At 40.5% G+C, this 129729-nt stretch overlaps 1 protein-coding gene across 1 annotated transcript; it reads left to right on the plus strand.

Annotated features, from left to right (window-relative positions):
- The first annotated feature begins 44286 nt into the window (after window positions 1–44286).
- cfap46 (cilia and flagella associated protein 46) lies at window positions 44287–105864 on the plus strand. The gene is given in 61 exon segments (XM_030071137.1): window positions 44287–44335; window positions 44419–44531; window positions 47621–47752; window positions 48097–48161; window positions 49387–49551; window positions 50079–50202; window positions 50353–50444; window positions 51398–51553; window positions 51755–51854; window positions 52256–52354; window positions 53438–53628; window positions 54238–54463; window positions 54800–54917; window positions 56593–56722; window positions 57328–57452; window positions 59278–59396; window positions 60445–60557; window positions 64620–64832; window positions 66143–66344; window positions 69483–69623; window positions 71107–71217; window positions 71893–72074; window positions 72447–72578; window positions 72741–72906; window positions 73087–73150; window positions 73532–73667; window positions 74671–74854; window positions 75115–75268; window positions 75375–75428; window positions 76514–76737; window positions 76927–77064; window positions 77594–77755; window positions 78303–78451; window positions 78861–78959; window positions 79044–79095; window positions 79862–80014; window positions 80382–80582; window positions 80668–80774; window positions 81018–81200; window positions 81538–81676; window positions 83370–83567; window positions 86759–86950; window positions 87393–87512; window positions 87833–88015; window positions 88165–88226; window positions 88228–88336; window positions 89141–89238; window positions 89483–89559; window positions 90447–90625; window positions 90900–91003; window positions 91984–92069; window positions 92556–92723; window positions 96635–96714; window positions 97594–97654; window positions 97842–97874; window positions 100242–100344; window positions 100680–100792; window positions 104233–104314; window positions 104544–104680; window positions 104863–104964; window positions 105483–105864. Coding segments are annotated over 61 exon segments (7863 nt in total). The 3' UTR covers window positions 105596–105864.
- The last annotated feature ends 23865 nt before the right edge of the window (window positions 105865–129729 follow it).

Genomic DNA, 129729 nt, shown 5'->3' on the forward strand with positions numbered 1-129729 from the left:
CCTCTGTCACTGACATTACCATGTAGGACAGTTTTGGCTGGGAAGTCTTTTTCTCAATCACCAAACAGCAAGCCACTGACATGCCTTGAGGGTATTCTCTCAACAGCATAATGTCCTCCTCATAATGACTTCTCTCCAACTCCGAGTCGAGCACCAACCTCCAGACTTAGGTGAAAAGCAATAAAAGATATTGCAGTTTCAGCCTCCTTCAGACAGAGTCCTCTCGACTCCTCTATTTCCCTGCACTCTCTGTCTCTCGCTCTTGCTCCCTCTCCGCCTCTTTTAAGATGAAAGCCGACAGAAAACCTTCAGAGACCCGAATGTCTTAACCACTGAGGCCCAACTGCTGTGGACGGCAAGCTGGGGCAAAGGAAATATTTAATGTAATGTTGAAATTTAACTACTGTTGTTGCGGCTTTAACTAGAGTGGAGCGGGCTGGAGAGAAGACCTGTGGATGAAAATCATAACTCTGTGGCTCTATCTGTGGTTCCATAATAAACATTACGGTCAATGTGTGGTTCTGTAGCTCAGCAGGCAACACATGGCACTGCCGCTGCCAGGATTAACGGTTCATTTCCCATTGGAATTAGATTTTCACCCATGCTTAAAATGTATGCACTCATGGTAGTCTGAGCCACTTTGGGCATTTATATTACTGAAGCGGTAACAGAGTACAATACTGTGTAAACAGCTTAATGTGTGTCTATGAGCTCAGTTTCACAGATATTAACGCTGCGTTTGTGTAGAGCAGCAGGTATCAGTATGATGCCGATGTATTTGCAGCTCATTCTCTCACCTCTTCAGGCGAATTTTCAACAAAGAATCCTCAAACTAGAAGAAGACATGCTGTAGTCTTGCAGCCAGGTATCCAAATTAACTTTTGAGTGTCAATTTAACAGGGAAACACACTGACAACACATTGTAGATGGTCCAATATACATCCCGTGCATGCCAACTCGTCTGATTTTCCTGTCGCTCTCCCGCTTTTCTCCTGGGGGCTCATTTTCCCCCGATTTTCTCCCACATTTTGATTGCAGAATTTCAGACTCTGCCCATCCGCTGCATACACATTTGTTAGAGATAGTTTCACTGCTGTTTCTGAACAGTCAACAGAATAGGCTACAGTAGAAACAGGTACATGGTTTCCCTATTGGCAGATCTCTCTTCCAATTACTTCAGTCCCCACTGAAAACACACCATGTCTAGAGCTAGAATAACTGAAATCGTACTTATACCAACTAATAACCTCCATACTTATTCCACAGGGTTGACAGTTGTCTCTAACCTGAGAGAGAGAGAGAGAGAGAGAGAGAGAGAGAGAGAGAGAGACGTCCAGGGCTGAATTTCTCTCCCAGCAAACCCCTGGTTATGCATGCACATCAAATATTCTCTCACTCTTCACTCTTTTCATTTGGATTCCAATGTGTTTAAAATAAAATGCTGCATTCAAAGTTTTAAACGCAACAATATATTTCAGAAAGGTTTGAGAGATCACAGTAGGGGTGTCGCGATACACCGGTGCAGACGATATTCAAAAAACTGTGATGTTCAAAAAATTAAATCTTGATATCATGTTAATAATACACATACAGAAATACAATGAAAATGATCCAGTACATATTTAATCATTTGTTTCTTCCCGTTCTCACTTTATCTCCCTCGCCCAACACCACACACACACACACACACACACACGCATGCACACACACAGAGCATACACACCTGACATGGTCACACACTCCCTCTCCACCTCCCTACACTCGTATTTTGAGTGTGATTCATTTAGCAAAATGGAGACAAAACACACAATAAACAAAGTTAAAGATGAAGTTTTCTATAGATATCATTATAATAATAATATCGTTATTGTGAATTCTTTCGGCCATACTAATCTTGTAGTGAAACTGTGATATCATGACAGCCAGATCAGAGGTTAATGTACCAGACAGACCGAGGGCTGTGGCTCCCCAGCAAAAGTGGATAACACATTTGCAATCTCAATTTAACTGTATTCACTGAAATGAATGCCTTCTGAAAGCCCCGAAACAGGTATTTCCATAATAATAAGTTGTGCTTGCACTTTTGATTGCGAGATGATATTTCTAGGATGGGTCTCCATTCAGAAAACAGGGCTTCAAGTGTAAATTTCAGGGCAAATAAACAGTTTTATTGGGTGTGAATTGCTGACTTGACACCCTGGCAGTCGTCCCGGAGTCCGTGACAGAAACGGGGACGCAGGTCGATGAGTCAAGTCAAATCTAATTTTAAATTTGTGTTTGTCAAGGGTTAGGGTTTGTGGCAAGTGTTTTACAGAGCAATAACTGCCATTACAAACAAGAACTACGAGGTCAGAGATGGTGATTGAGTGAGAGAGAGAGCGTGTGTGTGTGTGTGTTGTGTGTGTACATAAGAAAGAGGAAGAGCACAAAGACACCTGTCTGGTTTCCAGGGTGACAAAATAAAGTAATAATTCAATCACTCACTTCTCCGCAAATTTAATTGAATTGATTTCTCATTGTCTTCACTCCCAAAAGAGACCTTGTTTTTGGCTGAATATTATAATAAATTTCATTAACCCGTCATACTGATACAAATCTCTGTGGCTGTATTTCAAATTAATTTCTGCCCAAAGGTGAATCTGAGTCCAATTGCACACACACACACACGATAAAACCACGGTATTACGCAACACCTTCTCTCACATAGTACCAGATTTGTGTACCCTGTTTGAGAGGTGCTGGCGTACCTGAGAACTGTGCACAGCCTCCGACACACACACATACGCACTTGGAAAGGCACGCACAAACACACCCACGTGCACAGAGAGCTCGCTGCTGAACGCCAACAGGACCAGTTTAACCTCAATCTGCAAGGCACTCAATATTTGCCTTCTTGTTATTTCGGGAGATGAAGCTTTTTTATTTTTTTCATTTATTATTGTTATTATTTTTTGCCTCTGTTATCAGTGCCCCGAGTTGGGCGGGAGCACATCTAATGGACGGTTATCTCATTTCTCCAGTTGCGCTTGTGTTTGTGTGTCATTTGACTCTCTGTCCTGGTACCCAGCCGTGAGCTCAGTGACCATCCTCATGAAGGACAGCCATGTGGGAGGATGGGTGACATTCTTCAACAGTGATGCCTGTCTTTCAGCAGTGACTCTTCCGCTGGCAATTTGATTTTAAGCTGACTTGAAAAGGGCAGCAGTAAATATAAAAAGACAGATCGGGAGCTACTGAGTCACTTCATCTAATTCTCTGGCTCTCCTTTCTTGCTCTTCAAGGTACTTATTCCAGGCATACTGGATGAGTCACATTTATAGTATGTCAACCCCCCATGGCCTCCAAGCTGTCTGTCCATACCGGAGTCTAAATTCCCTCTCCAGTTACCATATTCTAATTCCTTTCCATCATTTAAAGGGCTTTCAGGAGGGATTACACACCCTTTGTGGTGGCCATAATGGAGGTCCTCAGCCCTCTGGAAATGGTGACTGTGAACAGATGGCGACGTATCTAAACACTTTTCTTCCTCATTTTGCCGTCGATACGTCTGACTGATTGTGCGTTTTGATGTTGGCTTGCCATCGCAGTATCTGGTCAGCTAAGGGTCACTGTCCTGCTGTTAGCCACAGCAATGTTAAAGGGGCATGACACCCAGATGGGAAATCTAGATTTTGCTGGCATCTAGTGGTCGAACGTTTTTATCTCGCTAAAGTGATTGTAATTGTGCGTGTCCAACAGTGCTACATCACTGCTGGGTTTGGTCAGAAATGCAACAGAGTTTAAGCTTTAAACCCCATAAAAGATTCAGGGTTTCATCACCTTTTAAGATTTGCATTCGCTAACTTATCTAGTAGAAGATAAAGTGGGTGTCTTGTATGCAGGTCAGCATTAATGGCACTCCTTGCAAAACAACTTGCTGTCCATTTAGCTAGGTAACCAAGACAAATTAGATCATTTTCAAGCAACCCACGGTGCTTTGGATTAGATACTAGGACCAAGACAGCTCCTTGTGCCAAAGTGACCTAAACTGGGGGGAAAAAATCTCCCTCATCAGATTAATCCATTTTATTTTAAATTTACTGAACTGGCCTACACCCACACCATAATGTTTTTTTTTGGTTTGTTTTTTACATATCTTTGTTATTCCCAGCTGTTGATATGCCATTATAGAAATAAAATCCATTTTCAGCTGGACCTATATGGAGGTGGCAGTTGTTGCTAGATGGTTGGTGATGGAATTGCAAAAAACCTATAGGTCTGCTTATCGTTTGAAATATTTTCGTACTGGTGCGTAGTTTCAGCATCTGTACAAATCAATATTTTTTTCTCTATTTTTTATGAGGCAAATCATTTTATTGCAGGAACCAGTTTTCAAAGAGCGAGAAAGCAAACAGAAGAAGCTTTTATTTTGTACTTCAGCCGATATGCCTGAGATATGGGGTAAACCCAAATGTAAAGATCTTAGTGGGCTACAGAGAGAGATGCAGAAAATTGGCTTCTTCCATAATTGACAGCATTATGAACATATTATGGGGACAGAGACGTGGCCCACACCTTCCTCGTGAGTAAGCCTTTGTGTAGTTAAGCAGTCTTTATGGCCAGGAGGACAATTTTGCAATTAAACGTTGCATAGATGCAGACCAATCAGAGTTTGTGAGATGTGGATTTTCTGGGTTTAACTCATTGCAAGATTAGTTTTAGCTAGTATCAGATAGATTGCTAAAAACAGAAACGGAAGTGGTGTGAATGAAGATGCACATGTGTAAAGGCTTACCATTCTTATAGGGAGGTTGCATCAGAGCAACATTAGCACCATTTTACTTCAGCGCGTTTTGGTACTCTGTGGTTCTGACTTGATTTTGCCTTTGCCAAAAAAGTATCTACCTCTTATATTTTGCAGGTAAAGCACTGACTTCTAGGAACAGCCAGACATCATTTCCATGAATCCCCTCAACCTGCTATTAACAGGAAAATCATACACCACTTTTTGAGATGTCTGCAGTGGATGCCAAAGGTTGCACATCTGTGCATAGCAGGAGTAATTAGCTGACCCCATTAAAGTGTTCTTCCATACTCCGAGAGAATTTGGACCAATTATATTTCATATCTTATTACCTAAGAGGATCAACAAGTATATTAAAGAGAGAAAAGAGCTCTGAAGAACTACTGCTGCTGCTGTAATAGTGTGAAAGAGATGGAATGGACTAATGGGGCCTTTCAGCATGCAGTAGAAGACATTCATCTTTATTATCAGAGGATCATACTTCTGTAGCCAATGGAGAGGTCTTTAAGACTCTGGCTACTGACTAACCAGCTGGTCTCATCTGAAAGTAAAAAGGCTCAGTGTGCTGCCTGGCCCACCTCCCTCACAGAGGCGCTCTCAGTCCCATTATCGCTTCCCTGCTACCTCTCAGTCTCACTTTCAAACACAAGACAAAATCTCACACAAACACAGGGGACCCAGAGGACTTCATCTAGGCGGAGGCCTCTCTTCCCTGTTTCATCTGCTGGTTCAGAGGCTTCGACTCAGGCTCTGAGTGACTTATCTTTCTCATCATCCATCTCCCTGTAGTCCATCACTCTGCATTAGCATTGGGATGAGCTAGAATTCTTGGTCCTGTCTCTCTAAAACATACAGCATGGACAGGAAATATGCTGGCTCACAATGACAGTGGTGATGAAGATGATGACAGTGAGGAGGAGGAAGAGATGCAAATGAGGATGAAGAGGAGGAGGAGGATTTCAGTGAGGAGTAGGAGAGAAACGAGGAGGGAGATTAGAAAACACTTATGAGGGTGGCACTTATGAGGATGATGACGGTAATGAGGAGAGTGGTGATTACAATGATGGAGAGACCGAAGAAAAGCGGCAAAGCACTGTTTGGATGAAACAATGACAAATGTAGGTGGTGCTGCACTGGACTCCTTCAGCACACGCAGTTTTAAATACCATATGACTGTCACGCTGCTCTAGTGCATCTAGGGCACCAACAGCACCATCCTTGGCTTTGGTCACATATCTTTCACATGTAATCCTTGAGATGTAAAGCCTGAGGGAAACCAGTGGATCTGAGGAAGGATCTGGACTCTGTGACAGCTTGAGAATGGACAATGCCAAGGGGACTTATAGCATCAGATTATATTACCGATGACAGATGACACTGCACCACTGAGTCAAGGCTGCATCCCAAAAGACAAGAACCAGAAAGCAATAGGACTTGCCAAATGGCCCTTGCCCTCAATGCCCTGGTGCACCTGGGCTGGGAACAAACAGCAGGGAGATATCACTGCTGTTGGGTAAAAACCCAGCATCCCTGAAATGTCACCCCTCTAAAATGAAGGGAAAAAAACGTTTGTATATTGATAGCTGCATATTTTGGAAATCATAATGGATTTTGAAACGATTTCATACGCCCAACGGGCTCTCGATTCTCCCAGCCCAGAGAGAATCCTTTCATTTCAGTGCCAGGATGAAAATAATCAAAAAAAGGAGTTACAAGGTCTGCAGCTGACAACAGTGACATGCCCCATCAGTCTGAATCAGACAAGAGAAATGAATCACCTGATGCCCATGCCACCTTCCAGGTCCCAGTTCTGGAAACGCTCTCCCCACAACACAGTGCAATTTTCCCATTTAGCAAGCTAGATCATAGAAAGCAGGCAATGGCCACAGCACACAGGTAAATGGAGCAAACAGAGCAAAAAATAGAGAGAAAGAAAATGAATGACAACAACAATACTAAATAATAATAATAATAATAATAATAATAATAATAATAATAATAAAAGCTAGATAAACAGTGCATTCACATATCCAAAATATAGGGATTGTCATTTAACATTGTTTAGGACAGAGCTTTTGTTTGTTTGTCTTTATTTTTTGTTTGTCTTTCCTTTTTTAACTTCTTTTTGAACTTTTTTTTGCATTCTCTTTAATCTACCATGTTGTCCTGCTGAGAGGCAACGGAGAAAAGTCTTGCAGCTCTGGAGTTTTGATGATAACAGAGAGCCTTTACAATATCTCTACACAATTCTATTTATGTTAATCTCATTCCTCTCCCTTCCAGCGCCTTCTTGTGATGGCTGGCCTGCAATGTGAGAGCTAAATCTGAACGGCAGCTGGTAGTTCATACCATATGAGTGAAGACTCCCATTAATGCAAAATCTATGCCAGTTAAGTCCGTCTATGAGTTTGCTGTCCTTATTCAAGAAGTTACAGCCATTATCTTTATGGCATATTGTTTCAGCAACTACAAAGGGGAAAAACTGGCTGATGCAAAATCACCAAAAGCCTGCATGGGGCTAAAACTGGGGATTAACATTTCTGTAAACAGTGAGGTTTTAATTACACTTTTATCACAGTGGAATCAAAGCATTGCTGAAAGCATTTGTCTCTAAGCCTGACAGCTTAACTGTTTTATCTGATGCAGAGCAGTCTGGTGAGGACTGGTTGAAGTGGCAACCACAGTGGATAAGAACTGTTTAATGCAAAGTGCTAAGACAGAATAGCTTGCAAGATGTCTACAGACAACAGCGGTTAACCCTATAAATCCTACATTTATGATCCAATAAGGTTCACTTCCTGCAAGGCACAGTTGGATGCGCATGTTCAGGCACCATAGGGGTCTGTATTGAATTTATTTCTGACCTTCACCATTCACTTTGATAACTACAGTCTTTAAAATCACGTTTGTGCATAAAGGTTTACAGCGTCAGTTTGTTATATGAGCTTGACCCCAGCTGGAATAATGCATGTCCCTCTTATCAAATTGAGCGCAGTGTCCAAAATGGCCCGAGGGAAAGATCAATCAGCGGTTAAGAGGCTGAGGCATGGTTAAGCAAAACTAGTTAACCTCCTAACCCTCATTCACAACAAAGCAGAGCATCATTTACACACTGGTGCACTGGCAGCGCACACACGCAGAATTAATTGAAAGCAGCCGAATTCAGAGGAGATAAACAAGCGCGCGCGGGCACCCACGCACGCACGCACGCATACATACACACACGCACACACACACACACACACACACACACACACACACACACACACACACACGCACAAAGAGAAGACAATTTGCCTGTTCTGTGTTTTCTGATAACAGATAAGACATTTCAGGATATGATCCTTATGACTGTAGACTACACGACAAAATAATTTCAGGTGTCTCTCCAAAAAAAAAGAGAGCTGTTCTAAATGAAAGTTTAAGCCACCAGCGGACCTGTAAACCATGGGCATCCAGGCTGTATTGCTCGGCACACTCATCAAAGGCACGCTGGTGGAAGAAATGCGCACAAAGGGACAAAAAAACGTCTCCAAAATTGAGGAGCAGTATGAGCTGCTGGTGCGGACAACAACAAATCAATGAAAATACTAATTACTATGACAAATTTACACAAATACCATCAGGTGTAATGAAGTTAAAAATAGAGCCCAATTTACCTGCAACAGCTGATGGCCGAGAGCATGTCATATATTTCAGCGTATCCTGGAAATGAGTCCCAAACATAGAGTTTTCCCTCAAACCAGTGGAGCTGCACGTGAGACTTCAATCCAGTTTTAATAAAAACAGCACTTGCTTATCCGCGTTTTCATTTGCCCGCACAAACAACTGGTTGTGCTCTGTCAGCGGATTCCCATTAACAACTATGGGCTGGACGCGCCGCTGCGCAATGACGCACGCCATGGACTCGCAGCTGATTTGGATTCTCCAAAGCAGCGCAAGATGAGCGCTCCGAACAACTCCTCTGATGCTGCCTGATGTGCCCATCCAAAACAGTCGCTTTACTGTATGGGGGGAAAAATCTTTGATGCCACCACGAGCTTGAGGCTGAGGGAGGGAAAAATGGCTTACATCATCTCTTCAGTTTTACACCGAATAGAGAAAACATTTTCTTCAAAAGAGAGACAGCAGAGAGGGGAACTTGTTGCCCCAATAATGAATTTCATTAATATTTTCTCTCTAACGTTGCACTGGACATCCGCCCATTGGATCCAGTTCGTTCAAATCAATAACCAGAAGCGTCAAAAAGTAATCCTAAATTTTAATAGGGCCATTGATATGCAACATATTATTATGATTCCATCTCTGTTTTGACACTCTGGAGAAATGAAGTGACAATAATTCTGTCAGTGCAATTTTAACGCTTCACGTCACCACTTAAAGCTGTTATGCTTTTTAATCAGCCTCACAGAAAAGAAAATAGGCGAAGACACATGTAAACCTGCAGGAGTGGCGCTGAGGTGGCCCAAGGGCTACATGTCAGGATGGGGGGACCCTCTGCCAAGGTGTTAGCATCTGATGGATGGAGCATGACAACCCCCCCTTCCGGCCTCAAGTCGTCGCCTGTGCGCTCTGAGACCAGCCCCCACTCCAGTCCAAATCGCCCCGCTCTGCGCCCCGAGGAGAGCGAGGGGGGTCAGTCAGCCGGGCGCTGATCTGATGTGATCGCAGTTCACAAGTCAACCACAACTGTTTGAGCTCACTCTGCTTATCTTAGGGCGGCCAGGTAGCCGGGTGGTTCAGCCGGAAGAGCTGGGTAAAGCCCCCCTTGTTGGCAGGCATTGAGCAAGACACTGAATTCCTCCCAGCTGCAGAGGAGATCTACAGGGTTGCAATGACTTTTGCGCATGAAATGAGTTCCAGTTTTGTGCCTTATACACGGAAAACGAAAGCACCAAGCGCAAAAATCTTTAAAACTGCAAAAACATAGTGCAAAAATGTGCAAACATTACAGAAAACCAGTTGAATATTTTCCCGCGAGTCTGTATTTGTCTGCTGTCTAATTATCTGAAAGGCTTCTTTCCTGTTTTCCACTTTAGACTCAGAGAGGATGCAACCTGTTGACCTGATCTTGGTTAAAAAGAGAGATATGACGGCTGTGTTTTGGTTTTTGAATTAACAAATAAACATTATTTGCCCAAAGCTACTTCTGTAATGAAGAGATTACCCCTTTCAAATAGGAAAGAAACAGGCAGCAACACCAAGCACATAAAGTTTGAAACCCACTGAAAGGAGAGCTCAGTTACCAGGACATCTCTGTGCAACACACACACACACACACACACACACACACACACACACACACACACACACACACACACACACACACACACACACACACACACTCACTCCCCCCAGGTGAGTGATCACAATTTGATGTATACGTTGTTATGTGTGTCTTTTTTAAGTCAGCTTTCCTTTGCCAGTGTTCAAGGCTGGACTTGGGAAGAAACACCAGGCGGAAGTTAAAACTCAGTGAGGACATACAGCAAAAAGGCATTATGGCTCACTTGAGATGAACACTGAAAAAATGAATTCATTCCTAGTACATGGAGGTCTGTGGCTGAACCTGACCTCTGACCTCTTTGTGGAGGGGAGGAGAAGTGTGTATTTTTTCCAGTAGTTGTATCCGCAGGCTGCAGATTAGTACCAAAAACACCCCCTCAGACTATGTGAGTAAAAAAAAAAAAAGAAGAAGAAAAAAAAGATGTGCCCACATTGGCATTTTGACTGAGCTCATCGTGGAGCTGGTTGAAGAGAGATGCTCATTTCTCTTCCATCGGTTTGAAATGAGGAGGTTTACAAATGTGTTCTGATGTTGCCAACTCATCCCCAGATTCTACAGACTGCAAGATGCCACTAAATTCATGGTGAGAAATATCTGAAAACATCACTTTGGACACCACCAATGTGTGTGAGAGTGGACTTTCAGTTTCAGATCATGCAAGCATAATAACTCTGGTTTTTAGCACAGAATTAATAAAATCTTGCCACAGGTGTCCAGAGTTTCAGCAATCTGCACACAGACTCTCCAGTGCAGAACTATAGCGGCTCACACCAGCGTATAGGCCAATACAGCCTGGTTCCAGCAACACTCCAGTGCAGAGGTATAATTTGACCCTAAGGTTATAGGGAGAGCAAAGGGAGGTGGGGTGCACAAGTCTGCAAGCGGCAGATATACCCTTCTCCATTGTTTAGGCTGTAAATTTGCATTCATGCTATTTGGTGTGCAGTCTGAAATCCCTATGGAAAATAGGGATGGGATTTGCAAGAAACACCAAAATTAAAGTCTGCATATGCTACACGGAGCTCTCCTGGCTACACTATTTTTGTTTTGTTCCATGAAATAGGTCACATCAATAAACAGCCCCTTGGGGAGTTTCCATCCTTCGGTTACTTTTTATATCATCTGTTGCATGTGAAACGCCACTTGATTGGGAAAGATAACAACAACAGTCAGCCATAGTTATCTATAATAACAGCTCCATGCAACACTCTGAAAATCATCAAAATCATCAACCGAGCTCTGGCAACATTGTGTATTAAAGATGATACTGGTGGATGTATTTTACGTCCTGCTATTTTTTTAAACAAGTGACACCGTGATGAGGGCACAAAGGCCAAAACATGTTGATGGGTGATCCAAATAAATGATATACTGTATATGCAGGTAAGTGCAGCCCTCTTATATTGGAAGATGTGGTTTTTGGGTGTGCACAATGATTGAACTTTTTTTCATAAAGCCCATTCAAGCATTTTGGACTACACACCATCACCACATCTAACGTCACCAAGGGAAACCTGGTGCCGGTTATTTTGCTCTACTGTGCAGACGTTAATGCCAGGATTTGTCGCTTATCAAGTGCTGCTGTCCTTGTGCTGTGCCATACATCCAACGGCTTCCTAATGTCCTTGCAAGGCCGATAGGTTCCCTTCCCTTGTCATTCTTTATGCATATACAGTAAGGGCAGAGGACAGGTGACCAGAGAAGGCTGGTACCTTGAAGGCCGTTTAGCCTTCAACCCTATCTACCCAATGACAGGCCCACTTGTGATGAATCTCCCCGTTGTATTCCTCTCTGTCTCATCTGAATCCCGTTGTGGCATTTCCACCTCATCCACCTGAGCCCTCATTCATCTGCTCTTCTGCTCTTCTGCTGCTTTTACCAAACCACTTTGCCAAAGGTTATGTGAAAGCGTACATGTTTTATGCATGATTTATGTGTGTTCTCTGACTTCTATCACTTAGGCCTGGGCCATGGGGGAGCCTAGATTAAAGATACACCCTGAAACAAAATCTTTTTCTTATTTGACCAGTGATCACGGCTCTGTTGAGCTCTCAAGTGTTCAGCTGTATTATGTATTATTCATATGTAAAGAGTAAAAGACAGCCTATATGTGGATCTTTTGAAGTGATGAATTTTTTTTTCAATTGTGGCAGTGAAGTGAGTCTTCAGAAAGTTATTGAGCTGCCACTCAAGCACTTTAGAGTGTCTCTCTTATCCCAATCTCAAACATTTAAGTGCAACAGCAATAAAAAGCAGAACGAGCTTGTTGGAGTACTAGCATGGCCATGCATTATGCAGCGTTTGACTACCATAATCTATTTTAAAGAATTCATCTGTTTTGAAAAGGAGTTCCACACAGTTTCAAGGTGACCTTGCCTCCCCCATCTGGCTGATGGATTTCTCTGCAAAGCCTCAGAAATCACTTTTCCACAATTTATTGTACGTATGACTGTGGGCTTTGCCGAGCAAGTCCTATGTCATCAACCAGTGCAAGTCACATAAATCTAATGCCCTTGAGTTGAAAAGGTGAGGACCTATGTCTATTTGACAACAATTTCCACAGCATCAAAGCTGCATTTTTCTAAAATGATGCTGAAATTCGCTGGCCAAACGTTCCACAGAGACAGAAGCTTTTAGTTAGACTAATTCAGCTCAATGGACAGCGCAGATTTCCCAGATCCATTATACGTACGGTGCAGCACAATAGCAGCCCGACATATATAATAGCTACAACAACAGAAAGCACAACAATTCAATAGATAGCCCATCTTGAGGCAAGAGCAGTACAATATTGATTCCTGTTCTTAATGGACCAAGACCACATTTCCCCTCAATTAACTGTCAGTCACACCTGCCAGATTTATTTTCAGCACCTAGCCGGCAGTTAGTAAAAACCACTACATTAAACTTAAACTCCTCTGAATGCATTACATATCTGCTGCTCGCTTTGTACCCTAAAGCTTGAAAAAAAAATACTGACTACAAGCACACAGTCAAAATTTTCTACCAGTGCTTGGTACCAGTTAGTCGTATGATACCTTTGGCTGGTGACCCCTGAACATCTAAACTGAAATGTCTCATACATTTCAGAATTTGAGATATTTCATCCTCATTAGTCATTTCTTGAGGACTTGGCAACCTCGTGATATCAAAGCCTTGTCATGTCTGGCTTCACAGGAGCTACTGTGCACTCTCATTAGACAGATGCTGTTGCCAGAGGGGGCTGTGGTATCTGGGGTAAACTGTTTGTGGCTTCCTTGCTTTTCTTTCACAGGAACAGATGTCAGCGCCGGCGTCAACTGCCTTGTCATTCCACCTGAGGTTCATACCTTGTAGTATCGCAGTTTTCTGCTGTGTTCATATTCAAATGTTTTGTTGTGTTGTGTGTTTCCTGGCGGTGGGGCAGCATTGACCAAATTAACTTCATGCACCCGGCAGAATGACAGAGTGTGCGCCATGCCAGCGTCTTGCTACTTTAATGAATAATTCACATGTGTGTTGCAACTGTGCGTCAGCTGCAAAGTCATTATGGAGCTCGAAACTGACATTATTTAGTCAGTTTCTGACTAAATAATGTTATCCTTTACATCAATTTATAATTTATTTTTCAGAGCTGGAGGCGACCTTGGGTCACTGAAAACAAGTGAACCGAATGCATTACGAACTCATTTTTTAAAAGGAAGGAATTTTAGAGAAGGAGTTCATTTTCTTAAAGTAGCTCACAGCCAGTCTGAACACTGGTGGAGCAGGTAGAAGCACACCTAGTATAATTGGTTCCACAACACAATTTTCCCTGCTTCCTTATCCTTTTCCCCCACGCTGACACGCTCGATACTTTCTTCGAATATTTGGTCTATTTGATCGTGCCATTGTTCAACTGCCTTCTCTCTCCTTGTCTTTTTCACTGTCTTTCTCTTCCTTTGTTTTACTCACATATGCCCACACAAACCCAGAAAAAGCTTGGCATTGCATAGCGGGCAAAGATTCTCAGCATGTTCAAACTGGCAAACCTAAAATATCAGGATTTGCTGCTGAAATACTTTTAGGTCTCCTCTCTTCTTTCAAAGGTAACATCCTTTTATCCAATATCCTGTCAAAATAGCATTGAGGCGGCAATGACATCACCTGTCACTCTGTCTGTACGTTTCTTTGTTGTGTTGGATTACATCTTCACATATAACAAAAAAAACTGTCAAAAGTATAAAATCCATCAACACATAACAAGACAGTGCTGCAGATTCAAAAAAAGAAAACAATGTTTAACCTTTCAGATGGCTGCGCTAAACAAAAAGCTATATAAAGAGGGAAAACAAATCCAACATTTATGGTTCACTGGGATGCTGCTGACATTTATTAAAGCATTAAACAAGTGCTGAAGCTGCAACACATACAGGGCTTTGTAAAAATAAATAAATCCTCAACATAAATTCCTGTTTTAGTGAAGGATTCTGGTGACTCTGTGAGAGTCACATTCATGTACCCTCAGCCAAATGCTTCCTCTGCTCAGTGTAGCTTAAGCATGACTATTGGCTCTGTGTTCCCTCAATCCTGAAGTCAGCAGAGCCCACCGGGGTCCAGTCTGCCCTCAGTAATTTATTAGGGTGTGATCACACATTCTGTTTGTTTTCTTTGGTCCAAACCACAGAGGAAAGGTGTACTTTGTTGCGTTTTTGTGTTTGGCTTTTTTTTTTTTTTTTTTCTCGCTCTCATTGAATTACAAGTGAGTCAGGGCTTGGATAGGAAAATCAAACTGTAGCTTCTTCACTGGACAGTTTTGGTAACCTGACATCTTGCAAGATTAGAGATTTTGGCAGCAGGGGCTGGAGGAGGTTTGGGAGGGGGTCAAAGCAAATCCGATTCCAGTCCCTGTAGCTTTGGTTAAGCCTGATGGACTTATCTCCAACCTTTGCTGCAATTTTCCCTCTCTGCTGTTACAAACCAGCCAAGAAGATAGAAACAGCTAAATATGAACCTGCATCAACACTGCAGTTTGCTGTGCGCTCATTGTTGTCATGCTAGTATGTGTGAAAGTATACATGTGTGACTGCCAGCTATTACATTTCAGCATCCATTTCCTCACAACCATAAACCCTGGAGTTAACTTGGATTATGTTCCCCCACCAGACAAACCACACTGCAGTGCAAGCCTCCAGTGCGTTTTTCCAGTGTGCAGTGTGGTCATTTAGTGTCACCGGAGTTTGCACAGCATTGCTCTCGCCTGTCCAAGACCAGCTAAAATGAATGCTCCAGAATTTTAATAAAGTGCTCCAAGCATGCTTGGTTTCAACGTGCCCTTAGTTTTTCACACTGTAAAATGAAGACAGCCGGGAAAGTGAGCAGAGAAAATATCAGCGCCTAGCTTGAGCCAGATTTAGAACATGACTGTTGTACACCTCCCACACTGCGAACCTGTTGTGTTTGAACAGTCAGGTGATGCCTAATTTGGATTGCAGCGCTTCAGAATCAAATGCCATGCCTGCCTCTGGGGGATACGCACTGGTGTCACATTTAAAGACTCAAATTAGGTGTCACAGTGGCCTTGTGGCTAAAGACACCAGAGTTATCTGCCCTGCGACAGTCAACATGCCCCTTCCTGTTGATGAGTCACTCAGAAAGAAACTGATCCCCTACAAACTTTTGGCAGTGCATGCATGTATAAAATCAAGTAATAATTGCTGTATAGAGAGGTATTATAGTGTATAGCATGTGGCATACATTGCATTATGTTACACATCTAACAACCTGATGACAAATTGCTGCAGCAGTGAGTTATGATTAGTGATTAATCATTAATCACCAATCATAACAAAATGAATGCCATTAATCATTAATGGCATTCATTTTGTTCACACCCACAATATCGCTGCATTGCAACTAGTAACACATGTAAACACCATATAACATTTACATAAGCTAAATCAACTCATAATACACTCGTTCACTTACTTTATGATTGCTAGGATAAACCATTAGCCAGGAAACCGGCGATTGAAATTAGCATAAGAGAGAATATTGGTGATAAACCACAGTCGATATTTTTGTCCACATTTTTCTATATTCCCCAGTAACACATAAACTAAATACAATACCATATTATACTGAGGCAAATAAACAGCTTAGAGTTGGTCTCTTTCGTTTCCATGGTAACATTCAGAATTTTCTGTATGCTGATGTCTGCAGGGATATCGGTGAACAGGATAAGAAGATGCATAAACATCTTATCCCAAATGTGACGTTAAACAGGATGGGCGCTTGTATGTCAGCCCTCCAAACGTTGTAGACACTTCTCGCCGGAGGAGGAAGAAGAAGAGGTGGAATGCATCATGGGAGCCCCTAACCCTGTTCCTCTGCATGTGGACCGCTGTTAGAGTGAAACTGGCACTTGTACAAATATGGCATTTTAGTGCAATTTGTGTGACAGCATGTTGAACTGTCAGACTCTGTCTCTCTTCTGCATTTTCCTTCTCCCTGTTTGTCTCTTTCTCACACATGGTAACGTTAGTCAAACACAAACAGTAAAGGCTCCCAGGCCGTGCGCAGTTGTGTGGGCAGTGGACTCCAGGCCTTGAGACTGCTTTTAAAAAATTACTTTAAAAAACCACAAGCCGATCCCCACATGCTGTAGCTTATTTAGAAAGGCTGCAAATCAACAATACACTTCAGGTGGCTCTACTGGGGTGAAAAGCCTCTAAGATAAATATTTCAAAATCCAGAAAATAAATATTTCAACTTCCAGAAAAAAAAAAAAAAAAGAATTAGCCTCAGTCTATTTACAGTCTGAGTGTAAATAATTCTATATTTTTAATTCCATGTGTCTGTGAGAGATATCTGAAATGCAGTCCACAAGTTCAAGGACCTTCTGTGTATGAGTTTCTTTGCCGGTTTCTCCCGCTGATATATCTCTGCAGGAGTTTGGTGTATCTCGCTGTACAGAGATATTTTCTGACGGGTATCAGGGGTAATCCTGCTTGTGGTTAGTGCTGCTGCCGTTTTTTGTGTGGTGCTGAGGTCAACACTGAGTGGACCAACACCGAGAGAAAATGTTCAGCCACTAATTAAGTGAAGGATCAGCCATACGCTCACAGGCTAGACAGTGGTACATTGTTTTGTTTTTTTTTTCTTTTCGTTTTTTTTTTTTTTTACATCCCACCACTGAAAGGTCAGGCCGGCTGTCAGATAACAAGGAGTTGTTGCACAATATAACACGGCACTGGTATGAGAAGGAGTGCATGTAGTGTTTGTGTGCTTTCATGTGTGTCTGTGCATTATTCGCCCAAGGTCAGCCGGAGGCCGGCCTGCAGGTGACAGACCTGTGCAGGAACTTCTGGCTTCTACCTTGGGATAGGAATATAGATTGTTGTAATGAATGTGAAACTGGCCGTGTCTTGCGCTGTCCCCTTGCACAGTATTTGAGGTCCTGCATGGTGTGTGTTAATATGGGCATTGGGCTCAAGTGAATGTCTTATGGTTGTTGAGTTGTTTCTGCACCAATGCCACGAAAACAATGTCCTGTACAGTTATATAGCACCTTGCAGTTCTAATTTATTCCCAGGTATATAAGAATTAAAACTGAAATCCAACATGTTTTTTTCAATTAATATATTATTCCTATTCCTATTTCTATTCCTAGTCTTATTCTTATTCCTAGTCTTATTCTATCCAAGTGTATGGTGGAGTTGAGTAAAACTCTAAAACGGGCACATTTGCTGTTCCTGGAGACTTTCTCTAAACTCGGTGACGTCAACAGTCTCGATTTGCTTGTCAGGTTGCGCTTGTCTTGATTGACAGTGCCAATAAAGTCAGTTCAAAACAGAGCCATTAAGCTATAAACCAGATGACTCAGCCACAGACAAATACACACAGACACAGATAGACCAGCCAGCACGGCATAGAAAATAATGTCCAGACAACGTGAAGTGTGAACCAGTAACTCACATCAACCCGTGCTATGAAACCTTCAAATTTAGTCACATTAGCAACACTTGGTTGGTTTATGACATTTTCTTTACTGTAGTTCACCACCATGGATCAACAACTTGCCAAAAATATTGGAGTTTTAATGGAGACGCATTATTTCATACTTGCAGTATTTCATACTTGCATCATTCTTGCATAATGCATGTTTTGTTTTGTATTCTCAGTAATTTGTGACCTGGTAACTCTGGTTCAACCTTGACTCCAGATCCCACACTTTCCTTTGTCCAACCTAACACATGCCAGTGATACACATGCCAAAACAGTGAAATATTTCTCTGCAGGAGTAAGCATGGTTGCTCGGTGGTTGGCACCGACACCTCACTGCACCAACATCCGGAGTTCAACTCTTGGCCATGTCTGCATCGAGTTTTCATTTTCACCCTTCCTGTTCCTGTGGCTTTCCTCCCACACTCCAAAGACATGCAAGAAACCGGAGACTAAATTGTCCATAGGTTTGAATATAATTATGGTAATAAACCTCATTTTTATAGGACCCGTCATACAAAGCATGCTCAAAGTGCTCTACAAGAAATAAAAATGAAAAAGAAGGCAAAACAATATATGTGTGGATGTGAGTGTGAGTTGCTTTGTTGGCCCTGTGTGACTGGTGACCGAGGGTGTTTCCCTGCTTTCTGCCCAGTGCATGCTGGGATTGGCTTCAACACTGCGGGTAGAGAAAATGAATGGGTTCAGTGTTATGTAATCTGAATAATATAGAGGAGACAATATCAGTTATGCACAGGAGATCAAAGAATCTGGGTACGGTGGAAGACTGGGTTCACACTGAATGATGGATGGGTGAGAGATTGGTGGTTGTGGCTAAACTAAAAATATTCATGTGTCTCCTTTCTACAATCTGCTTTGCCTGTGCAGTGGGACATTATGCTCCACATTCTTAAGGGTTGTAATTAGGACACGGTTTCGCTTTGAGTATCACCATGAGGAAGAATCCATCACACCGGCTCTGTCAGCGCGCTGTCAAAACACACGTGTCTTGAGACAAAGAGAGAGCCAGGGAATAAACACACACACACACACACACACACACACATATACACACATATACACACACACCACAGAGAAACACAAACCAAATTTAGTACACGCAGTACAGCCGTACACTTCAAACACATACGTGCATTTGCATCCACTATGAATAATGTCTCAAATGAGCTTTGACTTTCGCGCTACAAATAAATGTCTGATCACCTGAGGACGCTCGGTATCGGCTTCTTTTCCAGAGCACACCCACAAGTCTGAGTACATTGTGTTTATTCGCCACGTATTTGAACTTACTTTTCAAAGTGACTAAAAATGTTCAAAGTTACCTAAAATATGCAAATAGTTATAAATATGTTCAAAGCAAATGTTGCTGGGGTTCCTGAAGTTAACAATTAAAGTCTCATCATAGCGTCTCGTGGGTCTAATAAGGTATGGCATGCTGTGTGTGTGTGTCTGTGTGTGTGTTAAGGGTGTGCATGAACATCTCCACATGTACAGTTAATGTGGGGATGGGATGGGCGACTTGCAGGGACACATTTCCTGAAAAGCAATTGCCTATATGTCAGTAAAGTATGATTAATAACCCACATATTTATGGAATGAGGGGATGAGAGTCTTTGTTGAGGGTCTCTTTGTGCCTGTGGTGGTAATTACAGAACATGTAGAAACAGCATTCAATACACTATTCACCACCTCTCCACGCAGCGGTAAAGATTGTAGAATCTCTTATCAGTAAATGAGAATACGACACAACACTCTAACCCAATTATAAAGAAATTATATTGATTTGCGACGGCAATTCAACAAAGTGAATAGACTTCTGCGCTTCCTTGCTTATGGTATAATATGGGTTTATAAATAGAGGCTGAAATTGGCGTCGCTGTGTATTCTGATGCATTTTGAAAGCCTAAACTGATGACGATGATACCCAAGATTTATTTATTTGTTGATTTATTTTATCTTATTTTTCATTATATTGTGTTTTATTGCATTGAGCTTTATGATCTATGGTTTACAGAGGTGCTACATAAATAAACCCTGACTTATTTAGTCACTAGAAATTGTTTCATGGTGTAATGCATAGATAAATGACTGACACTTTTATGTTGTGGCTGATGAATGCTCTACCATTCCTATCCTTTTTTATAGTGTGTCCAATTAAAATGGTGGTGAATTCAACTCAGTGGCAAAGTTGCATTGTTAAATGATTACAGTTAAAAAACTCTAGGGTATATAGACAGGAAAGAACTAACTGAAAGAACACTGTTACTGTGTTAATAAAATTATTCAGTTAAGAAGAAATTACTCCATATATCAGTTTTGTTTCAAGATCAGAAAATTAGACCTTTTAACAACTGCTGAGTTGGACAAAAGGTCAAGAGAATGCAGATTTAAAGGAACAGTTCAACCAAAATACAAATGTTATGACATCCCATTCTAAATCCATAGGCATTAATAAGGAGTTGGTCCCCCTTTGCAGCTAGAACAGCTTCCACTCTTCTGTATCTGTGGGAATTTTTGCCCGTTCATCCAGGAGAGCATTTGTGAGGTCAGACACTGATGTTGAATGAGACAGCATGGATCACAATTGATCCCAAAGGTGTTGGATGGGGTTGAGGTCGGGGCTCTGTGTGGGCCACTCAAGTTCTTCCACACCAAACTCAGCCAGCCACGCCTTTATGGAGCTGCTTTGTGCGCTGGGGCTCAGTCATGCTGGAACAGAAAAGGGCCTTCCCCAAACTGGTCCCACAAAGCTGGAAGCAGAGAATTGTCCAAAATGTCTCGGTGAGCTTAAGCATTAAGATTTCCCTTCACTGGAACTGAGGGGCCGAGGCCAAACAAGCCCATAGAATTAACCCTCCTCCACCAAACTTTACAGTCGGCACAATGCAGTCAGGCAGGGGACGTTATCCTGGTGTTCACCAAACCCAGACTCGTCCGTCAGACCGCCAGATAGAGAGGCGTGATTGGTCGCTGCACAGAACACGTTTCCACCACTCCAGAGTCCGGCGGCGGCGTGCTTCACACCGCTCCATCTGACGCTTGGCGTTGTGCTTGGTGATGTAAGGCTTGCATGCGCCTGCTCAGCCATGGAAACCATGCCATGAAGCTCCCGGCTGAATGGGTATTCAAGCCATGAATGCTTTACTCTTGAAAAAATCAACCACAACAGCTCTTTCCAAAAACAATGACACAGATACCCATCCACAGCTCTCGGAGAAAAAAAATTTGGTTGAGAACTATTTCCTGCAGGAGAAACACCGGCAAATTAGTTGCATATAGATAGAGCAAACATTGCCAAATTAACAGAAACTATTTGGATAGGCATATTGCACTACGGGTTAGTGCAAAAATTAGTAGCAGTAGTAGTAGTAGTAGAGATAGTAATAGTGGTAGTAATAGTTGTAGTAGTAATGTATTTTGGTGAATTCTCCCTTTAAATTCATCACTAATGCATAGTGAGAATCTCTTCATTATTGTCAAGTGTCAAGAATGAAGAGATTCATTCTCTCCTTTGGAAACATACAGGGTTCATGGTTGTGGTACACTAAAAAGCATGAAAAAAAACCCCTCTAAGCATATGAACTCGGGACAAAAATATCCGTATGCATTGATGTGACCTATGGCATATTATACACTTATTATACTTATTATACTATACACCAAACACACTGAAATAACGCCTTTGCCTCCACATACACTACTGTGAAAATAAGATTATTATTCATGAGCAAACTCCCACTGCTTATTGTAAACAGGATAGTGGAAATGTGAACAATCATTACCAGCGGAAAACGGCAATAATATTTCCATTTAAATATCATGAAAAAAGAAGTCGGCCTCCTCAAGCAGAAGATTTCTGTGCAGTTAGAGGTATAAGCACAATTTAAAGACAGACATACAGTACATTAGATGTCTTCTACTGTATGCTGGATGATTGCTAAATGGGGTATATAGGAAAAAAAGAAAACAAGTTGAATTAACCCCAAGCATGTTCTGTACCTATCCATAATTTTCATATTCAATCATCTCCTCAGGCCTAGAACTTGAAAGCTTAAATTCTTCTGTGTAAGTTTTAGCATTTACCATCCACACACATGGCATATTGCTTCAGCCCAGCAGACTTGCAAAAGTCTGTCCAAGTCTGCGCTTATTGTAAAATTTATTGCCTTGCAATTCTCATCTATCATGCACCATCTGTCTGAGACTTCATTCCACTTACGTCTCTTATCATATGTGTTGCCTCGCTCCGTCTACGTCTGTCTCGCTCCCGTCGGGATGCTGTCTTTTGGATATCAGTATTCTGCCAGTGATTAGGTGACAGGGTTGTACATGATGTCAGATTAGCAGGTCTGCCATATTATCCAGAAATGTGTGGGAAACTACAAAGGCCTGTCAAGTGCGAGAGAGGAGCACTGTATAATCTCTCAGTACAAACTCTGCCGCAGGACACAGCAGCTGTTTTGCTGCTGTGCCACAAAAAAATAGGATAAGAGGGAGAGAGGAGAGGACCTTTCAATATCCTCCTACCCCACCCTCCACACACACACACACACACACACACACACACACACACACACACACACACGCCAACCTACCCCACATCAGTTAATTTGGTTGCCCTGCCTTTATTGAAGTAATGAACAGTATCTGCAGACGATAACTAGACAGAGTGATTAAAGGTACAAAGAAATGGTGATTAACAGGAGAAAGGAACGCCATCAGGATGTGATGAATGGTGGGCAGTCAAATGTCTCCCTGCCTCCTTTATCTGGTGTAGCTGTTATCAGACAAATCCTTCCTGTGGGAGGGGAGATCTAGTTTAGACTTCGGCAACACTGCATAATTGTTTTCCCAGCCAAGCGAGACTCCAAGTCACTGGCGTTAATGGGTTATCCCACATAGAGAACAGCATGCTGTTTTCTCATAACATTTCCGCAAGAAGCATACATCCCGCCTTACTGGGAGTCCGTTTACAGCAAGGTTCCTGCATTTGATGTTTCTTCAACACCATTAACACCACTGAACAGATTCTCCATTTCAAAACATGGCTTAATCAAAGCCACAGAGGGAGCGGAAGAACATAGCCGTGCAACATCTGGAAAGTTCGCGATGAAGAGAAGCTGGTTTTCACGGCTCCAAAACACCATAAATTGACTCTTCAAAGCTCAACGGGTGACCTACTTCTGTGCAGCCAATTATATTAGGTCTCTCACTTGCATCTTCATAAGTGGGTCAAGAAATGCTAGAAATCTGAAAATATCCAAACAATGTGTGGGCGTGTGCATGCAAAAGGTGTGGCATTTGTTCCTCTCCGACAGATCATTACTGGATGTCTTGAGTTGTCAGGGGAAATTAGACATGAATCACTTCGACAGACATATTGCTGTCAGCATAAATGGAAAGATGTGTAGGAGCTAGACAGGTTGAGGAATAAGATAAAAGAAGAGTTTCAGTTAAAGTGCTGTGTGTAAAAGCTGAATATTGACTTCAGCAATGCTATGGCTCCAGGCAAAGTTATCGTCAGCTGTAGCTCCTTACTATGTCGAATATATAACCGAGGCACCAAAGGAATGAAGCTAGTTGGCCTTAACGTTGGGCACCGCTACCTGAAGTTACACTACCCAGGAAAACTAAATAAAGGTTAAAATGTGTTCCCCACAGAAATGATAGAATAAAATCAGAGAAACATGCATCTTGACTCTGGATAGGCAATTTTATTAAACACAATTTGTAAAATTAGGTTGAGGCAATTTATTTATTACAGCATAATAAAGAGCACAAACAGTCCTTAAAGAGAACATGATGTTAGTGACTGGAAAAAAAGAGAAATACAAGAAAAAATAAACTAATGAATAAATATATACAGTACAGGCCAAAAGTTTGGACACACCTTCTCACTCAATGCATTTTCTTTATTTTCATGACTATTTACATTGTAGATTCTCACTGAAGGAATCAAAACTATGAATGAACACATGTGGAGTTATGTACTTAACAAAAAAAGGTGAAATAACTGAAAACATGCTTTATATTCTAGTTTCTTCAAAATAGCCACCCTTTGCTCTGATTACTGTTTTGCACACTCTTGGCATTCTCTCGATGAGCTTCAAGAGGTAGTCACCTGAAATGGTTTTCACCTCACAGGTGTGCCTTATCAGGGTTAATTAGTGGAATTTCTTGCTTTATCAATGGGGTTGGGACCCCATTGATATAAGCATATATATATATATATATATAGAGAGAGAGAGAGAGAGAGAGAGAGAGAGAGAGAGAGAGAGAGACACCTTGTAGTTTATTCATTTATTTTTAGATAGATAGATAGATAGATAGATAGATATACTTTATTGATCCCAACCAGGGAAATTCTGGTGTTCCAGCAGCAACAGTAGAAACATAATAATGCCTGCAAAGTGTAGCATTGGTGTTTGCTTTAAGTAGCATTGACTGTGGAGCCAGATCTGTGTTGCGGGAGACTGCATTGTTTACGGTCAGCTTTCGACACTATAACTTAGTGCCCTCTGTGCTATACGTACCAACTGGCACATCAACTGCACCCGTCTGATCTGCAAGGCGCTGGGGAAGGTGGTGCACAAGGCCCAGCACATCACAGGGTGAGAGCTGTCGGGCCTGTGGGAGCTGTACACCCAGCGGTGCCTCGGGAAGTCCCTGAGGGTCAATAAGGACCACACACACCCACACAGCAGCCTGTTCTCCCTGCTGCCCTCAGGTAGAAGGTGCAGGACTCTGAAAACACGCACACCAGCAGACTGAGGAAGACTTTTTTTCCCCCAGGCTATAAGACTGCTAAATAAATAGCAAACACAGACTCACAAAGGCATTGCCCCCCCACCCCACCAGCACACGACCACACAGACTCAAACACACACACAAGTGCAATTTAACTCCCTGGGCAGTACCCTGACAGTCTGTCAGAATACATATATTGACTGTATATATATGAAATGTATATATTTGGCTATGTTTGACTTGACTGTAAATATTCTCTTGCCGTGATTATATGCTACCTGTGATTATATGCTATTCTATTGCCTTGAGTGTATATATATATTTTTTTTTATATATTTTCATACTTGTCTTTTTATTTCCCTTTTTTTATATTCTTAATATTCTGACAGTTAAACATCTTAAATCCTCCTCAAAGATGGCTGCCAGTAGATTCACTGCCAACATCAGAACTCCCTATACAAAACCAGTTCTACTCATTCAATGTCTATCGTCTAGACACACAAATCCAACCTGATTACCTGATCATTACTGTAAAGCCAAAGCCTTTACAGTAATGAATGTGACTCACTTTGGTGTTGACATTCCTGTTTTTTGAACTGCTGAATACTTGAAGATTTATATAAATATGCGCATGCAGGTGTCCACCTACCTGATTCCATTCTGTTGGCCCTAGGTTAAATCAAATTTGATGAATCTATGCTCCAGCAGAATAACAGCGCCTATGGCTAGGTGAGCACATCAGACAGAACAGAAGATGACTGATTACCCCTCAGAGCTGGTCAGGGATGTCTACAACTGCAGGCGACCCCCCGGAACAACCTGCCGCTTTCTTACCTGGACATGAATAATGGAGACAGAACATGTCACAACAGCCAGCCTTGCCTTGGCAGGTTTCCCGTATACCTCCACTGGTCACAATGCCGGACAAAAAGCATCTTTTCCTTCAGCTTTCCATCCATGCAATGCTGCTCGTGCAGGTGCCACATGCATTACTATAACATCAATAAATCATTGCTACCTTGATTTCAAGACACCAGTGTAATTACCTCATACAAACATGCAAGATTTTGAGGGATGCTTAACTGCTTTACGATGGAAAACAGGAAGAGCTTTCAGAGTTTTCACAATAACAGATGTTGGAATGACTGAAAGATTGTTGGAAAAAACACTTCCAACTTGTTTGACAAGGCCCCTCGCTCTCAGGCTGCAGGAGCCACGCCGCACCACAGGGTTCAGCACCCGCAGCAGTTCAGCACCTCGGCCAGCGACAGCCACAACAAGGCTCTCGAGGAGAAGCGGGCAAAGCTCTACAGTGACATGCACCTTTGGGCCCTGAGACACAGCTGCAGCCCATCAGCTATGATTCTATTGGCCTACAAACTCAGCATGCAAGGTGGCCCAAGGTGAACTACCGCACATCAGCGCGGCTCTTCTCTCACACATGAGAGAGATGAGAGCAGCTCTGATGACGCGTGAAGGCATGATCGCACTCCATGGCAAAGTGCTTGGCAAAGACGTTTTCTTCACCTCTCATTTACTTAAATAGAAAGCCACAGGAAGGGCGGTGAATAAAAGGCATGATTTCGGGTTACCAAACAATTTTGCCCGTTCACACATTCACACAGAGTTCACATTTGCTGAACATGACCTGTAAATTTGTAGCGCTTGCCAATAGAAATACAGCCATGGGCATGTTTACTTCAAAAGAAAATCCCACAGAGGAGCCCTCTTTCATGGTAGTGTCGCATCATCCAATTTTATAGAGCAGCGCTCCAGCAAACAAGAGATGCTGTGTGGCTTGCAGTCAGCTTTGTTTTCGCATCACTGGGTGATTCATTTATGTACACAATGATGTGATAGATGTTTAGGTTAACCTGGCATAGAAACTGGAATGCTGAATAGCAGCTAGCATCACAGCCTCAAATAGGTTACAGTAAGCTGTCCTACCACCCATGGCGCCACATTCATTTTGTTCACAAAGAGCGGGAAGAGTGGGAAATAATTTGTTTGGTAAAATCAGAGGTGATTCAGCCATTAAGCCGCAGGACGACTGAACCCCCTGCCTCCAAACCTTCCATTAACTCTCACCGTGGCATGGCCTGCTTATCTGCCCACACACACTGATGCACTGGACCACTCCAGCTCCCAAATCACTGCCTCATGCTCCACCAGCCCGTTTAAAGACACAGTTCACCCAAAACACTTATAGTTACCCCAAGTGCAATCTTTTAACCAAAGAGTTTCTGTGTCATTTAGAGAGGTTTCCAGTTTTCTGTAATCACCTCTGTTTCCCTTGACCCTGATACAGTGGGTTTGTGTGGGTACTTTTAAAATAATAATAATAATAAAATAAATTTAAAAAAAAAACAACCTTTATTTAACCAGGCAAGTCATTAAGAAGAAATTCTTGTTTACAGTAGCAGTCTGGCAAAAGACAAAGCCCCTTAAAATGAGGGGGTAGAGGCTAAAAAAGAAAAATCTAAAGTTAAGAAGATAGCAGTACACATCCAAATGTTTGGAACACACCCATCCCTTACATACAAACACAATGAACACATTTGACAACAGGTATTATATAAAAGGCACATGTTTGTGGAACCCAAAAAAACAACCCACAACAGTTCTGTCTAAAAACCTTGACACCTACAACCACCACAGTCCATTGGGAACTATTTCCTGCCAAAAAAAAAAACAAAAAAACAAAAAGCAAATAATATCTGCAATATCTGCCGCAAAGGAGAACAAAATCACTCTGATAGATACAGTTTGCTGGTGTCCTTCAGTTTTCACATGTAAATGTTTGACCCATGCGTCGGCCCATTGTACTGGGGTGACAGGAAACAGGAAAGATATCGACTGACTGGAAACCTCACCAAATTACAGAAGCTGTGAGAGGACAGGGGGCAAATTTTTATTTTGTATTTTGTGCGAAATGTCCCTTAAAGCTCTTTTGGGCTCTTTATTCACTAATGAGGGTTTTGCTGTTTCCCCACGCCCAAACACCCAACTATCCCCACGCCTCAATCCTGCTCAGTAAAGCCACAGAGAAAACAGATGCAGCCGGAGCAGACGAGGGAGGAGGAGCAAAAATAAAGAGCAACAATTCTCCTTGCAACAAGGAGCAACAGGGCTTATGGGAAATACCATTTTAAACCTGATGTTGTAGAAACTCCACTGTTCGCTTATTCTTTGCAGTAATTATGCTAAGGTATTATAATTTGACAACAAGATATTGTTGTTTAAAAATGGCACACATGCCCAATTTAATATACAGTGTGGGTGTTTGTAACATGTGCAAGTGTCTTTTCAGCACATGAATTTCCATAATTTATCTTTTTCTCTCTCACACACACACACCGTTTCTCTCACTGTGAGTAAACATTTGTGCTCACATTAGAGTTTTCAACACTAAAAGATTGCTGGGGAAAAAAAGCTAAAGGCTGGCAAGTTCTTAACACCATCCAGCGCCCCCGGAGTCAGTGTAAAAAGAGGACTGAGTGGAATTCAAATTCTCAGATGAGTCTCGAAGCAGGGGATAAAGCTGCTTAGCGACTTTTTATGAGTTCCTGTTTCTCAAACACAAACAGCTTACACCTCCACCTCAGCAGAGCCTCTCCATGGCGTTAAACTCTCCATGTCAGTGGCCAACATCCCGCGCTGTTTTCCTCCTCCCTGATTTGGAAAGAGACTTTCATTACTGTCTAAAATCTTTTTTTCCCTCTTTTTTTTTTACATTTTGAAGCCTGATAACACATAACATGCACTGGAGTTGCTTATTTGGTGCCAAATAATTCCTAAAAATCCAAATATTATGTGTTTTTCACTGATTTTTTTTTTCTTGTTAGGGTGGAAAACCTGTGAAATATCATACCTATACCTCAACTAAAACTAAAACTAAAACTAAAGTAATGGAGTCTGATCAAAAACTTGCATGGACCAGAGTCTTGATTGATTATATAATAAATACATAATCAAACAAACATCATCATACACTGACAGATACATGATTTTATTAAAAAGCAAACTAATGTATCTGCCTAACCCTAGTCGTAATGATCCTCTATCATTAGAGTATAAACATGAGTGGGGAAATCATGAGTGAGTGAGTGTGTGTGTGTGTGTGTGTGTGTGTGTGTGTGTGACTCTGACAGAAGACAATGCTCATGAGTACAGATTGCCGCCAGCATAACCCAGGCGGTCTGGGCCATTTGGCAAGCAGGACTGTTGTTGCTGTCACCAGAAGGGATATACTGTAGAGCCTGAGGAGGAGAAAGAGGAGGAGGAAGGCAAAATGCCAGCGGACACTCAGAAATAATCACCCTGTCCCCCGTCACCCACGCACAGAGGTCTGCCAGTGCAAATAAAGCCACCCACTCTCTCTGCTGAAGGTCCCACTAACACTGCACAGCCAAACCGGTGTGTGCCTCAGGAGGTTCTTGGAGGAAGCATATGCCTGTTAATCAGAGTAAGACCAAGACTGTGGCCTGATGCTCGGAGCACTCTAAAGTGGTGGTAGAGTCTGTGGCTGCACATTGGTAAAGCAAGAGGTACAGTAACTGTTTGAAAACTCTTCTTACTACCATACACTATGTAATGTGGCATCAGAAAACTGTAAACTGTGCACTCATGTTAACCAAGCATTACTACCAAAAGGATACAAAAGGGATGAAACTGACAGAAGACTAGTGGTGGTGAGTCGAGGTTTCTCTGGAGGAATGCTCACTCACTGCTGATTAGGAAACAGCATGTATTTCTCTCCTAAAAGCTCATTCACTATTGTTTATGTCTGCCTGACATTTTGTAATGCATGCCAAATGTAAGTGGCTTTATTGCGCATTTACTCCTTTTATGTCATTTATAAGATAAGTTACAGTGTCAGACCTATCTTGAAATTAACAGCTTCGCCTGCTAACAAAGACGCCACAAATAAGGAGACACGGATGTGACAATAAATATTGTAAGGTGACATGTGTTTGAGGGGGGATTATTTCCTGGCAGAGACTTCCTTTATTTCCTGTGGGTGTCAGGTTATTGACAGTAAGCAAAGCATGATGTGATGCGTGCACCGACTTTGACAAAGCCAAATTAAGGCTTCTTGTTTCCCGTGATAGTAGCTTGGGCTATTTTCAATTTTGGAGAAGTTGTTTTTCATACTGTACAAGAATGAATGGCAGCAAAGTGCTTGCTCTGGAGGTAGAAAAAAATGGAAAAACATGGCCTGATACCCCAAACTATGCTGACTGTCTACACTAGTGATATGTGGGTCAATACCGTGGATTTATCCGCAGGTGGATTTGGATAGTGAGAAAAATATTATTTGGTCTGGTGCTGTGGGTCAGCACTCAACATAGCTCTATTATCTTTTCTCCAAAATGGGATCTGCACAACAACATCAACGGGGATGTTTGGAAAATTATCTGGCCACCAGTTTTGTTTTGTTTTTTCCGCTTTTGGACAGTGAGTGTGTAGAGGGCATGTCTAGGATATTATGAACATGAGTTGGGCGAATTGGAAAGGCTCTCCTTGTGGGGCGGGGGAAAACTGACCCCCATAACACTGATGTGCAAACATCACTGGGAATGATGGAAAAGAAAGGGGAATTCTAGAAACTTTGCCAAAAAAGGGAATAACAGAAAGGAGGGGGAAATCAAAATAGAAGTGTGCATTCCCAATGCAAGAATACCATTTGGGTAAATGGATTTGAATCATCATGAAGGTGTCCTGCAGAGTGGGGTGGAGTTACACATGTTGCACCCCACAGGTGCAACAGCAGTGAGTTATCGGCCAGGGGAGATGATTTTGGGTTTACATGTATTACTCCCTCCATATGTGTAACTCTGCCCCAAGCTGCAGAGCACTGCAAAGCATCATAATTAATGTGTTTTTTATGAGAAAAAAATTCAGGGCACACCTTTCATGGCAGAGCTTCCTATGTAGGAAAAAAAATACATTGCAATTTTGACAAGCATCTTTCTTAGCAACCGTCCGATACCAGCATTATGCAACAATATCTTCTAGCCTAAAGCTTTGTGACTCATAAAAGAGGACACAGCCCCTCTGTCACTGAATGATGCTGTGTGTGCTTGTGTGTGTGAGAGGGTCTGAGGGTAGGGGGGGAAGTGAGGAGGGAAGATGGGAAAGATAGCGGAGGAAAAGAGGAAGAGAGAGAGAGAGAGAGAAATGGAACAAAGAGATTGAGAGAAATTGAGAGCGGCTCGGAAAAACGACAGAGGAAACAGCAAGAGAAATTGGGTTACAGTAAAGAGAGAGATGGAACAAAGAGATGGAAAGAAACTGAGACAAATTAACAGAGAGGAAGAGAAAAAGAGAAAGAGAAAGAGGAGTGTAACGGGGCAGCAGCAGGGACCGAGATTCAATAATCATTTTGGGCTGCACATCGTAGGAGGACAGAGAGGGTGGGTGGAAAGAGAAGAGAGGATGAGGGCGAAAAATTCTAATTTGCTTATGGTTGCAATGTGAATATTTTCCACTGAAATATTTACCGAAATATAAGCCGGTGGAATACTTGCTGCTGTTTTTGAGGCATTCGCCAGTGTGCTCCAAATTTAGAAGAATGAGAAGAATTTTTCTCTTATGGTTTTTCGTCACAAACACACACATGTGCACATGAACACACGCAAACTTTAACACACACACACAAACTGTAGAGGTGTGACCTGGTGTAATTTGAAGAGATTACCTCCCGCTGAGTGTTGATAATGAGGAGGGACGTGCAGTGCTTGCTCTTTGATCTTTGTTCTCTCACTCTCTCATGAAGAATAACTTTAGCATGCAAGCTAGTGGCACGATATTTGTGTCCCACATCAAGTCCTACTGCTCTGCATCGAATGACTCAAACTGCAGCACAACACCGCTGTGGGTTTTCTGGTGCACGATGGAAGCAGAGAGGGAATGTGAGGTATGGGCATGTTGGAAAACACTGGTTCAGGGGCGGAAACTCCCACATCTGTGACATTATCCTGTACAGAAAGTACACAATAGCATCAAAACTGAGCACTGAACCACTGAAGGGAAAAAACAAACTGTGAACCTGTGCAAAAAAAATACAAAATTAGTCATATATATTCATGTCAGGTTTTTAAATGTGCTTCATGTCTTTCACTGGGTGCATTTGTATTCTGAGAGGAGTTGTTGTGCCATTGCAGTGCCACTCTAAAGACTAATGTGCTCCGCTGAATTATTATTGCTTTCCCATGGGGACCCAGCAGGTATTTAAATCTGACTCCATGCAGCCCATTCCAATTTAATGATGACATCAACCCTCTTGGTAAGCAGGCAGTAGATTAAAGTAATAATCGGTGACATTTCTTTTTAAATAAAATGCCAGTTCTGCCCCTTTTTGTCACCCGATGTGACACGGAAGTGATTAACCCAGTTCACGAAAGATTTTACATTTTTCCTGTTCCTAAATTCCTATAATCATGGATATCTCAGCATTTGTGAGCAAAAATATCTCTTTCCCAGTAGCTTAAATCAAGAAAATCGATCTGTTATGTTACATAGAACTGAGATAATATGGACGTATTGATGTAATTTTAATAGGCTATAGCCAGCAGAGTATCTGGTTTGTTTTTTTGGGGTTTTTTTTCTGCAGCTAGGCAGAGGAGAGGCTGTCTGTTCACAGGAGGTGTCTGTAACATCTTTCCACATCATAATACACATCAAGCTAGGATCTGAGCCTCCGGAGTGTCTGGGAATCGGGCCCAAGTTTCACTTTTTGAAAAGGATCCAAACTAATTTTTAAAGAGCTGAATCAGTCTGAATCAGGCTCATTGATCTGCATGATTTTGATGTTTATTTTTGCAGCATTCAGCATCAATATCACTTTCATCACACATTGTGCAATGCAGGAATTTGTGTCGGTTACACTGGAGTAAACTCGCACTGACGAATTACAGAATTTCACACACAATATCAGGGCAAGGAGACCTGACACTCAGTGCATGGTGGCAGTGTCACAGACTCTACACTGGCACACAATACAGTTTCAGCTGTCAAGGGACGTGTAATATTGCTCTAGTGTCCCGGCAGACTGATTATGTAGACTGCACGAAATGCGAGAGATGAAATGAGGAGTATTGATGAATCTATTTCAGAGCAGCTGAAGTTTGAAGGTCTAAAGTAGCAGAGATTGCCCCCCAGCTATTGACAACAAAACTTTCAGAGATGCCATGGGAAACTTGTAATGAATAAGAAAAGATCAGCCAACAGAAGAAAGAAAGAAAAAGAAGAAAAAGAAAAAGTTTTGCTGTGTTCTTCTGTGTCTCTTTAATATCATATGCAACTGTGATAGGCCTACATCGCAGACAAGCCTGTGTATGTTTTGACTAAAGCCCATGACGAAGCTGGTGAAATGCCCAGGCCTTGACTTGAGTTGTCTGGCACTGTGACAGGACCATGACAGCCTGGTCAGAGTAAGCCTGATGGGAACAGACAGCGAACCGAATCCTAATGGAGTGTCGGGATGACTTTCAGCCTCCAAACGGGTGAGGGTCATGGGATGAAGCTGGCGGACAGCGCTGGGCTACTGCGGCCAGTGTGTTGGAGGAGGATGATGGGGATGAGGATGCGGAGATGAGAGGAGGGGGTGGTCTTTTTATAGGGCCACGCATGGCTCAGAACACTCACACCCTGCAGGCAAACTAGAGCAGGCTCCACAAGGAGTTAATCAAGCTACAGAATTATGGAAGATGAGGGAGAGAGAGAGAGAGAAAGCGAGAGCAAAAGAGAGGGAATGGTGGGGGGCTGAGTAAGGTTGAGCTCGACGTCTTGGCTCACAGGGGATAGATTTTCAGGAGCATAACAGCCCATCTGTGCCCTTACATAAAGTGTTTCCCTCAAGTGGGATTGCGAACAGAGAGGGAAATGCCCTAATCTGCGCCATTCAGTCTGGTGAAAAGAAAGCCATGTGAACCGTAAAAAAGCTGGGACCATCCTGAAGGGCATGTGATGACAGAGAGGTATCACATCTCCCTCGCTCGCTTAACCTCCCCCTCTCCTGTTCTCCTTTTGATTCATTTCTCTCTTTCCCTCGCAAACCCTCGGTAGTGGCTCTATTGTAAACACAAAGTACGATCAATGCACAGCCATTTCCCATGGACACACTGGCACAGCTTACAGAGTTTCACCGCACATGCTGACACACACGCTACAGGGACAGGGCCACATATTTGATGTAGCCCACAGTTCAATGTATAAACACGTCACTCTACATATAAACCTCCTTTTCCACTATCTTATGCATGGTGTTACTTTAAGTCTTACTGCATGTCAGTCCTTATTTGGTGAAGTATGTCGTTGACAGCCTGATTGATAGCTGTATGTTAGTCCTTGGCTTTGGTGATAAATTGCACACCTGGGGAGGACAAGTTTATTTGGACTTGCATCTACTTTTCTGTGTATCATTATATAAATTTTGAATTGCTCTGTTTTGAATAATCCATGTTTTGAGGACCTTATTTTGGTGTGTGTCCCAAGGCTGCCGCCAATCTGTTGGGCAGACAGCCAAGGAGTGATAGAATAAACAGTACCAGGCAGTATTATAAAACAAAATGCATCCATAAAAAAAAAAAAAAAATTACTCTCAATACTTCCTGCAAGTATACGTACAATTCGTTTCTGACCCAAGTGTGTTTTCCTCAGACTTAATCTTCTACACATTCAAAATGTGATTTTCTTCCAAGCATTATAATGTGTCAACATAGCATTACTATTTTTTTCCTCAAAGAGCATCATCAAAGGAGAAGAAAAAAAAAACCCAGAGAGAGAGAAAGAGAGAGAGAAACCAAGAGAGAGGCAGCTGCCCTCTTGGAAATTACTTTGATAATGTGACCGCAGTGTGAACTTTGTCACCAGTACAGAGTGATAACATTTTACACTGACAGTGTAAATTGTTCAGAATGAAACAGTTTGATGGCCACTTGATGAATCTCAGTTGTTTGCTTCTTCCAGTGGAGCACAGAAGGACACAAGATGTGACTAGTTAGAGCAACCGGAGACGGAGGGAGAAAGGTAAAGGACAGAGGAAGGAAGGGAGGGAGGTTCTGTCTGGTTACCATGGCACCTGAGATCGGTGATGTTGCACAAGTATTAAATATCACTGTGGGTCCTTATGCTTTTGATCCAACTCTTCCAGACGTAGCCTGCTCCTCCTCCACATCCTGGGAGGATCAGCACCTGGCTGGAGAAACACATCAGCCGCCAGAGAGGGGAGATGCATCTAGAGTCCAACACACACACACACACATACATACTCACTCATAAACATACACAGTGTACATCCTACAGCTTGCAGGTTGCATGTGTTCATTAGCCAGGATGAGCTTTCAATGATGTGGCACGGTCAATTGGCTTTAGTGCAAAATAAAATGGAAACTGTGGTTAGCTGCTGTGGTGACAATGCATGTCAGTCAGTCCGTAAAGTGTAGTCACACTAAAGCCGAGAAGATACATTGCGCTGTGGCTGCTTGCTGACAGTAGTAATCAATGCTAATAGTTAACGATTGGTCCAACAGTCCTCAATTCCCCTTTAGCAGCAAGGCAACAGAAAGGGCACACAAGATACTCATACTTGTCCTCAAGACTAGACTGCTCTGTTTATCTGACTGATTGATTCATTCATTCATTGGGGACATCTTGGTTTTGTTTTATTATTAGTAGTATTAGTCTTAGTGCAGTTATTGTGGTTAGTTAGTGTAGTTAGACAGCCATGTCAGAATATCCTTTTTAAATGAATTCATTTCTGTATTAGAGCGATGCATGTGCTGCTGCTCTTCCCAGTTATTTTGCTTTCTCCCTTTTGTCAGTCAGCACCTCTCCTGTATTTTTTATTTTTTTTTAACTTGCATATATCCAGGAAATGTAGCACATGTGACACTGTAGCATAGCCCAGTGGGTGGCACCAATAAATTATACTGAGAGCTGAGAAGAGTGTCTCACTACTCACTCTAGCTACTAGCTACTATACACATACCATCTGACTCCCATGTTAGTCATGAATTAAATATTCATGTTTTTTTTCCACATTTCATAAGAACCCAAGCAGATACCTATTCTTTTCAGCGAGAAACTCGAGTCAGATATCTCTACCAGATGGAAATGCACTTAACAGGACATAATACGCATTTGACTGTTTTTTTCCCTCTCATTTTGTTTTTCCAATTTTCCGCTTCCTTCTTCTTCTTAAATCTTATGTAAAGCACTTTGAATTGACTTGTGTTTCAAAGGTGATATACAGGCTAAAAACAAGAGCAAACAAGCCACTATATCAACGTGCATAAAAGTCAATATACTTGTGAGCAATCTGACAAACAAGGTGTGTTGCAGTCAAACAAAAAGCAGTCAAATGAACTATTTAACATTCAATCTAGATAGTATATTTTCATCTTTGTAATATTGTGCCTCTTCTTTAACCAAAGCCAACCAGGGTCCAATTTGTTGCTTTCACTGCTTGAGTGCGTGTCTACTTGTGTTTGCCCTGTAGGACTGACTGTGCAGGAAGTTTGCCAAACTTCTGCCCAATGTATACTGGGATGCAATTTATACATTACCCATGACCTTAAAAAGCAGAAACTGAATAAAGGTATAACACATACACACCTTGAGTCCCTCATCAACATCCTGTTTTTTTAATTTGTACTTTTTAAGCTGGGAGCTACCCAGCGTAACAACAATGTTCTACTTTAGGCCAGTGACAAGCTGCAATGGATCAGTCTGGGGTTAAAGCCCTTGCTCAAGTGTTCAGCACCCCGAGGATACCTCATTACAGAACCAAGACAGAGAGGACCGGGGAGCAGAAAGCAGCAGGAGCTGTGAGAAATGAGAAAGTGTTATTTGTGGATGCTATTTGCTGTGCTATGGTTACAGTAAATGCATGAGCAACAGTGTCATTGTGTATGTATGATGGCCCCCCGGGTGAAGCGACTGAGAGCGCAGTTGAGGCTTTGAATGTAGGATATGGTTTATGTACAGGTCACGCTGTGCTAAGAAACTGTCAGGTTCAAGAGGAGGTAAAGTGGGAGGTAAAAGTGCAACCAGCGGATACCCATCTCTGTGTCTAAGTCGTTTTTTGATGCCTGTCAACGGGGGACCGAAGTGTGGCTAATCACAACCGACAGTGTGCGTACACGCTGGGTCTGAGCTGGAGTGGCTCAAACCTCTTAACGAGAAGATCAATCAACCCGGCTTATCCCCCCAGCAATCTAAACAGAATAAAACACATCCTGCAAGCGAACAGACTCATTTATCTTTCATGCACTTGACCACACAATTGATTAATAAGCTCTCTATGGATCCTTAACTTCTGTCAGATACATTAGGGCTTCTTAATCACAGGCTGTTGAGCAATTACAGTGGAATTAAACAGATTCGGAAACATTATGTTGATTTAAGTGTGTCAGGGAGAAGACCTTGTGCAGCATGTTTTTTCTGTTCACAGGGGTGATCGTTAGCCCATTGGATGCCATGAATGACGAGCTAATCTGTATATAGGCTATAAACCCAGTAAAGTATTTTGATGAGCTGTACATTGCCAATATAGTGTTTATGATATCCAAATCACAGTAATATCATAAAAACTGTTAAACATTTCATTTATCATTTTGCCCTGGCTATAGCCTTGATATACAGTAAATACAGTAAATGCACTCAGTTTAGATACACTAAAGCTACCTTAAAATGAGACTTGCAGCATATGTAAGACATATGGAGCAATAAGAAACAGACAGCTTTAGTGTAATTCTCTGCTTTCGTTCAGCTTTGTCAAAATGACTAATCTCTATGGAGTGCAACCAAAATCAGCAAATACATGCTGTGAGGGATTGGGCATCATTTCAGTTATTGCTGAGCATGCGGCCAGTGTGCCATCAAATCCAATCCCGACTCTGAATGATGTTTAAACAAATCAGTGACATCTGTCATCTCCAATAAGACCATGAGCAGTGAGTCAATACTCTCATCAGCCATTTGAACACATGCTTGTGTAGATAAGAGACTGTGGCTGTGACAGTCCAGCTTTGACAGACCAGATCATTTTCACAAACTGAACTCTTTAAGCTATCAGACTGGTAAACCAAGCCATCCTTAAAGTGTGGACTGTGGCCCCAAAATAGGACACTCGAAGTGTACAGTACTGATAAACTGCTGGGTGCGAACTTTAAAGAAATACCACAGTAACTAAGTCAGCGGGATAGGATTACAAAAATCTCTAGGGAAGTAAAAGTCCAGGCAAAGAACCTGAAAATAGTATACTGCTCATAATGAGTCAGCATTTAAACTGATGGGAAGGGCGGGGGTGCTCACTGAGGCTGCTAGATGAAGCGAAGCAAATGCACGCAAATGCGCCAACACGATGATTCACACTACTAATTGCCCCTACCTTCATAGAATAGCTCATTTTTACGGGGAATTGAATTTGAATACATGGTGATATATGAACAAAATAGGGCATCATAGAAACATTACAGTTTGCCATGATCTTGTTTGGACAGCCTTTAATGATTTCACAGAAATAAGCTCGCAAAAATGATTAATTGTCTGAAAGGGTTTGAAAAGGGAGCTTATAAAAGTGCCTAGAAATAAACCAAAGCTCATTGGTCAGTCAATGGCTGTGGAGTTGTTCCCGTATATGCTTTATGAGGTGGGGGGTGGTTGAGGAGGAACTAATTATAACCAGCTCAATTGCAGTCCTCAGAGACATGATCCTCTCGGGCTTTTCACAGGCAAATCCACAGTGAATATACGAAACGCATTCATTCAAAGCACTCACACCTAAATCTGTTTGAAATTCCATGCTGATTAAGTTAGATCTTGAGTGTGGGCGATCATGCTGATTATCTGCTGACAACTCGTTTGTGTGCATGTGTCTACTGTGTAAACATTTTAATTTCCTCAAGGAATTCATGCATGCTTCTTACTGCGATGCAGGCTTATAGATACTGATAGAGAGAATATGTTCTGTCTAACTCAATTCAGGCCAGTATAAGTCTTTTACACTGGCTGAAGATCATTTTAAGTCAGTCAAAACACCTCTGATCTTGATGCCATGAGTTAAAATATGTCCTAAACATGCATGGATAAAGAAACCCATGGATGTCCTTTTTGAAAAGTCACACAGTGTGTCAGTCTAAAAGCATGGGATTTTGTCTGTGTATTAAACTGTAATGGGGCTTGTGTGTGAGCATGAGCATAGCTAGTTTTCATTGTGCAGAGCCAATATGATCGCTGTTTGGCTGCTATCTTCCGTGTGCATGTGGGTTCCATGTGCAACCAAAAGTTATACTGCAAAATGTTCAATTATTAATCATAATTTATGACTTGATCAATAATTGATGTGATCCTGCTGATTTAACATCTCGAGGATGTGCCAACATTGTGGGAGTTTTCAGAGATGCTCAAAGTTATTCCATCAGGGGAATAGATAATGTTATAGAATTTGCCCCAGTCAGTGGCTTTGATGCATTATGAATACAAAGTGAACTGTGCATGTGAGCGAGGGCTCAGAGTGCCTCAAAATCCCCAGTCCTCGGTGGGTACACCATACCTGGGATGAAGATTTTTGGTTTATTTTTTCTCACAAATATAGTTTTGTTGTTGTTGTTTAATAGTAGTTTGAGTAACAGTAGTACAAGATAGTAAACTGTAATACTGACAAAATGATAATGTTAACACAAGATAAATAAAATAACACAAAATTAAATAAGTAACTAAACAAATAAATAAAATGGGTATAACAAATTACAGGTACTCACAGCGACAGTTTACAGAGAGGTAATGTCAATAGAGCATACAAACGTACAAGATACAGGTACAGCTGATGGAGTTAGTTCAGTAATACCTCTCCTTCTGTCCTGCAAGTTCCTGAAAAGACTCCTGGGAAGACTTCCCTTTGATTGCAAATGTCTGTTTTTCCGTAGACAGGCAGGTTTTTTGTTTGTTTGTTTGTTTGTTTTGTTTTGTTTTTTATCTTTGTCTGGAGAAAGCAAAAATGAAGCATTTTCTGTGACACATTTTTATTTATTTATTTATTCATTCATTCCTTTATTTATTTATTTATGCTTTGCTAGTGCTATACACAATCCAAAAAAAAATCTTTAAAAATTCTTTTGAAGGATAAAAAAAAGCTAAATTGATTAATGACTGATTCACAATTGACAACACAGACCTATTATAAGTTCATTTGTTTGCAAAGATAAATGGCCACTGAATAATGTTTTAATTTCATGTGAGACATCCAAAAAAAAAAAAAAAAATCTAATAAATCCATGCAATACTACAATAGTCGTGCTTTTGTGAATCCAAATACTGCATCAACTCCCTGCTCTGCTCGTTGATTAAAGGTAGAAATTTGCCGAACACTCATTATCGCAACTTTATAGCTTTCAAGTTTGTGAGAGCTTGCCGTGCCCAGCTTTTATTTTTTTTAGTCGCTGTGTAAGTTTGGCCTGTGGAATGGGATCTGTCCACTCAGCACACCACCAGCCACTGTAAACCAGGCTGCTGAAAGGATTAGCCTCACCAGCAGGCTCCTCTTAATTATCAGATTTTCTTTTTTTCCCTTTTCAGCAGATTTTAAAACCATATATGTAGGATAAATAAACAAATCTTTTAAAGTCATTCTTCTCTCATTTTTTGGCACTACAATAATCCTGCTGGCGTGAGGCACAGCAAACAGCCTTTTGGCCTATCCTTCTATTGATCTCTGGAAAACACCAGGGTGATTAATGTGATTTTGCTACTGGTGGTACATTGTTTATCTTTGTTTTCCACCTTGGAGTGCATCAGTGCCGTTGAAAAGATTGCGTCATGTGGATTATTTCCTCATCAGATGTGGCTAGGATCTGTCCATTGGTAGAAAGATAACTCACAGACACAGAACATGGATCATCGCTTCATGCAGATTCAATTTTCTCGTTCATTTTGAATGAGACCAAACACGCCGCTTCCCAGCAGAATAGTGTTTTTGAAGGAGTGTGAACACAAACTGAATGAAAGTAAAAGCTGGCACTGAGCCTTAGTTAGAGTCTAACATTTATTCATTGGTTTGAACTTCAATTTACTCTTTAATCCCTTCAATTAAATCCCAGAAACAGAATTCAAATGAGTTATTCATATTATCTTGGACAGTTAAGTCTTTCTTTGTGAATATTTGTCACTGCTGGAGCTGATCCAGTGACAGTGAATAGACATCAGACATTTTGGACACAGGACACTGAACATATGATATGGATTTTACTGGGATATGGGCAGATTTTCCAGTTAATAGCAATTAGAGCAACTATGCATTAAAGCTCATTTGGGTGTATAAGCTCCAACACTGTCAGTGTAACAGCTCTATGTAGCTTTGTCACATGCTGCCTCTTTTTGTAGATTTGGTGCAAATGTTGACACATACCGATGCATTACAAAATGATTGTAATATTACATTAAAATTATATTAAGAAAGGATTTTGCCTGTGGGGGTAATGTAAGGATTTATGTAGGCACATTCTGTCATGTAATACATGACAGAATTCACAAAAACAAGAACCGAATTCTGTATTTTAAAGGTCTATTGTTCACACTGCAGAGCCATTTGTCTTGCCAAGTCGATGCCACATTCCACCTGCTTTAGACTGATACCATCAGTGATATAATAATCCCAAAATCAAAGCCAAAGCCATTACTGTGTTTTAACATTTCAACAGTGAGAAACACACATCATTCACTTCAGCTCTTAGCTCTTAAAAAAAAAAAAAAAAAAAAAAATAGTTGACATTAGCTGCTGACCTTAACCATAGCAATTGATTTGAATACAGACACATTTGCACATCTTCAGGCTTCAGTTGCATTTCAGTCAAAGTATGTCCTTTGGGTGACAACTTGCTGGTGCAATCCAGTTGTAACATTGCCATTGTACAATCTTTGATATAGCTGCTATTACCAAAGTAGCAGCTCAGTTCAGGCCCTTACACAGCCAATGCCCTTAACCATGTCTGACTGTTCCTTCAGAAAAGTTAAGGGCAATCCCAAATCCTTGTTTTTTTCTTTGTTGGCCAGTGAGCTCAGATCTGCACAGGGCCACTGTTTTGGTATCATTACTATGAACAGAAGCTACATGAAACTACACATTGCAGCTCTTTGGTGCAATAGGCTCTGATTAGCTGTAAGAGTTATAAACAACATGTTGAGCTGAGATCATAAAACAAACCATCAAAATTTTTGAGATGACATAGGAAAAAAAATGTATGTTTGTCATTGATTATTTCTGATTAATCCCAGTTACTATGTATTTATGACAATTGCTTGTTTCATAGCCATAAGAAATTCTTCGAAATCCTACAGGTGCCTATATGTGAATGCCTGACATTTCCATGAGCAAACAATGTCTGGGTTTTTGCCATAACAACTGAGGCAAATGTGTCAAACACAAGGCACCCTGGCCCAAGTCCTCCGTTATAGAGTGCAGGGATTTTGCTCTACCAATTATCTCTCTGCAGCTCAAATGTGAAAAATTACAATTCAAAAGTACTTCTCAGTCTGTTACCCACAAGAAGCTCCCAGTGCACTCACATCTGTGGGTAAACACACATGGCATTCGTCTCCTCAGTATACACAAACAATAAAGGCATAGTTAGAGGCCCATTGGTGGTGAATGCATTTCAGAAACATCTAAATGCAATTGGATTTGATGTGTCTAATAGAGGAGAACATCATTTAAATACATATTAGACAATGTGAAAAAGTATTAAATTATTATTATTACTATGATAAAATTATTTTTTTAGACATTGCAAGAAACTTATTATAAATCCACTATAGACAACCTTTCAAAATGTGAGTATTTCTAATGGTGCACATCTTAGATACAAGGAGTTGATGGTGGACAACAAACTGAGCGCTAAAGACTTGATTAGGGAATTGCCCGAGGGCAGCTGATGAACTAATAACTCTGTGCTACTTTGAAATATACTGGCAGAAACACAACTCTGTGAATAAAAAAGCAAATTGGCTACTCAGAGTCCATTAAAGGGTCAGCCACAGTAGTTTGCCTGCCTGTCAACTTTGTTCCATGTCACATCGGCATGGTATTTGGTCGGGCCAAGGAAATTATAACTGCACACTGACTGGCTTTGTTTCTAAGGATGCACTCTGAAGAAAGTGCTTTGGAGCACTTTGGGAAATGCAAATGCAAAGAAATTATCTGTCTTTCTTTCTTTTATTCATATATTTGATTGTTTTTTGCATGTGTCTGTATGTGTACATGTGTAGGGCAGGGGTATAGTGTGTGTGTAAGTGTGTATTGGTGTGTGTGTGTGTGTGTGTGTGTGTGTGTGTGTGTGTGTGTGTGTGAGAGAGAGAGAGAGAGAGAGAGAGAGAGAGAGACAGAGAGAGACTGAGCCCAGAGTTTATGCCTAGTGTAGAATACAGTTTAGGATTAAATATAACTACAAAGAAATTGCAGATAAATTAATTTCCAAATTTACCCATATATCAGATTTCTATAACCTCCGTGAGATAAAGTTTTTGTTGACATAACAGTATTAGTGCAGAGTTGGCAGGGAAAACATAGAAGTTATACAAACCAACACATTTCACTTATTTGATGTTTGCCCTTATTGAGCCTTATGTAGGCCTATACAATGACAGTTTCCTTACCCTAGTACCCTGGTATTTCCTTTCCCCATACTCCTCACCAGTGATTTACTTAATTTTTTTTAAAGACCATAGAAATGGATATCTGCCATGGTTTAGACTTGACTGCACTACTCAGTATAGGCATTATTATTCTCTATTCTCTATATTATTCTCTATAGTTAGTCTGTATGGTCTTTTACAAGTCTTTCACAATGTATTTTTCTTACTGTATGTCTATTTCTTGGAGTTTTAAAATACATTAATGACTTAAAGGAAACCGTATACAGTGAGTGTCTTATTAACAAGCATTCAGTTTTTTTCAGAATGGTTATAATATGTGGTACAGTAGCTAGTAGGTATGTCACGTGTCACAAAAATGTAAAGGTGAGAAGATGTGCCCAATGAAGCTGACAAGGTAAACCATTTAAAATGAATGAATACCCTACTGAGCCCATTCACTTTCAACTGGGGTAATGACTCCATCCAGGCTATGATTATATGCGACAGACAAAAGGAGGAACCTAGACACTTTTGTACCTCTGCGCTTACCGTAGTCCCCTGCTCTTGCCCCGTTGCTTAGTTACGCTCCCCAAACTCTACACAGGTACACACGCGCGCTAATTGGTGCTAATTGAGCGTTAAAACATTTTGTTTTGCCGTTTGTGACTTGGGAACTTACTTTTAATTTTGACTTAACGGTTTTTCAGGAACAGTTTCACAGTTTCACAAAACTACCGAGTGCTCACATACACTTAAATGCATTTCGCTGACGGTTGAGTTAACTAGCTAAGTGTCAGTAACTGTCACCGGCTGAGCGGGTTAACGTTAGCCAAGCGTCGACCTCTGAGCCACCATGGATCTGGATATCCGCCGGTATCTGACCGAGGCGAAGGAACAGAAAGGTTTGTCGAAAATCAAAGAAAATGCGAAACTGTCCCTTCGTCGTGATACTCGTCGCTCCGTAACATGACTGTGTTTTCTGTAGATACTGCAGCTGTGCGGGCAGCCTACCAGCTGATCAGAGAGGCTGGGACAGGCCGGCGGTCCCGGTGCTTTGCCCCTGAATTGTACGTCCTGTGTGCGGAGGAGGCTCTACAGGTGAGGGGGACCCGGGGCCTCCACGGCTCAGGGTAACACTGTGACTGTGTGTCAGTGGCGGAGCTAGAAATTATGACATCAGGTGGCAGGGGGTGGCATGGAGTTTGTGTGGAGGATGTGTTTCTCCATCATTCTTGAATGAAAGAAGGAGAAACTGCTTTTAGTATTACTGCGTTATTGTTTGAGTACTCCACTATAAACCACACAGATTAGTGCTATGGTCTGGGTGAATACTCTTTCCTAATTGGCCAGCAGGTGCAGGTATAACCACAGCTGTCAGCGCTGAGGTTATCAAATGCAGCAAGCACTGCTGAGTTATCAGCTTCATCAACTGTAACGACCAGGAAGGAGAACACACCATTTGCATTTTTTCCCTCCTCTTTCCTTCATATTGTGGGCAAATGACCAGAATAAGTGGGATAATCAACCCGTAGGTGTGCGTTAAACTGTCATAAGGCACAGCATGGAGGCAAAGAGCCACCCAACCAGAAGCAGAGGATGGTTCACCTCCACAAACCACTTACCTGTTCTACTCCAACCCAACATCCTAATCATTGTCCTGGTAGGCTCCTGTAGCAGCTCTTGCATTCAGTTCACCACTAGTATGAGTCTATTTCACTATTTGAGTCTTATTTCATAACACTATGTTACACATAATCCAACTAAAGCAGATATCTATATCAGACTATTTGATAGTGGACAAACAAAACAAAACATAAAAACTGGACATGTGGCAGAGATCTCTTTAATCTCTGTCTCTCTTTACTTGCCTTGGTTCCTGTCTTTCTGTCCATCTGTCTGTCTTGATCCCTCTCTCTGTCATAGTCTTACACTCTCCCTCTATCTGAATCACTTTCATCTCTCCCGCTGCCTGTCTCCCTCATTTTCATTTCCTTTGGCTTGTCTCCTTATCTTTTTTTTTTTTTTTTTTTCAGAAAAAGCTCAAGATGTCCCCTGTTTTGCCATTTCTTAATATTCTCTCAGGCTCAGATTTAAGGTATAAAAGGATTTGTAGGATCAAGTCAACGCATTTGACTAGACTGCAGGGTTGCTTGACTAATGAGGTAATAAACTAGTGCTGTCTTAGGACATGCCAGGTTAGTGAGTATCTTTGATTTCTATTTAATTAAAAGATAAGCTATTTCTAAGTCTAGACCATTGGAAATATATAGCCCACATTTATTTTAAGCACCAACTCACTGTTTACTTTCTTAAAGGGCTTTACAGGCCCACAGTTTATGGAAAACAAAACAGGACGCCACCCCCTGGTCCTGACCTGATCCCTAATGAAAAAAGAAAGAAAAAAACCCTTCCCCACCAAAACCCAGAGCTGATAAGGAGAAAAAGGAGTAATAGCTGGGTCAAATTCCAGTTTTATTCCTAAATATAACAACAAAAGGCTAGAAACAGTAGTATTACTAACAGTTCAAATTTACAAGCTCCTAAATGTCTCCTAAATATCCAGTTTGGCAATGTCAATCAAGACAGCTGAACCCTCTTCCCAGGAGAGAGCCACAACAGAACAGACTCTCATGACAGTTTTTATATTTGTGATAAAGCTGTTTTCAACTGGTGTTGCTTTGTTTTCTACTGTTCCAAGGAAAAACTGCAGCTTCTTGCTTACTGTTTTTATCTCCACCGTCAAGTGGCTACTTATTTTCCGCCATAAAAACCTCTAAAAAAGTCCTTTTGAAAGTGGAAAACTCACTGCATAGTCCCATCACTTGTGAAATTATCCACTGGATGTTATGGGTTTGCCATACACCTGGGCTGCTACACACATACATTAACTGTTATGCCATCTAAAGCTGCTTTAACTTGCACTCAGCCAACTGTGTTGCGTTCACTGAAACTTACACATTGGCGATTCTGTCTTGTAAATATACACCCAGCAACCATATTACGTAATTTTAAAAATTATATTACCCACAATCGGGGTGGCAAGGGTTTTTTGTAGTGTGGAAGCTCGCACCCTGTGCCATCCCTTAGATCCACCATTGCTGTGCATCTAGACTTGATTGAGAATAATTAATTCTCAGTAAGTAATTACTTAATGAGTCAGTACTCATTAATTTGCTCTGATTGAAAAGTTAAATAAACAACATCACTACATGAATATATGAGGTGATATTTACAGTGTGTATGCCATGCTAGATTGTAATGTTAACCAAACTCAGGCCTGAATACAATGCCAACAGAGGAGAGAGGAGATGATGTAATCACTATAATGCCTACAAATGCCACTCTGAATGCTACCACATACAAAATCCATTGATCACATAGAACCATGAACAGGGCTACAAAGAATTAAAAGGGATCTGGTGCAGAAATCCTCTGAATGAAACGTTTTGACATCATAGGAGACATGCTCTGAAAGTGCCTGCAACCTTTTTCTGTCAGTGCAAAAAATATTTCCATGTTGTGAACCGCTCCAGGAGCAGGTATGTAAGACATGATGCTTCGAGCAGCTTCCTCGAATGAGAGATTAGCATCCACGTGCAAGGAACTTAGAGTCAAGCCTATTATTGAATGCTTGCCACAGTAAAGGCAGGCAACAGCATCTTGTTCTGTGGAGGTGCCTGAATTAGTAGTGCTCCTGTATGGATGCACTCATGTCTTTGTGGATCTAAGCTATGTCTGAGAATGATATTGTTAGCATGTACAGTGATTATATTTGGTTGTACTGAATAAGGCAGGACTTAATCTAGATCTTTTTAGGATTGCCCCACTTACAGCCAATGCCTTGCGTTCAGTTGATGATAGCCATATAGGCAGTAGTATTCATAGTCACTGTATCTGATATTACTCATTATGTCATTATGTTAACATGGTAGGTTATTAACCCATCAGGGAATTTAATATTAGTGAACTAGATCTACTTTCTTGTCCAAACTTTTTAAAAACTTTCTTTTCTTTTTTTTTAATTGAATGCATCAGACATACTTTTAGCATTTCCAAACAGTTTTAATAATACATCATATGTTGAACAGTAGTTGTGACATGTGAAGCTAACTGCAGTGTGTTCGAGGGTAGGGTTGAAATATTAATTGTGTTGGTGGCACTTGTGTTTTTGTGTGTCTGTGTTTCAGCTGGGTTGTCTGGAAATCAGCACAGCGTGTCTAAAGATTTACTTTGAAGGAAAACCGCCGGCTAATCAATTCCTGTGTCGAGCTTACCTCTGCCAGGGCCAGCTGAAGTCTCCATCAGCCACTGGGAGCGTGGTGAGGACACTCAATTGGACACATCTCCTCAAGGAGTTGTGTGTTTTTGTGTATATGTGTGCATGTGTTTGTGCATGAGCATGGAAATGCTGTACACCCAGACAATTAGTGTAGAGATATCCTTATTTGCACTTAAAATGGACCAGTTGGCCCTTGCTTATAAACAAACACCACTAGTTTCACATTTTGTTGCAAATGTGGCTGCAAGGCACAAAGCCGTTTGTCGTTCCACCATGTAGTGGAGGCTGAAGATTTTCCTCTTTATTTATTAAACAGCGTCCTAGATTGAACAACATGTTTGTCTCATTATGTGACATATGTTCTCTTTTCTCCTACCATCTCAGGAAGACTTTGAAAATGCTGTGCTGTGTTTTCTGAAAGCAATTGAGATATCAAAGGACAAACCAAGGTATGCAATCTGTTAGCTTGGCTTTTTTCCCCCCTAAAGTGGCAGCAAAGGTGAATAATTTACGATTTATGTCAAGTCAAGTGACTGGGAGCACTGTAGTTCTATAGCATGTTTGTACAAAGGCTTCATAACAGAGAAATATCCAGAACAAGGAAGTAGAGAGAATGTCTTGTTGGCACGATAGGAGGTTATTGGGGTTCAGCTTGCTGTGGAGCGATATTCTGGGGTATAATTAAGCAATATCACATGAGATTATCTTCAGCAACTTGCCTGTGGCCTCATGCCTATGACTAAATCAATGCTGTTATGATATTCAGTTTAACATTGTGGCCGCGAGTGAGATATTGCGTTTATACAACAGTTTTACAAACAACATCTTTCATCTAATAACAGTAAAGAGACACAACAGATTATCATTTAGACATTTAGTCATTTTTTTTGCTCCACCATCACAAGTGGTTCCATAAGAAATCAAGCAGCTGAACTTAACTGAAAATGCCTGAAAAACTGCCTGTAAAGCCGTGATTCATGAACCTCATCTTAACCTTAGCCATTACCAAAACCAAAGTCACAGTCTGGGTTGGGGTTAGCGCCCCTGGTATCCACACTTCTGTCCTCCCATACATTGTCCTCATACCACTATTCACAATTTAACTTTTATTTTTAGGAAAAAGTTCATTGTTGGGCGGTGAAAAGGACAAAAACGATGAACTATAAAGTGTCAACCACTGGCTCTCTTGCTGCTTGCTTGTTGAAATGGGTTGGAGAAAAAGGCTTAGACTTGGCAGCCTGGCATCACAGAATCCATTGACTAATGAACTCATAACCTGTCAATAAGTGGGCTGAGCAAACAATTCCAATTAACACCAAAGGGAATACATATCTGATATATCCAGCCCAGACTAATGCACAACATGCTCTCTGGTGAATAAATTAGCAACACTCAAACAGACTCTTCGCACCGTTTTATCCAAAGCAGTGCCTCGAATTCATAAGTTACTTTGATTTCAAATTGAAATGCACTATACAGTGAATTCTCCTGTGGCTCGCTGAATGATAGTTAATGCACGCTTATTTGCAATTCACAGGCTTTTTTTTATTTACATCCACAGTTGACACTTGGTCTGAATTGAGATGTGTTACAACATCAAATAGTTTGCATGTGCATCTATGTAAATTCATCGCTCTCTCTATGCTTCTTCGTAATCTGGTTTGTTTTGAACAGATACCACTTTGTGGTGTTCAACGCTTCGGTGCTGTACTTCCAGACAGTGCGTCCTCTCCTGCTGCCGGGGTTGCGTCTGCACCTGGTTCCCTCCCTCAGGCAGGTGGTCCAAGGTCTGGAGGAGGTGGCGGAGCAGGACCATAGCTGGAGGGCTGAACTCATGATGCAAGTGGCAGTGCCGTGCTCTCTGACTTCTCATTCACTAACAACAACAGACTCTCTACAGTCTCATTCATGGGGATGATGCACAGACCTAATTAATTAGCAGTTAATTTGAGCTGCCTTTATCTCTTCCATGGAGATTCTGTTCTATGGATACTTGGCGTGCATATCTGTTCTAGCAGCTGAACCATTAATAAACACATCACACATCTTTCTGTATAACATTTCACTTGATACACATAGAATTACAGGTTATAAAACAAAGTGCTTTATTATACAGCAGAAGTATCTGCAGCAAGGGGCAGTCCCTGAGGGTTGTACATTAATTAATTGTCAAGAATAATCCACAAATATTTTCATAATGTGCTGAATGTGTCCTCACAATTCTTTATCCAAATTTTCCAAAAAAATATTGAGACATTAGGATGCTGTCCCACACTAATTAGCAAGTTGTAGCTCAAAGTTTTTGATATTCTGTTCTTCTCTGTCAGTGAAATTACATTTCTCATCTGCTCTGTGTCTTTGTTCAGGCACTTGGTTGAATGCCTTGTGGACTCAGGCAAAATGGAGGATGCTCGCAGCTTTGCCAAAACTACAGCAGAATTCATTGAGATGCACACCCCTCATCTTTATCCAAAATTGTTTACTCTACTGGTAAACAGTCTGGCTTTATTATACACCAAAATGTGCTTAAATCTGTCAATGTTCGGAAAATACGGACCGCTACCAACACTGTGCAGTACAATTTCTTTTTCGGAATTTGCATAAAACTAGTTAACAGTAGTGTTACTCTTCTCTCCATAGATACGATACAAGCTTTCAGCGAGTGGCCTCCTTAAAATGACTGAGCAGTCTGCTGTCTTAGCAGTTATTTACAAAATGCAGGAACTGAAAAAGTAAGGGAAGTTATTCATTCATTTATTTTTGCTCTTACTCATTTTGGATGCTGTTATATTTCTCTGAAATTGCTGCATAATTTGGTCTGAAAAAAGGCATTGATTTTTATTCTGCTATGTTGACGGCCTACCCTATCTATCTTCAACTGTTAACAGTTGTAGTTTTATCTTAAAGCAGGGAGAAGGTCTGGATCAGCTTTGATATTGTTTGCTTTGAAAAAGCACTGGAGCAGCTGTTGGTTGTTTTAAAATGTTGTTTGAAAGAGTTGGATGTACTGAAATTCTTCCCTCATACAAATGCTTCCTTCCAGAACTTGAGCCAAATCAAGTTAACATGGCCATGATTTGCTAAATATTGAGTACTCAGGTGTACACAGTGCTTTTTGAAGTCTACCATCTTCTAACTATAACCAGTGACTTTTTTTTTTTTTTTTTTTTTTGCTCTTTTGTGCTAGGCTTTAGGATTTACAGTAGGCTGTTGTTGCTGTCTTGATCCTAAAGCTTTTATTCCCTAAGCTGACTTGGATCCTCTGTAGCCACTAAACCTGGGTCACTGGGCAAATGATCCACTGGTTATCAGCTAAGCCAATGGCGTCCCACAGTGGGCAAGTTTATCAGCCTGCCCCATTGTTCTACTGGTTTACTGGGGCTTATGGTGTTGCGGAGAGTTGGACAACACCCACAAACCCCGCCTCCACCTCAACCCTCTTTCTGCAGGCGTGTACTCAACATGTCAGAGTTCCTTACAGTTCTCTAGCTTAGCTATAAGCATAGACAGCATGACTCACTCAGACCCCATCATCGTCAGCATCATATAGGTTATTTTGCCCAAGGTTTTTACACTGTTTGGTGTGCGTATGTTAGAGGGGGTATGAAAGCACATATGCATGCGTCGGGTTGTGTACATAGTGTGCATATTCATGTATGTAGACACTTTCTCCTGTTGTTACTAGCAGGATGGAAGAAGAAAAGCAGGATGAGCTGAAGGGGGAGAATGTTGTGAAGCTTAAGGAGATTTTCAATCTCCTGGTGGATTATACCTCAGGACCTACTACAGACCCAGCCTCCAGCCCACATCAGCACCCAACACCCATCCCTCCAGCTGACAGGTCTGTGACCCAAGCTGTGCTGATCAAATTTCCTCTCCAACAGGCTTCCCCTTGTTGCTCACAGTCCTCTTCTTGCAAGTATACCCTCAACTCCCACTACAGTAAAGCTGCATATTGATATCTCAGGGGCAGCACATGGCTCACATTACTGTCCTGAAGTGTTGCAAATTGTATAACCTATGTTTTATCTTGTTTTTGCAGAGTTGCCTTCTTCCTGGAGTTGGCTCTGCTGGCTTTGCAAATGAAGCATCAGAAAGTAGCTGCTGACTGTTTGAAGGAGATGAAGTCATCAGGAGAAGCTGTGAGTGACCGGCATTCACTCAACACCACATGGCTTAATGTGGATCCATCCTAAAACTGCATATTATGAAAATTGCAAATACTTGCATAGAAATTGACACCTACTCTCCACAGGGCACTTGACAGGAATCATATGTATTAGCTCAGATTACAGCCAGGAGGTTTCTCCATTTTTTATTACTCTCAGCAGTGTAAAATATATGTGATGGAAAGGTTCTCTACTCTCTGCTTTCCTACATATATTGTACTGGTTAGCATGATTAAATTAAAAGCTACTGTATATAGCGTGCAGAGAATGTTTTTGACATGAAATGTGACTAATTGTTTGGAAATGTGCCATCTGCTCTTCTAGACACTGCTGAACTTTGTCTACTGAAATCACTTCTGTATTTGTCTTTTTAGGCTGTTGGCCAATGCATAATAATGGAGAGCATCCAGTGTGAACTTAACCTCCTGAAGAAAGAGGGGAAGATAAATATCTATTCCAAAGCCTGTGTGGAGGTGCTCTATCAAGTGCATGAATTATTCTCAATGTATCTGTCCCCAGAGCATGTTAATCTGACTTACTTTATCTCACTGGCTTAATCCTATATGATATCCAGTAGGCTTTGACCAGTATATCAGCAGTTTGCCTCTAATAGGCCAATATTGGCCTTTTACGGTACACACACCCACGGTATAAATGTTGACAACACTTATTGGGGATATCATATCCACTGCTGATTTTATTAATACATGATTGTATTATTAATACATGATTGTATTAATATTATTGCATTGTATTGTATGCTAATTTTGTCAATACATTTAACTGTTTTTTGTGTATTAATTTTTCTTTTAAAGGCAGTAATGTGTCCCAGAGTTCCATCTTCCACTGAATAGATGTGATGGTCAACCTGCCTTAAAGAGCATCTAACACACCTGAAAAATGTGCCAAAAACATGATACACATTATCCATTGTCGCTCCTCTCAACCCTCCTTACACACACACACACACACACACACACAAGAAGACAAACTATTTGAGATGTTAAATGCACTAACTCACTCTCCTGCAATGCCTGTGATCAGACTGCCAACCACTGCTGCTACAGTTATCGCTGCTGCTCACAATACCAACATTTCATCCCCTCCACCTCCACCACAGCATCCATCTGTGGGCTCTGATTTCTAGGCATCCCCCAGGGGGGATGTTTGTTAACATCATGCCCTGGTTTCTCATTTGGCTTGGTGTGAGCTTGCAGAGAGTGACAAGATCAGAGCCCAGACCCCATAATGAACTTTGTATCTATATTTGTATTCTGTTTCACGTGAATTGTCTGACTGAATTACATTATATCAGCAAAAACCTTGAGCGTCAAATCTTGGTCTTAATGCAGTTTTAGGAGATTTTCTACCGCGATAAGAGTTAAATTGCTGAGAGAAAAACTGAATAATTTTGAAAATCAGCAAATGAAAGTATATATAAATAGGTATTAGCCTTGAAAAAAATTCAATTGAAGCCTACAGACCATCTGATAGCCATGCTAAATGCTCTGCCATTACTTCAGTAGAGATTCTCAATCTAGAGTTGTTACCCACAGGCCCGGTTGATGGAGATAAGCAAGCTGGATCAGTGGCTCCAGAGTGCAATGAAAGAGGGGGACCCTGAAGCCATGCAAGCAGTTTGTGCCACCCAGTGGAACTTCTGCCTTCCCCTCCTGCAGCACAACCTCCGGAAACGCATCAAGATGCCACTACTCAGAGTAGCCCAAGTATTGGAAGACACACAAAGGTTTCATAATCCTGTTTATTCCTAATCCTAATCCATATTGTTTATGATATACTGATCTGTAAGAAAATGTTTTGTGCTGGTACCAGAAAGATATCTAGGTCTAGATTTCAGAAAACAATACAGGTTACAGGTATGGGCACCTGTGGATGTTGTCTCATTTTTGTACTATTTTCACATGGGATTTAACATTGGTGCACACCAATGCCTCAACTTGTGTAGCATTCAACATCAAAATATTTGCTGATTGTGTTTTCACCTATTTATGAATTTTTAACATAGGTCTATTTGCATTGTAAAAAATAAACCCTTCTTTGCTAGAATCCAGTATATTTGTGTGTTAAACAATTGGATTTAGAAAATATTACTGTGTGTGTTATTGAAGAGTATGGTTTATTGGTTAAATAACTTACATTGTTGCTCTTTGAGAAATCTGAGATATTGTTTAGAGGAACATTAATAGTTATTTTAAGGTTGTAATTCCAATTATTAGCTTTGGCATCAGACTTAAAACTATAACTTTGCGCCCTTGTGTGCATGCTGGTGTTAGTGTTTCCACTGCTTCCATAATGTATTAGTTTGTATCTGTGTGTTTGTGCATTGTTTTCACAGTATGCAGTTAGAGATGCGCTGTCAGGTCCACTCTGAGCTGGCACTGATTGAAGAGGAGAACGGGCACCTGGAGGCTTCACTTACACACCTTCAGAAAGCCATAGTGCTTGATAAGGGAACTTACAGAGAACGCCTGTCTTCAGCTCTCCACCTCCTGCAGCTCAGAGGAACCCTCTACCAAACCCCTGCCAGGGCTGAGGATAAGGCTGCAATGCTTATGCAACAGGTTTTCTGCCTTTCTTTTATCAGATGATCTAATGTTACAATCTTTAAAGCTTATTTAAAGATACACCTGTCCTGTGAACCACAGGTTTGAAAACAGTTGACTGCTCGCTCGGTGCAGCTTTAATTTTGATGAATGCAGATATATGCTAGTGGTGCCACATGATTAAAGTAATATAACACTGTGGTATTGTAAGGTTACTTTTCTGTGTGTTTGTTATTGTATGGCATTGTGCCACACAGAGAATGTGGCCACTGAGGGTAGCTAACAGCTACCCTCAGTGACTTAACAGCTTTCCCAAAAATTGTTTAATTTTCACCTTCTCTCTCTCTCTCTCAGGTCAAGGATGCGCAGCCCCAAGATATAATAGACAGCCGTCCCATGCTGGTAGAAATGGGAATTCTCTTGGCCCCCGATGCTTTCCAGATGGTGCTGGATGCAGATAACACCTCCAAAAGTAAATTGTTTTCTTCCTTGGTATTTTACACTAAAATGTAATTATTATTTTATTATTTATTTCATTATTATTTTATTATATTTTAAGAGAAGCAAGAACTGAGGGATTGCATCTTTTTTTTTTTTTTTTTGTTAAGTCTCTTAGACCTCTCACATTTAAAGAGTCAATATTAAAAGAGTTAAACTCAAAATTTAGCATGACCTTTCAAGGGAAACAAAAAAAAAGGGACAGATACAAAGAAAAAAAAAAGAAAGAAAGAAAGAACTGATTGCATCTTGTCATTAGCATCACGTTGGTGTGTTGTGATTATCCATGGCCCAAATTTCATTGGCTATTCCCAACTCATTATGCCTAAGCAACATTGTTTTTCACCAACTTAGAAACAAAGATTTTTCCTAAACCGATTGGACCTAGGCAAATCCTGACGATGGTCGTGCTCTGGTCACTGCCATCTGAGTAGTTGAAATTACTTCACTCTATGGCTCATGCCTGATGGTGCCAGTGTAGCTTAGCCTTTAGAAACTCCAGTTTCCAAGCCTGCAGGGGGGTTAATATGAAATGTTGGAAGCACTATGCCAGATAACGGGACATTTCACTGAGAGAGGGTTTAGGGTGTGCTTCACTGCTGCTCATACCAAAACCCCATCGACTGTGTGCAGTGGATCATAGAGCCCTGAGGCTGAAGGGTCCAGGCTTTGGGAGAGCCTTTGATCTTAAACCCACTCTAGGCTCTTTGGTGCTCAGGATCAAATGAGCATTCGCCCCTCTTAATGTCCAAGAAGGGACTTACTTCTAACAGCTCGTCAAAGGGCTACTGCTTCTTCAGGCATGGGTTAAAATCCTGGATCCTTAGAGGTACCTCTTATTTTTGACTGTGCACCTCAAGTATGGCTCCCCAAGATGAATAAACTTAATCACTCTATTCTGAACTTTAAAGCCAGCACACCAAGTAGCCCTTGAGAATCAGGCAACCCGATTAGAAAATGAATTACTTATAGCATGTAATGTTGCCACTATCTTGTATTGGCATAGGCATGTGTAACAAGAATGTGACACCAACAACACAGAGAGGTGTGTGTGTGCGTGTGTTTGCATGTATATGAACTCTCAGGGTGAGTGCACAAGCATTGGAGCATTTTGCTTCTCTAAAATGCTGCAGTCAAAGGCACAGACCTCTCTTCATAATTCAATCCCTAACACAAACGGTTGACTGCCCCTGCTGCTGCAGACACGGCAGTGGATCTGAAAGAAATTCAGAAGTACTTCTCATGCATTTTTTCTCTCTTAGTCATACAGATTTTATTTCAGAATTTAATCCGATTTTGTGTCAATCATGTCCCTTTTTGAAAGGATTGGAGATCTTGGAAATTGGCCTTTTACTTTATTGTCCCTCAGTTTCTTTCCCATTTGCATATATGTCAGTGGCATAATACAAATAATTGCATAACTTCCTTGAATGGATAACCTCCTCGCTATGCACATGAATGCACTTTTATTCCATGCTGTATAAATTATAAACATACAGGCTTAGAGAGTTGTGTTACAAAATGACTACACTGTTTAGTATGCATATTAGCGACAATATTTAATTGACATTTTATTCATGCATCAGTGTAAAAGCTTTTCTGACAATATCAACAAAGAACTGCATGAATGTATTTTGTTGATTGTCTAGTTCCCGCAGGCAGTCCTGGTTCTGGGTCAGTGGCTCACCTCTCTGCTAAAGCTCAGCACTACTCTACATGTATACAAAGCGCTGAGGGTCACTTGGCCAGACAAGAATGTGACACCAACAACACAGAGAGGTATGTGCATGTGTGTGTGTGTGTGTGTGTGTGTGTGTGTGTTTGCACATTTTTTAATTTTCATGGGTGTGTACCTCGATCCATGCGTGTGTGTGAATACATGTGAATGCATTCAATATGTAGGCTCAATTTGACTTGCTTGTGTTTCTGTCCTCAAGCCTACCAGTGCAGTAATATTCTGTAAAGGCAACTGCCATGTCAGGTTTTCTTAGTAATCCTTTTTAGCTGTCAGTTTCCCAGGAACCCCAATTGGAAAATTGCTTACATAATCAGCTTCTTATGCCCTGCTGAATTTATTAGTCCTTGCGTTCACTGAACACAAGATACTAATGAATGTTTGATCCACAAGGTCCCCTCTGAAGACAAGGTTGTGAAGTGACTATGGGAGTCTGTGTCCTTCTCTTCCATCAATTCATTTACAGTGCATACTTGAGTTCCTGTGTTCCCTCAATATCATTTCAGCTAAAAAAAAAAAAAAAAGTGCCATCCAAACAAACAACCTTAGATCATGTCTTGCTGAGTGCAGCCTTGTGCTCTTGCCCTGACCTCCACCTTTGAAAAGGAATTCAAATTTCATAGTTTTCTTTTTTTACTTTTATTACCAGAGTGAAGTTGTGGGCTATGCTGGCAAAGATAGCCAGGAAACAGGAAGTGTGGGATGTGTGCCGAGCTGCATGTCGATTCTGCCTGCTTTATGACAACGGCAGATGGAAAATTCCCAAGACTGACAGTAAGATATTGGGAAATATTGCTAAACTCTTTCATTGACTGCAGTGTCAGAGAGTATCAAAGTAAGTCTGAAATCAGTCCAGTCCAAAAACATTTATCATTTATGTTATCATCTTGCAAAGTATGTATTATAATTGATTGTATAACTATCTCATAATGAATGACATAGTTGTAAAACTCTCACAAGGACAAAGCAATATAGCCAAAATTCTAAAATATTTTTTCATGATTCTCATTTGTAATAGATTTAATTTTTCTAAAAAGACCAAGAGATAATTCAAACAATCTTTTTCCATAATAGAAATAAAAACAATGAATGAGACTGTATCGCCTAGTCTGTCAAGAATAGCACTTGCAAGGCTCTTATCGTGCATATTTTTTCTAAACATATATATATGTATGTATATCTATCTATCTATCTATCCATCTATCTGTATAGATAGATAGATAGAGATATATGTAGATATATATATAGATAGATATAGATATATAGATATTTAGACATAAATTTAGACATAAATACATAATAGCAGTCCTGTCTAATTAATAATCACACAGTGCATATGTTCAGCTTTTATTGTGGAATGCCAAATGCATTTGTGGGACTGACGTGCTGTTATTGATTATGTATGATGAAGTACAAGTTCTTGCCATCTCGGTTCAGCACATGAAGCCTCCATGTTGTTATATTATATAGTCCACACAAGTTATAGGCCTTGGAAAAGTGAATGTGGATGAAGGCTGCATATCTCAGCTCTATTTGAAGGACCTTCCAAATGAAACAGCCTTTGATGACGTAGCAGCAGAAATGCTGCAAGCTAACTCGGCTGCAGCCCAGGCTTTGAGAAGCAGTCTGATGTGAATCTTTGCTGGCATTATGTGATTGGTGAGTTGCACATGCGTTGTTGGGCATATGTTCTGGTAGATGAGTGAATTGGGTTTTGTTTAACAGTGCTCTCAGCGGCTGTAAATCCCTGCGTTATAACGTTAGTAGTTCAGCCATTTTTTACATCTTTTTAAAACATTAATCCGAATTAATCAATTTTTCGCCGAGCCCGAATTCTCACAATAACAGCAATTTCTGCCTGTCACACTACATGTGTGAAACATTATGTGGCATCATTGGTGTTAAGTCATTAACTCTCCAGTTCCTCTGCCAGCATTAATGCTAAAATAAAACAATATTTGCCATCTGAAAAGCTATTATGCCTATGTGAGAAAAAAAACAGATGCTGCTGTCCCCAGAGAATGTGTCACTCATTACTCATGTCCTCCCAAAATCCTATCTGAAAATCCAGGAGTCTTTCTTTACTGTGCTAGCCTAGAACGCAGCAGTTTCTGAATACGCTGAGTGACAGTTATGGTGATAACAGCAAGCCAAGCCTTTACTGATACTGTAATTCACAAATAAATAGAAAACAGAAAAAAATAAAAATATAGATGTGATGCTTCACTGTTGACAATTTTAATCCTATTCTGAAAAAACATTTAAAATAACAGGGAAAAAGTTGAATACTGTAGCACATATTCATGTTTCATTCAGAAACAATCATTCTCAAAATCTCATTTTAGTCCATTCTTTGTGGTGCGACTTAGTTGGTAGTATTGCTATAAAATTACCTTTCCTGACTAGAGGAGCGACTAGAATGTGTTTATTGTCCCTGTACAAGTACAATCAAATTTCATATGCAAGTCGATCAAGGGATAGTGTACTGTATGCTTAGTTTAAAAAAATGCTTCTACTCTTTAGATCTACATTCATAACTCATAGATTTCAATATTGAATATATATGTTATATATTGTTATATATGTTATTTCAATCTAGAAGGTGAATTGTTCGGAGAAGCGAGACACCCAGACAGTCCTCACAGTTGCAGAGTAAGCCAAACTTCTACGAGGGACTTGCTGTGTCTTTTAGCTGAAATCTGCTTCATCAGTGCTGAGGTGCGTGTCCGTGTATGGTATATTTCCAAACACACACTTTTCAGAACTTCCAAAAACATCCAGCCTAGAACAGAAGTCATGCGCTATTCCCGTAAACTTGGTCTGTCTACTCAAAATTTGCACACAGGAATAATGCTCTCCCAAAGCTAGAAACAAGAGAGCCAAGACTCTGGCGTGTGATGGCATCAAACTACTCTCTTTGGAGCTAATCCATTGGTAGTGAATGGCAGACTGACTTTGCAGATGAAGTGACAGCTTGATTTTTCTGGGACATGGCCACATTTTCTGATTTTTGGTTTATTGTGGAATGAGGCTCATTTAGATGCAGACACTGTGGGAGAGAGTTATTAATTTCCACAAATATTTATTGAACTACTCAAGATCATAGGAATATTGTGTATATGAATTCTGTTTGGGGGCCGCCTCTCATTTTGAGATATAAAATGAGGAACAAAGAGTACGTGCAGCAGCACACATACATTGTGGAATCTTAACAAGCCAAAGAGGTCGATGTTGATTGGTTGGAGTCAAAAATTGTTGTGCTTGTCTTATGTGCTTGTCTTATTGTGTAATCCCACTTCCCATCAAGCTTCCAGCTCAGAGTCTTTATTAGGTCCACGGAGATATTAGCTTGACAGCACTTTGAAGAAAACGAAGACAAGTATCCACAGCAAACAAATGACCTTGCCAAAATCTGACTCCCACAGTACTCTCTGTAGTTGCTGTCTCATGTATCTCTCTCTTTGTTCTATGACAGTTGCTCCCTTTGGCTTTTGAATCGATTTATTCTTTAACAGATACCTACCTTCCCATGTGATGACGAAGGTGTTTTTCCGTTTTCTTACCTTAGTTGTCTGCCACTGGAGCCAAAAGCTCACCTATCATTCCTTCTGTCTTTGATCTACCTTAGCTCAAGCTTTATGGCTTAGTGAACCTGCCGTCCCCACTATGGGCGGTCTCACTGGTTCTTTCATAAAAGAGTTGTCAGAGGGGAAAGTCACCTTCGGCATTGTCTTTTAAAATGACTAGTCTTTTCTGTCTTGCTTAGGCCACCATCCATAAGCTGCGAACGGAGGGAGTACAGCTCAACAGCCCTGCTGTCCCCCCAGAGGGGAAAGGGGTGTCTGTCTCTGGAGATGATCTACACTGGACTGTTTACAGGTGGAAGCACAAACACACAGTCACACTCAGTCACACAAAGTCACAATATTGTACAATGCCCTTGCACTGTTACAGTATGGCCTGAATGTTATGTAGGGAAGGAAATGGGAATAAAAAGAAGCAAAGCACAGAGAAGCAGTGGTGATTAAAAATAGTAATAATTACCAACAGGAGGTAAAAACTGGAGATTAATAATAGGGTCAAAAGAATAAAATGTTTGGAAATAACTGAATAATTAAATCATGGCACATACTTATTGGTTTATACTGTATGCTTTTTTATTTTGCAATTCTCATATTCGGTAGTTTCCTATTTTATTGCTGCAACTTTGTGGTGTGTTTGACCATAGGCTTTGACGTATCATTGGCTAATCCTCATGGCTGCTGAGAATTGGACTCCCAAAATCTGCAGCCATGTTCCAATAGTCTTTTTAAGGGCACTGCACAAGAAAAAGGCAATTTTGCACCAAGCTGCCATAACCTCTAGATGGTGGATAAACATGCTTTGTAGCATTTCTGTATGGTTCAAAATACTGACATCTGTGTTGCCAGTGCCACAATCCTTTCCCTGGGCAAGCTGTCCACAAAAATGTATTTATGCAGGGTCTGGTGTAGGGATGACAGCTGTTCAGTTTAACGTAGCCTGTGGCTCTTTCTCAGTCCGACCCCTGCGCCTTCATCCCGTCCTCTCTGCCTCCATTTACGCCTTTGGAAATAGATAATCAGAATCTTGGATGTAGGCAGGTCCCACTGCAGTGTGGGTGTTATTGTGTTGAAAGGATGTCTTTTAATCATATTTAATCAAGAGCAGTGTGCAAATGTATTTTTTAATATCTTTAATCAGTACAACCACAACCATTCACCCAAAGCATCTATTCTACACAGTTTAGACTCATTCACTTTTCATGACGTACGTACCACGAGTATTAATCCCATTCTGCGTAGAGGATCATATCACAGGCTGATGGAAAGCAGGGGAGTGTAAATACAAAGGGCACTGGAAGTTAAACTAAAATCTGACATTAATAAAGCACTTGCTTATATATGCGGTTGGTCTCAATATGCCAACATTCCATGTACTTTACCTATCTAAGATATGAATGAAAACTGGGGTCTGACTTTTGAAGGACTTTATCACTGTTTTGACATTTTCAGTCCATTTACTACAATTCCCAGATACTTACCACCAACCATTTTCCAAAACAAACCATTGTGTTTTTAATCTTTGAATGAGTTTTTCTGCCTTCCAGGCAGCCATTCCTTTCCACTAATTTCAATATGGTGTGAAAATCAATTTGCAGTGACTTGAAGCTTGTTTTAAATGGGTAATCCATCACACATTCTGCAGTTTATTTTTGTCAAAGTTACGTTATCATTGCGTGGTAATTTAGTTTACTCTCTGCAAGCACATCTTCTGGTGCATTTACATGCTGATGTGAAGCTACAGATCCAGGACTTCAAAGCCAGCTACTCAACAGCATTGCATTCACGCACTCTTTGGTTGGAAAATCAGACCCACAAGACAAACGATAAGCACACAAGGGTGCTGGGAGAAGGATGCTGTGGATTTGAGCTTTAAAAAGTTATAACGGTTTAGTTAACTAGCAAGTAAGATATTTGTTGTTCTGAATTACGATTGCACGTGAATGCACCGCATTTCTCTGTCATGCTCAGAAACCCACATATGTTGTGTGGGCTCTGTGGGAAAAATGTTCACTGAAACAAAGATAGTCATTTTTGTTCTTTTCATAGGTCAGACTTACACCAGACTTGTCCTTTTATACTGTCTTGTTTACCATTGTGAGTCACACAAAGACCTGTGGTGAACCTGCCGCCATTTTTTATAGCCTATTCAAAATGTCAATAGCCTCCAGCAGCTTCGCTGGTTGTACCCTTAATAAAGTAAATATTAAAAAAACCTTAAAAAAAAAAAAAAAATCTCTGGTATGAAAAATATATATAGATAGGTGGTAGCAATGGAAGGTGTATGTGCAGAGTAGTTAATAGCATAAAATATTCAAAACACAGCTATTGTCCTTTAAGTGGAGACACATGAGACATAATCATAGTAAGCTATGACTGTTTGATGCTGTTATCATTATGTTTACCAAATCTCATTTACACCTAAACACTAAAGCACCTCTTGTCTCAGCTTGATTCAAACCTCTTGTTAAAAGTACAGGGACAATTAAAATTGTTAAGATAAACTGCACCTTGCAGAGCTGCAAGCCTCTGACAGCTGGATAGTAAGCCTGGCTTATGTGATCTTCAAATGCCTTTTTTGAAAACAAACCTGATATCATGGTTTTTCTTTGGTTGATTGAAACTGTTAGTGTTAAGGTTAGGGTCATATTATTTTTCGCATATAACACAGATCTTGTCTTGTTTTTTCCCATTTATTTATTTATTCATTTATTTATGTATTATTTTTTATGTAAAATGCCTGACTGTTGTTTGTACAAAGACAGTACCCTGCAAAACCTACAAAATTCTCTGGTGCAACTTAAAACTGAATAGGCCAGCATAAAATGAAATTGGGCTGCACAGACAACAAATTATTACATAAAAAATTGTGCTGCCAATTTCTATTTCCACTGTGCTGCTGCGACCTAAACATTTAAGAATCACAGGGTTGTTACTGCTGCTCTTGATACCATCTAGTGGTCAAATATTGTATAATGCATGTTTAAAATTCAAGCAGTCATCTGTGGGCTGCCAACATTCAAAGCAACTGATAGCTGTGAGAAGGGATTTAGAAAACATTTTTAGTTTTTTCAGGAAGTCTTGGATCCCTCATGGCATAGGACCAATCACTTTTACTTTTGAGGCTGCTCTGCCAAGCGGCTAGTCAGTCTGGACCAGTGGCGGTGCCATGGGAAAAGACGCTCTAATGTGGTATTACATTCAGTTTTGAGACTTGTAACAGGTCAGAACCATCTCAGTGTCATTTGGAAAGAAAAACGATTTATTGCTTATGAAAAATGAGCCAAGCCACTTAGCGCATTTATGCTTGCCTTGCATGTAACGACAAGCCGCCCCTGGAATTAATGCTGTTGATACTGAGCCATTTTGTTGACAGATCGCATGAAATGTTTATACATCCTGTTACTTCCCACGTCCTCTCCTCTCTCCCTCTCTCTCTCTCTCTCTCTCTCCCTCTCTCTCTCTCTCTCTCTCTCTCTCTCTCTCCCTCTCTCTCTCTCTCTCTCTCTCTCTCTCTCTCTCTCTCTCTCTCTCTCTCTCCCTCTCCCTCTCTCTCGATGAGATCTAAGCAGCCCAAACATTGGCCCAGCCCAACTAAGTTCAGGGGACTTAATCTTTTATACATCTAAAGGCATCAGCAAGCACCCCACTTAAGCCTGTGTGAGAGCTCTCACAGTTAAAAAATAAATTAGACTTCTAGTGACACATTTTTTTGCTCACCTATTATTTATTTATCTTTTTATCTATTCTTGTTTAATTTGCCACCTTTAATCCTGTTTTTAATATATGTGTGGAAGATTTATTGTATATCCTATTTGCTTTCCAGTTACAGTTGTAATCCACATAATCAGTGTTAATTTATTTATTTATTTTTATTTTGGTGACATCTTTGGTGCTAAGCAATCATTTCTGTGATGACTCTATGATGTTCTTTCCAATTATGTTGACAAGGAAACACTGGATAGCACTGTGACATCTATCTCCTTGGATGATGCAGTTTGAGTTTCTCTGGCTGGGGCTTTTTCTTTGTTCAGCTATGGCTATGACTAACCAGTGTTACATGCTAACTACCCACTTGTTATGCTGTTTATTTAAAACCAAAGCTCTGTTGTTGCTAAACACACAAACACATCACTAATTTGCAGTTTTACCTGGAAAATGAAACCCTACCCACCAACGGGTCTATGAAATGGCAAATGCTATAAACTGAATCACTGTTATGATGTATATTATACATGTGTAGTGCAGATTATTAAAGAGCTTTGGTAATTGCTAACTTTTTGTGTCTCTCTCGTACTGAAACACAATGACTCTCAATGACTCTCTCCCTTCCCGCTCTCTTTCTGCCTCTCTCACCCAGAGACTGGATCCAGGCTCTGTCTGCCTACGCCACCTCTAATTTCCTGCGGGCGGCAGAGCTTGGGGCAGAGATCAGGGAGCTGTGGGTGGTAGCGAACACAGCCGTTTACCTGTGGAACTACAACAGCCATCTGCTGGCAGCTGGAGAGTACCAGCGCCTCCTGCCCACCTTCCAGAGGCTGGTGGAGATGCTCAGAGAGACAGAGCACACAGTGTAGGCCTGGGTCTCTCACTCGACATGTATCTTACTACGAGGAAGCGCGACATCACAGGGGGTGGTTGTTTCTGTGCTTGATAGATACAGGTTTATGAAGGCAATACAGATAGCAATATTTAAATTTTTGTTTTGTTTCTGTTTTCTGATAATCAAATTTGTGCCATTATTTAATACCTTTAATCAGTCCATTTTGATGTCAAAACATATTTACTCAGTGTTACCCCCAGAACGTCATTCTTACCAGAGTGGAAAAGCCTCTGACTCAGCTTTTATACCTTTTAACCCTGAATGAAAAGAATCCATTCAGGTCAAAGGTATCCCATACACAGATTATATAGTTATAGTAGTACTCAATTCTGCAAGATTGAAATATCTATCATTTTAAATGGGACAATACCGAATGGCCAATGTGTATAGCAGGTATCGGCTCAATGTACTGTTGTGGCCAATATCAGCCCAATATATTGGCATACGGGTATAATCTAAACATGGCTATTTTATATTTTTTTAGTTCATAATATCCAAATTTGAGCTTTTAGAATTTGTGTTTCACATATATATGGTCTTGGACAGTTCAAGGGGTATGTTATGAATAAATCAATTGGACTTTAATATTGAATTTTAATATCCATCTAAAATATATATTATGTCATTGTTAACAAGTCTGAACCAGAATATTGCTAGCATTGGATGAATATATCATTCAATATTTATAGAATGCCAGCATTTCAGGAATTAAGAAATGCAGCCTTATTTTTTTAGATTGATGACTAAGCAATTATGAAATTCCTTGGTGGGTGTTGAAAGGCTTTCACCTGCCCAGGAGTCAAAAATTTCTCAGACCCACAGAGGAGTATGTAATCTTTCAATTAATAAAAACATGGAAATTTCAAAACAACAGCTGACAGCAATATCTGTACTTGTCTTCAGAAAATCATTCTACAGTCTGTACGGTCAAAGTAGAGTTTTTTTTTATCTTTCATTCTTTATAGAGCTGTACCTCACTTACAGAATAAAAGGAGGGTTAAGCTGTTCTCTCCTTTCTGGCTATGGGAGACTGTCAGAATATTCATGAAAACAGACCGAATTGTCCTCAGGCCAAGGAATAATTATGTGAATTTTGAGATTCAGTGATATCCTAATAATTTGGCCAAGGAAAGTTCAGTATTATATTTTCTTCTCTATTGTGGAAAGAATAAGGCAGACCTAAAGGGGAAAAAAGTGTTTTGGCCTCTAAGCTCAACTTTCAGTAGTTGTTTTTGCTAGATAATGTCAGTTTGGAACATTTCCTCTGTTGTGTTTCTCAGGGATTGTGCTCTGTTTGTGCTGCTGTGTGATGCCGTGGCCCGGGGGTTCATCCAACCTCTGTGTGGACCAGACAGTGGCAAGGCAGCCCAGCCGGGGGACGGGGCCAAAAACAGAGCAGGGAAGGGGGTGGAGAGGATCGGCAGCATCCACGGAGTTCCCATGGACTCAGCTGCCCTCCAAGATGCCCGCAAGGCATTAGAGGTGTGTGTGTGTGTGTGTGTGTGTGTGTGTGTGTGTGTGTGTGTGTGTGTACCTGTGTGTGTATGCATGTGCAGTATTTAAAGGTCCCCCCAATAGAGAGAGGCTATGAGCTGTTTTATAGCAACGACACTCTCCACAGTAAAACTTCATACAATTCCCTTAATATTTTAATATTTTAAACAAGATTATTGTGAGGGTTGTCAGTTTATGCAATCATGTAAAAATATGATTAACTGAACTAACTGCCTCCTTTTTAATCCCTTACTGTAAGTACAACCATTTACAGGCATTAAGCAAAATAACTAAAACGCATTTTATTGTACTACAAAGTTACTTGTATCTGTAGATGTGATAATTGTGTGAATCATTGTGGTCTAACTAAAAGTTGTTGGTGCGCTTTATTATGTGTGGACAACATTGTGACAAAGATTTCAGTATCTCCAGAAACGTGTGTGTGTGTGTGTGTGTGTGTGTGTGTGTGTGTGTGTGTGTGTGTGTGTGGGTGAGTGTTTCTGTTTACCTAAAGTGGATAGGTTTTAGGTTGAGCTGATCCAATTTGACAGAGAGTCTGCCCTGCTTCAGTATATTTAAATTGTCAGAGCTATCAACCCAGCGAGGCGTCATTTGTTTTCTTTACCAGACAGACAGCAGGAGTGAAGCTTGGGATTTAGTTGCTCAGCATACCCATGGACACATGGGCTTGTGCAGTACTAATGAGGAGATGAGAGCACACTGAATGTCTGTTTTAGTTATGGTAGTTTATATGTTCAGTATATATGCAGTGGTGTGGAGATATCAGAAGGAGATGTCATATTACCCCTTATAGGGTGATTTTCTTGAAAACAGTCCAAGCAGGGGCAAGAGGGTGGCAAGCCAAACTGTAGGCTGAGTGGGGTTACTGAACTGCTCCAGGGATTGCTTTTGGTTGCTGGGGTTGTCCAGGGGTGTTTGAAGCTCAGGAGCCTACCTTTCCAGGTCTGTGTTGGCTGAATGTGTTCCCACATGACTGTCTGCTTTTGGTTCAAGGGTGGAGTGATGAGTCTGATGTCACTTGATAGTAGAGAGTTTTTAACAATGCTTGAAACTGACAGATAATTAAGTCTATAACATTCCTCAAGTGCACTATTGATGATACCATGTCTGTAAATATTCTTTCAAACTCTGTGCAGTAAATGCCTTGAAAGCTTATGTATATTTTTCTTCAACAAAATCCCAGGCTACATAACCTAACTAAATAAATGCAGTCAAGTAAATTTAACTAAGTCAGGCAAATGAAAGCAGTTGGAAACTTGCTGAATAAGTTAAGTGGGGCTCAAACTTTAGAAAACATATGCGCATCTCATTAAATTGTGACTAACTGTTAATTTGCTCACACAACATATTTAATTGTGGGTGCAAAATAATGAAAATGAGGGCACAAATTAGCCAGTACTAGATAACCATCAAAATTAAAGCCACAAGGTCTATTCTGTGCTCATTTAATACCATTTTATTCCCTCAGCGTAATAAACTGTGGCCCTTTAAAAATGTGTTTTTTCTCTCGTGGCCACTCCTGGGCTTTGTGCTTTCTGGCTGATGTGGAATTAAGGTATATGAACAAACAGTAATCCCTACATTTTCTGTCCTTGTCCTTCTTCTGTCCTACATAACATGCTAACATAATATCCGATGGCTGAGGTATGATTTCAAAAGGTAACAATGCTAAAGACAGGACCAAAAGATCCTGGAAGTTTACTTGCTGACCGATGATGCACTGAATTGTGATTTGTCTGATTAGGGAAGTTATGGACAGTTATGTCCTAACAACGGTATTGTCAGTACAAAACAGGAGAAAATGAACACCTGTGTGTACCTCCTAATTGACTCTGCCAAACCAAGCACACAGTCCATCTCAAATGTGTGCTCTGTCTTCTCTTCCAAGACAAGTTTGTTCTTTCCCAGATAATCAGGCAACTGTCAAATCTGAAAACTCTAAGTCAGTACTCCTTGTGGAGAAGCTGTCTTAAAGAATATAACCTTTATTCTCATCAGCCAAGTCACCATCCACGGTGTCATCCATATCTTATGGCCAGCAAGTAAAGTTTTGGGATCTTTTTCTGTCCTCCTTCGTCAGTGTTGTGTCAAATGCATTATGGAGGACACAAGAACAGACGAGAATGCAAACTGAGAAAGGCCCCCTGTTCATTTGTTGGTGACCGCTGTCCATGGTGCTGACACTTAGTTCTCAGGGCAGGATAGTTGTGCAGACTGTGGCAACACTGGGGCCTCACATCAGTACACATACAGTATGTCTATCGTTCTGTGTTGTTTCATGACAGACATGGCAGTCAGAAAATGCAGTAAAACAGAACTTTTCTAAATTGCAGATTTTGAGTTAAGCAGCTCTCAAAATTGCAACTTGTTTTCTACATGAATCTTGAAGAATTCACATCTGACAATGTTCCATCCTCTGACATGAAAAGTCACTGATGTACTCTCTCATGAACATGCACATGCACATGCCCCTGTCATATACTGGCTTCTTTGTTCTGTTGAAGTCTTATTTCCTTCTTCTCCATGCTGAAGCTACCAATTAAATCATATTTCCTTTCTTTGTTTATATTCAAAGTATCTACCATGAACATCTGTTCTAACTCTAGATGAAAGGCACTTTATCAGTGAATTATTAACTATATGTCATCAGTTTCCTCTCTTGAGAGCAAGATTAAAAAAGAAAGAAAGAAAAAACATCCATTCCAATACATTTTTTATATGAATAGCCTACATTAGAGAGGGGTCATTTACAGTGTCTGAACAAAGGCAGACACTCTTATTGAGTTGTGAGACTGCTGTGCATGTTGTCATGTCTGCAGATGACAGGCCAGTGGAGGGCCTTGGGCTAGAGAAGCCCAAAGACCCTGTGTGTACTGACTTGAAAAGAGAGTCTGGCAGATATATAACGTAACCTAGCATTTGGCGGGTGCATTGATCCAAATGGCTCCACAATATCATGAGAGCATATAACGCAAAGCAGACAAAGCATTAACTGTTTCGGTGTTAATGCCATGCTCTTGTCATTCGGCTTTACAAGGCCACATATACGACACAATGTAATACGAGTTCTTGCATGCGCTCAATGTTTCCTTTATTTCTTCCTAGCTATGTGACTACGCTCTTCGCCTGTCAAACTCAGGGGAGAATTTCCCTGTTGCAGCAAGGAAACAGGTAGTGGTCACATGGGTGCAGACCAAGAGGCTCCTGCAGCAGCAGATTGGCCCAAAGATGGACGCTGATGATGAGGTACTGTCTGGAGTATTAGTCTAGGCCTGCTTTTTCTTTCTCAGAAGGTTTCTGATCAGTATTAAAGGTCTTTTTTGTAGAGTTGCTCATAAGGCAGTGCACTGGAATTACTATATATGCATACTCTGGATTAAATTCACAGTTATATAACATGAATCTGAATCCTGAATCTAGAAAGTAGCACAGAATATTTTTGTCACTAGAGCCTGCATCTCTCTTGGCTAATCTTTTAGTCTTTATTAGTGAGATAGTCATTCCTTTGTTCTCTTTGAAAGCTGTAGAACTGGACTGAAATGCCATACAAGTGAAACAGTAATGCACTGACTTGGTTTTGTAAGCAGCCGCTAATACAGTAGGTCTATTGCAGGGACCTGATACCTGTTTTTAAATTAAGATATGATAATGAAATCTCAGCAATGCAATATCGCACAAAGTCCAAATGAGCACACTATTTAGGATGCTGAGAACACTTAGGTGTGTTGCTGCAAAGATGAATAGGAATTCTTAAATTACACTGGAGTTTTATAGAAATTTCAGCATCTTTTCCACTTGGAGGAAATAGCGTCCTTTGTACTGACTGGAACACAGAATTTAAAAATAAATAAATAAATAAATAAAAACTGGAAATCTATTTGTTGCACAACAAAATGTTAGGCAACGTAAAATGTTAGGCAGAGCAAACTCCTGCTGAGACTACTGTGTGGCTCAGTGTCATAACATAGTGATGTCCCATAGTGCTCATAACGTTCTCTAATGTACTTTGTCATATTCATAATGCATTCAGAATGTGCTTATAATACTGTAGGCTCGTGATGCCCGACATTTTTAAGCCGTTTTTAGTCATCTTTTTCATGTTGCAAGGCTCATTTCCCGCACATCTGACATTGCAGCAGTTTATCCATTGGTCTTTGATCATCTTCAGATGCTAAGTGGCCTGTTTGCACGATTACATTCCTTAACAGTAGGACAAGAATATGGAAAAAGCTATTTCACAATTTCTCAGTTAAATGGGCTGTTTGATTAGTCAACGCAGTCCTGTGACCATTTTTAAGCTCAGAATTTCCTGCCCTACATTAGTACCTTCATCGTGATATGCCTTGATTGAGTCACAGCAAAGTGTGGTTTGTTTCTTGCCATGCAAATTAGGAAATGTAATGTCAATATAAATGAGATTTATCTCTAATTGCAATCAATAAATCATTCATCAACTCATTTTCCACGCAATGGGAAGTCATACATTATCAAGGAGACCATCTCTGTAGTATTTCAGACACGTATTGTGTGCTAATTATAGTGTAGCTCCATGTATAATTCATAACAAAATACTAATGCATTTATATAGCTTCTTTATAATTAAACTTTAGGGAGTATTATATTTTCAGCACAGGACTGCAATGAAATACTTGTTATACAATGATCAGTATGTATTTGTTCTTTGCCCCACCCTATCCCACTCTACCCTATCCCACTCTACCTCCGCCAGTGTGAGAATGAGTCAGTGTCGGCCATGACGCGTGTGCTGGTCGGAGTGGAGATGCTCCAGTGCAATAGAAACCCGGGGCAGATGGAGTTCTCAGTCCCCAGTCTCTCAGCAGTATGTACCTCTATGTTTGTGTTTTTCTGTGTTGTGCAGACAGTTTTCAACAGATGCCAAGATGACCTCTTATCCCCCAGAGCCTCTGTCTGCATCTCCTCCTCTGTTAATGTCCTCAAAATACTGTAGATGCCTTAATTATCATGCTTTGGTAGGACTGCAGTTGGTTCAGATATCTTTGATGTGAGCTGCTATATAGGCTTTTCCTGTTGCAGTTTCTGTTTCTTACAATGAAGAGACCCTTTGGTTTATGTATCTCACTCCTTCTCACTCTTTTTCCTTCTACCCACCCTTACTCTCCCCTCTCCCCTCTACTTCTTTCGCTTCTGCCCTACCTCCTATTGTTTTCTTTCCTTCCTCTTGCTCTCCTCCTTCCTGTTCCCCCCTCCCCTTTCTTTTGCCTTTTCTCTTTTCACTCATCACTTTTCCTTTCTACTTTCTCCTCATTTTCTGCTTGCCTTCTGTTGTTTTTTCACTCCCTCCTCTCCTTCCCCTTTCCCTCCACCACTCTTCCTTTCTGTTGTTTTCTCTTTGTTTCCCTCACACTCCCTCCTCTCTTCCCAATCTTCCCCTCACTCCCCATTTGCATTACCCCATTTCCTTTTCCATTGCCTTCGGTTCCATAACTCCTTACTTACGTGCCCACCCACCCCCCTTCTCTCTCCTCACCTACAGCTGGTGCACATGGCATCTGACTGCAGCTGGACTGATGCAGTGGTGGAGTTGCAGGTGTGGTGCCAGCTGGCTGCCTTTTGCCACCATGCCAAGGACCACAGCCTGGTCTTGTCCTGCACCCAGAGCGCTCTGCAGCTGGCAAATGCCGCAGCTCAGAGCCTCAGCACCATGCCTTATGTTTTGTAAGTGTTGTCGTCTGGTTACAGTTCATTTTAACACCAAGAGATACTCGGAAAAGCCAGGGTGGATTCAGTGTGTTGTAGAATCGGTCTTTTTTTTTTTTTTTTTTTTTCTTATTCTTAAAAGGCTAGAGGCACTTGACTTGATGTGAATGAGTATGCTTTGGTACTGAAAGGACTTTGTGGGGGTGGTTCAGATGTTTCCTTGCAAAGTTACATGAGGGGAAAGTGACACCTTGTGCCTTTAGTAAAGTATTGCAATTATTTTATATGAAGTTGCAAAAAAAAAGGTTTGTCTTTTTTCTTTTTTGTTGTTGGTTTCTTTGCGTGTTTTCAGCAGCTTGATTTATAACTGTTGACTTTCCTCATTCCCAGGTATGGCCCTTCAGCAGTGAATGAAATGCTGAGTAGTGCAGCCTGTTTGAGAGGTTTGAGCTTGGTCGCTAAGTGCAACGGTGATCCACAGAGTTACAAAGAGGCTATGAAAGTGCTCCTGTCCAGTTTTAGGTGCTGTCTTCAGTCATAATATGCATTGGGCATCAATCTGATTTAACAAACATTCAAAAAAAGAATTATTAATTCTGTTAATGTGTTAAACTGTTTCGTTTTTTCCACCTTAAATGCATCATTCGTTCCCTTTTTGTCATTTCTTCATTCTCTTGTCTTCAGCTATGCAGAGAAAGCTGAGAACCCACTACTGTGTATGGCTGCTGCCAAGCACTACTGGAACACCTGCCTACCCCTAATACGCACCCGAGTGGAAAGACTGCAGCTCCAAGAGCCCCTTGAGAAGATCCTTAATGCTCTGGTCCGCACCAACACCAAACACGCAAACGTAGGAAACTCTCTTAGTGATATAGGTCAAGGTCCTTTACGGGTCAAGTTCCTATAGGGATTTACCCAGTATGTCAACATGTTTTCACTATAACCAGCCCTGCATCACTACTACCACTCTCCTATAACAATTATGGGCACTGATGCCTTAATACCCTTTCTCCTTAATTTTTTTCTACAGAAACAGTACAATGTGAAGGGAGTATGTACACAGCCTCTTGGGAGCACTGAGCCCAAAGCATCACGTGAGTGCTAAAAGGAAACTAAGATGATTCTGAGACTTTTTGGAGGTTATGCCTTTGCAAATGGCTTCATGAAAGGTTTGGCTTGCTCTTTATGAATCCATTTGATTGAATAGCTATTCAAAGGGACTCCTCTATACTGTGCCTAGTAGAGGGCACAGAAGATGTTATTCCCCCCAGAATGAAGGAGCACACCTTGAGATCTGTGGTATTTGTGGCATGCTTGGTTTGAAGAAAAGACATCTTTCAGTGTTGCTTTGTGTTTCTCTCTTTGTATGTGTGTGTGTGTGTGTGTGTGTGTGTGTGTGTGTGTGTGTGTGTGTGTGTGTGTGTGTGTGTGTGTGGTGTGTGTGTGTGGTGTTGTGTGTGGATGTGTGTGAATAGATGAAGATGACCTGACCTTGAGAGCAGCCATTTACAGTCTGTTGTTTTACATTCATACTGATAGAGGAGACTGGAAGAGTGCTCTGCAGCTGCTTGACAAAGCTATCAGAGACTTGCCCCGAACCACACATAGGCTGTGAGTAAAAGATGTATACAATCCCACGGCTCTGTTGTTGGCAAGGTGCAACCAAAGCATTGCAAAACAGGATTATGGCTGAATTTAAATGAAGACTTTGAATGGAGAAGTCACATAGCATAGCATATTGAGGAGGCTGCAGACATAGCCTGTGCATTGAATAGTTGGGGTCATGTGACATACATGTTGAGTATTTACGTTTTTGCTAATTTCTCATAATCAGTCACTGAGGAATGGAGGAAGGAAAACAGAGGGATTGGACAGGTAGAAATGGGGGATTGATTGATTGGTTGAATGAATGATTGTGTGGGCTGCTTGGTATTTGCAGGGATGGATAGATTTATTGTTAAGGGAGGCCTTGTTTTCTATAATCAGTTCATTAAGTCCAGATGTAGCAGAAAAAATATCTAAACCAGCAGAGCCTCCACTCTAGAGTGTAGAAGTGCAGGATGCTGTGGTGGGTCAAATACTTCTAACAAGTACATGTAAGTCATTTGTGATTTGATACCCTGGTATAAAATAGATTTCACTTCAAGCCATGGAAGCAACAACAAAACAACATTTGCCTTGTTGTTCTATGATTTGCCCGCAGTGTATAGTTTTAATGTGTCAGTGTTTCCTCTGTATTGATTTAGCAGTGGTGCACCACCCCTGCAGTGAGAAAATGGAAAAATCAATATTCACACTGCAATTCTGTCTCACTAATAATCTAAAACTAAAGAAGTATAATTCAGTGTTTTAGAAAAAATATATATTATATTATTATTAAAACATTAGAATCTCAAGAATCTCAACTTTAATTGTAGCTTAAAATAACAACCCAAATAACAACAAATATGAGACAGATATAGAAATGTTGCTCAAAAGCACCACAACTGCTCAAAAAGAGGAAACACTGTGTATGTAATTTACTGTGTATACTTTGTAAATATTAGATCTTCTTGAATTAATTTTAATATGCCTTGTTCCCACCCATATTTTGAGTGTTCTCTATGATGTCCAGGTCACTGCTTAAACACCGTATTTTGGTGCGAGCTCAGCTGGGGGAGAGTGTGCTGATGGACATGCAGAGGTTCAAAGATGAAGGAGAGCTCTGCTGTTCACTTATGTGGCACCAGGTGGTGCATTGTGCTCAAGATATAATTCAGCAGCTGGCCTGCTACCAGAACTCCATCACCTGTCTGCTGGTAATACCTCCACTGTGGTACTACATTGTTTCCCACAGTTCTCAGTGCTGAAACACACCATGTATGAATAAATCCATTGTCTCAAAGTCTTCTAATTCTGGTCTGTGTATTCAGCAGTAGTAATGTTGGTAAACAGCACTCTAGCACCATCTTGTGGAGCCTGTCATTGCAGCTAAGCTTCCCACTTGGAGATGTGGTTTCTGTTTTAATTGTATAAATGCTGTCTTCTCCTTACATTTTGTGATGTCATCATTGAACAGAGTGCAGAAAATCAGTGGTTGAAGGTGGACTTTCTGCTGGAGTTTGGCGAGTGGCTATACTGCCAAAACTTTCCGAAAGCTGATGCTGAGCACCAAGTTCAATGGGCCATAGACATCCTCCTACACATGGACACTGAGCAGGCAGAGGGAGCAGGTGCAACTCAGTTACTAAACTACATGTTCGTTGTTTGATGAGGCAAATGTATGAATGTCTTGTTATGTGGTCCTACTAATAATACTTTATGCTGTTAACTCTTAAGGCAAACCTAAAGTGAAGGAGGATAAACTGATGGATTTTGAGAATTTCGCTGGAGGTAAGTATGTGAGCGTGGCATGCAGATTTCTCAATCGATTTTTTGCCATATGGGTTTAGTTTTGTGTCTAGGTGTGTGCATGTGCACGTGTGCAAGTTAATTTGTTATTTTAGGGAATCCCAAAGCACATAGGCCTTTGACAAAATAACACTCAGTTGTCACTGTGAAAGTCTCAGGGGAAAGGGATCTTCCAAGGGAGGTGCCCTTAAACATACCCATTGAGATTTTTCAGTGTTTTTATTTTTATTTTTGTTTTTCCAAAGATGCCATCCTGTGAGTCCACTAAATACTTCCCAAGGGACAAACAAACAGAACACCCATATAAAACAGAAAACTGAGAGCTAAGTAAAGATGTGTCAAAAGCAGAGGACAAGACCAAGCTCTTGTTGTTTCTTGTGGATGAACTCCTATGTAAAGTACACCCGTACCAGCATTAACTCTCTGGAGAATCAAGCTTAAATAGAAAGCTTCAATGAAAATAATAATGGATGGAAAAAATGAAAGCATGTATGGCCATTTTTTAAACTGACATGCTGTGCATTAGTGTATAAATGAGTAAATAACACACATATTTTCCGTAATACAGTTTTATTTCCTCCATAGTTTTATATGGTTAACTATACCTTCAGAAACACAGGTAACAGAGAGAGTGCAATCAAAGTACACTCTGAATTTTCTATATTTAAACTAAAATAAACTCTTTAGAGGCTTGTCAAAAAGTTCACCTCAGAATCCCCATGGACTTGCTAATGTCAACAAGTAACAGTTCTTATTTGTATCATCTAACCCAAATCTGGGATTAATTGAGATTTTTGTGATTTAGTGAAGGGGCACAAAGCCTAGACAGAAACCAGCATTTAAATGGAGACTTACCATTATGTTTAATAATACTCACAGCAGAGGTAATCTGATGACTATAATCACAAATAAAAAAGGAAAACTGACACATACAATACAAACTCAACACATCAAGACTGTAGTAGGAATAATGTACCGGTGATTTCCATCTGCCTGTCTTTGTTCCTGCCAGTTTACCTGTTTCCTTCTTCATCAGTTAATTGGTACATATTGTGTGCTTCTTCTAGAGGGACAGTCCAACGAGAGGGGTGCAATCCCAGTAAAAAGTGAACCTCTGGTAGGAGTCCAGGGGGGTTCATTCATTACAAATCTGTCTAAGCTAAGGGAGGTGAGGCGTCTGGAGGGCCTGGTGAGAGCACACACCCTGCTCGCTGTGATGGCAGGTAGGACTTCACCTCAGCACCAGCTCAACCTGCTCAGAAGCTACACATTCGTCCTGCAGATATGGCAGGTAAAGAGCAACCAAAAACCCCATCTACGACATACTTTTCCAGTTATTAACTCCATATGTGCTCTTCAGCTTAAACTATGAAACCTCAATACCATAACACTGATAATGAGGAAGAGGCTGTTCTTCAAACCAGATTATTTCTTTGTCAGGAATAGAGCTGGTATGAATGGGCTCTGTGTGTCACTGCAGGTGTCCATGGCAACGGCGCTTGAGGTTTTCAATGAGATGTCGAAGAGTCAGCCAACCCAGCCGCCTCCCCCTACTGCATCCAAAAAAGACAACAAAAACACAGACAAAGACAAGGGCAAGGGCAAAAAGTCCAAAGAGGTGCAACCAGTAAATCCTTCAGATTATATCTGCAACTAAAATTTCATTTGTCTAGAACACATGTTAAGCATCAAATGTCAGTATAAATTGTTTTTGGTGGATAAATAATAAGGGTCACCCACCTCGCTGGCATTTTGAGATTTTAACATTTGAACACCTTGGTTGTTGCCGGCTTACGATACACTCTATGACTGGGAGCTACTCAAATCAAAACAAAAAAACAATGCTCTGAAATGCTTCCTAGTCATTTGAATTACAAGACTGTTGCATTCATTAAAAATGTATAAACTTAATTGTAAGTCTGCCGTAATTAAATCAACACACAGTACTTGATTCTATACACAAATTAGTGTTTGAAATAGGTAGGATGATATTGTTATAAAAAATTTATTAACTATTTTGGCTGGTAGAAATTACCATGGCAGGCAATGTTTTTTAGCTTAGCATTGCTGTGCAGGTTGACCAAAAATGCCGCTCACCACTAGTTATAATTCCAAATATCAATTTCCGTCCCTATTTCACTCACCAGACTCCCCTTGCTGAAGAGAAACCAAAGTGCCAATTCCAGGATAAGGTGCTTCCAACCACCACAGAGGACTGGGTCTGCTACATATGTCCTGACCAGGCGAGGCAGATATTCAGAACCAATAGCAGCCCCTACTGTATCAACACACACTGCATCACCAAACAGGCAAGATTTCACACATTACCCCTCCATCCCTGTGTCACAGGGATCTGTGATCATCTGCAGCATGCTCTCTGACTTGGATCCAGTTTTCAACACAGCAGGGATTACATCAGTTGGCTTCCCAGGGTCAAAGGCTCAGCTGCTGAAAGAAGCAATTCAACACTGAACATGGTGTTGACAGACAATAATTTGTTGATCCAAAAAGGAGGTGCACTTATTGACCAGTGCTGATCAAATCAGAATGTTGGCAGAGGAAAAAAATCACATTATTCTAAATTAAATGTACTGTGAGTAATTAATGTAGCTACCACCCTACCAGGATGGCATTATATGATAAAAATATGTTTATCACGTCTAGAAATTGAGCAAGCATAGTGGGATAATGTGCTACTTATAGCACTGCCCATTCAGATATAGCAGTGAATATCATTACTATGTAGATTCATATTTGATGTCAAATCATTTACCATTCACTATAACAATGATAGTATTTGTTCAAAACAAACGCAGAAGTGCTCTATTTTTTCCCCTTGTGTTCATTTGGGTATAGGCTCAGAGCCTGTTCTATCTCAACCTATTGGCAAAGGAACTGCACTCGCTCTCCCTGACCCACCTGACCCTGCCCATAATGCACCTTGCTGAGACCATTGCTCATGACCTTCTGGACAGGAGGAACCTCTCTAGTCTCTACCGTCTGAGGTAAGGACATGTCCGCATAAATGTTTCATAAGTGTATCAGCCTCTCTTGACATTGAACAGCATATTATTATACATTCTACCAATGTTATCTTCCTCTTTTGTAAAAACAGACCTGTCTCCATGCTGCACTTCACTTTGATTTTAGTGGTGTGCCAGTAATAGAATGCTGTGGCTCATGTGACACTTGTGAGATGGCTAGAAGCTTAAAATGCAATTCTTCAACCAATCACAGTTCAGAGTTGTACAAAAAAGTAGGAGGTTGATGAGCATCATCTTGTGGGTTAAAACATTAAGCTGTCAAAATATCTGTCAAGGTAGTCTACAGGTTTCTGAAATCTGTTCAGCAACACTGTAAGCTGATTTTATATTATACTTACCATGTGTCCTTTCTGCCTGTTCACCTATTAAGAATTGTGAGGATCTGTTGTCAGTTGGATATGGGGACAAATTCACCATACTGGGAGAATCTCCCGAATTTGAATATCATCCAAGAACAAGAACAAATGGGGTATGTCTGCTCAGCTATAAAAATTTAATGTTGAGATATTTTGCTTTTATGAACAATGATATGATATGATATTTATGACTCCAGACAGCGCAAAGCCATAGCGGAAAAGACAAGCCCTCACATCTCTTTCAGTCAGGTCAGTCTGCTTCTCACAGAATGAATGTACCTCATATGGTGGTTCCTTATAAAGCTATTATACATGATAAACATAACTTAACAAAATCATGGTTTCGAAAAAGGAGAGCAAAACTCACCAAGTGATGTAAGTGTAAGTGGAGGAGGAGTGTCACCTTAAGTCTGCTGACAGTGCACATCACTTTGAAACAGAATATGAAAGCCTCTGCACACCACGAGGAGCATTAATATTTGAGTGGTTTGTTAAACATAGAATCAAAGGGAAACAAATGACCCTTTAAATGAAAAGTCTTTTTCTCACCCACTCTTGGTTTTATTACAGTTGAGAGCATGATTGGCAAGCACCTACCGGTGACTTATGTCTGCGAATAGAATTTATGCCTTAAGTGCACTTTTATAATGTGACATCGATATCACATTATTATCCCAGGTTCAGCTGAGTTGAATTACTTGTACCATTAAACTTTTTTTTTTTTTTTTTTTTGTAATTTTATGCTTGTTATTAATACTTGTAATTTTTCTTGTCCTTGTCCATATAGCTTATGAATGGCCTGAATTTTTCATTGAAATCTGGATGGCTCATCCTATAAACTTTAACACAATGTTATCTGAACAGAGTTCACATAATAAAAAGGTTTCTATGTTGTGCCAGTGTTTCATATAGTGTGTGTGTGGACTATATTTTATCATTATTAATCAGTTAAACTGAAAGTGAACTGACTTTGGTCTGGATTTTTTTTTTTTTTTTTTTTTTTTTTTTTTTTTAGAGTCCTGAGGTGAATGACAAGCCTCAGTCTGGGCAACAGAGTGCAGGTGTGTGTGCGCAGGATATTTGGCTGGACAAGGCTGAGGTGTGTCTCAGCATGGGGCTTTATCAGCCTGCAAGGCAGCTGCTGGCAGAGACCCACTTTGTGGCTACAGTGAGTTGAATAAGTAGAAATTTGTACAGTGTTTGTCAGGTCATTGTTTTTTTTTTTTTTTTTTTAAACAATTTACAACAAAAAAAAATTAATTAATCTTAATTTATCTGTCTTGGTGTATCAGATGAGTAGGGTGTGCCACAATAGGAAGAACAAGATACGGTCAAATCTGTCTATTCTATGAATTTCTATGATGGAATAGTGTCTTTGTATATCCAAGAAAGCAATAGAGTGGATTTTTGTGGGAATTTTCTATGTTTTTTTGTCATCTACCCTGAACAGTTTTGAGACTATAAAATATTTAATTCCCTGGTTCTGGTGATATTGCACCACATTGTGTTTCTGTTTTTCAAATTTGTCTCTTCAGGAACTGGGAGATCAGAGAGCTGTGGCAAAGAGTTTGCTCAGTCTGGCAATTCTGGCTTGTGAAGAGGAGAGCTATGCCCAGGCCCTGGCTCTGCTTGACAAAGCCCGAACCTTTGGTGGGGATGAGCAGTTCTGGTACCAGCTTACCCTCACCATGGTCAAAACCACAGTAGGCCAGGCAAACCAGGATGTTCATACCAAGGTCTCAAATAACCACCTTCTTACAACCATCTTGTTTTTGCAACTGACACTGTTTTCACTAACATGATCACCACCTTCTTTCACAGATTAATCAGATTGTAAAAAAGGGCTGTGGGGCTCTGAAGCTGGTTCTGGAGCAGCAACCAAATCGAGTCCCAGTGCTCACGTTCTTGATCACTTCACTACAGATGAGGTAAAACCTGCACCGTTCGTTAAGTGGTGAGGTTGGAGTGTTGACTGAGGTTGCACTGAAACCCTTCTATGCCCCATTCTTTTACTTTAAACCTGCACTATCTAGTTTTGGTTTGACAAAATGCCACATTGAGCAATCATTCTCATTTTTTAAAAATCTCATCACATATCGTAAAATAACCTTTTGACGCAATGTCACTGTTGCGTTGTCATTGATGCAAAGTTATGTTGTGTTGTGTTCCAGAGGTGCAGTGGAATGTATAAATGCTATTGGTGGCAATGAACCTGGAGAAACACTCTGCACTCAGGAAGTACAGAGGCTGATGGCTGCCTGTGATACACTCAAAGAGAGTGCTAGTGGACTAATTCAGCTGGGATACAGAGAACAGGCAGCAGAGGCCTATATGGAGTGTGCAGAGGGACTGAGGTTTGTGGACTCACTCCAGACCTGTATGGTTTATTTAAGCCTGCATTGATTGTACCATGCTTGACAACACAATCACTACCAAAAAGTTAGTACAAGAAAGTACTATTCTCAGTTTCCTTGACACTGTGTATGTCTGGCAAACAGACCATCATTTTAGCCTCCATTTCATGCTTATTGCGCACAAAATCCAAAACTAAGGGTTATTTCAATCTAATGTTTGACCCAAACTTGACTCATTCATACTGCATGCTCCCATTCATCAGCATCTGACCTCACGTGCTCATGTGCTATTTCAATTAATCAAACTTTTTTTCTCTCTTTGTCCATCCCTCCACAGAGTCTTAGCCAACCATTCTACTAATATAGAAGGGAAACAGCGCTCCCTGTTGGCTGCCTTCTCTCAAATGCAGTTAGCTGTCTCATTGCAGGAAAATGTGGTGCTGAATGTGCAGAGCCTTCTACCGCCACAGAAGGAGGTAAATTCAGTATGTATTTCTTTGCTCAGGTTTCAGGTACTGAGAAACTATTATATCATCAATACCCATTTACTACCACTCAGTCAAACTTTTTAAATTCCAGTGACCAGATAACTTGCTAAGAATAGAGACTAGAAAATGAGTAACAGAAAACAGGCACCTGGCATTTCTCAATGTTTCTTTAATGACTGTGGAAATTACATTTGATTGGCTATTACACTCTACTTCCAAAACACATCAGTGTTGGCCCACTAAGGCCGCACAGATGGCAAAATTGCTTATCCTATTAAGAGAAGTATCTGAGCATGTTAAAAGTGTTCACAAATGGGATTTGCTTGTGGAAAGGCACGTTTATGGCTAACTGTCAGGAAGAAAGGCTTGATTTACTGCCTGGCCACAGAAATCCGTTGCTGCCAGCATTTGGCTCTTAGTACCAAAGTGATTAACATTGCTCATCTAGCCATTTGTTTCAATGCACATTTTCTAATAAATATATAGTGAATAGTGTTATGAAAGATTGTATAGAATATCAGTATCTAAAATTAGAGAAAAAATGACAGTTAGGTTGTTGCATAATTTTGTTATAGCCTTGCTGTGCCATTGTCATTATCTTTTGTTCCTGACTGTATGATATTGCAGCTTTATTATTTTGTGTGTGTGTGTGTGTGTGTGTGTGTGTGTGTGTGTGTTTGTGCACCTGCACACATTAGTGCACATACTTTGGCCTGTTCCAGATCTCAAACTGTGCTTTAACAATGTTCAGACACAGACAAAGCCTCCATTAGCTTGTCAGCAGCAGATGGGTACGAGAATCATATTTTCTCCACACAGAATCCAAAACGATGGCCAAAGGCTTCAGTGCCAGAGATGGACTTGGCATAACACATGCTGCCACTTTGATTTACATGTTGATTGAATCATGAAAGAGGAACTGATTGAACAAAACCTAGGCCTGCTGTAAATCCTTGTAGAATTGAGTTTTTGATTGAATCTTGTATGAAAGTTTTACTCAGCCCTGGGAGGTTGAATTGTACAAGTGGGCTCTCAGCAGATGGTGCTGCTGCCCCAGGAAGTTATCACATCCAACCCACACTGGAAATGGTGGCTCTATAACCACAAAAGTCACCTGTTCAGTTTTTCAGTGTCCCAGAGCTGCTTGGGCTGCTTCTTTTTCTGTGTAGTTCAAATTAGTTGCCTTCACTGATTTTTGCATCAGCCCAAATTTCTCATTTGCCATGAAGTAACATTATACAATTTACTGTTATACTATTTCACCAAAGTAGATATTTCTCCATGACCCCAATCAGAGCGGATCACAAACCACTCGTTTCACCACGTTCACCAGCTGTGAACGCTGGTTTCACTGACCACCGAAATATCTTCCATAGACTTTTTCATGCCAGATACAGTATGTGCTTCTAATCAGAAGTTGGTGACCTGTTTAATCTGGAAATTCGCTGCTGTGGAAGCAGGATTTTGCAAACAGTGTTGTCTATTATTTACATTTGAGTTTATATTCTCACATTTTACATGTTCCATGTGCTCATACATTTTATTATGTATTTTTCAGGTATGTGTGAATGCAGTGTCCTGTAGTGTGTGCGTGTGCAGTGATGTGTATTCCTCCATGTTTGCTTATTGGTGTGTATATTTTCTCATTTCATTATTGTGATGTGTTTTCTGTCCTTGCCAGGGTCATGGGCTGCCAATGGAAGCCATGCGGAGGCTGCTGCGCTTGCGGTTGGCCCTGGTAGAGCTTTCCCTGGCCATGCTGGAGCAACTGTGTGCCACAGAGAAGAACCAAGCTCTGGTCTGGGACAGGAAAACCTCTGCTGAGAAAGCGCTAGAAGAGTTTATGCGCTGCACGCCTGATCACAACTCCTCAGAGCAGGTTAGGCACTGGATGAGCAGCCTAAATGGAGGCAAATCTATCATTTGATTACTGATTTAAGATTACTTGAATCAAACTAGCCTGACAGGGTGGAGCTAAATTGGGTTTTGCAAAGGTATTATTTTTGTTATTAGTTTGTAGCTTGTTATTAGTTTTGTGATAATGTTGTAATATCTTCACATTTGCTGGAAATGAAATAAGTTACTATTTTACCGGTCAGTTTCTTTAGTATAAGGGTGTAGGGTTTTCCTTTACAGAGTTGACAGCTCATGGCAACAAGCTAAGTTTAAGTTGATACTTTATGGAACCTTGTGGGAAAAGTCATTCTTGCATTTGACCCATGCTAGCTACCAGGAATAGCCACAGGGGGGCGCTGTTTGCCCAATTCCAGTTCTGTAAGCTGGTGCCTTGGTCAAGGGCATTGGCAGAACACACTGGTTTGAACAGGTTTTAATTTTGAAAAAAAAAAAGTGAGTTAAATTAAAAAATCTGAAGGTTTATCATTATAGGCCAAGGTCTTGGCTGTTCAGCAATGTACCAGTGCAACCTCCTCATTTTGCATTTTTTCATAAAATAGGCGTTTTTCCAGCTATTAGCTTACTGTTTTTGTCAACACCATCACCGTAATGTTTTTTTTTTTTTTTATTATTATTTGAAAAACATATTTTTGTATTAAAAGAGACTACTACTTTAATAACTCAACAGCACCAAAGAAACATATTGTACGTATATTCATTTAAAACCAATATAACTGCCTCTGACGGTGGTGACACTAATCTGACGGTGGTGACAGTGGTCTCATTACCACATACAATTCCAAAATTTATACCACTCAAGTCAATGACTTCTTGCTTAACAACTTTATTTAACTATTTGGTACAAAAAAACAACAATCCTGAGCACTGTTATAAGCATTTTTCAGACTTCAGTCATCACCGTCAGACAGAAAACCTGACGGTGGTGACGTCTGACGGTGGTGACAAAAACCTACTCTTTCACATGATAAGCATGAGTTGTTCACATTAGCCATCTTGTTTCCCCCCTGTTGCTACCTGCATCAGACCTCTTCTTAAAAAGTATACATTTATTCCATATTCTAATCTAATATTTTTTATACAAAAGTGACAGTGTTGACATGTTATGGTTGTGACAGTAGCAGTGTCCAAAAATATGAAGAGATTTAAGAAAGAATAGCAAACTTACAGGAGCCTGAGTGGTCTTGAAGCATGCAGTAGAGCTGAAGGTTTGAAAAGGGGCCCTCAGGAATGTAGTTGACCTTGTAGTTGTAGAGGTTTTTTTTTTTTTTTTGTTTGTTTTTTTTAATAAATATCTGACGGTGGTGACGAATATGTGGGACACATTTTGAGCAACCACAAAGGATTTTGTTACATTATCATGCAATTTACTAAGCAGTTTTATTACTTTTTCACCCCTTTGGAAAGAAATTATATTACACTTTGACCAATTATTAATAGCACTATTAGTAAAAAAAAAAAAAAAAAAAAACTGCACTATTTTGTCCAAATTAATTTCAGGTCACTAGTGAGAAATCCTTTTAGGGCACTGGTAGCTATGAATCAAGAGTGAAATACAATTTTGCTCTTGGACAGCAGCTGAAGCTCTGTTTAGATTAAGTTGGAGCAGTGATGTTTTAGCCTACCAGCCACCAAGAAGAAGAAATTTAGGTCAAAGGAGTGGACAGCTTACCGACATGAGGATATGTTAATTCTGCTTAATTAATTCTTTCGTATTCTAAACTTTGAAAAGTTGTTGCGTGCTGCACTAGGCTGTTTGTGCAAAGTAGCCAAGTGCACTGAAAATTGTCTTGGATTTATTAATACATTTTCAGTAGCTTTGATCCTGGAATTATGTGGTAACACATATTTTACTCTAAGACACACAAACCAACCAATCCAAAAAAAATCCAACCTTCTGAAAGAGTTCTTAAAATCTTCCTTCATTCTGAATGGGCTCATTGCCAGGCAGCACATGCTTAGAGGGCCATAGGATATTGGTGATTGCATCACCCAGCATTCTGAATTGGAAATTGCACATTTAATATTAATGGTGCAGATGATGAGGCAGAGATGGGCTTGCAGGGCTGTGAGCATGTGATGCACAGTTTTCAGCAGGCCTCATATCTTTTTTCATTTCTATTTCTCACATTCCAATTTCTCATCTCTCTTAATGTTGCTTATTCTCTCTCTCTCTCTCTCTCTCTCTCTCTCTCTCTCTCTCTCTCTTTTTCTCTCTTGTTCTCTCTCTCTGACTCTCTCTCACTTCGAAATGACTCACAGCAGAGGGATCAATATTGGCCATAATGAAACTTGTAGCTGGAGTACTCACTTTATGTTATCTCCACAGCCACCCCACTGCCTTCCCTGCCAAGAATGCAGCCACTGATCCAATACAATGGCTTTTCCCTTTGAAAAAAATCTGCCAATATTGTCACAACCTGGGATGGGATTTTCTTGTGAAATGAGATTCCTTTCAGCCAAGACCTGAACATCCGTCGATGTTTTTTTGAATTTCGAGAAATTTGTTGTTTTTAAATTGCTATGTGAGTTGGCTCTGATTGCAGAGGTTGAAGAGAAATACAACAAGAAAGATAGCAAACAGTCCTACTTCTTAGCTCGAAATTGATTACCCACTGTACTTCTGATTCTGTTCAATTTACACCATTACCTGAAGGAGCATTATTAATAATATTTGTTGACCTTTGTTTTTGACTTGTAGAAACTGTAGTAGGACTGATAGAAATTATCTCTCCTTACACAAGATTCTTGCAAAATCCAACCCCTCTCATCTCTCCCATTCCCTTGAGTGAAAATCCCCTGTGTCATCACACCTGTAATTAACAGACATATGACAAAATAAGGCCATATTTTTTCAACAGAGATGAGGAGTGTCTTATGTTGCCAATAAGGGAGGGTAGCATGAAGGGTGGTTCTTCCTAAACAGAGAACATGTTCTGGACAGTGAGTTTTGAAAGCCAGAAACTGCAGCAGAAGCAAGTTTACCCCGCTTCTGCCTCTGTCCTGAAATAACCCATTAACCATAACCTCCCTGCTACCTTCAGCTTCTCCAAATCCCTCTGTGTTTGTTTGTCTGTGAAGGGTACAAGCAAGAGTGTCCTGTACATCCATGATCTCTCTCCCCATTTGACCTTTGTTCTTTGTGTCCTGATCCAGGAATGGGAGCGTGTGGGCAGGACCTTGGGGCAGGTGGCTATGGGCCAGCTGGCTGCAGTGAACTCTCACTCCCTCGACACCGTGACCAGAGCTCACTGCCTGTGCCTTATGGGAAAGTGCCTGAGGCTACTGGCTGTGCAGAAGGACCCCCTTTATCCCTCTACACTCTGGGATAATCAGGAGCATAATCAGGCATGCGACACAAGCACCAATAAATATATATGATATAGATGCACACACATATAATGTGTACCAGGGTTCCCAATGCTTACTTAGCACATGTGTGATAAGATGCTATTTTCCTCTGCAGCAAGCACCACTTTTGTGGAAACAGACAGTTTACCCCTTAAGACCCCCTTTTTTAGAAATTTCAGAGATGAAAAACACATTAACAAACCAAACAGGGTGAGAACTGTATACACAGACTGTGAGCATGTGCACATGTAGACATACACGTAGGCAAATAAAAGGAAAGAGTTCTAACTTGGCCAACTTTACAGGGATTAGGAGGATGATGTCCACTTACTTCATTTAAGACAGAGGAACTCAGGTTTTCATCGTCTGTGATTTTTAGGGGATTGTAGACTAATCATGAAAATTATTCTGTGATCTTGAACTGGATTTTGTGCAGCAGGAGGCCTGCTTTGACCCTAAAGCTGTTCCCTTGGACAAAGAGGATTTAGGGAAAGAGACCAGCAGAGAATCAAGCAAAACAGAGACCCGCGTGCACTCTGGCAAAGGTGCTGACCTGCAGGTATTTACCTCCTGACAAGTAACCCAGTCATTCATGACTCACTTCTCATATAATGTTTTTATACAAAGGCTCACTTCACATCTGGAATCTTCCAGAGGCGACTCTCACTCTGCATATTTGTCATATTGAATGTTAACACATAAAGATCAATAGTCTGCATAAAACAGCTCAGAATAAAAGAGCAGCAACATGCATGATTTATGTAGACTTGCTGGCTTTCACTTTGATAGCCACCAGCATATGCCTATGAATGTGTGGATGTGTGCCTTCTTTTTTGCATGTGTGCATGCATGTGTCTATGATGTCTCTTTTCCGTGCAGCGGAGGAGGCATAGAGCCCAGCAGCTGTTTGCCCAAGCCAGTGAGATGCTAGCCCAGGCCATCACCCTGTGTCTTCAACACAAGCTGCCCTCCTCCATCCTGGCGAGTGCCTGCCTCAACATGGTGGAGTGTCATGGCCGGTTTGACCCTGTGGCAACGGGTCAATATCTGGCCCTGTTTCAGGTGCTTTGTGTCACATGCATACATGTTATTAGTGACTGAGCTAATCATCTTGGCTTACACAACGGTATTGCTGAAGTTGTCATCACTTAATTCCTGTCATTAGTGCTTGCTAAAAGAAATCATTCATACATATTCTGTTTTCTTCCCAGAGCTGCTGCAGTGCTGCAATGATGGCAGAGGTCCTGAGTTCTGCCTGTACTGACACCAGTGCATCAGCTCTCGGCTCTGCTCAGCCTCCGCAGGAAGCTGCTCCTCTCTCAGGAGGAGAGGCCCAGCAGCATGCTGAAGGGAGTGGAGGACTCTCTCAACAGCCTCTCTAAGGTATAGACCCACCAGACTCCCCCACTCATGATTTATGGATGCTGTCATGTCCAGTTCAAATAGGACCCTGGATGGTGGTGCTGTTTTTGCTACCATCCTCTTCTAGCCCTTACCCTGAATCAAGGAATCCAAAATCATCTAGAGTTAGAAGTTGTAGAAACCCACTTTTGTTTCTTGAAATAACAATTACAATAGCTCATTAATTCTTTAAAATAGAGTTCAAATGATTTTGCCACTTAACACATAAATCAGCTTAATCATTAACCTCTTTAGCAAAGGATGTTATGTACATTGTTATCTAATGAAGACAATGATTGTGGCCCGAGTCATACCTTCAGAGATATTTTTGTAATTTTGATGATAGCTGTTGCTCTTTTTCACTCTTTTTTATTTGATGTAATTATTATGTGAAGTGATACTTGTTCTTCCTCTTGAAAATGTGATCACCTCTTTTTTTATCCCTGCTGACAGTCTTATTTAAATGCAGAGAAATGTTCCATCATCCCCCCTTTTCAACTATGTTAGGTGGTATCTCTTTTGTTAAGCTCTTAGAGGATAGGCTTTTTTTAACATATCTGAAATTAGAAGGACAAACATGTCGCCCTAACTGTTATCTAACCTGGAATCGTTTTATTCATGCTTCTGTTTGAATGGTTGTTTGGCAATGGGGATATTTTTCTCTGTTTTTGTTCTATACAGAGGCTTTAAAAAGCTCATTCCCCCCCCCAAAAAAAAAACACTTTGAAAGAAACTCCTATGAATTATTCAAAACCCATGAACCTGCATTGACCTTCCATTCTGCAGGCCTACAGCCGTTTGACCATCAGTCCCAACCATCTAAACATCCTTGGAGAGCTGCCAGACAACATGAGGATCATTCTGCTTCAGCACAGTCAGGATGGGTACTGTCTGCCTCTGACTGTTTTATGGCTTATGATAATATGACCGCAGGTCAGTCATCTCATAAGATGCAGACTACAGCCATATTTGGGGCAAAAGGATCTTGCAATGTAGCAGACAAGCCACTAGAGGGCTGATGGGTCAAGTGTCTACAATTAACTTGAGATGCACTGCAAGTTATATGAATATGGTGAAAATGTGTGCAATGTTTTTCTTTGTTTCTTTGGTTCTTGGTTTGTATTTCAGGTCAGAACTTTATGGAGCCTTCTATGAGAAGACCAAGCCTACAGCAACTCATAAAGGGAAGGCTGTGCAAGTTCCAAGTGAGGCCTACTGTGCAGTTTTTATAATAATGTTACAAATTATTAATAAATGTTTGCAAACCATGTCTTGTATTTAGAGTATATATTTGGAATGCGCAAACATTTAACTTCTTTCACCAGTGTGCTAAACTAATGTAGAGTCAAACACATTACATCCTATATTGTTAAATTAATGTTATCAGTGTAATGGTGACTAACTGCAATTAGCCTTCCTACCTGTATGACATATGCAGGGCATTTCAGACAGGGCATTTTAAGGTGTGTTATGTTATGAGTTATGCCTGTACTGGATCCAATTTGTTCCATAGCTCCAGGGAAATACGGCCTTCATATACATACAACGTTACGGATGGCATTGTCGTCACCATTCAGATAGAAGAAGATGAAATTAGTATTCCCACGCAACATTTTTCTGTGAGGCAGATGAAAAGTTCAGATTTAATGAAGACCAAGAGAGAGAAAAAGAGATGAAGTGCATAGCAAATCACCTGGAGATTCCCTTTGACCTCTTTTGTAGCTGGCCTAACATGAGAACACCAGATTTCATAAGTCAAACAGTACCCCCTGAGCATTGCTATGCTACCCCTTCAAATGACTTTTCCTGGGACTAGTCAGAAAAAAAAGAAATAAGAAAAGAAGGGAGAAAAAGAATTGGGTAGAATCAGACTTACTGCCTGAGAGTGATGACAAATTCATACACACCACACCAAAAGACAAGGAGGAGAAAACAAGATGAGAGGGAGAGAGGGACATGGAAAGGGAGAGAAATCTAAGAAGAAGGGGCTGGAGAGGGGCGGTGTGCTGCTCAGGGAGACCAATTATAATGCCTGTATACATATATGTCAGTGAGTATGCATGTCTGTTTGTGTGTGTGAACTCTGTTGCAGGTACACTGACATGCTGCAGGGTAGCCAAGGTTTCAGTCAGCCCGAGGGCTCTGCAGGCACTTCGGGAGCAGACTCAGGCCTTTGGTCAGGAGACCAGAGAGTCCCTCGTCAAGGAAGCCTGTCGGCAGGGCAATGAGGGCAGACTCGATGTCCATCAGGAGCGCCAGGTTTTTCCCCTCGTAGGTCTTGTTGAGACCTCTGCTCATCTTTCTCCCCATTAACATTATCCACTCCACCACCTCATAAACAAGCTTACTCCACCGTAATTATCATCAGCTCACGTCTTCTCTCGTTCACTGGGGAGATGTTAGAAGTCTGACTTTAACAACCAAACATTGCTCAGCTGTGTGTGTGTGATGTGTGTGTATGAAAGTAATCAGTGGCCTCATACAGCAGCTACTAGCTTACTTCAGTTGCAACTCCCTGTGCTTTCTTTGCCTTCCCCCTGCACAGAAAACCATTGCAGATGAAAAAGTAACATCTCACTTCAGAGAAATTGTGCAGTCTATGGAAGACTATCTGCATCCAATTCTCACACAGTTTGACTTTTGCTTCAGGTGAGTTATGTAGGTCATCAGATTTCCTATTTTGTCAACTACAAAGGCTTGGAGAATTTCATTTAGTTCCCTTAGCTGTAGGGAAGAGCAAGTAAACTTTGATACTTTGAAATGAAAATGTTTGAGCACCAGAGTTCTACTGTTACATTTTATACGGGTTTTTGCATGGTGATTGATTGCATTGTTTGATTTATTTACAGGGTTGTGATGTGTTTGTCTATATGTGCATGCATCTACTCATGTTTGCTGATTGTGTGGTTACATTCAAGGATGTGGTCTTCCACACACTTTCTGACCAGCAGACTTAAATTGTGAATTCCCATGAAGTCTGATGCTGCAAGGGCTGCCCAATTGTAAAATTCACTAAGTCTGCAAGGGTGCTCATAAGGAGTAGTAGGACTGGCCTAAATTCATAGCAAAAAGGACAGCATGACGGCATAAAGACATTAAGGGAAGAAATGCAAAAAATAGTCCTTTATGCATATTTTTCATTTTACATTGCTAAGTGTATGGGATATGAGTGTTTCAATCAGGTTCAGATGAACAAATGGTTTGAGGTCTGAAGTCCCATCCAGTTAGTAGTTTTTGTGCCCTAACAGTCTGAGGTCCTTGCAGACTTTATGTTGTGATGCAAATTGCTGTAGTTAACATCTCGGTATATAAGACTGAAGTCCACAAAGGTAGAGTCTGCTAGTACATTTGCATCCAGCCTTACACTTTTGAAAGATGCTTCTCTGTGTTATGTCCTGCCTCAGCATCCTGTTTCAAATGGAAATACATCAAGTTAAGGAAGCAAGAGGCTCTCAACATGCTTTTTGCATGCATTCAGCAGGCTTTAATGCTTACACCAAGCAAATGCCACAGATTCTCTAATAGTTCCAATTCCTTGTGCCTGGATCATTCTGCACCTCCTTATGTCTTTGTCATGTTCCTTCTGTTTCTCATACCAATCCTTCCATGTCCTTATCTCCCTTTCTCAGGCATCCGGCTCCGTCAATATCAGTCCCAGAGATGACCATGCGTAGGGAAAAGGAAGAGAAAGAAGGCTCGGACAAAGGTCTATCGGGTGTGTGCTCACGTCATCTACAATACCTGATAGTCAGTGTCCCCCTGAGGCCTTATGGTTATCTATACAGTGTACCATATGGATCAGCACACTGGTCGTTGCATGTATTTTGCTCCTACCTACTCAGTGACAGCACATCATCAGGTGGCCACACAGGCAGGCTGCAGTCCTAATATCTCTTGGCAATATGATATGATTTGATACAAGTTGGTTTACAGATATAAAATGATAACTAAATATCTTAACAAGCCACTGTATCTATTATAAAGACACTAAGCAATAGCAAGCCTGTAAAAAATTAGAAAAATCTATGTTTTTGGAGCAGAAGCAGTCACCAGAAACTGCAGACACTGGCAGTGTACACCAAATATATGAATGAATTAAAACGAAAGAAAAGTTTAATCAATATGAAATATGCAATTTAAGTTAACTTATGTGTATGTGTTTGCGATTGCTTTATATGTACTGTATACTGTGCATGTACAGTAGGTTCAATGATGGAGCCAAGGGAGAATTTGGTGTTGCTGGCAGACAGGAGGCTGCTGGAGTTACCACTGGAAGCCTTGTCCATCCTGCAGGAAGGCCTGATGTCGGTGTCCCGAGACTTTTCTCTCCAACTCCTCCACAGTCGCCTGCACAGAGAAACCAAAGAAGGTACCATAGACACACATACACATTTTTGAAAGTACTTTGTGTTAACATTTTTAAATAGCAATATATAATTGTCTGTAGTTACCATACACAAGTCAGTGGTGTTGTTAGTACTAGTACTTCTCAAATTTAAGACCACATTTAAAAAAAAAAAAAAAAAAATCCTGTCGTTTCCCTTCATTAAGAGGTTGTTGCTCCTTACTGGTGATGCTCTGCTTATGTTTTCTCTTTTGCTTTAGTGAAGATGATCAGTAAGTCATCCCAGTATGTCCCATTTTTAAAAAAGCTATAGCTCTGCTTGTGCTGGAAGAACAGCAGCCTTTTCCTCTTTTGTGCCCTAAAGTAATCCTTTGGTGCTATGAGCAAACCAGCTGATTTTCCACTTAATCTGGCCTACTGGCGCCCAATGTAAAATGCAGTCTAAGGGCTGATATAGGCTGCTGACCTTCTTGTTGATAGCCTTGTTTATGTGGTTATGTTTTGTTGATGTTAATCAGTAAATTGAACTTGTATTTCATATAACATCATAATACAGAGGTTAAATATGGAATAGAGACTTTTAAGGAATCAAAGCTCACCATGTCTGTGACTCATTCTGCAGACTTACTACTGCAGAAACAAAAATGTCTCCTGTTTTGGATAGGCCTGCAGCAGTATTCAAACATGTCTGAGGCTGCCAAATGTCAAAACCATCAGATTGGCAGTGTACCTACCCCCACCCCTCCACCCCCCGCCCACACACATGCGCACTCAAGCTTAGTTTGACCCAATATTCACATGCATGACTAGTTTTTAATGCAAACAAAAGACATGAGTAACCGAGTGTTCATTACACTTGCATTAATTGAAAACTAATGAATGTGGAAGTGCAAATGAGCACCCCAACTACCCCAGCTTGTGGCCATGAGATATTTTTGGCAGGTCTAAACCTGTCAAGAGAACTGCCACTCCACATTCATTCAGCCTAGTTTTACTGCCTTCATCTAATAAGTAGCGCATGCTTAAATTATTGGAAATAATGATGCTTTTTTAATTGCTTATAAAGCTGTTCATTCAGGAGTCATTTCATTTAATTTCTTTTTAGAATACTTTTGGGCCAACTATTTAGCTGGCTAGGGTTGTGTTGCATTAGGACATACATTTTCCAGTCCTGCATTAGCTTTGATTATACCAAATTGCAGCATGTCCTCCCAGTCATTATGCCTAATACAGATAATAAACATAAACATAATCATTCACTGATAATAAGATGCCCTCCTATAAATACCTACAACTTAAAACAAAAGCACAAATGCACACTAAGCCAGTCTGTCCAAATGAACACAGTCAATATTACTGAATTGTCAGTGATAATGCAGAAAAAGACCTTTGCATCCTCTGAAGAAGGTGAAGTACACTGCATTGCTCAGTGGTACAAGGTGGTATAGGTGTGAACACATAAATATGTGGAGGGTTTCTCCCTGTGTAAGTCCCCAGGTTAATTCAGGGTTTCAAATTTTGTTATTTTTACATTTTATTATTACTTATTTTTGTGTTTGAAACAGAGCCAAAGTGCACAACGTCAAACAATTTGTCTGTGCGAGGATATGTTTATAAAAAGGACTAGAATTGATATGTACACAGTGTATATGCTTTCCATGAAAGGATGAGAGCATATCTCTTGATAAAATACTATTAATAATTAGACAGCTAAGTACTTGTGTGACTGGATGTTTACCTCAGACAATTCCTCATAATACCCTAAGCAAAATAATGTCTTACTATTTTGAATGTCCAAAGACTTAGCTTATCTGCAATATAGCATCTCAGTGCAACTATTTGTAGACTGCAGGCAGCCATCCATAGACATGAAATTTGCTCAGGAGAGAAAGGTCAGTTCACATCCTGTTGGTATGCAGAAGTTCATGCAGACAGCTGTGAACACTGTGCCCTGCTTTGCTGAAATTGATTTGGTCATTTACTATAGTATGGTCTCTAAGAAGAAGGGGCAGGAGAGGGGAGACTCAGAGACTATACTATAGTCTCTGTGCCTGCCAGGACACATCAGAGCTGGGACTGTTGAACATAGTTTAGACTGTTTGACTGTCCAGGGGTTACTACACATATATTGTGGTCTAGGTTAATATTTAGTCCTCCTGTCTCTTTGGGTTTTGTACGTTGTGCTGCTGTGAGGATATGGACATATTGTGAAATCCACTAGGTTATCAACATTGTCCACTTCATTATTTGAAGTGCTTTGAAAGTTTGAGATTTTGGAATGCAAGGAAAAGCTCTTCAGATTCTTACATTAAGTTGCTATAGCCAGTGTAGATATTGTTTTGTAAGAATCATAAGAATCATTATATGATGCACACATCCCACCTCACAGGTTGTCACCAGTCTAATTATTATTAGCACTCATAATTTCACTATCAGATATGCACTGTCCTTGTTTTCCTTGAAAGCCTTTTACCAGAAACCCTAGATTTCAAAGAAGGTTGTGTTCTGTCCCTCTCTATAAGCATATCCATATAATGGAAGAAAGCACTGAATTTGATGTTGCAGACAGCCTTACCTTTTAAAAGGTTGCATCATTTGCATATCTTGGTGGATGTACAAAGGTTACAGTTAAATTAGTGTGTGCCTCTATGTGTATGTGTGTGCATCTGCATACATGTGCGTGCACGTGTGTGCATGTGTGTCTGTTTCACTTGACCCTTGCATATGCCACTAACTCAAAGGCACAAAACATTCATTTTATCACACCTCCCAGTACCTGGATTGAACACAGTAATGAGAAAAAACACTTTTAAAAAGTATTTTTTGGATCAGTATTACCACAATTTGAGAATCCATAGTTAAACATTGTGTCAAGAAGATGCACCGGAAACCACTTGAAGGGGCTATTTGTTATTCTGTGTGGTGCTTTGCATGAAGCATGCATGGAACAAATTAGCCCTCACTATAAAAAGACTGCCTTCAGATGTCAAATGCTTACTTTTGTATCAGTGTCTGTTGTCATTGGCTCAAATTTTGCCATGCATAATTTGTGACATTTTCGACTAAGTGTTTGTTTGGGTACTCTCAATTGCTGACTGACATAACACAATGATTCAGCATCTGTCCAGTTCATGGTTTTACATTTGTTGTTGTCTGGAGCACAAGAAATGATGCATATTAAATTTCCAACTGCATCAACAGCAATTTGTTTAGAGGAAATAGGAGAAGCAACAGGATAGTAAGGATGAGCAAAGAGAGCCCCAGTGGCTGAGCAAAATACCTAAAGAAAATACCTGTATGTACAGAAACATTACCAACAGAAAATTCACAAAAGAAGCCGTAGAGGCCATTACAGTACAGGGCACATTGTTTGACTGCTAAGTTTCACCCTTACCCATCAGTGACCATGCTGTTAAAAAAAAAAAGTTCTGCATAATATGAAATGTTGTCTCAAGTTGCATAAAGTTGCTAGATGAGCTACGTCAACCACGTGCACATATTTGAGCCATTGTAGGGGGAAACAATTATGGAGCAGATATTCCATTATAAATATTCCAGATATTCTTAGATTAAAGTTGTAAATTTACAAGAAAAAAAAAATCAGAAATTTATGAATAAAAAGAAGGAAATCCTGGTGATTTTATCCCAGAATCACAATATTATCATCAGCAGGACTTTGAAGAGGCATTGCCATGACTTAGGCCTATTCAGAAGAAAACAATGCAAATTTTGAGTTTTGGAGTTTTTTTTTTCTCTTAAATCTGTGAGGAACTTTCACAACAGTCACCATGAAATGTCATTGACTTCACAAATATCATGGACATGAAATTCATTTTTATTTTTTAAGTTTTATTTATTTATTTTGCCTTGTCAAAATGCAGTGTAATTTCACCTCAGATAGTGGATGTATTAATTCTGCTTCCTGTTTGTGGCAGTTGAAAGTGACAACAAAAAGGAGACCAAAGGTGGTAAAGGAGCCAAGGGGAAGGGAGATCAAAGCAAAGCCATCAAAGTGGTGAGTTCAGTAAATTAATCTGGCCCTGGCAGATACAAGCAGCAATATTACTTTACCTGCTGTCAGCACTGGCAACTATTTAACCTTCCTGTTGTCAACCTTCCTGGGTTGTTGTTCAGGTCAAATTTGACCTGTTTTCAAATATTTTTTTTATATTAGAAATGTGGATTTCTTTTGTCAAATTGCCTTAAAATGATCACTGCTTTCTTTGAATAGTGTGTCTTTTATTAAGAAAAAAAAAAAAAAGACAGGCTACAGGTGTGTAATCCCTATTTCTTAAACTTTTCCCTAAATGGGGACCAGACCTTCCAGACAACACACACACACACACACACACACACACACACACACACACACACACACAGACCAGCTGAGACCCTCTGCCAGGTGGTGCAGTGTGGCGGTGGGTCACACTTTTATGCTTCCCAGCAGATGAACACACACACACCCACACGCATGCATGCACATGAACGCATACTACCACTAAAGAAAAAGATACTACGATAAAAAAGCAAAATTTTGTGACAGTTCATCAATATATCTTCCTCTTATTGTAATTACAGTCAAAAGTGTTACTCCAACAGGAGGGCAGCACAGACGTTAAATTCCTACTACCTCTTTTTTGTGCATGGCTTTTCAGTCAATTACATGATGTAGTTTTGTGATGATCCTGTGTCTTACTTCTTAGCATTTATCCTCTGTCATGCACTGCTCCTTCTGTTTCTCCACCAAGCCCTTTCGCTCTCGCTCCTATTTTCCTCCTTTCCTCTTTCTCATCTGCCCTCAAAGCCTCTTTCATGTCTTCTGTTGCTGTTGGTACTTGCAAATTTAAAAGTACAAGGGCTTTAATATATAAAACCAAATGTGTTGTTTACCCAGGTACCTGTGGATCGTGTCTTGCCTCCAAACACCCTGCCAGTAGACACACATAACTTCAAATGTATCTTTTTTGTGGGTGAACATGTAAAAATTATGTTTAAAAAATAACATCTGTGGCCACTGCATGACAAATATGTGCTCTTATTAATGCCCATTTCTTTTGTGCTATTGGAAAATGTTGTCAGTGTTTTTTGTTTGTTTGTTTTCCATAAAATACTGTCCATAACATTCTTAACCTTCCTTCTAAGATATCGTTGACCTTTACAATGAAGGCTACTTTGGTAAGTAAATTTAATCCATGCAGTCATTTAAGTCAATTTTAACTTTTTATCCAAAACGAAACCATGTGTGTGTGTGTGTGTGTGTGTGTGTGTGTGTGCGGCAGTATGTGGTGTAAATTTATGAGAAAAAAAAAGTCTGAAAAATAGTTTTTCTTCTCCTGTGGCATTTAGTCAGACAGAAATCCTGGTGATTTGAGCCCAGAATCACAATATTCTCATCAGCATCCGGACTTTGAAGAGACATTGCAGTGACTTGGCTGATTCAGAAGAGAACAATATTGGGATTCTGGGCTCAAATCACCAGGACTTCTTTGTTCCTAAATCTCACTGGAAAGTAGAATTTGATCAGCAGCTGCAGGCCTGATACATGGCGAGCGGCAGCATCTGCAGAGTGTGGCTGATCCAACCTTGCAAAGTGAAGCCATGTGGTTCCTTGGCCAAAAGACTCTTCTTCCAAGTTTTTTCTTGCAAATTTGTGACTTAATAATCGTCTCTCATAAATTTACAACTTTATTTTCAGAAATTACGAGTTTCTTCCGGCTCCGTATTTTTCCCCACAATGGCCCTAATATGCCATTGTAGAACCCTAATACCATTTTACAAACTTTTGAAAAAAGTCGCTGTTGCTGTCTGCAAAAGCAGCATGAGGAGAAAACATAATCCCTGTCCAACTCTGCCGGCCGAGGTAAATGCAGCCCTAGCAGTTTCTCTTTTAGTTCCTATGGGTGCTGTGTTGTATGTTAATGTGTGTCACTAGAGACGAGTGTGGATTCACTTTGAGATTTAGATTGAGATTTTTTTGTTTGTTTGTTTGTTTGTTTTTTCTTTTTTTACGAAGCTTTACTTTGGTGGCCTTGTATATCTTTATTTGCAATTCCCATTGAGGGTCCTGTTTCGATGCTGGCAAAAATGCTTTGGGGCTAGATTAAAGGATGCTTCTAACCAATATCTGTCATTCACAATTACTTGTGGGATAAATAAGGGCTTTCCCGTTGACTTGATTAAATTCCTATAGCGATGTGAGCACAGGACCAGTATATCATTCACCCTGTAGCCTGTAATTTGAGGGATGTGGTAAACATTTTCAGAATGCTGCACAATTATGCAGGCATGATCCAGTTTGGGTACTTAGTTTAAATTTTGCGCAAACAGCACTGGGGTCCTTCAAAATAAGCACACAGTATTGCTCTTGCATACCAAACGGATTGGCTATAACTTGGTTTACACAGCAACAGCAACATCTTGGGGACGTACTGATGAAGTCGGTCTCGCAGCTCCATGATGAGACATTTTAAAGTTCTCTCTCCATTCTACTTCACTTCTTAATGACCACCTGTTCTCACCAATTCTCACACTGAATTTTCATTGAAAGATGCTGCAGTTTGCTGAGTGCAGCATACAGATGGTATACCTGAGGCATGGAATTTTGATATGCCATTGAAAGCTATTCTAAGATTACACAACCTTGTGACAGCAAGAATTAATTTCTTCAACCAGTCCCCACGGTATCTGTTAGTTTGCAATTTTGTCCAATCACTGCAGTATTTGAGTGAGTGAGTGAAAGAGAAAGAAACCACAAAACAAACCTTGTATGGAGCACTGCTGTTGTTAGCTAAGAAAATAAAAAAGGTTTCTAAATCTGTGGGCACAGTTTATAAATCCAAGAGCATAGTTTGTTCTTTTCTCAGTTGACCCTGGGGCGGGGGGCTCCATAATTTTGCATCACAATAATTACTAAAACGGGCCGCTGTGTCTTAAGGCCCATGGCTGCGATGAATGACATGATGTGATAGCACAGAATCATGGGTGGAAGTGGTGGGACAAGAAACAATGGTTTCTGGTGGTTTTAAGAAAAAAAAAACTAATTTAGTCATGCAAAGGTACTTATTATGGGGAGCTGTCAGTTTATGCAGTCATGTAAAAAAATAGCAGCATTATTGTGTGCATGTAAATAGAGGCAAATATGACTAATTTTGAATTGATCAATCAGTTAAATAAAAAGAAAAAAAGAAAAAAAAAAAACACTGGAAACTTCCAAAATTATGGAAACATGTTATATTGTATTATAAAGTTATTTGTAGCTGAACACATTGTGACTGGCCTTTCAGTATCTCCAGAAATATGATTCCAGCTTACAGAAGGGCATCGTTTGCCCTTGCTAACATGTTTGGAATGATTTGCTGTATATTCATGCCTTGTAACTACAGAGAAGAGCAGTAGTTTCCTCTTGGGAGTGTCTGTTCTGAACTCTCTCCATTACAAAACTGTCAGTACGTGATGGCAGGGAGTGCACTGATTTTTAAAAAGACAAGTGAGCAAGCAGAAAGTTTTGAAAAGTGTGTATCTTGTTGTCTCTGTTTGACACAGAAGGGACCAGTCTGACAGAGAGTATGAAGAAAACTATGGAGACGCACAGCCAACATTTCACTCCTCTGTGGGAGGGCTTCATGGGCAGCCAACAAACACCCAGGTTAGAGGCCAGTGATTGAGAGTCACATAAATACACACACACCTTCACTTCTAACAGCACAAAAATGTATCACATAATCCAGAAATGGCAACACTTATTCACTGTTTGTGGGTGTTTTTAGTTATTGTAGCAATCCCATCAATTATTAGAATGTAATAACTTGTTACAACTAAATTACATCATTCATGCCATATAAGGGCTTAAATAAGAGACATCATTCTCTGAAAGGAAAGAAAACAAAGAATAAGCCATGTCTTTATTCAACATCTTACTGTGTGTTGGCATTGTTTTCTGCACCACTTGTACATCACTAACCCTTTTCCATTTCTGTCAAGTCTGTCCGAGGTGGAACAGCTGCTGTGCAAATGCAGTGGCTTCATTTTCCTGGGGATGGAGCGCTTCTTGGCAAACGTCCTGCCTGCCAAACTTGCAGTCCTCGACCTGTCTGGTAATGTACTGCACCCATAATCCTCCATGGTCTCAGTGTAGTGCACTAAACAAACGTTTCCCTGAGGATACTGAGTGAAACCTTGCCAAACAAAGGTTACCAACCTATTTGAGAGGCAGTGTCCTTTCACAGCCTGATTATCGCACAGGCAAAGCAATGATCTTCACCTCACTCAATGAAACCAGGTGAATTACCAAAAGCAGTATTTTAGAAATTCATTGGTTGATTTACTGAAAAGAAAAAAAAAAGCTTTGCTTAATGTGAAAATCTGTGATATTTTCATCACTGTTGTGCATCCCACAGAAACAGTTCAACTGGGAGAGAAAATAACAAAAACATTGTGTGTTAGATTGGCCTGATAACATAGTAATTTTCCAAATTAGACTGGAAAAAAATATTTAAGGTGTAAAGCTTGTTATATAAGTAATCAAAAGACTGTCAGTCCTGGTTAGAAAAATGAGTTGTACTCCATGAGGTTGGCAGCAACAGTCTTTCACTGCTCAGGATGACCCACAATTTTTGACCCGGAATTAACACTGATAATTTGATCAGAAATTGTTTAATCTTGTTTTATTATTATTATTATTATTATTATTATTATTATTATTATTATTATTATTATTATTATTATTATTATTATTATTATTATTATTATTGTTGTTGTTGTTATTATTATTATTATTTTAATTTATGTTATTTTCTTATTATACTGTTCAAATTAGAAATTTTTGTTTTCACAATCGCTACCCACAGAATTGGTAGGGATTCAGTGTCTTGCTCAAGGGTACTTCCACAGGTGGCTCGCATTTGGGCTTGAGCACAGCTACACTGTAGGCCTTTGGATTGGAAATTTATCAAGATAAACATTTCTGTCTCATGAAAAACATGGAGAGTTTGATGATGGAGTTTTTTTTTTTGTTTGTTTGTTTTTTGTCAATGTTTTTTTCCTAAAAATTCTCAGTGATGTACCTGGGATTTTATGCAATCATATAATTTTAGAATCTTCTAAAGCTTTTTTAAGAGGTAAAAAAAAAGGTAATGAATGATTGAAATTAGGAACACATTTGGCTTTGCGTAGCTTATGTAAGCATTAAATGGAGCGGTAGGTTTAATCACTTCAAACACATCAGTCTTTCACTCCCCGACTGTCTGTGTTCATATATAGAAATACCCTCCTTAGTGGTGTGGAATCAATGCAGTGTTATTATGGGGTTGCTGATATACCATTTTCACAACTATATAGAGTGTTTGTAGACATTCTGTAACTGAGAATATGAATGGGAATACAAGCTTCATAAACCTGATTAGATTACACACATTTATTTTGGAAGTATTTACGTAGCCTATGTGATTGACAGAGAGTCTGGTCTTACACACCGCTGCAGGCCAGACATATGCCCCACCCGCTAGCCTGGTGTTAGCACTTCTAAGTATAGTGTGACTGACACTATGGTCCGAATTCCAGCTGTTACTTCATAGCACGCCAGAGCTTTTATATTTAATTGGCCAGCAGGAGTATCATTATAGAAGGCGATGGCAGATTTGTGTTCCTGGGAAAAAAAGGCCCATGCGTATTGCACCACCTGCATTCGTGTCCTAATAACTGGAAAATGTGGGTCACTTTATCTTAACTTCTTTCTTGTTATCTGCAGCACTCCATGTCACTTTTTCACTTCCTCTACCATTAACAAGCTATAATCACTTTTCATTGTCCATCAAAGCCAGATGGGTAAACTAGCATGGATGCAGTTTACCCAAAATTTAATGAAAAGAGATGGTTGTCAAGCTGATGTTAAACTGATGGTCATAAATTAATAGAAAGTTGGATCAGACTGACGTCTTGATCTTTTTGAGAACTTTTCAAGACATAAAACAGAAATGAAAATATTCTGAAAATAGATGTATTATTGCTTATATTGGTGATTGACTGGTATTTTAACAACAGAAAAATCCACCCAATATTTTGGCAACACAAAATTACAGTAAATTTATTATTTTCTTTTTTTATTTTAATATTTATTTGACAGGGGCGATACATACAACATTGCCACAAAAAAGGGAAAATGTGATGTATATAAGACGTCTAGCTTCAGCTAATTTGCAGTCTTTGTCCCTGGTCAGGCTTTTAGAATACAATGAGATATACTAAATACAGAAAAATAAATAAATAAATAAATGATACAAATGCAGTGAATAATACAATAACAGTAAATTAATTGTTTAGCATTCATTTTAATCATACACTACAAATCAGTGTTTCCCATACATAGACCAGTGTGTGGTGCAGCGCCACACAATCAACACCAAGCGCCACAAATTGAGTCCGCTTTTTTTTCCTCCCAACGCGATTTTGAAATATAAATATCGTTTCATTCATTCATCTCTGCATAGCGCTCCTTCTCTCTGTCATTCCCGTTCACACACACACAGACACGCGGTACACTCATAAATGACCCGCACTCGCCCGACATTTTCAACCAAACCGACCGTAGTAGTAGCATGGAAAGGCGCAAGGGAGTCATTTCGCCTAGGGCGCCAACATATGCAGAACCGGCACTGATAATAATACATTAAAATAATGTACCCTACCCGCTTCCCGACCCACTTATTTTAAAAGGTATAGGCAATGCTCTCTCACACCTTAGTCCAGTCATTTTATGAAAAAAAACTAGGACAAATTGCAAGAGAAGCAAACTCAACTGATTTTTTATCCTCAGTTTGTCCTGAGTGAGGGAAAAAAAGTCCCAAGAAATCCCATTGGTGGAAAGTTTTGAAAATCACCTATTTATGACCACATATTACCAAAAAACACTGTTTTTAACACACAGGGGAAAGGGGTTCAAAATTTTACCTTCAGATATCACTATAAAAATTCACAAGTTGATTACACACACAAAGACAAGAAAAAAAGTCAATTACTAGTTCTTTGAATTATTCTGTTTACACATGCATATCACACATTATCTGATTTGATATGCACTAATAAGGAATATAAGGAATAAATGCCAGAAGAGATTTTTAAACAGTGAATTAAAAGGTTACTATATATAGTAACCTTTTAATTCACTGTTATATAGTAACCTTTTAATTCAAGGTTACTATATATATATATATATCTAGGACATCTAGGACATCACTAACTGAGCTAGAAGTGGACAAGGCAGATTCAAGGAAAGTGGGTATACCAAAAAAAGTAATTTACAACTCTAAATCACAAACAGACTCCTGGAATGTACTGAAGATCACTGGGAGAGGATTTGGATTTAAATATGGAAAAGAAATACTGCATACCAATGACAATGCATCACTGTGTTTTACAATTTCATCGATTTTCATTGATTATCTGCCTGTCCCTGTAGCAGAGAATTAGCACCAGCTGTCAGATAATGACTGATGTTTTTATTATTATTATTTTTTTTTTTTTTTTTACTGCTCTACAGAATGCCATATGGCTCTGCTCTTTGACCTGGCTCAGAACAGAGTCAGTAGGATCCGCCAGTCCAACCTTGACATGCAGAAAAGGTAATAAGATGGCTCTTAAATCACACAAATTTAGCTTTTCTGGTGAACTCACACTCACCCTCCTTCCCTGGAACCTTCCTCATGTCTCATATTAGATTTGTTCAGTGACACTTAATGCTTTGTTCAGGTGATTTGTCTTGTCTTGTGACTGTGTTTGTTTGCATGTTGGTGACATGCAAACAAACACCGCCCTCCCCCCTCTCTTTCTCCCTCTCTCTCTCTCTCTCAGTGCTGGACAGCTTGCCTTGGAGAAACCCCTGGAGACTGCTGTGCTTTTGAGTCTTGGTGGTGTCGGCAGTATCGTCCTCAACCAGTGGCACAGCAGCCCTCAAAGGAACGCTCACAGTGTGGATGCTATTATGAACAGTGGGTTTTGCACATAAACATACACAAAACATATACACACACACAACACTGAAATTTGATCTGTCTGTCATTAGTACTGACTCCCGAGTGTCTACCATTTCAGTAATAAGATGTTCCTGTCTGTCATGGAGGGAATCATCAACTACAGTAACACATTTGGTATGTAACACCATGTGTTGCAGATCTCCTGAGGGTCGGGCTGACCTCTGGACAGACCATTCATGCCCTGAGGAAAGGAGACGTTCAGGGCTCAGAGAGAAATCAGAGGGATACAGGATCATATGGTATATCCTACTGTCAGTCTTGAGTCCATCCATTCATATTTGCATTTATATTCATGCACTTGCAAGCCTGTGTGTTTGCATAAGGTATGGTTGATGACACTCTCTCTTCTCTCTCCTGTTTCTTCTTGTTCCAGTTCAATTCAGTCAGCTTCATTTCCATGAATGGTAGATTAATAGTGTTGCCAAAGCATCTAAATACAGTATAAGAACACACATCAGTTCCCCTCATGTGACTGCAAATCTGAATGTGTACTCTATGTGTACTCTGCATCTGTGCGTGTGTGTGTCTGTGTGTGTGTGTTGCACTACTGCTGACAAAGGATCTGGGTTTTGTATTCATTACACAATGATTCTGTGTGTGCGGGGCCTGCTGATCTTTTCAAAGAGGTCACTCAGAAACATTCAAATAATTAAGCCACATAAGAACAAATAAATCTTTAGTGCACAATGGCTATAGAAAGAACAATTCAATATAGCCCTCGGATGTAATTACACCTTTCATTGTATTTCTCCTGCAGATCACAAGTTCCACTCAGACTCGAAGGGAGATGACGTTCATCACAAAGTGGCTCTTACACCATCAGCCTTCAACTGTGTTCTTTATGGACTCCCTAACTTAATTATCACGTGATTTCACACTTGATTTCCTCTTGAAATTTAGTTGCACAGTTCAAAATGTAAGTGGAATATGTGGCCAGTTTTGTAATGCAAACAGTACGGAGTAATGTAGGTACAGGCGGGGTTTAATTACTGCAAAATAAAACATTTCATCAAACATCAAACATTACTCTCGACTTTAATGTGTTTTCAACTTTGATGGCTTCCTCACCTCCAGTCTGTGGTCCGGGCTGTGGCATTTTTGCAAAGTTTAGATTATTTTGGCAAGTGTGAATACTCCAAGTGCATTCTGGTGTGTGCCAAACATTTCAAAAAGGCTCAGCAAAAAATCGGGGCCTCAGTCCACTTGTCCCTGAACTGTGGGGCGGGCCAGCTGTGATGTGAAAGCATTTCAATAAACTCCTTACCAAAACTGACAGTGAATTTCAGTATTTTCTGTGGGATGTTGTGGTTTTAGCACAATAGCAACTTTTTCTACCCATCATCCATCCATCATAGCAAAATCAGTGAGAGGCTTTTGCAAGATCATATATGTGAAAATGCCTTTTGCCATAAATTTTTTGAGTGGGTTCTTTTTTAAATGAGCTTTTTAAATGTTTAACCATGCACAGCAGAAGTAATAAACGTAGTATGAGTGTCTGCAGAGGTAGAGTATTCCTAGAGCTCCAAAGTATGTTGATTCACCGTGGTCCCTGAGAGAGGATGGGTCAGAGCAACTCACCTTATAGATGTCTTGTATTATTAAAGTAGTAATGTCACCGCTGAGAATAACATGGAGTAGCACTGTGAAAATATGTCAAGAGTGGGCTTGGATTGTGCTGGCCTGGTGGGGAAGCTGTCCCTGCAGGAACTCTGAGACGACCAGCATGCTGGCTGCATAGTGAGTGTACTTTCCCCATCATTCACCTTGATTACTGTCTCACTGAGGTGCTTCAGTATTAGACTCAGGTCATCAAACTGAATGTAAGGACTGGTTTTGTGAAACACTTTGACTAAACCCATGTGGTCTACACTGGTCTCTCTAGGGCTGCAGCACGAGCAGGAATGTTTGAAATCTTGCCACCCTTGTTGTCGTGGAAGACCCAACACCGGCTGAAACAATAAGAGAGAAAGGGGTATGCTTTGAATCAGTTTAGCCTCCCTGCTAGAAGTCACCATTCTCATTATGATAATGCTTCTATATTTCTTAATGGATGTTTCCTCAAGTCTTTTCAGTGGTATCTTGCATGCATAATAAGTGCTGAGATGTTTTAGCTCTTATTGGTATCTATGGTCCTTCTGATTACATGCAGACCGGTGGTGGCACAAATCAGAGGGCTCTGCTGATCAAGAATCATCGTCTGAAATCATCACTTAGTGGATTCATGGGCAGGCCCAAAGAGGTTAGAAAAAACATCTCTACAGAAATAGGTGTGTTGGGTTTTTTTGTGATAACTTGATATCAAGAAGAATATTGGAAAAAATGCACTTCTGTAGGAAAAGTTTTTCAAAATAGTAATATTTGCCCCAAAAGCTGCACTTTTGTCGTTATGTTTGCTTGTCTTTGCAGTTGGCTGATCACACCGAAAACCATTAAGTTGATGCTACAGTACATGTAATGCGTTCGGGATGCGCTGAACTGTGTCAACATGAAAGCCATCAGACCTTTCATCACTTCACCCCAGCTGACAGAAGTCATGATTCACCCTCTCAATTAAACGCAGCTCAAATAAATTTAATTAAATGGGTTTGTAGTTACTCATTCTAATTTAGGGGATGTGGTTATCAGACTGCAGTGCACCCATAAGCTTGTAATCCTCAATTTTCCAATATTTGTTGTTATATTCTGCTGAATTTTAATCAAAGCATTCCTAACTGGTAAACACACCCTTTGGAAATTGTGGGTGGGTGAAAAATGTTCTTAGTGTAAGCACCATGTGACATCAGGTTGAAAATGTTGCCCTATTTTATGTTTTGTGTATGTACCAGTGAATTAGACAAGTCAAGTTTATTTGCATAGCACATTTCAAACACAAACAAGATTTAAAAGACACAGTGATTACTATCCTTATGTTGCAGACACACTATAAAATTTAACTGACCAGATCCATCTTCAGTTGTGCCATGACTGAAATTAGAAGGAAGTGGAATCCACCGTTTTACAGTTAAGTTGTAGCATCTGTCTTGGCAATGCTGGAGCTTTATTCTTCAACAAGAGGAATAAAGACAGATGAATGTATTTCAGCATGGAATGTGTCACATATTCAAGTTAGTTTTCTGGCTTTAGGTGAAAGATTTTTTCATTTGTAGCCCACAGGAATAACATGATGATTCCTGAACTCTCTCTCTCTTTCGTGTGTGTGTGTGTGTGTGTGTGTGTGTGTGTGTGTGTGTGTGTGTGTGTGTGTGTGCGTGTTTAGGTGAACACTCTTCAAACATACTGCAGAGCAAGCCTAGAGAGTAATGAAGTAGACAGAGGTGATGAAGGTACTGTGCAGGGAAGGCTCAGGTTCGGCAGATGAATAATGAAATAGATGTTTTAATTTCCTGAACATGCATGTTGTCGTTGATCAAATAGGACATTATGCTCTTGTGGTGTTCCTCATTTTTGCATGAGCCTGTGGACTGCTAGGAGGAGGCTATTCTGTTTTACAATAACAAATGGTTTGGATTTCTGTCTGATGAGAGCAAAATGAAAGGCTCAAGTCTCATCTATTAGGCCTGAAGACAAATCTGTATCGATTTTGCCAGTCAAACAGAAATGTATGCCTGCTGCAATAGCTTTCACTCATATAATGGATTTGTTTATGTTGAGGCCAAAGCCAGTATTGCCTTGTGTCCCATATCAGACATCAATAATGACATTACTGAGCTACTTTCATGCAGACACACAGTGATTGCACTGCCATGTTGCTGCTCATGAATACAGAGCACTCAAACCATTAGGACCAAATTACCAATTATCAAATACCATTTAAGAAATTATTATTTCAGATCATGTGTTCACTGTAGAGATCAGAACGGCTTGTTCTCAGGCTGATGACCTTCAGAGGAAGTCAATGGATGCCAATTTTCCTGTCTGCTGCTGACTGTGAGGCTTCGTCTGCCTGGTCACCACGGGAGCACTTGGCTTTCACCCCTGTGGGCAGCCAACAGGTGTCTCTGCTCCCACAGTTCAAACACACACACACACACACACACACACACACACACACACACACACACACACACACACACAAATCTATAATAACATAGAGAGCACTTTCCCATGTCTACGAGGACCCTTCAAATCTTAGCGCTCTCTCCTGAACAGGGTGAATAACCACATAATTTTATTGAATCTTTCATGATATAGGTAGGCTATTAGACAATGGTAAAACACTTTTTTTCAGTAAAATTGAACTTTTATTTACTGGTTGATATAATAATCATTATTTAAAAAGCACTTTTCAAAACACAATTACAAAGTGCCTCAGAGCATTAAAATTCACAAGACAAATCAGTAAAACCAAGCAGAAAACAATAAAACTCAAAACACAAAAACAAATGGAGCCCGAGTTCCTGAGGCAGGTTGGTTCAGAGGTGTAGAGTCCTATCAGCGAACGTCCTGCTCACCTTCAGTCTTTAACCTGAGGTTCCTGCCCGAGGATCACAGGCTGTGCACAGGCTCATAAGGGGCTAAAGCTTGATGAGATAAGTTGGAGCCAAATCACGCAGAACATTAAAAGTGTTAATAAAATCTTAAAACCAGCACTAAAAGTAATAGCAAACCAGTGAAGAGACACTTGTGTGGGGGAGATATGATCTCGTGTTTTAGTCTTAGATAAAAGCCATGATGCAGCATTTTAAAAACACACAGGAGCAGTTCTTTTGGTTAAGGCGTGTATACAGGTGGTAACAATAGTCAAGGGAGATTAAATGAAAGCATTTATAATCCTCTCAGTATCTTTAAAACTCAGTGCAGATGTGATGTTAGAGATATTTAAGTAAAAAAAGCAGGAACAGATAAGCATTTTTGCTGCAGCCCGAAACTGAGACTGGGGTCAAATAAGATTTCTAAATTCCTATACTCAAGTGTAATATACAGATTTAAATGACTGAAGGTGTGTCAAATTTGATTAGACACATGCTCAGGGCCAATAACAAGGTCCTTGTTATTGGCCATTTGTTTTATCGTAACAAAAATCACATCAAATTTTAATGTCCATTGAGCAGCTGTGCAGGGAGAAGAACTTTTATATTTTGTTTGTCTTGACGGAAATATATAGTAATACTTGACGTAACAATGGAAGGAGACACCATACTTTCTAATTATATGAACCAGAGGAAGAAAATATAAAGAGATAAGGATAAATCCAAGAACCGAGCCCTGAGGCACACCGCAAGTGATCAAGGACTGTGAGGAGGCAAATTCATTCATGGACACAAGAAAATGCTTGTCAGTCACACACAGTAAGAAGAAAACCAGTCCAGGACACATCCTGAGATACCAACCCAATTTCTCAATCTGTCAATAAAAATGCTGTGATTGATGGTGTCAGATGCTGCACTGAGATCAAGAAACATTAACACTGAGCACTCGCGTGCATCAGCATTTATCAAGGTGTCATTTACCACCTAAACAAAGGCTGTTTCTGTGCTGTGGCACCGACAGAAGCCCAACTGGAATTCCTCAAAAATGCAAGTTTTCCCCAGTATTTCATGGATTAGCCCTGAAACCACCACAGCACTTTAAACACAAAAGGTAATTTCAAGATTTGTCTGTAGTTAGACATAACAGGATTAATGTCAGCATTAAATCAGTATTAAAATATTCAGGCAGACAACCAGATGACACAGAGCTGTTAGACAACAAACTAGGGGCCAGAGACTGTAAAATTTCTAAGAAGAATTTGGTTGGTATGAGATACAAGTAGCTGGATTGTCTCATATTGGAAATAGCACCCATTAATTATTTTAGACTTTAGAGAGATTGGGCTAAAATGACTTAAAATATCTAAATGAGGGCATAAAACTTAAGTAAGATTAGTGGGATGAGACACTCCACTTCTAATGTCCCTAATTTTATCTAAAAGGTATCTTTAAAATCTTTAAGTCATCAGAGGAAGAAAGGGAGACACCGGGGAGAGTTTAAGAGGCAGTCAATAGTGCTGAATAAAAATTTGGGCTTTTATTAGCAGAGATAAGCTCCGAAAAATAATATAGATATAGATGACATGAATTCTGGCTTTTTTGTGAAAGCTTCTTTGTCGAGTAGCTTATTGAAGACATTTAACACAGTGTAGTGGATGCTTACAGTAGATTGTTGTAATGCAGATAGATGACAGTGGTTCAGACCCTGGCAGGTAGAGCTCATTATTACCCTTGCCTAATGACCAAACATCCTTTTTCGCCCCGAGTCATGCCCCAAAGCCCTTGCTGCACATTGTTATTTTGTTTCTACTGACAAACACAAGGAGAAGTATGGCCTGAGGATGTTCTGCTAACTAGACCGTGTCCTTTGCCCTTTTGCACGTGTGTCTGTGAGAGGAAGCTCTTCACTATGCAGCAGGCCCACCTCAGACTGTGGGCAGCCAGTACAGCTGATGCAAGGGAGGTCCAGGAGGTCACTCACAGACAAAGGTACTGCTCCATCACCACTAATTGGCCTTAATCATCATGGTGTCTTCATATTGCATATATGTAAGGAGAAAGGACTACAGATGACTTTGCACGGCTGGCTGTTTCCCGCAATGCCTCTACAGTGGTTTCTGTCTGCTATATAAACTCTTTCTTGCACACAACATGAAGGTCAGAGCTAAGACACATGATTCCTTTGAGTGGGTGAACTTTCCAGCAATGCAATAGTTTCTCACCCCTGTGCTAGAGGCTGCTTTTGGAATTAATGCAGCAAGCAAGAGCCTCACTTATGTGGAATCCCAATGACTGTGGCATGACTCTGACCCAAAGCAATTCTGATAAGCTGGGCTGATTGATGTAGCCCTCTGAAGCATTCGTGCAGCCACCGCTTCTGTATTCAAGGCCTGATCGATCTGCATGCTAACCATGGTCACCTAGACAATGGGCTGATTTATTGTAACGCTCCACTTCACTGTCATCCCTTCTTCGCGAAGCTCACAGTTTAGTTGTTTTGCATCCTGGAAACATCTTAATGCCTTGTTTTCTCTTACTGACAGGTTTTGTAGGTCACAGGACTGTCAGGCACTACCCTGAGCAAACCTTCATCCTCTGTCCTTCTTGTGCATAACCCAAATTAGGACCTCTCATCCTTCATACCATTGACAGGTAATTTTAAGGTTTGGATTATTCTCATCTTTTCTCTTCCCTTCAACTCATTGGCTCCTTACGTGTTGAGAAGGAGGGATCTCTAAGCTTATTAACAGAACTTGTTGCCCAGCAACAGATAGGATCATCATATGTTGCAGTCCATACAGGTCATGGTCAGCAGACAAGTGTTAAGCTCAAAGCAGTCTTTACTGAGCAAAATATTAAAGTCGATTATACTTGCAGAAGGTTCGCTACACAAGAGGTCAGGCAATTGCTCAGGCAAATAAAGTCCAAAAGAGCAAGACAAGGGCAAGGTCCAGGTAACAAGGCAAATATCATGAACCTTCAGAGAGATTAAATACTATAAAACAAATCAAAGGAAGAATAATTATGAGAAATAGGTGAAACAAATCAGGGTGTCGCAGCATAATCAAAATGGAGGGAAAACACAAAGGCGCAGGAAGTTAAGTTGTCTAAAATGAGAGGAGAGGTAAGTACCACAAACTAAAACAAAGACTGAATAGACGAATGGATGAAACAAGACATTACAGCTTGAGCATGGCCATCCTAAATGAGGCCCATGGGCCATGTTATCTCTACAAAAATTAGCATGTCTTTTTACAAAAGACATCAGTAGCACTCAGCAGCTTTTTGACCCTTCAGACGTTTTATATTTCTGCTGCCCATCATGTCAGTTGTTCAGGCTATAATGCGTATAATGAAGCCTTGTGGATGCCATTTCAAAATGTGAGAGTGGTGCTGAAAACTCTAAAGGGCAGTAAAGTACACAGTACTGATTTCCTCTTGGTCACTACAAGAGGTGGAAACACCGCTAGTAAACAGACATCATTTAATTAGCAACATGAAATCATTTAGCTTTTCAAAATTACCTTTGAAAGCAATCTGCTCGTGCTCACAGGATGACGTTGAGGTTAAGCTCCCTGCTAGCACGCATTAAATGGAGATTTTGCTCATTTAGATTTGAAGCACGGCAGAATTGGGCTCCTCACATTTGCTTTCCAGAGCCATAATAATACTGTTCATGCTCGTAAATATGCAATTAGTTGGTGTAATCATATAGAAACAAGGAGGATTGTTGCTTGCTTCCCTGAGGACGTATGTATTTTATTGATTTTAGAATTGAATGCACCAAAAGATGCAACTTTGTGTTCTGCTGAATTAGCTCCACTGCTGCTGTATGTAAGATTACACTTGAGCCATTATAATATTATGACCATAATGAGACTATTATAAGCCCCTCTCACCAGCTAGTGATAAAGCCCAGAATTTGTCCTGGTGACAGTAGAGCCGAGATACACGGATGACTTGGGTCATCATTTTATATAATGATGCAACGGTATCTATGTATGTGTACCTGGGTTTAAGAATTAAATTGAAGTCTCCTACTACCCAGGCAGATAACTATGAGGGACGAAAAATGACAAAACAATAAATAAATGAATAAATAAATAAATACGCATATAAATATATAAATGCATAAATAATTAAATTAATAAATATTTCTACATTTATTTATTTATTTATTTCTGTTTTTATTCATGCATTTATTTATTTATTTGTGTATTTATACATTTATGCATGTATTTATTTATTTATTTTTACATTTATTTATTTATTTATTTATTCATTTCTACATTTATTTATTCATTATTTATTTATATATTTATTTTTACATTTATTTATTTATACTTTTATTTATTTCTACATTTATTCATTTATTTATTCCTTCTTTTATTTCTACATTTATTTATTTATTTCTACATTTATTTATTTATTTCTACATTTATTTATTTATTTCTACATTTATTTCTGTATTTCTACATTTCCACATTTATTTATTTCTGTATTTCTGTGTCGTATGTTAATAAGGTGGGCGGTTCTTACATTAGTCTTAAGCACGATTGGTTTGTGGGTGTGATCCTATCCACTGCTACTACCTGGACTGGCAGTAGCAGTGGATAGCAGTGGACTAGCTAGCTACTAGGGCATGAACAACGCCAGACTTTTCCACGTCGTCGACGTTACGTCGACCCGTCAACACCGGGAGATTTTTGGGGGGCTAGCGGGGCTCTAACCGGAGGGAGGGAGGGGTTGTAGTGGAGCGCCGACCGGGCGACCGGGGGGTGAGGAGGCTGTAGTGGAGCGCCGACCGTGTGTGTGGGTGTGTGTGTGGGTGTTTCTTCGACTTTCGACGGGTCGATGTTTACATTAATGCCCTACTAGCTACTGTGTAAAACGCAATGGAAGGTGTTTTGAGAGCCATCGTCAGTGATTTAAGGTCACTGGCGAATGATGTGGTAAATCATGCACCCACTGACTACTTCCAGTAGTCCGACTACACACACGGTCGGCGCTCCACCACAGCCTCCTCACCCCCCCGGTCGGTGCTCCACTACAACCCCTCCCTCCCTCCGGTTAGAGCCCCGCTAGCCCCCCAAAAATCTCCCGGTGTTGACGGGTCGACGTAACGTCGACGACGTGGAAAAGTCTGGCGTTGTTAAACCCCTAGTAGCTAGCTAGTCCACTGCTATCCACTGCTACTGCCAGTCCAGGTAGTAGCAGTGGATAGGATCACACCCACAAACCAATCGTGCTTAAGACTAATGTAAGAACCGCCCACCTTATTAACATACGACACAGAAATACAGAAATAAATAAATGTGGAAATGTAGAAATACAGAAATAAATGTAGGAATAAATAAATAAATGTAGAAATAAATAAATAAATGTAGAAATAAAAGAAGGAATAAATAAATGAATAAATGTAGAAATAAATAAAAGTATAAATAAATAAATGTAAAAATAAATATATAAATAAATAAATGAATAAATAAATGTAGAAATGAATAAATAAATAAATAAATAAATGTAAAAATAAATAAATAAATACATGCATAAATGTATAAATACACAAATAAATAAATAAATGCATGAATAAAAACAGAAATAAATAAATAAATAAATGTAGAAATATTTATTAATTTAATTATTTATGCATTTATATATTTATATGCGTATTTATTTATTTATTCATTTATTTATTGTTTTGTCATTTTTCGTCCCTCATAGATAACAGGGGGGGTTTGTAATAGTTAAGGCCAAATGGACTTCAATTCGAATAAACATTTAAACTTCACAAGTAGAACTTAGCAACCACCATCAACAATAATCAGAAACTCAATGTTATCATCAGCCTTTCCAATAAAAACAGCCAAGACTTTTCATGATCTACTCCATTAACATCAAACAAAAACCATTTCATCAACTTTAAAATTAGAATTGACAAACAATCTTGGACTCCACAATGTGGAGCCCTGGTATCGATTCCTCATTGCCAAAATAACACTGTAACTCAATGCTGTGTGAAGAAAAAGATAGAAAACATCTCTGATAAGAAAGGCTCCTTGAAACAATCCAATCTAATATGGACCTATGAGGACAATAGGTCTCTCAGCGGCGGCTAAGATAGTGCTGACAACCCCATCATGCCCCCCAAACTGTCTACAGCAGCTATTGATGTGATTGACTTCCTACTTTCACTCCCGGCTGGAATCATTTGTCTTCAATTTGACTCACCGTTCATTATTTTGTCAGTGAAGCCGCCACATTCTCTATATCTGATACCCTTCTTGTCTTTTCTCCCGTGTGTGACGAGTGCATGTCTAGTCTGTCCTCCTGCCAGGTCTGCATGGCGTTGGTGGTCGTGTGGCTGCTCCAGTGGTATCTGACACCCATTGGCATCCTCCTCATCACATTCTCTATATATCTTATAATGCCATTATTATTCTGTTATCCAGTGTCAGTGTTGTATTATGCAATTTGCGTTCCATTCTGTGCACACAACATCCTTTGCGTGTCTGTTCATCCTGGGGAGGGATCCCTCCTCTGTTGCTCTCCTGAGGTTTCGTCCTGTTTTTCCTCCCTGTTAAAGGGTTTTTTAGGAAGTCATTCCTCATCCAATGTGACGGTTCAAGGACAGAGGATGTTTTATTGCTGTAAAATCCCTTGAGGAAAATTTGTCATTTGTGGTATTGGGCTGTACAAATAAAATTGACTTGACTTGGTGTGATGGCCTGACAGTTGGTAATGGTTTCAATTCTATGTGAAGTATATGCCATCTTGCTTTTGGCAAATGCTGGCACATGGTACCTGATGCTGTTCCTATCAGACATGGAGAGGTGATGTAATATAATTTCCATGACAAAATTATGTCCCCAGTTTGAGTATATTGTGTCTTTCAGTGTGTGAATTAGTCAGTTGGAGCACAAAGCATTAACTGAAGCACAGTGATGTAAGAGCAAGAACATAACATTTATGTAATACATCAAATTTTGCAGGATGATTAAATTTGCTTTGAATAAGTAGAGTACAAAATGCTGCGATGAGCGGGGAAATTACCTACTTTCTCTCACTACAGTGTATTGCACTTGTTTGTACTACTCTGAAGCAGCCTTTTAATTTGCATGCAGCGCAGTGCTATCCCTTTTCAGGGACAGTCAGAGGAAATGACTTGCTCTCTGCATTGCTGCCTCATTTTCAAGGTAAAAGGAGCAAGATATGGGCATCACATGTTGTAATAGTATTCATAGAAATAAACCTGTAATATATAGGATGAACTGACTTTCCGCCCTCTGTGGCCCTATCTGCTATATATTCATACAATCTTCTCACTTCCATTCATATTCTCTAAAGTGAGCTGGAAACAATTGATCCAAAGAAACCATCACCATTATTTTATGACCTTCATCACAGCAACTACTGCATGGCTTCTAAGTGGTGTTTTCAAATGAAGATACAAACAGTTTCTCTGTAGCGATGCATGCTGTCATCATTACAATTACTCCCTCACGTAATGGGACTTTTTTTTTTTTTTTCACCGCTTTATGATGATTTGACATGACAATTTATTGGTTTATTTTGCACAGAAAGGATGGGATGCAGATATGTATGAGTAAGGATTATGCACCATACTCACACATATCTGCACCCAGGGACACCACATAGAAGTATTAAAAACATACATCGTTGTCCTCGGTGGAGAAAAAAAGCTAGAAAAAGCTAGAAAAGAAATACACATGACTGCAGAATCATATTGCAACACCCTCCAAAAGTCCAGAAGAAAAAAATAGTTTTGTTTTCCAATGATTTGTTAGACAATAATTTGATGGCATTTCATGAACAATCCAAATTTTGCTGTAATACATGGAGTAGACAAATAAAAAATAAAAATAATAGATATGTCTGCCTGATTGGGATTGTAAACGTGCTTTGAGACTGCAGTACAGAACTGTAGCAACAAGAGCTGCCCTCATGCCATGTGCACCTTCTGGCTGAAATTTTTGATGATAGTAGCCTAAATCTTTATTTTTTCATCACAAGCGCGCAAATCAACTCAAAGGAGTCAAAAAAGTCATTGTGCTGTGTGTTCGAAGACTGTGGAAGGAACTATGAACTGAGCTCTGCCATTCTGCGCCTCTGGGCTTCTGCAGGCAGGAAATGATGAGTTTTAAATATCAACCTGATCAGCCCACTACAACCGGGTCAAGAGCACCCTAAGCTTCACACTCAATATCTGCTGGGTCAAATTTAATGAACCTTTGGGGAATGTTGCAGGCCATGAGTCAAACTCACATCAACCACCTGCCATTGATTCCCAATGGCAACCTTTTCTTTGAATTAATCGAACCTTTGAGGCCATCAGAACATGAGCATGGGTGCATAAATTACAATGAGAAATACTCAAAATGTTCATACAAAGACTCCACACAGAGCTAAGCAATAGTAAAAAGGTTCCTCTCACTGGGCCAAATGAAAAAATAAATAAATAAATATTTAGTTAAAATGATCCATTTGCCACAATAGCTTCTGATCCTGAACTATAATAATATCTGGCCGTAATCATGTCTGAGCTTCTGTTCATTTTCTCTCCTGGATGTCACTAACAAAACATGGAGTGAAAGGTGTGAAGGAGTGGTGAGTTGTCTAGTGTGACACAAAAGATATTTCTCTTTCCCTGTCTCTTCTCTGCTGCAGAGCTCAGATGCTGAGAGGACGACTGATGAGAGGAAAGGGTCATCTTCAAAAAACGGGCGCTGACAGAAAAATTCTTGCTTCCACATAGCTTGTGACAGTTTGCACTGTTTTTGTCTCTTTCTTTCTCTCTCTCTCTCTCTCTCCCTCTCTCTCACTCACTTGCTCCATCTACCTCCAAAACTCTAGACAGTCTTTGTCTCTTATTGCTTCTTTTATTTTATTTTTTTCATTCTCTCTTTAATATGTTCTCCTTTGTAATATCACCTCTGCCCTCGTGTATTCTCCACCTCTTCCCATTCTGTCTGCAGCTACAGTGTGTGTACAGCATGTGGGATGTGGTGGCTGTTTAGGGAGTTGTACCACTTTCCTGCTGCAGCTCCAAGTAACAGAAATGATTTCAATTTCCATAGTTTCATTTAGATTCCCCCTACCAGCCTCTCACACTCGGTTTGCAGTGAGGCTCGGCTGTGCTGCAGGCGGTGGGTCTGCAGATCAGCCTGGGCCTCAAGGACGTATTCACTCCTGAGCTGACACTTACTCTGCTCCTGGTTTTGATTGATTAATTTTAGTGAAATGTAGGACAAGCAAATAATCAATAATTTCAATGTAATATGTAAAATGCACCTCTAAAAATGCTGAAAATGTAATGACTTATTATCTTAAAAAATGCATCATATTATTACATTAAGATGCGATTATTACTTAAAAGAATACACATCATCATTTTAACTTATCATGCAATAATAACATTTAGTAATTATTACCTGGAGTTGGCATATTTATGCGCTGTATATTATTCATGTTAGAGTTATGTCTTAATGAATATTATTTTCGTGTCATTGGTCAAGAAAATAACAAAGTAAATAAAGTAACAATGACTAGTTAAGGTAATTTTGTCATGTTTCCATTACCTAGCAATTGAATAGATTAAATTGTTTTACATTTTTAATAAATTTAGAGGGACATTTTTCTACATAAAATGTAATGATATTATCCCACAGTTTCAGCATCAGTTGTATGGATTCTCAAATGATGCATTGGTAGCACAGCATAACATCTTCATGTACTCAAAAAAAAAAAAAAAAAAAAGTCATCCTTTTGTTGTTGTAGTGGTCAGAGTATGAATTTCACTGCCAGGACAATTTGAGATTCGCTCCATAATTATTAGTTATAAGGAACTTCACTCTGTAGCATATGGCTTGCTTGCTGCTAATGTGCATCATTACCATGTCAAGAGCAGGGCAGTTGAGCGCACACTGCACATTTGCCATCTTTTTGACTCTTCAAGGGCACGTTGAGGAACAGCTAATGGCTGGGCGAGCTCTTCCAAGGCCGGTCCTCCTTCTCATTCTGTTCAGTTTCAGGACTAAGAGCCCTCTTCTCCTCAAGGTCACACGAACACTTACAGTACGCCCTGTCGAAAGCATCAAACGCCATCAAAGATGTATGTGATGTCTGACACGTTTCAGGTGGGATTGTACTCGGTAACAAAGAAAAACGTGACCTCTAAATTCAGAGGCATGCTAAGAAACTCTGTTTGTATTCTCACCACATTCCACCCTGCAAATCTTCAGGCAGGAAGTCAGATGGGAAAGTTTATTCTTGTGTTGGAAAGTAGATGGCACAGTAATTGAGTGAAAGGATTATCGAGCTCGTGGTGTTGCGAATGCTGTTTGGCTTCTCCACGACTGTGCTTGCCTCCGTTCAACTTCTGAAAAAGCGATGTTTTCCAACAGAAAAGCGCAATATTCCACGGTACAAAGCACACGACTCTAAAATGCGGTCCTGAATACGCACATAAACATAGTAGTGTGCCTCCACGCCACTTTGATCGGTGCTTGAAAAAAAAAAAAAAGATTGAGTTGGTCTTTGCATAAGATTTTATTTTTATCATAAATTTGCTTTACTAGGCTGTGTGCAGTAATGAAAAGACAGAGAGGCTGCAAAAAGAAGGGAGTGTACACTGTTTTTTGTTGTTTTTTTCATGCAGGAGACATCCACGCAACAAGGGGGAGGAGTGTTTGCCATTGGAAACCATTCAACACACACTATATGAGGCAAGAATACCTATTTGCATCACCTTTTTCTCCTTCTATTTCTGTTTCTTGCCTCTTTTCTCGCTCTCCAACTCTCACACACTCACTTTATTTGCTTTACTCAGCCATCAGTCACTTACTTGAATATTTAAGACATCCCTAATCTGCTCCAGCTCAGTGGAGGTGCGACTGGAGTTTCTCTCTCCGTGTGATTTCCATTTCAGTCTGTCCTCATTCGTGTTTTGTGTGCCGCTGAGGACTCATGAGGATCTGTCAAAGGAAGTTAATGCACATCAGTTCTCGAAACAGGCCCATGGCGTTTACTGCACTGGTTTTATAGAGGGAACGCTGACATCCTTCTTGAGCTCTGGAAGTGGTAAGTAAATGGAAACTGGACTTCCTGCATAATCTTAAAGACGTTTCACTGCTCATTCAAGCTTTCTCAGCTCAGATGTGGGGGCGCTTAAACCTCCATGGGTGGTTCACACCTTGACATCGTGTGAGAGGTGTTGACGACGGGTAAGTTCGTCATGCAACACTCGTAGATGTCACATTAAAACAAATTTCTTTTTTTATGACAAAATAGCTTAAGCTCAGCCATGGAAGTGAAATGTCTAGTGTATTAGGGAAAAAAAACATCCTTGCCCAGTTCAATAGATGCATTGATTAAGGTTTTCAAAGCTGGAGAAATTGACCAGGTCAGTTGTGACCCAGAGTTATTCTCAGTTGTCTCCGCTGTTTTGTTTTTCCTACTTGTCTCAGCACAGGAATTTTTATATTTCCCAACTGATCAGAAGTCAAAGGGGATAAAAGGGGATAGAAAGGTATTCAATGTCACTTAAAAAGCCAGGAAACTCCCAACCTGATAAGAACTGAAGTTGCATCTTAGATGAGCAGCGAAACATCTTCCTGCCACAAAAGGTCCAGTTCCCGTTGAGTTACTACTTCTAAATATACCACGACCTGGATGACCGAAAACTTTCATCACTTTTTGGCACACTGCTTTTAAGGAAGACGTTCATGTACAAGTGCTGTGATAAGCAAACAAAACCAAAAAAAAAAAAAAAAAGTAAAATCAGTAAAAGACAGTAAGTGTCAAGCCAGCCAGGCATTGAATTTCCACCAAGACCTCTGCCACGCTTACAAAATGGACGAGTTCCAGCTGGAGAAAATCACAGAGAGGGAACATGACAAGGGTTTCCTCAAAGCTGAGTTGAAGAGTGCAGCACTCATGGTTTCACCTCTAAATCGTGTTCAGCTGCTATCTACAGGAGTCCTCTTGATACTCATTAAAAAACTCAGTTTCCATGAGTAATTTCAAGTGTCAAACATAAAAGGTAGTGTGTTACTTATTAACTGGTGAGACAGCAGCGTTATTGTCTCTGGCTTTCTCAGTCATCCTGTTGAATCACAATGAGCCAGCAGCCCAGCGCAACATATGGCAGTGTGGCTTGATGGATCTCTCAATCTTCTATGCAATAGCTGTACAGTCTCATAATTCATGATGATATGGGCTACAATATATCGTGTTAATTCACATATGGAAATCTTATCTTTATACTCTGTGCAGCCCTGTGCATCTACTGATCCATTAAATTTCCACAGATATTTTCATTTTTGTTAGCCTCAAGGCGAATGTCCCATGGAGTCTCATTAGACAAAAATGGCCCAATTCTGACTGACTTCATCCGCGACCTTCAGATGACTCACCTTGTGTCCATTGCAGTGCCACTGTCTTATCACTGCAGGGGTTTTCCTGAAATCATGTGTCCCATTAAAAGGAACGACCCCAAGAGAGAAAAAATGCAGACATCTCATCGGTAGGAAGAAGATCTTATTAATTGGCTTGTGCCTCTCAGTGTCGAGAGCTGGTGCTGTGGTTGAAGTTCACGTTTATTCAGATCCCAAAATTTACTGTTCACAGTCATCCTCCACAGGCCGGCGGGGGCCCTCCGGCTTTTCTTCCATTTGTCCTTTTTATCCATTGGTTGCTGCTATAGGCCTGCGAATCCTAATGCTTCCGGGCGTCTTGTTCCACATGTTCGTCTTGTTATGTTCCACAGTATCGGTGCTTCGCCGTTTACTCGCTGAGACAAATGAGCATGGAGCCAGTGTGGCCACAGTGGCCTGCAGGAAAGTTTCACAGGACCTTGTTAAGTGGTAACACCGAGCTCTGGACCACGCAGGAGTAAAGAACAAAGATCAACAGTGCAGGCCAGGGGAGGCGGCTGTTGCTGTGTGATGCTCTGCTGATGCCGAGTGGCAGCGGACACTCTGGACAGCTGCTCCTAGAGTCCTACTCGAACCGCTAACAAACTGTGAGTGCACCAAACATCTGTTAGTAGTCACATCAGCTATATAAAGAAGTCTGAAGGAAGACTGGTAGCCACGCAGGTTTTTAGCTGCACTTTGAAGCCACTAGCTGCCAAAGCATTTTTGGACATGTCCTCCCAAAACTTTATGTACTGCCAAACTGATCGAGGCTTCCAGTGCATATCCAGTTTGTGTATTTTTTTTACACAAGGGGACAAGGAATATGATTTATTCAATTTTTTTTTTTTTATATGTTAATCTGAGACATTAAAAAGATGCATTGAGTCATGTGCTGATTGCATCCTGCAACTGGCACTTGACTAGTGAGTAGTTTTTCCCAACCAAATACTTTTTAATGCAAATAGACTCATATCATCAGGTATCTAAGGTGATTTCTCCTTGAAACAGGTTGAGAATATACATAGAAGTTAATGTCTATGTCAGCTGCTTAAATATAAAATCTGATCTTCTTTCTTTTCCAGCTGCAATGATGTTCCACGCCACATTAAAAAGTAATGACATACATACTGAACCCAGATATGTTAAGCAACGTGGTCGTGGTGTTAGCTTTGGGACTTGTTAGTCTGCTTGAGGGGGAGCAAAGCGTGGAGCAGCAGCTACGGCTCAACCTACAGAGGCTGCAGAGGAACAGATCACAAACGCAGTAACAGCAATCAGTGAGTCAAAAACCACCTGCAGGGATGCCGTCTCAGCCAAGACTCACACCCGATGAGGTGCCATGCTCTGTACCACCTCCTCTGACCATCTGACATCCACCAAAAAAAAGAAAACAGCCAAAAGGTGTGTGTCCTGTTCAGGTTAAGTCAGTATAGTGAATACAATCGTCTACTTTATTGTCAGTACATTTAAAACAGCATGATAGTCGACAGAATTAAGTCGTGTCAGTTTGCTCTTCAGTTGTTGGCTCTGTTTTGGTGTGTTTCTGGTTCGCTGTAAATGCTTTGCCATTTCTGGTTTTATTTAAATGCGCTGAGCAGAACACCGTCATGTGCTGCATTTAGAGTGAAATAAAAAGGGGGGACAGCTCCCCAGATCAGTCACACAATTAATATAGCACTGGCAGTCTTCTCTGAAAAATATGATAAAACATGAACTGGAAGTTGCATGAAAATCACAAATCTCACAGAAAAATGTTAAATAACAGAAATCCACTGAGAGATAACCTCAAGAATGTTAAAGCACTGGGGGCTGAAAATTAGATTTTGACATGAGTCGTATTTTTCTGTGTGATGAAAAGCCACAAGTTTTCCCCGCTTTTTTCCCCTCTGTGAAAGGCACGGGGAAAGTGCAGTCCGAGCGAGGCAGGAAATTGAGCGCGGATACGATTGGAGAGGCACTTTGGGAAGGAGAGAGCCGTCACCTAACTGAGAGGAAGAAAGAGTCACTTAAAGTTTCTTTTTCTAGGGAGACAGTGTGTACACTACACTGTGGCTTCTTCTTTAACTCCATATCCACCCACAGCTGCATGCTTATTTCTTATTATTAACCTTCGGCATGCATTACATCAGCTCGCGGAGAAAAATATGTCTCTAATATAAATAATAAAACATGGATCTGGAGACAGCGAGCATCTCATTGCATCAGTGTGGTGAGGCCCCTCCAGGCGGTGCTGCCTGGCGGTCGGGTCCGGACTCAGTGATTAACCGAGCGGCAGCATGTCAGTCACAGCTGTGGAGAAACATGCTGACATATTGTGGTTGACACAATGAGGATGGAGGAGCGGCCCTCAGACAAGGAGCTGTTGGTATGCCCCCCCCCTCGGGCTTCAGACTCCAGGTGCTGGCAAGCAGGCCAGCCGTTCCAGCCACCTTCCTCTTACCCTACTGTCCTGGTGACCCTCCTCAGCTCCCCTCACACTGCAGCCATCACCCCAAACCCCCCCGAGCCGGAAAACCAGGGTCGATCATGCATTTTAATAAAGGCTAGTTCCACAGAGAGGAACCGTGGGGTCATGATGAGTATGCCGGAGGTTGGAGGAGGATTTCTCTGGTCTCTGGTCTCAAATGCACAACGGGTACTGTATCTAGGTACAGTATGGTGAAAGTTTAGTTTGAAATGTTCAAAGTTAGTGCAATGCAATCAAAAACAATTGAAAGAAGCAGGCTTGTAATAGGATGCTGGGGTGAACTCTTAAAATTCATTATTATTTTTCTAGAAACTGTCTTAGCAACTACCTCAAGGCCGCTTATTTAAGGCCCAGACACACCAAACCAATACCAAAGAATTAACAGCGGCAAGGGCCAACAAGTTGCACTCGAACGCACCGTAAAGACTGCAGCCGATGGACAACTGGCTCATACGTTCTGTGCCTGCGTGAGAGGCAATAACTCTCCATACCAACAGGTGGCGATAGTCTGTATTCGTCATTCAAAAAGGGAAGCCGAAGCCCCAGGAATGCAGATATACCACCCATAAACAAAGCAGCGTTTTCTTACCATTTTCACACTCACCTCTAATCGCAAATATGTCTGATCAGAAACTGAAGTGGCACCAGCGTTGTCAGCCTTTTGTCTCTTGGTTGTGGACGAAGAGAGGAAGAGGAAGGAGAAAGCGATTGTGCACTGATTTGCTAAGATGAACAGCCAATCAGAGTGATGCCTCTCACAGACCGTCTCTGCCGTTGATTCAACATGGAGGTCTGACTTGTGCCACCAGTGCAGGACACACCACAAAATGCTGCTCGACTCTATAGACTGAGGCTTGGTGCCCAACACAGCCACATGTGTATTATCAGGATTACTGTGTTGGTGTTTATTCAGACATCGCAAAGTGCAAACACAGCATGTAGGTCGTAAAGATGTTCCCTGTTGTGTCTAGTGTGATAAATGGAGCTTTAGTGTGCAGGGTTTTTTTTTGTTTTGTTTTGTTTTTTGAAACTCTTGAACAGGTAAACACCACCAAACAACAAGAAGTGTTCCTAAACATTATCAAAAACTTAATTCTGATGATCACTGTAATTCACTTGAAGCACAAAAAGAACACAAGTAGCTTCTTGTTGATGGTTTATATGAAGGCTGCTCTCCAAATGCACCATGAAAACCAAACACACAGCATTGAATAGAAATTGAAGCTTAATCTGGAACAACAGCATGCACACCCTATGGAATAACATCTCACCAAAGTAAAAGACACATTGGCTGCATGCTACAAAAAAAGGGAATCATCTCAGAGTGTTAAGAGGTTCCTCATAACTGCCTTTACAATCCTTCATATCAAATTCAAATTAATTCTGATCATCATAAACTTGTTTATGGAGCATCTAAAGTGTCCATGCTTGCTGCAAGAGTCTCTCATGCGAGAACAGCCCAAAAGACTTTGAGCTGAGACTTCAAAATAATAGTACTCTTACTTCGTAGAAAAGTAAGCAAATTATATAAGTTAAATACAATATAATGGCAAAAGTTATAATTACCGAGAGCACATTTATTAATTAGTTGTCCACTTTTTTAGATGAAATATTAAAGCTGCAGTGAAGGTAAAATTCTTTGCATATGTAAAAATTTAAAACCTTTAATTTGGAAGTAGCTTTTTTTTTTTTTTCTTTTTTTCTTTTTTTTTTTTAACATAAACCCTGACAAAATTTTCAATGAGCTTGTGAAAGTTTGAGGGCAGCTTCTCGACCTCTTGTCTGTCGGTAGTGTGTTAGAGCGTCCTGGTTGACGGTGTGATGCTGTCAGCCGCTCATCCAAACCCTCTCTGAACACTTCACTTCCTCCTCACTTCATTTATGATTTTCTCTGCTTCCTGGTCTTATTTGTTGTTTGTCTCTTCTGCTGTCAGGGAAAAGGGGAAAGTTTGCCCTCTTCTATTACATACTGGAGCAGAGAGGAAGTATTGACAGGAATACCACAGCAGGTATTGTGACCCTGTGTGTATCTGTGTGTGTCTCACGAGCAGAGTGTGTGTAAGCACAGTACATGTATGCAATGTTTTTGTGTGTTTAATAAGATGGATGATGGATGAGCAGTGCTGTACTTTACGGCTCTGGAGACAGAGGAAGGTCATGCAGTGTGGCTGCTGTTTAACTAACTCGTTTAACTGAGCACGAAAATAGAATTTTTATCCTCCAGCATTCATTTTAAATGTTGTAAATGTACAGTTTAGTCTGGCTTTTTGCCATACAGAGATGATTTTTAAGGACCTCAACATTTTGGGTAAGAGTGTTTCCTTGCTGGTTGATGAAAGTATGGAAACTTTCAGTGGGTTTGACAAAATGATTAACAGGTTTTCCATCTTTCTGTTCATACACTGCAAACACTCAAAATCTTACCAAGATTATTTGTCTTATTTCAAGTCAAAAATGTCTTATTACTAGTCAAAATATCTCATTGCACTTAAAATAAGACATGATCTCCTCAGAAGTAACTTGTTTTTAGACAATTGTCTCTCGTTTCAAGTGAAAATTTGCTTGTTTCATTGGCAAAATTTGTTTCTTGTTTCTAGCTAATTTTCACTTATTTCAAGTGAATTTTCACTTTTTCCACTGGCAAATTTTGCCAATGAAACAAGCAAATTGTCTAAAAACAATTTACTTCTGAGGTGATCATGTCTTATTTCAAGTGTAATGAGATATTTTGACTAGAAATAAGACATTTTTGACTTGAAATAAGACAAATAATCTTGGTAAGATTTTGCGTTTTTGCAGCTACCCAGACTACCCAGCCAAGTGCTGGAATATTGATATTTTTTTATATTCTTAATGAGTTTGGGTGATATTTTGGTTTATGCAAATTAATTCTGGATGTGGCTAATTTTAAGGTTGTGTCATAGTAGAAAGAGACAGGTAAGGCAGGGGAGAGAGAGGGGACAACATGCAGCAAGTGGCCTGAGGAGTGGCTCAGATTCGAACCCAGGACGCTGCGATCAGGACTCAGCCTCAACATGTGGTATGCGCTCTCATTCGCTGAACTACTGGAGAGCTCCTGGTGGGGTTTTCTATTCCCCTCTCACTGATTAAAATGTTAATGGCGCAAAAGTTTGGCTCTGAAGTAAATGATGTAATGTCCTTTACTTCTTTTATACGTCGCTAGCCTGAAATGAAAGTCTCATTTCGCCTCCGTGCTTTCCCCTGCCATTTCTCCCACCTCCACACTGCCACTTCCACATTGTGGGGAAGTAAATAGAAGAAAAACTCATGAGGCTGAAGCATTGATTTGAAATAGAAAATAGGATAATTAACCTCTGAAATGACCTGCTACAACTATGGATCTCAGTTGCCAAGATGCTGTTATACTGCGTTATAACCCATCCACTTACACACACACACACACACACACACACACACAGAAGCCCAGTGGGTAAAGATTTCATTGATCTTTGCACCTGCTTTGAAGCAGCACTGCCTGTCAATAGAGCACACCAGCACACTTGAGTCTGCACAGATGAGGTCTGGGTTTGTTAGAGGGGAATGGCCTAGTAAGTAATGGTATCAACCCTGTGGTACCGCTGAAATCCTGAAAGATGTGATTAAAAGGAGACTTGGTTCGGTGTGTGATGGCACCACTGGCTTTGTTGCAGCTCAAGCAGAGTTCTTCTAGCAGCGGCAGAAAACAGCCTCCACTGAGGGAAGGCGGCAGAGCAACCAGGCCGGAGAGACGGATCTAACCCACCAGCAAGCTGCTGAGGCCTTCAGACAGCTCCACACAGACTTGGAAAAACACAAGAGGATCCTTGACCTTGTCAAGACAGGTATACTTCACAACAAGCAGACAGTGCATTTTTGTGTTTGGTTTCAGGGCAATTGTGGAGATGACAAATGTTCTTTGATGTCAGAGAGCCTACCAGCTGAAAGAGTGATAGAAACCTCAAGGCCTGTAGAAGTAACAGGTGCACTGCCAGTGTACATCACATCCTTCACAGATGTTCAGCGTGCGAGGGGGGCTGCCTGTTTTGAATCTGTCATCAAGCTCTTAAATATTACAAACATTTCTTTCAGGGACTGATTATTGCAGCATGCAGATGCAGTACTCAAAAATTCAAAACTCAGGGAAGGCATTGACTGTAAGACTTACTGTATATATTCAGCTAATTTGCTTTGTGGGGAATGTACAGATCCAGGGCTGTTGATGAAGCCCGGTGCACACAGCAGGCCTTGACCTGTCACTGGGTGAATTATGCACAGCTAGTCTGCATGATCCCGTTTTGCAAGGACATCAACATGTAACCTATTTACTTCACGGGTGGCTGATGTCAGCTACAGTTTTTAATTTGGCCTTTGCCCTAATAGACAATGTAAATGGCCTGCCACTCTAATTTTTGACTGACTCATTGGTCCATTGCCGTCCATTGCAGAAAAAAATATAGTTGATTGATGTGACACGGAAATTTTGTTGGAATTCCATTATACTCCAGTTGCCCAGTACAACTTCTAGTGTTGGCCACTCAGCCCTTGAGCAAAGAAATTGAACCCCCTTTTCAAGGGTACTTTGAGAATAGTTACTGAGGAAACAAAGAGCGTGAATTATTCACTTCCTCCACCAAGATTTTCCCATCAACCCAAGGATCAAACTGCCAACTATCCAGTTCCCCCTGGATAGTCTTTATGTGAAAGAAATTTCAATTGTTGGTGAATCTTTACTCTTTGGATGCTTCCATACTTTTTACTGTGCATGTAAAAGGTACATGGGCTGCATTTCTATTGTGCTTTCCAAATCTACCGGCCACTCAAAGCACTCATATTAACCCATTCTCACAGTGATGGCAGAGGCCCTGCAAGGTGCCAGCTGCGCTAAAGGAGCAGTCAGTGGTTCAGTGTTTTGCTCAAGGTCACGTCAACATGCTCTGTGATGAAACCAGGAATCGAACCATTAACCCTCCTCATAGTGGACAACCACTCTGCCTCCTGAGCGACACCCTTTGTATGCACTGATCTCAATTCATGTCAGTGAGATCATGCTCCTCGCAAATCCACTCCCTACACCTCATGTTTGGCGCTTTTGAAATATATTAACTTTTGCGTGAAGCACTTAGGTTGCCATGCAGTTCCTTCGTCATTCTGTCCACTCAACTTGAAATTTGTCGCAATGCAAATCACAACAGACAGATGCCGTGCTGCTTAACATGCTATGAACAATCTCTCTCTTTATCTCACCAAACAAGAAACACAGCATATGCAGCAAGGCAAGCGCTAGTGCATTCCGCCCATGTGACACTGAAGTGCATTGTTTAATATTTGGGGGCATCAGCCAAGTGTGCGTGGTGCTGCCAAAGCCGTTCTACATCTCAGATCGACACACCTCTGCTCCTGCCTCGAAAAACATGCAACCAAGAGGATCAGATGCACCTCACTGTTTAGCATGCACACAAAAACCTCCATCTGAGCGCACTCTTGCTCAATTCTGGGGATACAGTAATACAAAATTGTGTGTGTGTGTGTGTCTAAGTATGCATGCATGATCCTTTAATATTTACAAGAACATGTTGTGACAACCGCAGGCATTGTGGATTCTAGGACAGAGGTTGCCCATTTAGCAGTATC

This window comes from Myripristis murdjan, chromosome 15 (genome assembly GCF_902150065.1).
Source record: "Myripristis murdjan chromosome 15, fMyrMur1.1, whole genome shotgun sequence".
Lineage (NCBI taxonomy): Eukaryota > Metazoa > Chordata > Actinopteri > Holocentriformes > Holocentridae > Myripristis > Myripristis murdjan.